This window comes from Anomaloglossus baeobatrachus, chromosome 5, assembly GCF_048569485.1.
Source record: "Anomaloglossus baeobatrachus isolate aAnoBae1 chromosome 5, aAnoBae1.hap1, whole genome shotgun sequence".
NCBI classification, from domain to species: Eukaryota; Metazoa; Chordata; class Amphibia; order Anura; family Aromobatidae; genus Anomaloglossus; species Anomaloglossus baeobatrachus.
The window spans coordinates 549,746,906-549,891,084 of NC_134357.1; the positions used below are offsets into that span (position 1 = coordinate 549,746,906).

Consider the following 144,179-nt stretch of genomic DNA (forward strand, 5'->3'; position numbering starts at 1 on the left):
GAGTGCTGCCATTTGCTGTGGGGGAATGTGGCACCCCTGAGGCTTCAGTTGCCACAGGGTATTGCACCTCACTTAAGGTGCGGTACTTATGCTGGATCCGTAGGAGGTTAGTACCGGTTCCACACACACAACTCATACACATAACTAGGTTGGTCTCCCCACTGGGGACCGGCTAGGATTGGGTCTTAAAGCAGTCACTAAACATGGGGGCTGCCACCCATTAGTGACAGGAAACCGGGGGAGGAGCAACCACCAAGGGGAGTGAGGAGCCAACACAACAGTTGAGGGTTCTCCAGCAGGAGAGGAAGAGAACAGACTGGTTTACCGGTGGCTCTAGTGGGACGCAGGAGTTAATATGTTCACCAAGGGGAGAGCTTCATTGCTCCCTCAGGACCGGCGCAGTGCAGGGTGCAGAATCCTAGGGTGAAACATACTTGAAGTTGTATCACCAAAATCTGCAGGCCAGGGGGATTGCATGTTCCTCTGACCACCACAGTTCCCGGAGCACAGTACTACATAGATCACAACCCCGGACCCTAAGTCAGGCCCCACCACGGACCCGCAGCACCTTCATACAGGATGGAAGTTCACTTTTCAAGAACAGGGGTCCCCAAGTAGCTTCAGGCCACAGGGATCAACCTCTAGAGGTGCAAGGGCCCGTCGACCACCGTACCGGTTCTGACCTCCAGTGGATCCGGGATCGACTGCGGCCCATCAAGGCGGTGACTAACCGGGTAAACTAGGACTGAGAGTAAAGAAACCTTTGAACCCGAAGAGGCTGTGTCCTCCTGTCCTTGCCGGCGCTGGGCGCTTCAGCGCCTGCCATCACTACAACACTCATCATCCTCCCCGGGGCCCACTCCACCTGTGGGGAGCAGAAACATCTTAGCTGCTATAACTATCCGCCCCACAGGACAGCGACAGCAGTGGCGGCTAATCCCTGGCTGCATACCGCAGGTGGGGTCATGAGACAAATCATTTCCACCATCCCATCTTCTTTATTGTACACCTCAGGGCCACGAAACCGGCCAAGGGCCACCCGTGCAATCCCTAGACCCGACATCACCAGCCTGGCGATGAGTACGTTTAACCCCTTGCCTCGTGGGTGCTACACATGCGCTACTCACAGAAATCAGAGACGTTACCAGCCAGAATGTGTAGTTTCCACAGATCATTGATGACAGTTGGCAATGCCTGCAGAAATCTCCTTGTGATAATATGTTAAATATACTGTCTGTGTATATATTTTTAAGTTTCAGGACCTAATCAAATTCTGATATTTAAATTAACAAGATGTCCAGACAATATATATTTATACATATATAAAAACATATTGGTTTATTAAAAGACCTTTAAAAAGGATTATTGTAGCGATATACAGAATAAGTAAATGGTTGCAACAAAATAATCAATTTCTCTATTAGATTGTTTCATGTCACCAGCTCTATCAGCTATGCGGCAGCCGCCTTGTCACGAACAAAATATTTTTGTTGTTAAAATTGCTTATTATAGTCCAAAAATATGGCAAGTTCTAAGGTAATATTAATTTCTTATTTAATTACACGATGTTCTGTTATCTGATTTTTGTATAATTTGTTAATAAAATATATAATTTCTCCCCATGTGAGCTATTTCTGATGGTCAACAAAATATGATTTTTCAGTCATTTATTTTTCACATTCTTGTGATAAGGACTTCTCAACTGTGTGACTTCTCTGATGTGTAACCAAATTTGATTTGTAGCTAAAACATTTCCCATATTCGGAACATGAAAAAAGCTTCTACTCTGTGTGAATTCTCTGATGGGAAGTAAGATTTGATTTCTGGTAAAAACATTTCCCGCATTCTGAACATGAAAATGGCTTCACCCCTGTGTGGGTTCTCTGGTGTGTAACAAGAGGTGTTTTGTGGTTAAAACATTTCCCACATTCTGTACATGAATAAGGTTTTTCCCCTGTGTGAATTCTCTGATGTGAAATGAGATGTGATTTGTGGTAAAAATATTTCCCACATTCTGAACATGGATATGGCTTCTCCCCTGTGTGGGTTCTATGGTGAAGTACAAGATGTGATTTCTGGTGAAAATATTTCCCACATTCTGAACATGAATATGGCTTCTCCCCTGTGTGGGTTCTGTGGTGTGTATCAAGATGTGATTTGTGGATAAAAGATTTCCCACACTCTAAACATAAAAATGGCTTGTCCCCTGTGTGGATTTTCTGATGAATGATAAGATCTGATTTTTCTCTAAAACATTTCCCACATTCTGAACATAAATGAGGCTTCTCTCCAGTATGAATTTTCTCATGCCTAACAAGACCTGATTTCCAGTTAAAAGATTTCCCACATTTGGAACAAGAAAATCTTTTCTCCTCAGTGTGAATGATTTGATCTTTAACCAAAGATATTTCGGGAGGACAACTATTTCCATATTCTGAATGTGAAATTAGCTTCTCTGCTTTAAAGACATTTTGTATTTCAATGCCTATTTTCTGACTTTTATTTTTCAAAGTACTCTGTAATGAATCAGAAGATAGAACCGGTTTCATAGGATCAGATGATAGATCTTTGTTGTCAAGTGATGATGGGATATGTGGAGCAATGACATTCACTTCAATTGTATCCTGTGTGATATCAAGGTCATCTGATTTATAAATTGAAGATGTCAGTTGTCCCGATTTCCTGGTACCGTCATCTGCTAAGAATAAAACCAGTTATTTTTTTAATAAAATATCCTTGACAAGTATATTTTAGAAATAGCAAAATATAATTACTCATTATGACCATGACCGTTCAGTCTCATAGAAGACCTCATAGCATGAACCATAGAGGGTGGTGTTCAACTGTTTGTTCATTCTGCTTCCCAAAAATTGGAATAAATAGCCACCGAAAATAATGTAGGCAAATATGATACAAATAAACTTCGACATGGCTTACAAAAACCAATCCAACAAAATCCGCTTTCCCAAAGTCAAACCTCCCTCTCATTTCTCAGTCTTCCGAAATGTGCCCCAACCACATTTAGCAATCATGTAATTGGCATTGCTGTAGTGAGAATAACTCACTGAATTTATGGTATGTGTGTCTCCTGGAGCACAATCTGGGCTCTATGTATTGGATAATAAAATGGCTATTTGCAATTTTCACTCTCAAACATCCACTGCTTTCTAATTCCCGGAAAGTGCCTGTGGAGTGAAAATAGTCAGAAGAACTATGGAGACATTCACTGAGAGTTATAATTTCCAAACTAGAGTCACTTTATGGGACTTTTAACTGTTCTGATTTTCTGCCATTTTGTCACATTAGGTCTTTTACAAATGATATGTCACATCTCCTCTGAGATAGGCTCCAGTGACTTCTGCTTCTGTCACCAGGTGCCGCCATATTCATTTTGCATGCGGTGTGGATGATGGAGACAACGGAATCAAAAGCTCTGGGTAGCGCAGGCTTTGCCAGTCACTAGGAATAGGGTGGTGGGAACCTGTAGTACCATTCAGTCTAACAGTATGGGTGTGTGTGCAGTCCAGCTGGAGTAATCAGCGCTCTGCTTTAACCAATTTGAATGCACGACACAAGAGGCGTATGTAGGGGGGCTGGCGGGGCATGTGCCCCAGGCGCAGCTGTCAGGGGTGTGCAGTCGGGCTGGCTGATGCGGCGCTCTGTTTCAGAGTCTACCTGGTGGCTGTGTTAGTCCCCCCCAAAAGTGGGAGCCAGCTATTCTGAGTCCCAGCTTTCAAGCTGACAGCCGTACTCAGAGAAGGTGCGGGCGCGCCTACTACCACTGATCAATTGTCCTCTGATCTTTCAGACGCAAGGACAATTGAAGCGGTGACCGCTGGAGCTGACTTCCAGGTCAGAGCGATGTCTGTAGTGCGATCAGGTCAGCTGATCACACTACAGGGCATGTTAGTAATTAGGCAATCTGGCTGTTGTTTTTGGACCAAGGCTGTGGGGGGCCCATGGCCAGATTGCCCTCATCTGTCATGTGCAGGAAGGGAGCGATCCTGATCAGCTGCACAGTGCAAGCAGCGGAGCCACAGCAGGGGAAGCCATTTGTGGCTAGAATGTAGTTGCTCCTGTGAGGTGATGATGTCACCAGAACGGGCGGGGCCTCTTCCTCCAGTGAGGAGTTGATCTCCCATCATCCAGTGCTCAGCGTTGTGCTGTGGCTGCTGGTGATGGGGAGCTGTGGAGAGATCACACTGAGGGGCTGCACCAAGGAGTGAGGGGCTCCGGGTGAGTAACGTGAGGTAGTGTTTGATACTTTGGATGTTCCTACATGGGGGCTGCATATTGGTGAATTGTACAGGGAAAGGGGTGATATTTACAATCATGGGGCTGGATGGAGAAGAGGGTGATGTATGTGTGGGGCTGCGTACTGGGAGGCTATGCAGAAAAGGTGGAAATGTTACTCGCTTGGGGAAGGAGGGGGTGATGTTACAGGTGCTGAGGGGCTTCATGTGTGGGGCTGCATGACGAAGGGGGTCATGTTGCGTGCTGAGGGCTGGGATGTGAAGGGGGTGATGTTGTGGACTGGGGGGCTGACTTCGTGGTGAAGAGGATGTTATGTGCATGGGGCTGCATAGGGAAGGGGGTTATGTTATATGCAGGGGGCTGCGTGCTGCGGAGCTGCATGGGGAAGGGTTACATTTAATTGTGTGGGGCTGCGTGGGGAAGTGGGTAAAGTTATGTATGTGAGGAAAGTGGTGATGCTATGTATGTGGAGAAATCCTCCCCACACCGGTGTGAAGAGGGGGTAGGTTGTGGGTACAGTGTGAGGCCATAGCGAGGAGGGGGAGTGTGATAAGAAAGCATAGTATAAAGGCTGGGTAGTATAAGGGGACATAGTATGAGAGGACAGTGTGAAGAGGAAAATCAGTATGGAAAGGAGAGGACAGTGTGGAGGCCATGTACCATAAGAGGGACAGGGTGTGTCATATTTTGTGCAGAGAATACAGTGAGGGGTAATTATTTATTCTGAGGCACAGCGAAGGGCAGATATATTTTATATAGGTGTATTCTAATCATTCTGCTATTTTTAATTTTTAAGAGTATCATGCTGAGATGTGCTGCAGAAGACTGGAGAAGATGGAAGTCTGCAGAGACAAAATGTGGATGTGAAAAGTAATAATGGCGTCTCGACATGAAGAAGAAAATAAACGACTCTGATCCTAGACAATGTCATTTATAGGGTACCTGAATGTAAATGTTTGTGATCCTGACTAATTCTCATCATTAGGCCTTGGTCCCACTTGCATATCACTTCAGATGGGAGCGTCAGCTGTTATACGACTGTGATCTGATTTTTCAATCGGATCACATCTGTGTAGAAGAGGGAGGGAGCACTTACTCTCTCTCTTCTCTGCTGCCTGTATCTGCGTACATTGCACTGCACTCTGATGACATCTGAGTGCAGTGCGATATTTCACACTCTCCCATAGACTTGTATAAGTGCGAGTGATGAGAGACTCGCTGCCAAACGCAGCATACAGCGATTCTTTTCTCATGCCGATATGCCATGAGAAATCAAGCGCAGGTGGACACTGCCTTATAGTTTTAGAGTGGTGCAATCCAATGTTTTATCAGATTGCACTCATTCATGCAAAACGCAAGAGGAACTGAGGCCTGTGATTCCTGTATGGTCCACAGTCTGATGATGATCAATACTTCTTGGGAGTTATCTCCTTACCATTGTTAAAAGGAATCTGTCACCAAGTTTTTGCTCCACCATCTGAGAGCAGCATAATGTAGAGACATAGACCTTGATTCCAGCAATGTGTCACTTACCGAGCGGTTTGCCATCATTTTAATAAAATAAATTTTTCTCTGCTGCAGATTCAGCAGTTGTACAGAGCTCATGAATATGATAGACTATCTGCATTTCACCAAGTAGTCCTCTAATGATAATCTCGTGCTGATTAAACAGTGATTTTATCAAAACTACACTAAGCAGCTCAGTAAGTGACTCATCGCTGGAATTGGTGTGTCTGCCCCTACGTTATGCTGCTCTCAGATGAGGTGGAAAAAACCTGGTGACAGATTCCCTTTAAGAAGGTACTAGAAGATGTAGGTTCATGCAATACAAATGTACAGTATATGGGTCTGACCTGACATTACAATTGCTGTACCATGTACTGATTTTGAGTTGGCTGATGTATTTCTGTATTGATGCTGTGTTTCTAAACTGATGGGGTTGTATGGATGTATTTCTGTACTGCTAGTGGTTCTGATGATGAATTTCTTTCCTGCTTGTGGTTCTGGTGATGAATTTCTGTATTTCTGATGATAAAGTTCTATACTGCTGGTGTTGGTGATGAATTTCTGTACTGCTGGTGCTTGTGATGCTGTGTTTCTGTACTGATGTGGTTTCTAATTAAGTATTTCTGTACTTCTGGTGCTGTTATTAGTTCTGATCCTGTAAACAAGTAACAATTTATAAACTGTAAGATTACTCTAACATTGATGACCAATCTTTAGAATAAGTCATAAATGTCTGATCTGCTGGGGTCCGAGACCCCCGCTGATCAGCTGATTTCCTTTAAATATAAAATTCAGCAGTGTAGCCCAGTCCTAACAGCATGTAATATACTCACTGTCAGGATTCACCTCTGCTTGCTGGTTCAAGCAGTCACCACATGGCCACTTCACTCATATGTGATTTTCATACGTGCACGTGACAATTACGTCCGTTTGGGGACAATGTCTCCACATGGCTTGAATGAAAAATTGTCCTTTTCCCCATTTCTATAATTTTGAAAAAAAGATCCTCAGTTACTCCACGTTGTTTTTATGATGTGTGTTTTTATTCTCATTTCTAATCCCTGTTTTATTTATTCATTTCTTCCCCTTTTTTCTGCTATATTCACTTTTTTCCCTCTTTGTAGGGTATTTTTTGGACGCTCAGCCATGTTGTTTCCTAAATAACTGGATTGGGGGAAGAAAAGGAGAAAAAAAGAGGAAAATGGAAAACAACATATCCCAAATATAGAGGATAATATATAATTGTCTATATCCCCTTCCATTTGTGTGTACTTCATATAATTTATTGCCCTGTAATATATTCCCTGGATTCTTAGGGCTGCAGTACAACATACGTGTATATAAACACAATTCTTGCAGTTTGGGCTATATTTATGTATTTTATTCCATCTTTGTCTTTTGCCCTCACATTTGCCCACAATTAACATGGTGCACTGGAGCGCATGTGGTGGGCGTTCCCACCCTGACACTGCCTAAGGACGCTTCCTTGAAAGGAGAGGCATGGGTCTAATGACGTCAGGAGGATTTCCTCCCACCCATGCTTCCCCTGGAATGGCCGGACGGCACTGATCGGATGTTTGGAACACCGCCCACCACATGTGCTCACTATACAGCGTCCACCCTATTTAAATACAAGTAAAATATATCTTTGTACCGTGTTAGCCAGTAGAGCCAGTAGAGACAATTTTTTAACCCTATTTAAACACACACTCCTGCTCACTTCCCCCTATGGCCCCCGAAGAAGATTCATCTCGAAACGGACGTTACGTTGGGCGAGGGAGGGGACCCGGTACGTGAGCCTCACAACATACTGACATGGGTAAGCCTGGAGTACTTTGCTGCATTTAAATATTTAGCGTCGGGACACATTAACGTGTTATTTATGCTTGAGCGCCATCTAGTGTCCACTCGCTGAATAGCTCTGATCTTTTCTTTATATGCACATAGTCACCTTAGCTTGCACTCCAGCAACGATATTATACGTGGATATTTTCCTGCCCATTATTTGACTGGGTCAGTGATTGCTCTATCGTCCCGTGTCCTCTCCCATTCCTGGGCTTTTTATTCGTGTCCACACTTCTTGCCCCGGTTTCTCTTTTGGATTTTTACCTTTAATATGTTTTGCTGAATTTTTGTTCAGGATTAATTATAATGCTATAAACTGTTTTTGTACTATTGTGACAATAAAATAAATTTATTTATAAAACGGTTGGAGCACTTTTGATAATTGTTCTATGTATATGTATGGGTCAGAAAAACTCCCAGAGGTTTCTGTTTCAGGTTTTCAGTGCACGTGACAATTACTGTAGCCTTTCTTCCTATGTTGTCATCGCATGATTGCAAGTGTGCAAATCACACGAGTGACTGGTCACATGACTAACCAAACCATGTGGTGGGGCGCTCAGAGCATACTGCTAGATGCTGCCATATATAGCTTTGCTCTGCTTTGGTACAGTCCTGTATGCTCAGCCCCCTGCTTGGGTATTTCATTTTCCTGTTGTGACCCCGGCTTGTTTACTGACTACTCTTGCGTCTTCTGATTTTCTATTTTCTCTGCCCTCTTGGTTCTAACCCAGATACCTGACTATTCTTCTTGCCATCTCGCACCATCGAACAGCAGCTAACTCTGTGGTAACCAAGGTGGTTACCCGATATTTACCTTCGTTACCAGCCTCCGCAGCTCTCACGCTGCCAGTGCCGGCTCCTGCTCCCTGCACACGCTAAGTTAAGCGGTGTGAGCTGGTAACTAAGGTAAACATCGGGTAACCATACCCGATGTTTACCTTATGTGAAGATGTAATTTACCCTCTCACTGTATATGCTGTGATACTATGTCATGATATGTATATTTCCCTGGTTGTATTAGTTGTAATTCATGTATTTCCTTGGGGGAGCTACTGATCTCAATGTGTCTCTCTCATACAATTGTAGTCTTGGCATCTAATGTGATTATGTAAATAGCCTGTCCTCTTCTTTCCAGAGTTGTGTATCTAACCTGTAATTGAATTGGCCAGTGAAGGAATAGTCATTGTTCTGCACAGCAGGGGATCCCTTCATCTACTGTGGCTGGCAGACATATCTGAGCCCTGTGATGGACCAAACCATTGATGATAGGATGTGTGACCCCCACCCCCTGAACATGGTGGGCTGGTCAAGGAGCACAGACAATGCATTTCCCTTTTTGTAACTTCAGAGTGAGCTGAAACTTGAAGGGAGCAGGAGCTCCAGCCTGGGTGGCTGTGGACACGGACGGAGCTAGGCCTGTGTGGCGGCCCGTGGGATTGTGTGGAACTCTTTGGACTACTGTAAGGACGATTGCTTTGTAATCCGGTCCGAGGATTGTCGGGAAGGGCCCCCGAATCTGTTTTACGTGGACTTATCGTGTGCTGTTCCAGTGTTCTTGTGAATAAACCTGTTGGATCGTCCCTCGGCCTCGTCCATCCTTTGCTCTGCTGTACACCCCCGTCACACCTTAGTTACCAGTGTCCGCAGCTTCCAGACGCCGGCTCCGTGCAAGAGCAGCGTCGCTTGCACGTCGCTGCTGGCTGGTCACTGGTGAGATCTGCCTGTTTGACAGCTCACCAGCGACCATGTAGCGATGCAGCAGCGATCCTGACCAGGTCAGATCGCTGGTCGGATCGCTGCTGCATCGCTAAAGTGTGAAGGTACCCTAGGTCACAGATATATGGAGGAGAAAAGTGGCAGATGGCTTTGTATGTCATGGTTATTGTTTTTTGCAATGGGAAGCCAGTGGAGAGATTGGCAAAGAGGAGAGGCCGAGGAATAACAGGGCAGATTGATTAGTTGGGCAGTAGAGTTTAAGATAGAGTATGAATGGAAAGGTACGAGAATACTAGATGGGAAGTCACAGAGCAGGAGGTTGCAATAGTCGAGGCGGGAGATGAAAAGGGCATACAGAAGTGTTTTTGACATTTCTTGATTAAGAAATGTACAGATTTGTGAAATATTTTTGAGTTGGAGTTGGTAGGAGGTGAAAAGAGCATAGATATGTGGCTTGAAAGAGTCAAGGGTTACCTCAAGGCAGCAAGCTTGTGAGACTGGGGAGGGTGAGTATCCATTGACGTTGATAGATAAGTCTGTGGGGGAGTTGATTGACATGGGGGAAACATGATTAATTCTGTTTTGTCAAGAGTAGGGTCACTTGACTTTGGCCGTAAAAAAAGTCAATTAAAGTATAATAAAGTATAATATTCATCAATACACCAAGAAAATTGTATGTATGTATGTATGTATGTATGTATGTATGTATGTATGTATGTATATATTGTGTGTGTGTGTGTGTGTGTATATATATATATATATATATATATATATAATATATATAATATATATATATATATATATACACACAGTGCCTACAAGTAGTATTCAACCCCCTGCAGATTTAGCAGGTTTACACATTGGGAATTAACTTGGCATTGTGACATTTGGACTATAGATCAGCCTGGAAGTGTGAAATGCACTGCAGCAAAAAAGAATGTTATTTCTTTTTTTAAATTGTGAAAAGTTTATTATTATTATTCAACCCCTCAAACCACCAGAATTCTGTTTGGTTCCCCTAAAGTGTTAAAGGGGTGGTTCACCCATATTTTTTATTGTCTAGATCGATATTATATTGAGAAACAATGTTTCTCTCAAATACCTTATGTTGTCAATAGTGCCTGTGAGAGGCGCTATTGCAGACCGCTGCTCCCCGTCCAGTGACGTACCCGTCCAATGCTGCCACGTCACATCCGTGCGGCCGGCTGCGTTCTGAGCCCATCTGCTCCCTGCTCCTCCTCCCTCACAGCATGTCTCTTGCTTGCAGCGTTCTGCGAGGAGGGAGGGGGGAGCAGGAGATGTGCCGTGCTAGGAGGGAGGAGGGAGGAGGGAAGGGGGAGCAGGAGACGCGTCGTGCTGTGCTAGGAGGGAGGAGGGAGGAGGAGCGGGAAGCAAATGGGCTGTGACAGCAGTGAAACACAGCTCAGAGTCTGGAAGACTGTAGCCGACCGCACGGATGTGACGTGGCAGCATTGGACGGGTACGTCACTGGACTGGGAACAGCGGTCTGCAATAGCGCCTCTCACAGGCACTATTGACAACATAAGGTATTTGAGAGAAACATTGTTTCTCAATATAATATCGATCTAGACAATAAAAAATATGGGTGAACCACCCCTTTAAGAAGTATTTCAGGCACAAAGAACAATGAGCTTCACATGTTTGGATTAATTATCTCTTTTTCCAGCCTTTTCTGACTAATTAAGACCGTCCCCAAACTTGTGAACAGCACTCATACATGGTCAACATGGGAAAGACAAAGTAGCATTCCAAGGCCATCAGAGACAAGATCGTGGAGGGTCACAAGGCTGGCAAGGGGTACAAAACCCTTTTCAAGGAGTTAGGCCTACCTGTCTCCACTGTTGGGAGCATCATCCGGAAGTGGAAGGCTTATGGAACTACTGTTAGCCTTGCACGGCCTGGACAGCCTTTGAATGTTTCCACCTGTGCCGAGGCCAGGCTTGTCCAAAGAGTCAAGGCTAACCCAAGGACAACAAGGAAGGAGCTCCGGGAAGATCTCATGGCAGTGGGGACATTGGTTTCAGTCAATACCATAAGTAACGTACTCCACCGCAATGGTCTCCGTTCCAGACGAGCCCGTAAGGTACCTTTACTTTCAAAGCGTCATGTGAAGGCTCGTCTACAGTTTGCTCATGATCACTTGGAGGACTCTGAGACAAGGTTCTCTGGTCTGATGAGACCAAGATCGAGATCTTTGGTGCCAACCACACACGTGACGTTTGGAGACTGGATGGCACTGCATACGACCCCAAGAATACCATCCCTACAGTCAAGCATGGTGGTGGCAGCATCATGCTGTGGGGCTGTTTCTCAGCCAAGGGGCCTGGCCATCTGCTCCGCATCCATGGGAAGATGGATAGCACGGCCTACCTGGAGATTTTGGCCAAGAACCTCCGCTCCTCCATCAAGGATCTTAAGATGGGTCGTCATTTCATCTTCCAACAAGACAACGACCCAAAGCACACAGCCAAGAAAACCAAGGCCTGGTTCAAGAGGGAAAAAATCAAGGTGTTGCAGTGGCCTAGTCAGTCTCCTGACCTTAACCCAATTGAAAACTTGTGGAAGGAGCTCAAGATTAAAGTCCACATGAGACACCCAAAGAACCTAGATAACTTGGAGACGATCTGCATGGAGGAGAGGGCCAAGATAACTCCAGAGACCTGTGCCGGCCTGATCAGGTCTTATAAAAGACGATTATTAGCTGTAATTGCAAACAAGGGTTATTCCACAAAATATTAAACCTAGGGGTTGAATAATAATTGACCCACACTTTTATGTTGAAAATTTATTAAAATTTAACTGAGCAACATAACTTGTTGGTTTGTAAGATTTATGCATCTGTTAATAAATCCTGCTCTTGTTTGAAGTTTGCAGGCTCTAACTTATTTGCATCTTATCAAACCTGCTAAATCTGCAGGCGGTTGAATACTACTTGTAGGCACTGTATATTTTATATATACATATACTATATATATATATATATATATATATATATATATATATATATATATTACACACACACAGTTTGGATACACCTTCTCATCTCTAGAACAACAGTTAAGAGGAGACTTTGTGCAGCAGGCCTTCATGGCAAAATAGCTGCTAGGAAACCAATCCTAAGGACAGGCAACAAGCAGAAGAGACTTGTTTGGGCTAAAGAACACAAGGAATAGACATTAGACTAGTGGAAATCTGTGCTTTGGTCTGAGGAGTCCAAATTTGAGATCTTTGGATCCAACCACCGTGTCTTTGTAGAAAAGGTGAACGGATGGACTCTACATGCCTGGTTCCCACCGTGAAGCATGGAGGAGGTGGTGTGATGGTGCTTTCCTGGTGACACTGTTGGGGATTTATTCAAAATTGACGGCATACTGAACCAGCATGGCTACCACAGCATCTTGCAGCGGCGTGCTATTCCAAACACACCTCCAGGCTGTATAAGGGCTATTTGACTAAGGAGAGTGATGGGGTGCTATGCCAGATGACCTGGTCTCCACAGTCGCCAGACCTGAACCCAATCGAGATGGTTTGGGGTGAGCTGGACTGCAGAGTGAAGGCAAAAGGACCAACAAGTGCTAAGCATCTCTGGGAACTCCTTCAAGACTGTTGGAAAACTATTTCCGGTGACTACCTCTTGAAGCTCATCAAGAGAATGCCAAGAGTGTGCAAAGCAGTAATCAAAGCGAAAGGTGGCTACTTTGAAGAACCTAGAATATAAGACATATTTTCAGTTGTTTCACACTTTTTTAAGTATTTTATTCCACATGTGTTAATTCATAGTTTTGATGCCTTCAATGTGAATCTACAATTTTCAGAGTCATGAAAATAAAGAAAACTCTTTGAATGAGAAGGTGTGTCAAAACTTTTGGTCTCTACTATAATATTATATATATATATATATAAAATATAAATCATTAATATATTATATTAAAGTTCACAAAGTTCCAAGATAGTACCAAAGATGAAAGACACAAAAAACATGTACACTTATTTGATAGATGACAGCATAAACCAATGTTACATGGTACCGAAAACTTAGTCCAGTTGAGCTGTCTAAGCGATGTTTTCAGACACCCTGTCCAAAAGGTGCTCCATAACACCGGATAGTTAGACGGATCATTTATCAGATAAGTGTACATGCGTTTCCCTCCTGATGAACCCATTTGTTTCAGGGAGCAAGGCGTCAAGAATGTTTTAGAATGAGCATTTTTGCATCATTTAATCTATTTAGATTAAGTAGAAAAGGATGGGAAAATGGGTAATTTTAATACCGCGCCAACGACCACTCATGCAGATGATGAAATTAACGTAGCTTTATTTCATGCTCAGATCTACGCGTTTCAGGAGGCTCTGCTCCCTTCCTTAGGACAATACAAGCACAAGATACATCAAAATCTACAGACACAAATTGGACTGGACACATATACCCTTAGGTGTGACGTCATTGAACCGCCCACTTTACAAAGAAAAAATCGGCGGGAATTCCATACATTCCATATATGACGTAGTAACATGATTTAAATGCAAAACAAAAAAACCTTTCATTAAAGATATACCTATGGAAATAAAGATCAACGATCTAGTACAATAAAAAGAAAAAATGAGTGACGTGTATTTATTGCTGGTGATAAAATATATATAGAAAAAAACCCCAAGGTCGTGATAATCAAGATGTGAAAGGCGATTTGGGTCAGAATCGAACCCACAAGAAACATAGCGTTGGTCTCTAGAGCAAGTTTTTTAAGGGTTAAGACCCTTGAGCCATCAGTGCTACTACGTCCTATATGGAATGTATGGAATTCCCGCCGATTTTTTTCTTTGTAAAGTGGGCGGTTCAATGACGTCACACCTAAGGAAAGCACTGATGGCTCAAGGGTCTTAACCCTTAAAAAACTTGCTCTAGAGACCAACTCTATGTTTCTTGTGGGTTCGATTCTGACCCAAATCGCCTTTCACATCTTGATTATCACGACCTTGGGGGTTTTTTCTATATATATTTTATCACCAGCAATAAATACACGTCACTCATTTTTTCTTTTTTTCTTTTTATTGTACTAGATCGTTGATCTTTATTTCCATAGGTATATCTTTAATGAAAGGTTTTTTTGTTTTGCATTTAAATCATGTTACTACGTCATATATGGAATGTATGGAATTCCCGCCGATTTTTTTTCTTTGTAAAGTGGGCGGTTCAATGACGTCACACCTAAGGGTATATGTGTCCAGTCCAATTTGTGTCTGTAGATTTTGATGTATCTTGTGCTTGTATTGTCCTGAGGAAGGGAGCAGAGCCTCCTGAAACGCGTAGACCTGAGCATGAAATAAAGCTACGTTAATTTCATCATCTGCATGAGTGGTCGTTGACGCGGTATTAAAATTACCCGTTTCCCATCCTTTTCTACTTCATCTGAGGGGTTACTGCTGCCGCTGACCTATTACCTATGCCTGTATAGTGGTTGTGACTTTCACAACTCTACTTGGTGAATAACCTACGTGCATTTCACCCTATATGTTTTTGGGGTAAGACCCTATTGTGCTCTCTTTCCACAGTTTATCTCCGTAATCTATTTAGATTGTGATACAATTTCTATTCCACCAATTGACCTTGGGTTGCCGCTTACCAGTGTTTATGTAACTGTGACGCCCTGGACCCCAGGGGTCACAGGTAACAACACCTACCACATTACACACACACCCCCCCATCCCTTGTGAGGACACACCCATCACCCGAAAGGGAGACCTGATACCTCCCTCAGGGCAAGTAGGGCACACCAGGTGGGCGGAGTCAGGTGGAAAGACACGCCCACCGAGGAGACTACTGTGCTGAGGCAGGAAATACAAAGAGTTGAGTTCAGAGAACTGTGTAGAGAGTGACAGTGAGAGGAGTGGAGTTGTAGAGCTGTCAGGGACCCGGGTCGGAACCTGGGATCCCTGTAACGTCAGGCAGGCAGACGGTGGTGGCCGCCTGCAGGAGTACCAGTACAGCAACTGGCGGAACCTTAGGGACCGGGCCAGGGTTGGAGCCCGCCGGCCCTGAACCGGGGAGTCAACCGTTTACCGGAGCACCAGAAACCGGGTACTCAGACCCCGTCTTAGCTTAGAAGCCACTGAGTATAGGCAAATTAACTGATTGCAGTCTGGACCTCATGGGTTCATCCTCACCCAAAGTCCCGAAAGAAGGCAAAAGCCCACCGATACCGGGTGAGAGCCACTGCCAATGGCCAAACATCCGACGGGCTAACGCCTGCGGGCAACCAAGGGCTCCTCCGGCAGCTCAACGCCGGGGAGCGGGCTACCACTGTCCAGGCAGGGGAGCCAACAGTCAAACAAGAGGTGCAAGGGAAAGGGGGCACCATCAGCCTCACAAGGGACACAAGCAGCCGGCTGCGGGACCCGACCATACCCGAACTGTGGTTTACCAGTGACTCTGAGTGTGAATTAATCGTGAGTACACCAGTGCCATCCGGGCACGACACTGCACCGCAGCACGGCGCCCTGCACCCCGACAACAACACAGTCGCCAGCACGTCCCCATCGGGCCCCGGGACACACCGCCCCTACCCACGGAGGGGCTAACATCTAGGCTGCGGCCACAACACCGATCCCGGACGAGCCCCCATCACTCCAGCCGCAGCGGTGGTGCATCTCGTCACCACGACCCGTGGGTGGCGTCACGACCCGTCCGACGATAACGCAGCCACCGGCTGCGCACCTCGTCCCATACCACCACCCCACTGCCTCCCCTTAACAGAGCGACGTGGCCCCCGGTCCGGAGGCGCTCGTGCCACCGACAACCCGAGCCCGGACCTCGAGCGGCTCGGCCCGAGCAGCGGAGAGAGGCCGAGCCCCTCTCAGGGCGGTACATAGCAATTACTTGTTCATCTAGTTTTAAGCACCCCTTTTATAGTTTTCTAACTTTGGTGTGTTTAGTACCTGCTATACTCGCGGGTTGAGCCCGGTAATAATGGGTCTACTAGACCAAAAGTTCCATTCACTTGCCTGGGGGAGCGAATTTGACCGATAGCTGAGTTTTCACTACTGCCACTGGAGATGGCAGCAGGTACACACACTGGCAGCCCCAGGGGTTCTGCTGTACCTTGGCAGCTGGCGCTACAGATACAGTACAGTCTCTGATTGAAGCGACAGCAGCAGCAGGCAGAGTTGTGGATCTGTCCGGTATGGATGGATGAATACGACAGCAGCAGGTATCGTGGTAGTTGGTCAGCATAAATGATCGTATCAGCAGCAGATTAAGATAGCACTGAAACATAGACGTAAGTCAGCAGCAGAATGTAGCACAATAACAGCAACAGCAGCACTGAGGACTTGGGCATTCTCTGGAGGCCTGTGTGGTGTGTGCAAGACCCGAGAGACAGCGGCATGATCAGAGGATGGGATGGCCACCACAGGGCGACCAGGCAGGTGAGAAAACTGCCGTCCCCATCAGGGGGCAGGGCAGTGAGGGGACGCCGGTATGGGCATCACGGTACCTGGATCCCTGTAGTAACAGCTCAAGATGGCAGGCTTGAGGAGAGACACATGAAATGAGCTGGGGATGTGTAGGGAGGTCGGGAACTTCAGCTTGTAGTACACCTAGTTGATCTGCTGGAGCACCTTGAAGGGACTAATAAAGCAGGGACCCAACTTGTAGGAACCCACCTTGAGATGGACATATCTGGAAGAAGCCATACCTTGTCTCCGGGATGGAACAAAGGAGGGGCTAGGCGTCTCTTGTCTGCATGCCTCTTCATACGGATGGCAGTTTGCTCCAAGGAGGACTTTGTCTCTGCCCAGATGTCGGAGAATGTCTTGAGGAGAGAATCAGCTGCAGGATTGCCTGAGGTGAGTGCCACTGAAAATGACATTCTGGGTCATTGTCCATACACTATATGGAATGGAGACTTGGTGGAGGATTCACTGACGTGATTGGTGTATGAGAATTCTGCCCAAGGAAGGAACTTGACCCAGTGACTGTGGTTCTCGTTGACCAAGTGCTACAGGAAGTTTGTCCGGATCTAATTCACCCTCTCCAATTGGCCATGGACTGTGGATGGTAGGCTGATGACAAATCAAGTTGCAATCCAGCAGCTTGCAGGTGGTCCTCCAGAATTGTGAGGTAAACTGGACACCTCTGTCACACATGATGTGGAACGGTAGACTGTGCAGCCGGAAGATGTGCTGGATATAATTGCGCAGAGGGGAATCTGGTCAGTGGCATGAAATGGGTCATTTTTGAAAATCTGTCTACCATTACTCAGATGAGAGTGCAACCGGAAGACTTTGGCAGGATCGTGATAAAGTCCATCCCAATATGCTGCCAAAGAGCAGGTGGTACCAGCAAAGGAAGCAGTGGGTCAGCAGGAAGCTTCTTGTTACGGGAACTTGAGGCACAGCCCCAAACAAACTCCAGGACGTCTTATTGCAGAGTATGTCACCAATAATGCCAAGAGGTCAGCTGCAAGGACTTTTTCTTTCCAGCATGGCTGGCCAGCCTGGAGGAATGACCCCACTGAAGAACTTGCTTCCGGTCTGCTTCAGCAATGAACATCTTACTGGGAGAACCAGGGATATGTCTATAGGAGCCACTATTCTTGAAGGCTTGATAATGTGCTGAGGTTCCTCCTCCTGATCTGCCAAAAGAAACGACCGCGGCAGCACATCGGCCTTGACAGTCTTCTCAGCTAGGCGGAAATGCAGAACGAAGTCGAAGAGGACTAAGAACTAGGCTTAGCACGAATTCAACCTCTGAGCCGACTGGAGATAGGCCAGGTTCTTGTGGTCGGTGAAGATGATGACTGGATGCACCGCTCCCTCCAGAAGGTATCACCACTCCTCCAAGGCCAACCTGATTGCCAGCAATTCTCGATCGCCAATCTAGTAGTTTCATTCAGCAAGAGAGAAGGCCCTGTACACGAATCCGCAAGTTACAGTCATACTTGTAGCTGACTTCTGCATGAGAAGAGAACCGCCCCAACACCAGAGGATGAAGCATCCACCTCCAGGATAAACTGCTTGCTAGTCTCTGGTCTATGCGGTGCCGGGGCCAAAGAGAAGGCCCACTTGAGAGAGATAAAGGCGTTTTCTGATTCTGGGGTCTACCCCTTCAGATTCACCCCTTTCTGGATCAATAGTGAGATGAGAAGAACCAGACACGAGACGTACGGGATGAACTGCCTGTAATAATTGGCGAATCTGTGGAATCGCTGGATCGCTTTCAGACAGTCGGTACGAGGCTATTTCAGTACTGCTGACAACTTGTCTGGATCCTTCCTTAGGCTGGTATCAGAGATAATGTAGCCTAAGAAAGCCAGAGAGTACTGCTCAAAGAGACACTTCTTGTATTTGATATACAAACGGTTCTGCCTTAGTCTCTGCACCATCTGTTCATGACCTCAAACCGAAGTGTACTTTGGTTATCCAGCAGGAGAATGATACAAAACACACCAGCAAGTCCACCACTGAATGGCTTAAGAAAAACAAAATTAAGTCCTGACCTTAATCCAATTGAGATGTTGTGCCATGACCTTAAAAAGACAGCTCATGCTCGGAAACCATCAAATGTGGCTGAATTACAAAAATTCTGCAAAGATGAGTGGGCCAAAATTCCTCAAGAGCATTGTAAAAAAGATTCAATGACAGTTATCGCAAACGCCTGATTTACAGTTGTTGCAGCTAAGGGTGGCTCAACCAGTTATTAGGTTTAGGGGGCAATCACTTTTTCACACAGGGCCATGTAGGTTTGGATTTTTTCCCTTAATAATAAAGACCTTTATTTAAAAACCTTATTTTGTGTTTACATGTGTTAGGTTTGTCTAATATTTAAATTTGTAGTCATCTGAAAGATTAAGGCTGCTTTCACACTACGTTTTTTTTTAACATCCGTCATTAACGTTTTTTTAACGCAAAAACGGATCCAGTGCAAATGCGTTTCCATTTCAATGCATTTGCAATGGACTCGCGTCAACATGCGTTCACCTGCGTTTGCGTGCGTTATAGTAAGGATCCAGCGACTTGCAGTTTTTTAACTTATTTCAAAAATGCTACTTGTAGCGTTTTTGAGCTGCGTCCAAATACTGCAAATTGTTGGATCCTGACTAAACAGCATGCAAACGCATGTGAACGCTGGCATGCTGATAGGCAGGATCCTGCTTGCTCTACTGAGCATGCACAGAAACCAGCCTCGGGTGATCAGTCCCTCTCTCCACCTCTCTCCACCTCCCTCCATCTCTCCCTTCCTCCCTCTCTCTCTCCACCTCCCTGCCTCCCCATCCCTCTCTCTCTCTCTCCACTCTCCCCTGCCTGAGAGCGGAGGACGCTCGTAACCAAGGTAAACATCGGGTAACCACGGTCTTAGTTACCCGATGTTTACGTTGGTAACGTGTGCAGGGAGCCGGCTCCTAGCAGCTGCAGACGCTCGTAACCAAGGTAAATATCGCGTATCCAAGCAAGTTACCCGATGCTTACCTTGGTTACGAGCCTCCACAGCTGTTAGATGCCGGCTCCCAGTCTGTCACGTTCAATTCCCCTCACTCCCGATCACATGACTCCAATGCCCGCCCATAAACCTAAAGTGACAGGATCCTGCAAAATAACACATGCGTTTGCATGCGTTTTTTTGCTGTAAAAGCAGGATCCGCTTTTGCAGCAAAAAACCGTTCATGACGCATGTTAAAAAAACGTAGTGTGAAAGCAGCCTTAGAGTGACAAACATGCAAAAGAATAAGGGGTGCTTCACACATAGCGAGATCGCTACCGAAATCGCTGCTACGTCACGGTTTTGGTGACGGAACAGTGACCTCATTAGCGAGTTCGCTGTGTGTGACACTGAGCAGCGATCTGGCCCCTGCTGTGAGATCGCTGCTTGTTACACACAGCCCTGGTTCGTTTTTTTATTGTTGCTCTCCCGCTGTGACGCACAGATCGCTGTGTGGGACAGCGAGAGAGCGACGAAATGAAGCGAGCAGAGAGCAGGAGCCGGCGTCTGGCAGCTGTGGTAAGCTGTAACCAGGGTAAACATGGGGTAACCAAGGTGGTTACCCGATATTTACCTTTGTTACCAGCCTCCGCCGCTCTCACGCTGCCAGTGCCGGCTCCTGCTCTCTGCACATGTAGCTGCAGTACACATCGGGTTAATTAACTCGATGTGTACTGTAGCTAGGAGTGCAGGGAGCCAGCGCTAAGCAGTGTGCGCGGCTCCCTGCTCTCTGCACATGTAGCGACGTTATGATCGCTGCTTCATCGCTGTGTTTGACAGCTAAGCAGCGATCATAACAGCGACTTACTAGGTCGCTGTTACGTCACAGAAAATGGTGACGTAACAGCGACGTCGTTATCGCTGTCGCTATGTGTGAACCCAGCCTAAGAAATCAGGAAGGGGTAGGCAAACACTTTTTAACACCACTGTATTTGTCTAGTGAATACATATCTTCTTTGAGGTAGATTCTCTGAGTTAGGCCTCTAAAAATTATCTATTACGCCATCATACACATCCTTGGAACAGTGTATGATGGAGGGAGGGAGGCATTATGACCATGTTGATATGGTGAATGAGGAGGAGGACTCAAAGAAGATGAAAACAAGGACTGCCTATCCTTGTTTGGGTGGCAAGCTGTGCAACGGGACCTTTGGTCTGGCTGCCATCATCCAGTGGGGATGAGAATTATGGGCTAATCCACGCTTTATTTTGCGAAGTCATCCTGTCAGTATTGTCAGCTGTCAAGCAGTATTGCCTTTTGGTTATTATGCCCCAGCGGCACTAAAATGTTGCTCAGACAAAATGCTAGTGGCAGGGTATGTCAGCATCACAAAGGTGTAGAGGGACAGTTCATGCCACATGTCCAGCTTGGATACCCAATAGTTGTTTGAAACATAGGAATCACAGAGGAAGGTGGTACAGTTGGCTATGTATTTCTTCACCATCTGCCAAAATGTTTCCCTATTTTTCAGAGTACCTGCACAGAAGAGCCTAGGCAATGGGTGTGTAATGAACATGTCAAAATATTTTAATAGTGTTCCTGTGCCTCTGTTCCTGTTGTGCATCTCCCTCCTCTCTAATCCTTGGTTGTGCAAAGAATGCTGACATCTGCCTCCAACGTTGTCAAATGGAAATTTTTGGCAACAAATTTTCAACTACGGCCTTCTGGCATTGCACCATTTTAGTAGCACTCAGAAATGAGAGATGTAAAGTTCTCCTTGTAGAATGGGTTGAGAAGTGTGCACAACCAGTAATCTGCGTTACCAAAAATGTATATAACGTGAGCATCCCTGGAAAAGGCAGAGGGACAAAATGTCTGCCATGTGTGCCAGACTCCCAACAGTCAAAACTTCCCTGTCCCCACCAGAGGGACAACTATACATCTCCTTCTCCGCCTCCCTCTCTTCATCCTCTATAGGCCATCCACGCTGAACAGAGGGGATAAAGCTGTTGGAGGTACTACCTTCTGTAGCACAGGCAACCTTATCCTGTTCCTCCTCCTTCTCAGCCTCCTAATCCTCATTATCACCCAATCAATGCTGTGAAGAGGAGATGAGGATGGGCTGGATATTAATCACCCTGTGTACTTTCCTCCTCCATCTCCACCTGTTCCGCACGCAAAGCTTCTTCTTTCATTGTTAGCAACGAGCTTTTCAGTAGGCACAGGAGTGGGATGGCTATTCTGATTATGTCATCATCGCCGCTCACCATCTTGGTTGGAGTCCTCAAAATTTTGAAGAACAGTACAGATGTGAAACATCCAAGGCCACTCATCCGTTCTTATTTGCAGAGGCTGATCGGAATACCAACCAGCATGTTGAAGCTGGTATTCAAATACAGCATTACCAACATATGTAATGTTCAGTTCCAGTGTGTGGGCAAGTCACAAATCAGTCGGTGACCTGGCATTTGAAAGCAAGACTGAAGCACTGCCAGACCGATAGCAGGTGTAACTTAGATGCGAAAATGGTCGCACACGCGAGACACCTTCACAAGTGGCTCAGGCAGATCTTGGTAGGTTTTCGTAAAGTTCTTAACCACCAAGTTGACCAAGTGAGCCAGACATGGTACATGTGTCAGGTTCCCAAGCATCAGACCGCCACCAAGTTATGTCTATTTCACACCTGACCATTCCTCATTGGAGGTTCAGTAATCAGAGCCACTGATCTATCTGGTCTGTTAGGCGGTTCTAGAACTCTGTGAAGGTGTGCGGTTTGTCACCTAAAGATACATTTCAGCAGTGCTTGTTGTCGCCTGACTGAGGCAGTGCTGCAGCGCTTCCAGCTTGCGACTTATAGGGACGACAATTCGGCAATGGAGATTGAGGAGGGGGTGCAGGAACTAGCATAAAAGTGTAGGAAACCCTGATGAAACTATGGCCTGAAATTGTAGGTGTTCATAGCACATGTGCCGGCCCAAGCTTCCAGTCGGTTTCTGCCTCCATGAGGTTCACCCAGATTGCAGTCAGGGAAGCACTTGTCCACGTGCCCATGGTTAAGTGGACATTGCCAGTAACTGCATTGGTGAGGGCGTGGGTGATCTTATGGAACACGTGCTTGTGTAAGAAGGGACGGCACACTGGGAGAAATAGTGAGGACTGGGGACCGAATACCAAGGGTCAGCCGCCGTCATCACGTTGCAGAACTACAACATTTCTAAGCAGTCTGGCCGTCTAATGTTTGGACATCTAATGTTTGGACATGTGGGTGGGTTAGACACAGCTAAATGCTGCGCTGGTACAAGGAAGTAGACCTCACTGCTGATGGTGTTTGTGAATGTGCAAAGACAGCCTCAAGGTAGGACGTATCTGTGTCCAAATCAGGGGATTAAGCAGCATGTAGAACAGGGGAATACACAGTGGGGTCATCCGCAAACAATGATTGTGGACCCAGGCATTTGGCCCACCTAGTCGGGTGTTCAGATTACATGTGCTTGAACAGGCTGGTGGTGGTCAGGCTGGTAGTAGTCTGGCCCCTACTGATCTTAGTATGGCACAGGTTGTAAATGTCCGTTTTCTGGTCTTCTGCGCCTTCTGTAAAAAAACTTCAGACCAAGGAACATCTAACCTTAGGCCTGGGATCTTGCCATGCATGGGTGCTCTAGGAAACGTTGCCTCCTTCTGCCTCTAGCCTCCAGACTGTCTTGTTGCCTGCTTCGGTACTGCTGATCTCTCCCCCGCTGAGCTGCTGTCCTTGCTCTTCATGCCACCTCGCCAGGTTAAGTCAGTGACTTCATTGGTCACCACCTCGTCTTCCACTTCCACAATCTGTTCCTCTGCCTGACTTCTAGACTTCATTTGACTGGCTGGCATCTGTGTCTCATTACCATCCACCTCGAGACAGTAATTGCCGTTAACCATCATCATCATCTTCTGTGGCTGCTCAAATATTTGGTCATCTCCGCACACCATCTATTCATCTACTCATCTGCCTCTTGAAACAAGCATGTTGATAGGCCGGAAAAAGCCAAAAATGGAAAGGTAAAGAGCTCCTCCAGGTGTCCAACTGGGGAGTTACTTGTCTCCTTAGAATAAGGATCAGGGTGAGGATGATGTGGTTATGAGTAACTAGTTAGACTGGACCGTGCAGAAGACAGGGTGGTGTTGGTTAACAGACTGGAAGCATTATCTCCCATCCAGCCCAAAACCTGCTCACACAGTTCTGGCTTCAACAGTGGTGTCCCACGCCCCCATTCAAAGTGAGGCAGGAAGGTCTAGATGATAAATGCATTTACTGTGCTGCCACAGCAGACCCAGTTTGCCCTAGCTCATTGCCACCACCTCAGTGTGCACCACCAATAACTGAACACCCACGTCAATGTCACTTACCACAGTCCTTGCGCATTTCAAATTATGTACGCAGCTAAGAGCGTTATTATTAGTGACTAAATTAATTTTTTTAGGTATCAGCAACACACAGACTATAAGGCTAGAGTCCCTGCCTACAGGCCTCTAATACAATAACACTTCTCTAGAAGCTCACCCTACACTAAATGCAGAATAAGAGCGATATTATTAGAGAATAGAATAGCTTTCAATTATCCCTGAAAAGGACTGTTTGTATACTGTTGTACCAGCAGGTACTGTCACGCTGTAATACACAGACCCTTCTCCAGCAGAATCTCTCCTTACACTGTTTCCTGATACATGATGCGGTAAACATGGTGTCTCTGGGTCTTATATAGACCCGATGAAGTGATGCGGCCGACCCATCACAGTAATGCCAGTAGCCAAGATGGCTAAGGCATTACTATGATTGGTGAGTGTCGCGGGCGGAGGAGGGGACGCCGCGCTCTCCCACTGCTCGGGTCCGGCTGCCGCGGCTGCTGCGGCCTGCTGCTGCTCGGTGGCTCGAGCGATGGGCCGGATCCCGGGGACTCTAGCGGCGCTCCTCACCCGTGAGTGAAAGGGGATTGGGTGTTGGGATATAGTTTATTGTCCGTGACGCCACCCACGGTTGTGGTGATTTGTTGGCACCACCGCTGCTCTGTATGAGGATCCTGGGAATGATGGTAGGGAGCAGCTAGTTGGTGTGTTGCCCCTCCGTGGGTAGGGGTTGGTGATCCTGGGGCCCAGTGATGAGGTGGGAGATGCAAGGCTTGGTGGGCGCAGGGACGCGGGGGCAGCGCTGTGCCTTGCGGCACTGTGGTACTCACTCAGCCTGAGACGATGACACAGTTCTCGGTAAAACACACGGCTGGAAAGACGGTTCCCACGGACGGCTGCACTTGCTTTCCCCAGTAGGTGACGGTGACGGTCCCTCTGTCCTGCACCTATGTTGATGATGGTTGCGATGGGTTCCCACCGGTAACCCGCTCCCCGGCTTGGATATGGGCCGGAGGAGCCCTACTTTGCCCGCAGGCGCTGGCCCTGAGAAACTGGTGCCCTGGCGGTGGCAGTGTCTCTCCGTTACGGTTGGACTGTTGCCTTCTATCGGGACTTGGTTGTTGGGAGACAGTCGTCCCCTTCACTGACGGATTTGGCAAATTATGGCGACTCCTAGCCTTGCCGGGATCCGAAAGGCCCCTGCCCTGGTGCTGACTGTCCTTTGTATACTGCTCCAGACCGCCGGGCCACTACCCGTCCGCGGTCCTTCCAGCAACCTCCGAGCAGTCACCCCTGCGGACAATCACCGCCGTCTGCTGACCTTGCTGTCACTGTCCGGGCACACAGCCGGACCAACTTCAGGCTTTACTACTCTTCACTTTAGTTTCTCTCTTTAGCTCCACTACTACTCCACTTCTACTTTCACTTCCTCACTTAAGCTCTGCCTGAGCTAAACTGCCTGGTTCTTCCTGCCTCCAGGGCTGTGAACTCCTCGGTGGGCGGAGCCAACCGCCTGGCCCACCCCCTGGTGTGAACACCAGCTCCTGGAGGAAGGCAACAAGGATTTTTGGGTTAGCTTAGATGTGCCTAACTGGGGTGTAGGGTGTGGTGGTGTGATGACCTGTGACCCCTGGCTTGCCCAGGGCATCACATGAGCATTCCCTGCATGTTTACTGGCTGATAAAAAGCTGGGAAACATGTAGGGAGAGGACTTGAACATGGCTTCTGAGCAGCAAAATGCTCAATCAAGTACCGAACACGTTAGTCCATCACTAATAAAGTACAGTGTGTAACAGAATAAAATATACAAGAACTATTGGATTCACAAAATAATGAGGCCTGATTAAGAACCGAAAACCGGTTGAGGGAAAATGTTTAAATCAGAGTATTTTGGGCACTGACTACTGTAGTCAAAATCTGTGAGTATAGACAATACCAAATCTACTGAAAAGATCAAACTCAACAGTCTTCATCAGTAAAAAAAAGAGTGACTAGTGGTGAAACATCTCTGGGTAATTAGAGGATGTGGTTCGATTGCTCTTATCTGTACATTATAGCCATCAACCACGCACAGTGTAGGGATAGATCACAGCATACTGTATATGGAATGGGTTTTTTTTGTAGTTTATTGCACTTCTTTTTGAAGTTAATCGATTTAAAAAGAAACTGAAATGTCAAAATAAAGAGAAACTATTGTACAGAAATTCACATTTGGCTCTCACTGGACATTTAACCCCTTCACCCCTGAACCTTTTTTTATCTTCATGACCAGCTCAATTTTTTAAATTTTGACCAGTGTCACTTTATGAGGTTATAACCCTGGAACGCTTTAACGGATCCCAGTGATTCTGAGAATGTTTTTTCATAACATATTGCATTTCATGTTAGTGGTAGATTTAGGACAATATTTTTTGCGTTTATTTGTGCAAATATCATAAACTTGTCGAAAATGTGTAAGATTTCACTATTTTCAAACTTGTAATTTTTATCCCTTTAAATCAGAGAGTTATGTCACAAACATTTACCACATTTACTTTTCATCAGCACAATTTTTGAAACAGCAGGGTTTTTTTGTTAGAAAGTTAGAAGCGTTAAACGTTTATCAGCAATTTCATATTTCTCCACCAAAATTTCCAAAACCATTTTTCATTTTTGGTTTTTAGAACTACATCACATTTAAAGCAACTTTCAGAGGCCTATATGAGAGAAAATACCGAAAAGTAACACCATTCTAACAAACGGGGTCGGACTGGGCCACCGGTGAATCCCCCGGTAAGCCCTAAGTCTTCAGTGGGCCCCCGTGATTTATATATCACTGGGCGGCTGTACAGGGCTGCAGGGTCATCTGTTTCTCGGGACCAGCGTTATGTGTGGGCAGACTAGGCAGCTGATCCATGGCCCCCACGCTCTGAGGCCCCCCAGTCTTTCTAACATAAACTGTAATGATAGTACAAGTTCTGTACTATCGCTGCAGGTTCCGGGGTTGCAAAATGACTTTTGGCGACATCACAGTCATGTGACTCATTAAAGGTCCTGCACTGCACGATCCAGGCCTGTACATAAGCAGTGCACAGGTCCTGGAGACAGCGCCTCTATTCAATTGTAGCGCGCGTCATTCAGACATGTGTACATTTGAATAGTGCGGCTGCGACAGGACTGAGGCAGAGGAGCTCCTCAGCACCGCACCGACATGCAGCGGCTGTCATCACACTGGTGCGGGAGCCGCGGAAGCAGAGCTGAAGAGGACTTGCAGGGCTGTAGAGAAAAGGTAAGTGCTCCATTAGGAGCCAAAGATGACATAGAATAATTTGAGATCAGGGGGCCTGGTGGGGGAGGAGCGGTATTACTTTACAAGTGACATTATGGGGTGGTGAGGGACTTTATGTGGTAATGGGGCACAATATGGAACAAATTGGGACATAATGGGGACATTATGGGGAAATGGGGACATTATGAACTATACGGGGACATTATAGGTTAGTGGGGGACATTATAGAGTAAATTGGTACATTGTGGGTCAATGAGGGACACTGTTGAGCAAATTGGGACTGTATGAGGAAATAGGGGACATTATGAAACAAATTGGTACATTATGGGGCAGTGGGGGACATTATAGAATAAATAGGGCCGTTATGGGGCAATGAGGGCCATAATGGGGAAATGGGGGACATTATGAGGCAATGGAGGACATTATGGAACAAATTGATTAGAACATTATGGAGCAATGGAGAAAATTATGAAGCAAATTGGGACATTATGTGGGACATTATGGGGGAATAAGGGTCATTATAAGGCAATTAGGAAGGGTATTCTGAAAGGCAGCACAGTATAATGAGGCGTGGGGGGGAATTTATGCGGAGAGTATGGCAGAGATATTATAGAAAGCACAGAACGGAATGTTCAGCTCACCGATCAGCTGCAATCCGACTCCAGCTGAGGTTCAGCGCACGGAATGGCAGGGCTACCATAGAAGAATCCAAAACAGGAAAAAAAATCCAGCGCAGTCCCCGGAGTATTAAAACTTCTTCAATTTTATTTAAATACACATAAAATCAATCGGATAAGCAGCAATAGATATGTTATGATACAAAATGTGTTTCAACGCTATGTCTTAATCAGGTTCTATATTATCCCGAATGCCGGTTTCCTTTAAAGAAAACTATCCCCTACAGTAATCAAGAACACTTGTGCTGTAGTACACCCACTGAGTGAAACCCTTTCATCCACAAACATAGTGAATTTCACAGGGTGAGAAGATATAAAAAAAAAAGAAGTAAAAACAAGTTAAAAACATTGATACATATCATAAACTACACGGAGAGGTTAAAAAGATTTTTTGAAAGCATTAACATCATATGAAGACCTATAAAAAAAATTACTTTCTAGAAATTACTTTATAGAAATATAAAAGGTCTATTTCACATAATCTCCGTGTATTAATATATCTAGACTAAAATAGATTTTATAAACATAAGTTGCAAAGTCAAATATCATATTCCATATTAAAAATATTAGATATGTTAATAATACAATATTAAGTCCTGGCGATTGTCCAAACCATGTGGATACCGGGTTTCCAGGGTGAAGATCCAAAAGGTCTCCCTATTAAAGGAGCTTCCTTCTATGATCTCCACCCCAGATAGGTTTGTACACTTTCTCGATCCCCATGAATTGAAAGCCACTAAGGTCACCTCTATGAACTGTAGAAAAATGTTTCGATACCGCTGAAGAAGAAATAGCTGCAGGATTAAGGGCATCAGACAGATTCTGGCTTTCAACGGTCCAGACGTACACCCTACATACTGGATCCCACAAATTCTGCAGGTAATCAAATGAATTCCGAGTTGCAATTAATCAATTTATTAATCTTATATTCCTTATTATTTTTAGCGGAGTTGAACGTTTTACCCTTGTGCACATATTCAGAAGTTTTACACCTATTGGTCCCACATTTAAAAATCCCTTGATATCCAAGCATGATGAATTACCTCTTTTCAAACTATCGCTATTAAAAAGGATAGGCGAGAGAATATTACCTAAAGTAGGGGCCTTCCTGGCTATAAATCTAGTCCCATCATTAATGCTGGTTTTAAGTTTGAGAATAGGTAAGTATTTCCTCACGATGGCTGAGATATTGGAAAATCGGCTGCTAAATTGGTGACAAAGGCAATATTGTCTATTTTATTCTTGTTTTTATGTGAACCTCTTGAGTACAATAATTTGTCCCTTTCCATATTATTAACGATGGTCCTGGCTCTATTAAGGATCCAACCTGGATAACCTCTATGTGATAATCTAGTACAAGTTTTCTTTTCCTCTATAATATAATTGCTAGGGTCTGAACAGTTCCTTTTGATATAAATTAAGTCTCCTATCGGGATATTAATTTTGGTATGTGAAGTATGACAGGAGTCAGCTGTCAAGATAGAATTACATGCTGACGATTTCCTGTAAGGAGTTATTACAATATTATTAGCAGCATTGATTGAAAGGGTAATATCCAAAAAATTGATCTGTGAAGGGTGCATATGAGATGTAAATCTGAGGTTAAATTCATTTGATTTGATATAAGAAGTGAATTTATTAATCGCATCCTCTGAACCAGCCCATATCAACAAAAAGTCATCTAGGTACCTTCCGTACCAATGTATGTTGTGAAGAAATGGATTATTGTCACTGTACAGGAACTGCTCCTCCCACCTCGCCATCACTATATCAGCAAGCGAGGGGGAGAAGCGAGCTCCCATACTAACTTCTCTACATTGTAGATAATATTTACCATCAAAGGTGAAATAATTATGGTTGAGTAAAAATTCAACTTATGACAGGAGAAAGTCCTTCAACACTGTATCATTTACTAAATCTATCTAGATGTTGTGAAAGGCATCGCATCACAATATTATGGGGGGTAAAGTGAAATTACATCACAAGAAAGCCATTTCAAGTCAGGTTTACAAGAAAAACCATCCACGGCCTTTACAACCTCCTTGGTAGCCTTTAAAAAAAACCCGGAATATCATAGCCCAGAGGTTGTAAATAGTGGTCTACCCACCCCCCGAGGTTCTCCCCCAATGACCCTATTCCAGACACAATAGGTCTAAGAGGGGGGTGGGAAGATGTTTTTATGAACCTTGGGGAGGGAATGGTAGATTGGTATGACAGGACACAAACTATAGGTAATCCTTAATTTTATTATCAATTGCCTCCGTACAAATACCTTCTTCCAGTATTTTTAATAAGAGGTTATTATAGTGTTTAGTAGAATCAATACATAATTCCATATAAGTTTTATTATCCTGAAGATCCTGTAAATTCAGTTTTTTGTAAAGACTAGAGTTGAGCAACACAATTGCCCCCCCCCCCCCCCCCCCTTATCCGCCTGTCTGACCATTAGGTCTGTATTGGCTTTTAGTTCAACTAATGCCTCTCTCTCACCATGGGTTAAATTATCCCTAGAGGAGGATAAACACTATAATAACCGTTTAGACCTATTGTGTCTGGGATAGGGTCATTGGGGAGAACCTTAGGGGGTGGGTAGACCACCATTTACAACTTGCGAAATAATCCATTTCTTCACAACATACATTGGTACGGAAGGTACTTGTTATTGATATGGGTTGGTTCAGAGGATGCGATTAATAAATTCACTTCTTATATCAAATCAAATTAATTTAACCGCAGATTTACATCTCATATGCACCCTTCACAGATCAATTTTTTGGATATTACCCTTTCAATCAATGCTGCTACTAATATTGTAATAACTCCTTACAGGAAATCGTCAGCATGTAATTCTATCTTGACAGCTGACTCCTGTCATACTTCACATACCAAAATTAATATCCCAATAGGAGACTTAATTTGTATCAAGAGGAACTGTTCAGATCCTAGCGATTATATTATAGAGGAAAAGAAAACTTGTACTAGATTATTACATAGAGGTTATCCAGATTGGGTCCTTAAGCCCTTCAGCCCCAAGCCTATTTTGACCCTAAAGACCAGGAAATTTTTTGCAATTTTGACCAGTGTCACTTTATGAGGTTATAACTCTGGAACGCTTCAACGGATCCCGGTGATTCTGAGACTGTTTTTTCGTGACATATTGGGCTTCATGTTAGTGGTAAATTTAGGCCGATATTTTTTGCGTTTCTTTGTGAAAAAAATGGAAATTTCGCAAACATTTTGAAAATTTTGTAATTTTCAAACTTTTAATTTTTATGCTCTAAAACCAACGAGACATATGACACAAAATAATTAATAAATAACATTTCCCACATGTCTACTTTACATCAGAACAATTTTGGGGGAAAAAAAAAAATTTAAGGAAGTTATAGGGGTTCAAAGTTTGAGCAATTTCTCATTTTTACAACAAAATTTACAAAGCCACTTTTTTTAGGGACCACATCACATTTGAAGCGATTTTGAAAGGTCTACATGACACAAAACACCCAAAAGTGACACCATTCCAAAAACGGCACCCCTCAGGCTACTCAAAACCACATTCAAGAAGGTTATTAACCCTTCGGGTGCTTCACAGTGACTAAAGCAATGTGGAAGGACAAAATGAACATTTTACTTTTTGCAACAAAAATGTTAATTTAGCCTCAAATATTGCATATTCACAAGGATAGCAGGATTAAATGAACCCCCAAAATGTATTGGGCAATTTCTACTGAGCACGCAGATACCTCATATGTGGCGAAAAACCACTGTTTGGGTGCACGGCAGGACTCGGAAGGGAAGGAGCGCCATTTGACTTTTTTGAACAGAAAATTAGCTGGAATCGTTAGCCGCACCATGTTACGTTTGGAGAGCCCCTGAGGTGCCGAAACAGTGGAGCTCCCCCACATGTGACCCCATTTTGGAAACTAGACCCCTCATGGAATTTATCTAGATGTTTATTGAGCACTTTGATCCTCTGGGGGCTTCACAAAAGTTAATAGAGTTGAGCCGTGAAAATGAAAAAATGTTTTTTTTTACCACAAAATTGTTACTTCAACCAGGTAGCTTTTTTTTTCCACAAGGGTATCAGAAGAAATTGCACAATACATTTTATGGTGCAATTTTTCCTGAGTACACAGACACCTCATATGTGGTGGAAATCAAATGTTTGGGCGCACAGCAGGGCTCGGAAGGCAAGGAGCGTCATTTGACGTTTCAAACGCAAAATTGTCTGGGATAATTAGCATATTCCATGTTGTGTTAGGAGAGCCCCTGAGGTGCCGAAACAGTGGAGCTCCCTCACATGTGACCCCATTTTGGAAACTAGACCCCCATGGCATAGAAAAAAAAACTAGGGCGCACACACGAATGTTCTGGAAAAAAGGAGGGGGGGGACTAGGTGGGATGGAAAAAAGAAGTCCTGTCCAAAGTCGACTACGACTGCAGGACGATTGCTGATCAGGTACCTAATTGTTCAAGTTTTGTTTTGTTTTTTTTTTTATTTGGGGTGCACAAAAAAAGCAAAAACTAGAGCAACAATTACGTACCTGATCAGCACTTGGCGGCAAGCAGATGGGGGAGGAGGAGGGGGAGAGGGAGTGGGAGATGTGATTGGGGATAGCTAGAAAAGATCCACGAACAATACTTACAGGATGGATCAGAACAGCGGCAGATGGGGGGGCGGCAGATGGGGGGGCAGCGACATATAAAGGGAGCATCTGTGATTGTGAGACGGAGGCGGCTGGGATAGGGTGGAGGCGGCTGGGATAGGGTGTGGGCGGATGGGAGAGGGTGCAGTGGATGCAGGAGCGGCAGAGGATGGGGGGAAGGGGAGTGGGAGGTGAGATTGGGGATAGTTACCCTACAGGATGGATCTAGGCAGCTGGATCACAGGAGATGAAGGAGGCAGCAGATCGGGGAGGGTGAGAGGTGGGAGAAGGAGCGCAGCGCAGATCACGGGGGAGACAGGTGAGCAGAGCACAGATCACGGGGGTGAGAGGTGAGGGAGAGCGGACAGCAGATCACGGAGGAGACAGGTGAGCAGAGCACAGATCATGGGGGTGACAGGTGAGGGAGCACAGATCACGGGGGTGACAGGAGAGGGAGCACACATCACGGGGGTGACAGGAGAGGGAGCACACATCACGGGGGTGACAGGAGAGGGAGCACACATCACGGGGGTGACAGGGGAGGGAGCACACATCACGGGGGTGACAGAGGAGGGAGCACACATCACGGGGGTGACAGGGGAGGGAGCACACATCACGGGGGTGACAGGGGAGGGAGCACACATCACGGGGGTGACAGGTGAGGGAGCACAGATCAGGGGAGGGGGCGGGTAGCCGATCACGGGGGTGAGAGGTGGGGGGGAGCGGGCAGCACATCACGGAGGTGAGGGGGCGAGCAGCATATAACGGAGGGGAGGGGAGGTGGCGGGCAGCACATAATGGAGAGGGGGCGCGCAGCACATAACGGAGGAGAGGGGGCGCGCAGCACATAACGGAGGAGAGGGGGCGCGCAGCATATAACGGAGGAGAGGGGGCGCGCAGCACATAACGGAGGAGAGGGGGCGCGCAGCACATAACGGAGGAGAGGGGGTGGGGCCGAGCAGCACATAACGGAGGAGAGGGGGCAGCACATAATGGAGGAGGAAGCGGCAGCCCATCTCGAGTGGAGGGGGCTGGCAGCACATCACGGAGGGGAGGGGACGAGCAGCCGATCACGAGGGAAAGGGGCCGGGCAGCAGATCGGGGGGAGCGGTGGCACTGTGGCAGATGGAGGGCGGCGACGGCGGATCGGGAGGTGTGGGGGTGAGGGTGTGGGCAGCAGATACGTGAGGTGGGGGTGCGGGCAGCAGATCGGGGAGACAGGTGGCAGATCGCGGAGGGCAGATCGGGAGGCTTTTCGCCGGTTTCATACAATGCAGTGGCAGCGCGGCAACTTCCGGGTCCCATGCTCCGGTCACATAACAGCATGGGTTCCCTTATACATTGATGGCATTTAGTGTGCGGCTGTATCCATTTTGTACATAACAGCATGGGACCGGATCTTGTCGCCCTGCTATTGCACTGTATACACTCACTGTGCTGGCGTGCTGCAGGGACCGACAAGTGAAGCTGATGGGGCGGTCCCCGGCAACAGGTCCACTGTGATTGGAGAAATCGGTCACAAGGCCGATCTCTCCAATCAGAGCTACTGGAGCTGGGGGAGGGTGATCCAGTGAGGTCACCCAGCTCCAGCCAATGGCCAGTGCTATAGCTGCACTGGCCAGGGCTGGATTTCAATGTTTCAGTCACTTTAAATGGCTGAAACATTACAGTGGCTGTGATTGGTTGAGCGGCGTTCGTCAGCCAATCACAGCCTCCGTAGGTCCGGGGAGGAGGCACCACCCCTCCTGAGGTCAGGTACAGGTCCCCTCCTCCCCGAATCCGCGGTTTGTGTTACCCGATTGCAATCACCGGAGGCTCCAGTGCCGTGATTCCGCCATGACGGAAAGATCCGTCCTTGGTCTTTAAGGCCCAGGGCACCATGACGGATCTTTCCGTCCATGGACGGGAAGGGGTTAATAGAGCCAAGACCATTGTTAATCATATGGAAAGAGACAAATTATTGTACTCAAGAAGTTCACATAAAAATAAAATAGACAATAATATTGCCTTTGTCACCAATTTTAGCAGCCAATGTTCCATTATCTCAGCCATCGTGAGGAAATATTTACCTATTCATAATGACGATCCCAAACTTAAAACCATCATTAATGATGGGACTAGATTTATAGCCAGGAAGGCCCCTACTTTAGGTAATATTGTCTCGCCTAGCCTTTTTAATAGCGATAGTGTGAATAGAGGTAATTCATCATGGCTGGATATCAAGGGTTTTTTAAATGTGGGGCCAATAGGTGAAAAACTTGTGAATATGTGCACAAAGGTAAAACGTTCAAATTCGCTATAAGGAACATAAGACTAATAACTTGATTAATTGCAACTCGGAATTCATTGTCTATTTGATTACCTGCAGGATTTGTGGGATCCAGTATGTAGGGTGTACTTCTGGACCGTTGAAAGCCAGAATCAGAAGATACCTGTCTGATGCCCTTAATCCTGCAGCTATTTCTTCTTCAGCGGTATCAAAACATTTTTCTACAGTTCAGTTTAGTGGCTCTCAATTCCCCGGTATAGAGAAAGTGTACAAACTTATCCGGGGTGCAGATCATAGGAGGAAGCTCCTTAATAGGGAGACCTTATGGATCTTCACCCTGGAAACCCAGTATCCTCATTGTTCAGACCATCGCCAGGACTTAATATTGTATTATTAACATATCTAATATTTTTAATATGCAATATATTTGACTTTGCGACTTATGTTTATAAAGTATATTTTAGTCATATATATATATTAATGCACGGAGGTTATAGAAATATAAAAGGTCTATTTCACATAAAGTAATTTTTATATAGGTCTTCAAACTTTTACATATGACTGTATTTCTATAAAGTAACTTCTATAAAGTAATTTATATATAGGTCTTCATATGATGTTAATGCTTTCAAAAAATCCTTTTTTCCCCTCTCCGTGTAGTTTATGATATGTATCCATGTTTTTAACTTGTTTTTACTTCTTTTTTTTATATCTTCTCACCCTATGATATTCACTATGTTTGTGGATGAAAGGGTTTCACTCAGTGGGTGTACTATAGCACAGGTGTTATTGATTACTGTGGGGGATAGTTTTCTTTAAAGGAAACCAGCATTTGGGATAATATAGAAAATGATTAAGATATAGCGTCGAAACGCGTTGTTCTGTATCATAACATATCTATATCTATTGCTGCTTATCCAATTGATTTTATGTGGATTTAAATAAAACTGAAGAATTTTTAATACTACGGGGACTGCGCTGGATTTCCTTTCCTGTTTGGATATTATAGAAAGGGCAAGATTTGGGGGACATTATGGAAAGGGGCACTTTGTGGGGCTATTTTGGAGAGGAGCAGCGTGTGGGGGGATGTTTTGTGCAGGAAGCACTTAACAGCCCCCTCTGATTCCCCTTGTTGCCCCAGACATTATTAAATAAAAGGGGCCAGTATGAGGGACATAATTGCTATATGGGGCAAGAACGAGGAACATACATTATTGGTTTATGGTGGCATGTGGGGACATAATTCCTGTAGGGGCAAATTAGAAGGCATTATTACTTATTAAATATAGATTAATTTTTAGGAACTTCTTCAATGGGGGAAACAAAAGTCTGACGTGGTGTAGAAATTGGTGAAAAAGTGTGGAATGTGCTCTGGGAGTGGTTGGCTATAGGTGACTGTGTGTTATTTTCTGCAGAGTCGTGTCATGGCAGGAAGAAATGATTGCAGTGAGTGCCGGATGAAGAAGAAAAGCGATGAATAACTTTAGCTAGAGATGTCAAAGGTAAGTCAGTGTATTACATGTACACTCACCATACACAGAGCTCCGGTGTATAATGTCACTGGTGATCACTGTATTATCTGTACGCTGACACTATATACAGAGCTCCTGTGTATAATGTCACCGATGATCACTGTATTATCTGTACCCTGACACTATATACAGAACTGAGTATAATGGCACTGATGCTAATATTAGTGTTATTAGTATTGTGGTTTTTGTTCATAATCATTATTGTAGTATTGTTTGACACTGTGTGGTAATATGTTGTCTGGTCACAGTTTAGTGGTATTTGTCTTTTGTATGTGGTATTATTTAGTCATTATGTGGTATGGTCATAGTGTTGCGGTATTTCTCCCTTATATGTGGTAATATTTGGTTACCATGTGGTCTATTTACAGTCCGACAGAAGTTCTGTCGCTTATCCATGTTATGTAAATAAAAGCTTATAACCTGACATTAAATTCATCCATTGGTTTCATAAATTACTCTTTTGAAAGCTGAAACCCTCCCAAATTTGGTTTAGGTTATGAAAATAAAGTTGCTGCAAAGCTGAAATATTGATCATTTAATGAACACAGAAAGGTCAGATTTTAACAAAACAAAAGTTTTGTCGCTTTGTCATATAATGCACCCAATCCTAGTTTATATCCTCACCTGTGCTCACTAAATGATCGGTTAATTAGTGGGTGTGTATAAAAAGAAACCCAGCACACTAGAAATTCAGTTGAACTGCAACTTGACCTCTGACAACATGCCAAAAATCCACCCTGCGACCAAAGCCTTGATTATCAAGAAGCTGAAGACCAGATTCACTGCAGAGGTGGCTGGCACCTTTTAATGTGTCTCAGTGTCAAGTACAAAGAATTAAAAAAAGATTTGAAGAGACTGGAGATGTTTTTGACAAGGCCAGGTCCGGCAGACCCTGCAAGACAACTGCTCAGGAGGAACGTTTGTTGGTTAGAAAATCCAAAGCCAGTCTCTCTTGCACTGCAGCAGAGCTCCAAAAGGCCTGGTCACCTCAAGTCCCTGTGTTAACTCGAACAGTTTGTAGGATTCTGTCTCGAAATGGCCTCCATGGTCAAATCAGTGCCCAAAAGCCAGCACTAAACAAGAAGGCAATTAGAAAACCATGTGGCATTTGCAAAGTCCCACAGCCTGCTAAACAGATGGACACTGGAAAAGTGGCAGAAGGTGGATTTCTCTAATGAATCTTCAGTTGAATTACACCACAGCCGCCGCAAATACTGCAGGAGACCTACTGGAGCCCGTATGGATCCAGAAAACAGTTAAGTTTGGTGGTGGAAAGATCATGGCCTGGGGTTACATTCAGTATGGGGGTGTGCAAAACATTTGCAAAGTGAAAGGCAATATCAATAGCCTAAAATATCAAGAAGTATTAGCTACCTCTTACATTTCCAATCATAAAAGGGGTCAAATTCTGCAGCAGGATGGTGCTCCATCTCATACATCCATCTCTGCAACAGAGTTCCTCCTGGCAAAGAACATAAAGGTGCTCAAGGACTGGCCAGCCCAGTCACCAGACATGAACATCCTTGAGCATGTTTGGGGTAGGATGAAAGAGGAAGCTTGGAAGACAAAACCAAAGAATCTAGATGAACTCTGGGAGGCATGTAAGACTGCATTCTTTGCTATTCCTGATGACTTCATCAATAAATTGTATGAATCATTGTTGAACCACATGGATGCAGTCCTTCATGCTCATGGAAGTCACACAAAATATTAAATATGGCTCTAATAGCACCACAACTTCATTCACCAATGTTATGCAACATATCTTTGTATTAGAAGTTAATTATTTGTTTGAATTTCACATTACTTTCTGTGGGTGACAAAACTTTTGTCTTGCCAAAATCTGACCTGTCTGTGTTCATTAAATGATCAATATTTCAGCTTGGGGCGTGGCCTGCACGCTGATGGCGACGGCTGCTTGAAGGAGAGCTCTGTGCTGACAGCAGGATAAACCGGCTCTTATCAGCTCACAGATAACAGGATTACCAGCTACAGGAGGTGTGAGTAACCCCAGCCCCCAGCTATGCCTAAGGGGAGACCTAAAAAAACTGGCACTCTAGCCAAACTGACAGACTTCTTCCCCCTGGATAGGGATCTCTCCTCACCAAGCAAGATGGCTTCCCACTCAGCTTCTTCCCACTCCTCACAGGGAGAAACAGGCTGCTTAAGAGGCTGCACAGCCATTCCTCTGACAGAGGAAACAATGCAAGCTCTGCTGAAAACGCTGAGGGCTTCCTTGCAGGCTGATCTCAGAGAAATAGTAAGAGAGCTGAAGGAAGAGATCAGGTCTCTAGGGGTTCGCACAGAGCATGTAGAAACTAAGATGGCTGAATTTGCAACATCACATAACAATCTGATAGATGCTAACACAGCTTTGGAAAAGGAGGTGGAGGCACTAAAACTTAAAATCAGTGATATAGAGGACAGATCCCAAAGAAATAACCTAAAAATCAGAGGGATTCCCTCATCAGTAGCAGATAAAGACCTCCAGGAATACTTCCACAAGTTTCTGCAGCTTATACTCCCTGGATGGGACACCAGAGACCTGATAGTGGACAGGATTCATAGAGTCCCTAAAGCCAAAGGCATAGATCCAGCTCTGCCTAAAGATGTCCTGGCTAGACTTCATTTCTATAAAACAAAAGAAGCTGTGCTTCACACACTGAGGGGAAATCCAGCCCTGCCAGACACTTTCATGGGACTAAAAATTTTCCCAGATCTTTCTGCTGCAACTCTTAATAAAAGAAGAGAATTTGCCCACCTTTCTAAACTCCTTAGAGATCAAGACATCAAGTACAAGTGGGGTTTTCCGGTGAAGATGATAATTTTCAAAGATGGAGGCACTCACATATGTCATACTCCTTCTCAGCTGGGCAAATTGCTGGATGACTGGGGAATAGCCCACCCACCAAACCCTGGTGGGCAGGAGAATCATAGAGGCCCTCCAGACAGGATTAACCCTGAATGGTCAGTAGCTTAGCTGGGACTCCTTCCTGCTTATGGCACCTGCTGTCCCTGCTCCTGTGACACGGGATGTCACGTAGCCCCCCTGATGTTCTCGCCTATGGCGAGCGGTTATACACCGGGCACCCTACTCGGGGCAAACCGGTGTTGTTGGAATTTTTTTGTTTTTGTTCCTCTTCTCACAAATGTTCCTTAATTTTTTCTGGAAATTTCTCTCAATTCCTTGCTGGTCTAGCCCCTCTCATCCCTGATGGCGTTCCTAGGAATTCAACCCCCCCTGCGGCTCCAATATGAGAATTAAGATATTGTCTATTAATGTGAACGGACTCAACTCCCCAGCAAAAAGGTCAATGATGTGGAGAGAGGTGAAGGCATCTAACTGTGATATAGCGTGCATTCAGGAGACGCACCTTCTTTCCACAGATAATAAACGGCTACTTCATCCAAGCTTCCAACACACCTTTTTTGCTAATGACTCAAAAAAAAGAGGAGGAGTGGCCATTTTAATAAAGAACTCAGTGGCCTTTAAATTGATAAATGTCAGTTATGGAGCGGATGGAAGATATATTATTTTGTCTTGTTATATCAACAGCGTCCCTTATACCTTGGCAACGGTCTACTCCCCAAATTCATCACAATTGACCTTTGCTAGGAAATTTTTCCAAGCATTCAAAGATACTGCCACAGGGGCGGAAATCATCTGTGGAGACTTTAATATACCTGTAATACGCTCCATGGATTGCTCCAACACCAGCATCCCACATGCTAAGGAACTTAAGCATCTCATCAATGAATTCCATTTTCATGACATCTGGAGATATTTGCACGCATCGGAAAGAGACTATACGTTCTTCTCTTCCAGGCATCGCTCATACAGTAGAATTGATTTTTTTTTGGTCGACAGCAAATCTATAAGTAATTGTGTGGCAGCTGATATTGGTTTAATTACTTGGACAGATCATGCGCCGATCTCCTTGTCTGTTCAGGGTAGCTTTAATGTTCAAAATTCCCCTAGGTGGAGACTGAATACCAGCTTGCTTGGTAGGCAGAAGGTACATGATGAAGTAGAGTCAGTGTTAACAGAATATTTTAAACTTAATAATAATGGGGAAATTTCTGACGAGACCCTGTGGGCTGCTCATAAAGCCGTAGTCAGAGGGCAGCTCATAAAAATAGCCTCCATCCAAAAACGGAAAAAAGACGCAGATATTAAATATATATTAACCCGTATTCATCACCTTGAATCCCTGAATAAAGCCAAAGCATCCCCTAACTTGACTAAAGAAATTGTAACCCATAGATTCCAACTAAGATCCCTACTCCTGCAAAAATACGAACAAAATCTTAAAAAAAATAGATCGACATTTTATGCTATGGGGGATAGAGCGGGGTCCTTATTGGCAAGAAGGACGAAAAAACGTGAGATCCAATCTAAAATAGAATTCCTGAGGGACCCGAACGGAACAATCACTAGACATCCCATTGAAATAGCAGAAGCATTTGCGAAATACTATGAGGCCCTGTATAATCTAAAATATTATTCCAATACGTCACAGCCGACTCAAGTGGATATACAGGGTTTCCTAGACACCCTGGATCTACCCCGGGTCTCAGATGAGCAATTAGAGGAACTTAATCTTCCCTTTACTACACATGAAATCCTAGGTGCCATCAAAATGACTAAGTCTAACTCTGCCCCGGGCCCCGATGGGCTGCCATACGAATATTACAAACAATTTACATCCACTCTGTCCCCCTTTATGTCAAAAACCTTCAATTTTTGGCAAAATAAAGGGTCAATTTCCCCAGACAACTTAGAAGCGATAATTATCACGCTACCAAAGCCAGGGAAACCTGCAGACACCCCGGGTAATTTTAGGCCCATTTCACTCCTAAATTGTGATGTTAAAATTTATGCCAAACTAGTGGCAGATAGACTTCATAAAGTGATCCCGACCTTAGTGGCTCCAGACCAAGTTGGGTTTGTGACAGGGAGGCAATCTAAGGATGGCACCAGACGGATGCTTGACTTGATTGGACTGGTGGAGATATCGGGTGAACCCAGTGCATTCCTGTCTCTTGATGCTGAAAAAGCCTTTGACAGGGTGCACTGGGGATACCTGGAGAGAGTTCTAACAAAATTCGGGTTCTTGGGGAACATCAAGTCATCCATTCTAGCCCTCTACTCTTACCCAAATGCGTCAGTGTTGGCATCGGGGTTTCTGTCATCTAAATTTCAAATAAGTAATGGCACCCGCCAGGGGTGTCCATTGTCTCCCGCTATTTTTGCTTTAGTGGTAGAACCTCTGGCGGAAGCTATACGAAAAAACATAGCCATTTCTGGTATAAGAGTTGGGGAATTTGAACATAAACTTGGTTTATACGCAGACGATGTGATAATTTCCTGTTCTAACCTTGCAGTGTCGATTCCAGCAGTGGTGAACACATTATCAAACTTTTCTAAAGTGTCGTATTATAAGCTTAATGCGGCAAAGTCTTTGATACTGCCGTTTAATGTACCGGCGGAGGCCAGGAGTGCGCTGGAGGGGGCCTTTCAATTCAAATGGTGCGACAGGGGGATACTTTATTTGGGTATTAAGCTGACACCATCGCAGATGTTAATTAAAGAAAATTTGGAACCTCTGATCCAAAATTTAGAAAAGGAATTGGGAAGGTATGAAAAAATATCATTGTCCTGGATGGCCAGGATACAGTCCTTTAAAATGGTTTTCTTACCCAAAATATTGTATGTGCTCAGATGCCTTCCCATCAAAATTTCTCACAAAACCCTGATGAAACTTCAATCGTTGACTAACAAATTTGTCTGGGGTAATAAAAGGGCTAGGGTCGCAGGTAAAGTGTTATACCCCCCCATATGACTTAGGGGGATTGGGCACCCCAAACATAACGGCATATTATAAAGCCTTACTAATTGAATCACTAAAGGAATGGTGGCGTCCAGGTAATTCACATAGATGGGCTCAGATTGAAAATTTCCTGTCCCGCCAGGGCTCGGTCAGAAGAATGATGGAAGCAGAATATTTGAGCCGTTCACGGTTCTCCCCGTGTGTTCCCACCATGTCAGCCTCCCTGGAGGTCTGGCGAAATGACTTGATTCATAAGATTCAGATTCCTCTTTCAGAGATTTCCCTCAAGTCGTTGGAATCTCAAATCCCCTTTTTGAATCTGGCCAGGTGGGAGGGATCGGGCATTACAGTGCTGGCGGATCTATACTCTGATTTGGGTGTTAACCCCTTTAATGAAATAGTACGGGAACACCCCTCTTTAAAGGGCTGTTTCTATCAACACATCCAAATTAGTCATTTTCTGGCCTCTAAATTTCCTCCAAAGTCAAAGCCTCTGTTACCTACAACAAAAGCTTTGGTATTTAAAAAGATAATTAAATCCAAAAGGTATCTCCTCGACATACAAATGGCTCAATAACCCCCCCGAAGAGCAAAAATCTCCTTATATGAATAAATGGGACGTGGAGTTGAGTGTCTCTACCTCACCTTCAAACTGGCACTCGGCATCAGCAAATATCCAAAAATATTCCAAGTGTATAAATCATCTGGAGCAACTGAAAAAAGTACACCTGCGATGGTATCGGTCCCCAGCCAACTTAGCACAGTTCCTCCCAAATTATTCGCCACATTGTTGGAAGGGCTGCCTCCAAAGGGGTACTCTTGGTCACTGCTGGTGGGCTTGTCCCAAGGTTTTCTCGTTCTGGTTGGAGGTGTTTGGCCTGATGGGTGAGCTGACAGGCAATCGTATTAATCCGAATCCGGCTCTGGCAGTGCTAAACGTGGGTATAGAGGAGTTCTCTTGGGAATCCAGGAGTTTATTAGTTCACATTCTAGTAGCTGCCAGATATTGCATAAGTTTGCACTGGAAATCCCCAAAGACGCCTACATTAGCTGAACTATATAACCGAATTAATCTCCAATGCCAATACGAGTTCTGTCTGGCTCACTCCATCCGCGCCAAAAACAAAATACTTCAGATTTGGGACACGTGGTTAAACTCTGTATATGCATCCCCTGTCAGGCATCTGTTTCCAGGGCAAACTGTTGATAATTAAAAACGGGTCAAATAGGCTCAAAGTGTGTGTTACGCAGGGAGTTCACCCATACCACATGTCAATAGTCAAGGTGTTTAAATCTCTGTTGTTGTTACTGCTCGGGCTACCCCAAAACGCCATCCAATTCCCTCCCTCCCCCCTCCCCCTCCCTGGTTGCTTCCTTGCAACCATCCATGGTTCTCCCCATCTCCCCCACCTCTCTCTCCCCTCCCTTTTCTTATCTTCCTTTCTTACTCTCTGGTTCTGGTTGTTTGGATCCCTCATTTTGAGGATTAAAGAGTAAATTGGTAGGTTGACTCTATACGTATTGGGTATTGATTAACCTAAAAAAGTTGCAACTTGCATCAGACATGATTGGTGGTGGTGTGACAGGAAATGTGAATCATAATCAAAGGTGATACTACCACATGTTACAGCGTTGTTTTCTTTGTGTATTATTGCCAATGATACCTGAATTTCTCCTTTTTTGTAATGTAACTTCCTACAATAAAAATTGTATTGGATTAAAAAAAAATATTTCAGCTTTGCAGCAACTTTATTTGTATAACCTAAACCATATTTGGGAGGGTTTCAGCTTTCAAAAGAGTAATTTATAAAACCAATGGATGAATTTAAAGTCAGGTTATAAGCTTTTATTTACATAACATGGATAAGTGACAGAAATTCTGTCAGAAACTGTATGGTGTTGTCGGTATTTCTCCCTTGTATATGGTTGTATTGCATCACTATGAGGGTGGCAATATGTGGTCTGATCACGGTGTGGCAGTATTTCTCCCTTGCATGTGGTTGTATTCAGTCACTATGTGGTGGTAATATGTTGTCTGGTCATGGTGTGGCGGTATTTCTCCCTTGTATGTGGTATTATTGGTTTTGGTATAGTGGACTGTGTTGTGTATGGAGCTTACCTTTTCTCTCTATCTATAAGGGGGAGATTATTTCTAGTAGAGATTAAATACTTGAATGTTTAACCCCTCCCTGTCCTGTGATTACACTATAGCAAATATGCACTTAGAGGTTCTCTGCAGAAAACAAGTAATCACCTTTTCTAAGGTCACGTGCACACGTTGAGTATTTGGGCAGTATTTGTGGCCAAAACCAGGAGTGGTAAAATCAGAGGAAAAGTATCATACAAACACGGGCAACACTTCTGCCTTTTTCACCCACTCCTGATTTTGGCTACAAATACTGATATAGTATACCAAATACTGAAAGTGTGAACGTGGCCTAAGTGATAACTTATTGATAAGTGGAGGTCCGATTGCTGGGACCCGCACTAATCAGCAAAATGTGCAACTTTTATCCCCATTGGAGCTCATGCACGACTCGACCCCTGATCCATTCATTCACTCAGTGGCTGCCGAATGCTGCACTTGTTTTTATCTGGCTGCTCCACAGAGGATGAATGGAGCTGTGGTCACACATCCCACCCCATAGAGGATGAATGGAGCTGCAGTCACACATCCGACCTGTCACATTTTATAATGGGGATAAAAGTACCTTAACAGGGATAAAAGTTCATTCTTCCGATCGGTGCGGTTTCGACTGTTCGGATTCCACTGATCAATAACTTATCACCTACCTAACCTGTGGATCGGTGATAACTTGTTTTCATGAAAGAGCCCCTTTACTACAAACTACTGTAATTGTACATCCCAGTTATGGTGTGCAAAGGAGATGGGCAGGAGCCCCCTGTGTTTTAGGGGTACTTTGCACACTATGACATCGCAAGCCGTCGCAGCATAGATATCTTGTGATCGCTGCCGTAGCGAATATTATCGCTACGGCAGCTTCACACACACTCACCTGCCCTGCCCTTCCTAAGTGGGCAGGTCGTGCGGCGTCACAGCGACGTCACACGGCAGGCGGCCAATAGAAGCGGAGGGGCGGAGATGAGCGGGACGTAAACATCCCGCCCACCTCCTTCCCTCCGCATTGGCGGCGGGACGCAGGTAGGAGATGTTCCTCTTTCCTGCGGCTTCATACACAGCGATGTGTGCTGCCTGCTGGAACGAGGAACAACATCGTAACATCGGTCCTTCCCAAATAATGGAAATGCCCGACACTACACCGATGATACGATTACGACGCTTTTGCGCTCGTTAATCGTATCAAAAACGATTTAAACACTACGATATCGGCGCCGGATGTGCGTCACATGCGATTTGAACCCACCGACATCACAGCTGCGATGTCATAGTGTGCAAAGTGACCCCTACAGTCATTGCTCCACTATAATGGGGTTGGGGATAACTGCTAGTTATTTGCCTATATCTTTAGACTGACCCCTAGATTCAATTCCCCCTGTAGGCCCCAGACACCCCAGTCTGACCCTGCTAACAACTGCACCCCTCAAACTGCTCAAAACCACATTCAATAAGTTATTAACCCTTCAGGTGCTTCACAAGAACTAATGCAATGTGGAATTAAAACATACAATGTGTTATACAGTTTCAACCGAATACATATGAAACCTCATAGGTGGTGGAAATTTACTGTTTGGGTGCATGGCAGTGATCGCAAGGTAAGGAGCGCCATTTGACTTTTTGAATGCAAAATCTTCTGGAATCTTTATCTGACACCATACTCTAGTAATGTACAGTACATTCTAGTGCCCATACATTGTGCTCAGCTCTTGCTTCTGGAGACACACACCTTTGTGCAAGTCCCCTACATTTCCATTAACAGATGATGGACTTGAGTGGGGACTTGTCTTTTTTTGTGGGTTGAATTTAATTCTATGTGGTGGCAATTTGGGTACAGAACATTTTCGATCAGTTCACAATTATCCTGTGCTCTGTGCTGAGCACTTACATTAGGGCTTCCAGCAACGTTATCAAAATATGTGATTCAGATGAAACCCCCGACAGATAGAATCACCATAAAGAGCCAGCAGAGTTACTCCAGACTCAGTTTGCCTCTGTTCAGTGGTGTAAGTCTTTTCAAAGGTGCCCAACACTTTTGTTGATTGCACTTTTGTGCATGCCTAAAAAAAAGGTGTAGAAAGATGGGCATCGTCGGACCACAGACCAGACAGGAGTTCAAAGTGACTCTCTCTGCCTCACTAAAGTGAATTTTCCATTGAAAATTTTATCTGAATCATATTATTCAGAGATTTACATGTAATCCTTGGTGTAAGTGTGGCGCCCCTGAGGTTTCAGTCGCTACAAGGTACTGCACCTCACATAAGGTGGGGTACTCATCCCGGGTAAGGAAGAGGTTAACTGTTTGTGTTTCTCACATTCACAACCACACACAGTTAGGTGCTTTCCCACCGGGGGGTTGGCCATCACAAAGTATGGGACTTTCCCGATCACTAGGACAACCACCCGGGGGGCGGGCACCACTTGGGGAAAAGGAAGGAGCATCTTCACACATAGTCAGTTAGGCCCGAGCATAGCTTGGGGTAAGGAGCAGAGTCGGGACTTCGGTCCAGGCATATTCTCTCTACCTTCACACTTCTGGGAGCACTACAGGACCCATGGCTTGGATCAGGCAGCTCAGTCCGGGTTGTTCACAGCCACCGGGGATTCCAGGGTATATGGCGAGTGCAGGAAACACCCGCAGCCCATTCCACATTCCATCCATTGGATTGAAGGGACAACGACCAGAAAGGACATACAATGGGTACACCGGCGGTGACCTCTGAATTATCCGGGATGGGCTTGGGCCCATAACGGCAGAGACCGGTACCCTAAGGCTGCACTTGAATTGTGAGCAAAAATACCTGGACCCGCAGCAGCTGGCTCAGCCTCTCATTGCCGACAATGTCGTCCCACGCTTCGGCGCCAACGGCCATTCAGTCCCTCATCATCCTCCCTGGGGCCCGCTCCACCTGTGGGGAGCAGAACCATCCTTGCTGCGACACCATCAGCCCCGGAGGACATCACCCGCAGCGGTGGCTAATCCCTGGCCACGTACCACAGGTGGCGTCACGAGACAAACTTCCATTCCACCATCATTCCCCTTCTATTGTACGCCTCAGGGCCACGAAGTGGGGCAGGGCCACCCGTGACATCCCGAGACCCGAAATCACCGGCCCGGCTACGAGTAAAGTTAACCCCTTGCCCCGTGGGTGCTACATAAGCGCTCAGCATAGAGCGCAGGATAAATGTGAACAATGCCATATGTATTTTTTCTACTTTTTTTTTTTTACAGTATTCACTGAATATTTTTACAATTTTGTATTTTATTTTTTCCTTTACTTTCTTACTTAGTCCCTATATGGGACACTAACTTTTATTGATCTGATCGCTGATAAAATATACTGTTCTGAACTGACAGAGGCCTCTAAGATCATGGTCCTGCTTCCCATAAGCTGGCTGACGACCTCAGGTCATCATGACAACTTCAGGTCACCATGACAATGACTGATCGCAGTATGTAGGGGGTTTAACAGCCAGGGACAGCGCGGACACCATTCCTGGCCTTGACATCCAGGCCTTGTAAGTCATGTAAGGCGGCATTGGTCACCTGGGCACAGTTCCCCTGCCCGCTCGATCGCCAGGACCTACTGGTACGTCTAAGGTCAGGAAGTCCCCTCCAAGAAGTACCAGTACGTCTAGGGTGGTGAAGGGGTTAATGTTGTGAATCTTAATAGCACAGTATGATCAAAAAAGACTAGACCTGGTGTTGTAGGGACCATATTATCACAATCAGCAGCACAGAATAGAGAGAAGGTAGATTCATCTTACATGATGCCCGGATTCAAGGAAGGAAACAGCATCATCACCCTCCCCTCCACTTTCTCTAAAGGGGGCTTTACACACAGCAATATTGCTAGCGATATCGCTGGTGAAAGCACCTGCTCCCGTCGTTTGTGTGTCACGGGCAAATCGCTGCCCGTGGCGCACAAAATCGTTTGGAGCCGTCACACGGACTTACCTGCCTAGCGACGTCACTGTTGCCGGCAAACCGCCTCCTTTCTAAGGGGGCGGTTTGTGCGGCGTCACTAAGCAGCCGCCCAATAGAAGCGGAGGGGCAAAGACTAGCGTCCGTAACATCCCGCCCACCTCCTTCCTTCCTCATTGTCAGCGGCCGCAGGTAAGCTGCTGTTCGTCGTTCCCGAGGTGTCACACATAGCGATGTGTGCTGCCTCGGGAACGACGAACAACCTGCGTCCTCAACAATCAACGATTGCTTGAAAATTAACGACGTGTCAACGATCAACGATAAGGTGTGTATTTTTGATCGTTAACAGCCTTTCGCTGGAGTCACACGCAATGACGTTGCTAACGATGCCGGATGTGCGTCACGGAATCCGTGACCCCGGCGATATATCGTTAGATACGTCGTGGTGTGTAACAGGGCCTTTAGAGGCCCATCGTAATATTTTTCCTTCAAGTGATTTTTAAGTTGTCCGCACATTCTAAGTACACTGACATTTGGCTTTGTAGTTTACAGATCTGGGTACCTGTGAGTACGTAACTTCTAACTCCAACAGTAGGACCCTTCAATGCCCAAAGTAATCGTGACAGCTTCAATGCAGTGGTTTAGTGGCAGAATGACAACCACTTGACTGTGATATAGCCGAACTACACTACCGATAAAGCAGCCACAGCCGGTGACTGAGAAGAATCTGTGACGTCTCTGCATTTAGTGGTCACTACTCACCTGGGTAGTCATAGGTAGGAATCTCCTCTTTACACCACTCATCACCCCTCACATATATCTCTGTAATATTATTATCGGTCAGATCTTCCCCCTGAAACGAATATTGTAAAAGTCACAGAAAGATGGAGAAGTCACATCTATGATCAGCTCTAATCCTGCCATCTCCACCATTCTCATTACACAAGTATAAAACATATAATACTGGTGGATAAAACAAGACTGAGCACAAGCCCTTCACAGCAGTCTACACACCATAGGGAGATTTCATGTCACCTTCTCTCCATCTACCTGATGATCCTGAGGAACATCGGGATCTTCTTGTTTACAGTCCTGTAGGAGAAAAGGACTAGGACATCTCTCTGGTGTTGTCCTCTTACTGGATAGAACTGGGGGAAAACACATACAAGGACTGAATTCATTCCTTACATACAGATAATTATAGGCCGTGTGTATTTCATCCTGTCATTTACCTGGTGATGAGAGAGGCTCGGGAACCTCCATCAAGATGTCCTCGTACAGATCTTTGTGTCCTTCTAAATACTCCCACTCCTCCATGGAGAAATAGACGGTGACATCCTGACTCCTTATAAGAACCTGACACATACAATGATACAGTCATACCCCGATCCCTTCATAGCGTTACTGTATAATGTTCCAGCATTCCCAGCAGTGTCACCTCTCCAGTCAGCAGCTCAATCATCTTGTAGGTGAGTTCTAGGATCTCCTGGTTATTGATGTACTCATGTATCAGGGGTTGAGGTGGAGGCCCCGTGATTTGGCTCAGGGGTCTTTCCCATCCCTCAGACACAGGGTCTTGACAGCGCTCACTAGAGGTCTTCTTCACTACTGTGTAATCCTGGTTATGGAGAGACACAGCAATAAATCTCACTACAGACATTTCCAGAGTCCTCACCTCTCCAGTTCTGTCCATCTGTTATTCCCATAGATAAGAATGATGTAATGTGACGTCATCAGAATCTCTCACCTCTCCAGTAAGCCGGAAGAGGATCTCTAGGGTGAGGTTTAATATCCTCTCCACCATCTTGTCCTTGTCCATATCCATCCTTCACAGGGCAATCAGGAGAATTCTCTTATATATAAGATCTCCACTGAGAAGATCCGATATTGTAGGGACCTGAATGGGGAGAAGATGACGATGTAACATCATAAAGAATCTGGTGTAATAATACAATTACTGGAGATAGTAAGGGGAAACATATGAGGAGATAGAATGTGTAGATGATTTATTGTTTCTTGTCTCATACTGGAACATAAGTTATATTACGGATCTCCACCATGCTCCAAATCACTGGCTATGTTGGTCACAGCTTCGGCAATTAATTGGCTGTGGGAATTACCGTACAAGACAGTTGGAACTGAGCAGGAAATACAGAGACTGGTGGGGACCCAAGTAGTGGTGGCAGTGGGGGGGGTCATTAATGTGTCACTATTTTTATAATTTTACAACATGCTGTTTTTCTCCTCACATCTACTAATAAATCCTATATATTTAGGCCACACACACAACAGGCAATTTCCTCCTCGGAGTCGGCAGCTGAATACGTTCCTCATAGACTCATCTTCTGTATCACTAATTCTCTCATTTACCGACACTGGAATCGGCATCAGCAAAATTGCAAGAGATATTCATTACACATGAAAGGAGAAATAACGACTCCATGATGACGACGACATCATAATTTCTTTTGTAGAAAGCAATATTGATGCTGATGCCCTTCTCACTACAGCATAAGTGATCGGATGATTGCAGCTTCAAGAACCCTCAGGGGACTAGTAAAAACTAAAAAAAAGTAGGGAAAAAAGTTTAAAAAAATTTAAAACAAAACACGTTAAATATCACCGCCTTCTTGTGCCATTGAAAATGTAACTTTTAAAAATACACATATTTGGTATCGCCAAGTTCAGAAATGTCCAATCAAAATATAAAATAAATTAATCTGATCCGTAGACTGGGTAATGAGAGAAAAAAAAAATTAAAACATTAGAATTATGAATTTTTGCAGCATTGCAATAAAAGGCAATAACAGGCGAACAAAACAACACATCTACCCAAAGATGGTATTCAGTAAAAACATCAGCTCAGGGGCAAAAAATAAGCCGTCACCGAGCCCCAAATCACAAAAAAAGAGAACGTTACGGGCCTTGGAAAATTACAACAAAAGGCGCCATTTATTTTATTTTTTTATTTATTTATTTATTTTTTACAAATTTCTTACATTTTTTCACCCATTAAATTATACATCTTTGGCATCTATGAACTCGTACTGATCTGGGGTATCATACTGCCGGATCAGCTTTACTATATCTGTTTTTGTTTTTTTTTTTAAATATATTTTTTTTTATTAATAAAGTATACGTTCTTTAGCATGAATTATTTTTCGGTCTTCTTTTTTGTGGGACATTTGCTCAGCTGATTTATAATGAACACGGTAAATAAAAAAAAAAACCTATTGTTTAATTGCACTTTTTTTTTTGCAATTTTACCGCATTTTGATTCCCCCCCTGTCCGTTTCCAGTACAGTATATGAAAAAATAAAGCCTTCATATAGCGATATTTAGAGTAAAATAAAAAAGTTATGGCTCATAGACGAAGGGGAGGAAAATAACGAAAACTAAAAACATAAAATCGCTGGGTAGTGAAGGGGTTAAATATTTGTTCTTTGTTTTTAAAAAAAAAAAACTTTTGCGTCACATCTTACACATATGTTACGGGAATGTTACGGGTGAAATGTGAATCCTGCCTGATTAACGACTTGTCAAAAGCAACCATGGCATCTAAAAAGGCTGACAGAGTTACGGGGTTCCCTTGTGTGGCTCATTTCCACTCCTCCACTACCCAATTTTGGGGGCTGCTGAGTTACTATGGTACTTTAATGCCGAATAATGGTCTCTGGGACTGTAATGTACAAAAGTCTACTAGGCCGAGCTACAGGCAGCATCCAGTAAGTTACAGCTTAACGCCCTCATACACATTGAAATAAAGTCCGATGAAACCACAGGAGTAATTGGATGACTATGTAACATACAAGGATGCTGCGTACTTCCAAAATTATGCGGTCTTTGAGGTCAGCCAGGGTGTCGACATTTCCCCGATAAACAAGTGTCTCTTTCAAGTGTCCCCACAACCAGAATACACAAGGATTGAGATCAGGCAAATGCGGTGGCCATGCGTTAGGGAAGTAGGGGGTCAAAATCCTGTCATCGGGAAAATGTGTATGCAGAACGTTCTTCACACGAATTGCGATGTGAGGAGGTGCTCCATCATGCATGATGGAGGTCGTCTTAAGACACTGGCGCTGTTGGAGTTGTGGAACGACCACTGTTTCCAGTATTGACTGGTATCTCGCTGCTGTCACGGAACAGGTAGCAACCCCAGATGGCCTCATTTCTTCGTAAAAGAACGGTCCAAGGATGAATGATGGGGAGATGCCACACCAAACGGTTACCATTGGCAAATGCAGCGGAACTCCCACAACCGAAAGCGGAGTTTTGGTAGCCCATTTGCAACAGTTTTGTGCGTTCACCGTTCCATTTAGGTAAAAACGAGCTTCGTCGCACCACAGAACATTCCATGGCCAAGTGCCATCCACTTCTACTCTCCCTAGAAACATGAATGCAAATGTCATGCGGGTATTATTGTCACGAGGAAGAAGTTGTTGATTATGGCTAATTTTGTAATGGGTATGCCCGCAAGACCTTTCAGAGAAATTGCCTGGAAACACCACGTGCACTGCTGTTCTCAGCAGGGTTGTTCGTGCCCTGTTCCACGACGACAGTGGCAATGTGCTCCACAACCTCTCTGCTTACCAGTCATCGCACGCACCCTGGCTGAACACTGTCATGTCCCCACCTGCGACTTTTGCTCCGTTCGCCAGGTGACGCAGTGTTACCGCAGTGGATAGTGATGGGGATGGGAGAGAAGTCGGTGCCAGTGGCTCTGGTGGGCGAAGGCTCCACTCATCCACTAAGCTGGATTTCCCTGGGACCTGCAGTGCCACTGGATGACTGTAGGTGGCGTGTGTCTTCCAGCTGAAGTTACCATAATTCAGCTATAGCCAATGGGAAGACACCACACCCTTCTTATTCTCCCTCCTGTCTGCTGACCACTGCCAGAGATAGTTCTGTATTCCTGGTTCCTGTCTCGCCCTGTTCTGTTTAGTGATTTTGGTGTTCTGACTTCTGCTTGTTTCCTGCTTACCCTCCTGCCTGCTGTTTATGTACCTCACTGCAATCTCCGGTTTTAACCTCTGCCTGATTTCCTGACTATGCTCCTGCCTCCCGAGTTTGTCCCTTTTTGTGCCTCCTGGTTTGGACCCTGTCTGATGACCATTCATTCCTGGTTGCAACCTTCCATAGGCAGCGATCTCCTGGACCTTGTGTAATTCCAAATCCCTGTAGAGGGGTTAAAGGATTTCAGGGTTCTTGATGTCCTGCCGACTTGGTGGCTAGCCCTAGTCTGTCCGTGACAGCCATCTTAGTCTGTGGTCAAGGGCAGACGTTATAAACACTCAGTAACCCTATTGCCTCAAAACGTGTCATTTGTCTCAGCAAATTGACAACCATTGGACCGCTACATGTGTGAAGGTCTTTCAAATGATGGAAGGCTCTCAGTGCAGCTGTAGCATTCCTGGCATTCTCATAAAACAACCGCACTAACAGCGCACGATCCGGCAGAGAGATAGGCATCTTGCAGACTGAGTTGCAAGGCATGCTCACTGTACAGCACCACTTTTTCACCTGGTGGGAAGTTTTAGTATAAAACAATTTTTTAAGATGCCCTCCGTTTCCCCATGCCTTGAATAGCATACATACCAATTTTCAGCCAATTCTATCCACTGGGTCAGTCTGCACAAGGCTCCAAACACCTTAGGTTATTTTATGGCCACCTGTATATGGAGCCTCTTGACAGATGATGTCAGGGCACAATGATCCAGCATGCTGAATTTCAGAGACTGATCTTTTTCTTCTCTCTGGAGATAATCCTTCACTCCAGGAGTCTGCAGGCGTCTCTCAAAGAGACCACAGGAAAGTGTTGGTGTGTATGGGGGTGTTGGGAGAATAGCCGTCAGCTCAATGATGGTTCAGCCGACAGTTATCTCCTGTGTAGGGGGCCATTAGTATTACACTGACAGGAGGAGAATACTCTGCGCTACAGTAGTGTGGGCGTCACCGGAGCAATCACAGCCGAATGTTGTGTGATCTCTAATGAGGGTTGTTGGAAAAAGTTTTAAAAAGTTTTTATATGAGAGGAGGAGGAACATTATACTGTGTGGGGGGGGTGGCAATACTGTGAGAATATTATTCTGTGTGTGGGGGATGGCAGTACTGTGGGAACATTATACTGTGTGCAGTGGCGGACATATCGCTGTTGCAGCCACACAGTGACCCGGAGGTTCAGGGGGCCCTTGCTGGCCAGTTAATCATGATGGTAATCTGATCTGTTGTCCTGAGCTCCAGGCTGAGGCAGTCCTTTAGTCATATTGCCCTCATCACATGCAGCGTGCTGGGCAGGGAGCGATTCTGCAGCTTCCCACAGTGTACACAGTGGGGTGCAGGTGTCTGATCTCTGCTCCCTTCACTACACTTTGTCTGTGACACATGCGCACGCCCTGAGGTCGTCAGTACGGCACGCGCCCATGCCATTTGGAAAGTTCCCGGGAGGAGAAGCAGCGGCGCGGCAGGGCCTTATGCGGGGGGAAGAAGCGGTATACGGGGTCCTGTGTGGAGAGAAGAAGCAGTGCTACGAGGCCCGTGTGAAAAGAAGAAAGGGTGCTGCAGGGCCCCTGTGGAGAGGTGAAGGGGGGGGTGTCACTATTTTTTTGTAATATCCGGAAGAGGGCACAATAAGTTGGAGGAGATGCGTTGTGACTAATATTGGGGGTGTAGTGATGTAGTATACTACAGGTGTAGTATTTGGGGGTGTAGTGATGTAGTATATTACAGGTGTAGTATTTGGGGATGTGGTATAGAACAGGTGTAGTATATTGGAGTGTAGTGATGTAGTATTTTAGAGGTGTAGTATATGGGGGTGAAGTGATGTAGTATTTTACAGGTGTAGTATATGGGGGTGTAGTGATGTAGTATTTTACAGGTGTAGTATATGGGGGTGTAGTGTTGTAGTATTTTACAGGTGTAGCATATAGGAGTGTAGTGATGTATATTACAGGTGTAGTATATGGGGGTGTAGTGATAGAGATATGTATATATCTATATATCTGTCTATCACTGCAGCTTTGTCGCCTTAGAAGAATGGGGGGGCCCAGGCACAATTTCTTGCACAGGGGCCCCAAGCTGTCAGTGTCCGCCCCTGACTGTGTGTGAGTTGGAGGTACTGTGGGAACATTATGCTATGTTTGGTGGATGTGATTTTCAAATTAACACTTAAAAAAACTACAGCGAAACGTAACAATGACTCTGACATAGAAATGAACAAGTTCCGGCTGCTGCAACTACGAATAAACAAGATCTAATGTCTAGCTCCGAACTGTACTGGATACAGAGGATGCTCCACAATTTCTCCCTGCACCTGCTGTACCCTGCGTCTGCTGAACGCCCCTCACTGCATCCGACCCTCTGACAACTCCTCCTGCCAGGGGTGAAAGAAAAGGTGAATGGGTGATTAGGGGCGAGGAGAGAAATATAGAGGAGCACGGTGTGTCCTATCACTGCTGTAGAGTTGTGAAGGGGGAACATTACACTGTGTGGGGGCAGAAAGAGGCCGAAAGGGGCCGAGGACCGAGGGCAGGAAAGGGGCCGAGGGCAGGAAAGGGGCCGGGGACCGGGGGGGCAGGAAAGGGGCCGAGGACCGGGGGGGCAGGAAAGGGGCCGAGGACCGGGGGGGCAGGAAAGGGGCCGAGGACCGGGGGGGCAGGATTGGGACCGAAGACCGGGGGCAGGAAAGGGACCGAAGACCGGGGGCAGGAAAGGGACCGAAGACCGGGGGCAGGAAAGGGACCGAAGACCGGGGGCAGGAAAGGGGCCGAAGACCGGGGGCAGGAAAGGGGCCGAAGACCGGGGGCAGGAAAGGGGCCGAAGACCGGGGGCAGGAAAGGGGCCGAGGACCGGGGGCAGGAAAGGGGCCGAGGACCGAGGGCAGGAAAGGGACCAAGGACCGGGAGCAAAAAAGGGGCCGAGGACTGAGGGCAGAAAGGGGCCGAGGACTGAGGGCAGACGGGTTTCCTCACTTCCGGCCTCTCATAGTTGGGGCGTCTGTATCTATCAGAGGAAAAGGAACAAAAACCTCACGATTCATAGAAATCAGCGAGAGAAAAACACCAAGAACGTCTCAGAGCTGAAGGGGTTAATGCCGCCTGCCCCAGTAATGGGGAATCTCCACATACCTCCTCCTGCAGAGCCGCACACACTGGATATGGTTGAGCTTAGAATGTACGGGCTCCTTCCAGGTTAGTGGGTGTGACTTGCTTGGTTGGTGGGCGTGGCGATGTGTCACCTCCTCTACCATAATCATGAAGGGGGGTTTCGTTCCCCCCTACACCACACCTGCCTGTGAGTCTTACCCCCAGACCCGTGCTCCTATGAAAAACAACTCCGTAACCTCGTGGTCTTAGAAAAATGTTTATTTTGGCTGGAAATGTCGGACTGCATTCTGAACACTCCCCTATCCATGCAATAGGGGCGTGTTGAAATGACGTCATACCTGGAAGGAGCCCATACACTCTAGCAGCTACCGCACACCTAGATATATGGTTGCTCTGTGCTTACAGGACCTGTGATGATGTCACATGGAGGGGAGGAGTCAGGGTCACATGATCAACTGCCTCAATGAATGGAAAAGGTGAAGTGAGCGGCTCCTTCACAGCAGGGTCAGGACGAGGTGTTTTGATGTCCTGAGTCAATGAAGAAATTGGCGCCCCTCTCCTCTCCCCCTGCCACAGCGATGTAAAAAGCTGAAGGGAAAAAAGCGCAAAAGGGTCTTACCCAGTAACAAGCAATAAGAGTAGTAAGGGAATGTGCTCACCGTACTAGGTGCCTCAGGGTCACTCTAAAACGTGGTGCGGGATTATTTACAGGGGATTAGATAGTGTGTGATGCCACCCGTGGTGTGCGGTAATAGGGAGTACCGCCGCTGCCATTGGAAGTACCCAGGGTGATGGAGTGGGGCAGCCAGATGACGTTACTCTCCACGGGTAGGGAAGGCCCCGGGACTCTGGATGGTGGGATGGATTGCAGGGGCTAATCAGGTACTCACTCAGAAGGAAAGCAGACGCTGACAACGTGGTAAACCAAGTCTCTGGGTGCCGCTGCCCTCTTGGGGGAGTTCATCCGGGTTCCTTCCCCTGCAGCACTGCCTGATGGTCCGGAGCCTGCCTCCATGCACAGATTTTAGTAGTGTCCAAGTTGCCCGTAAGCTTGAAGCTGTCCGTACCCCGCTCCCTACTATAAGTGGTAGAGGAGCTTGCTCTCAGGAGCTCACGCTTGGGATTTCAGTGGGCTGCTTTGGTTGGAAAACCCTATCCCCCTCGTTGCGCTAGTGCCCCCGATCTCTGAGCTTCGTGGGGAAAGTCCATAAAGGGCCTATCCTCCGCAGGTTAATTGCTGGGTTGCTTGAAGCCTCTCCCCGACCTAGGGTCCAGTACCCCAACTTGCTTCGGTCCCAGACCGGCTATTGGACTGCAGCTGCCGACCATCCTCCTAGACTAAGCCAGGCACCCAGTCCCAATATCCCGCGACCGGGTCTCCGACTCCTCCGTCTACAACGCAATCTACGTTTTCCTCTGGGAGCTGCAACTCCCAGCTTCCTCACACCCTGGAGCCGACTGACTTGTCACCTCCTAACTCCCTGCCTGACCCCTAGATGGACGGCCCTATTCCAGCTTAGCAGCCCACTGGTGTGCCTGACAGGGTGTAGTGTGATTAGAATTTTTAGTTGCTGATGGAGGCAATGCTGCAAGTTGGGAACCCAGAACCATGGGGGCTTGAGCCCTGCACTGGGAGATAAAGAGCGTGCAGTACCCTGTGACGACCTGACTAGTCCAGGGGCGTCACAGTTGTCTGTAACATGAAGGGCGTCTCACGCTCAGAGCTGTAGAGGACGGTGAGATATGGAGCCTGAAAGCCACAAGGGCAGAGCATTGTTACCCTCCTGCTTGTCACTGCATATATTGTACACGATGGCTCCTCCTCATACACAATCTTATCCATATGGCTCCGCTCCACTCGTATCATACACACACGGCTCTGCTCCGTACACCTCGTACACACACGGCTCCGCTCCGTACACCTCGTACACACACGGCTCCGCTCCGTACACCTCGTACACACACGGCTCCGCTCCGTACACCTCGTACACACACGGCTCCGCTCCGTACACCTCGTACACACACGGCTCTGCTCCGTACACCTCGTACACACACGGCTCTGCTCCGTACACCTCGTACACACACGGCTCTGCTCCGTACACCTCGTACACACACGGCTCTGCTCCGTACACCTCGTACACACACGGCTCCGCTCCGTACACCTCGTACACACACGGCTCCGCTCCGTACACCTCGTACACACACGGCTCCGCTCCGTACACCTCGTACACACACGGCTCCGCTCCGTACACCTCGTACACACACGGCTCCGCTCCGTACACCTCGTACACACACGGCTCTGCTCCGTACACCTCATACACACACAGCTCTGCTCCATCCACACTGTAAACCCCTCCTGATCCCACACATAACCTTCCCCTCATCCAGCACCATGACACCCAGCACAGCAGAGTCCTGCATACACTGAGGAGCTGATCATGTGACCCCTGACTCCTCCCCTCCATGTGACATCATCACAGGTCCTGGAAGCACAGAGCAGCCATATATAGGCTCCTTCCGGGTTAGTGGGTGTGGCGGTCTTTCCTCTTGTCCAATGTCCACTATGATCCCCCCTCCCCCGCTTCTATTATAATCACCTCTAATATTCCCATAGTACTGCCATACCCCCACACACAGTATAATATTCCCACAGCTGCCCATGTTGTTCCTCTCCCTCTCCTTCCTCCTCACTGTCGGTGCCATTATATCTCCACTCACCCCCTCCTCCCTCTGCTGTGCTCTGGGCTTGAATGGTGTTCCTCCGCTTCTCAGGAGATAACGATCCATGCACTGACAGCTGGTAATTCAGTGCAGCCTCTCTATGTTGGTCTGGGGTGCTGTTTGCTTCTGTAGGTCGCTGTATATTGCAGGGGCTGTACAGAGCTTCTCCTTCTCCCTCCTCACATCTCAGCGCAGGAACAGGAAGTCGATCATCCTGAATTTTTAAAGCGCTGCGGAATATGTTGGCGCTATAGAAATAAAGATTTATTATTATCAAATAATAATAACACCTATTTAAACCGAAACTGATCCGGCCGTCCAGTATAATTAAATACCATCAGGACATAACCAGTTTCTACAAACATGAGGGATATTGTTTGTCCACTCAATACCCAAAACAAGCAGGAGATAGGTGAGATTAGATACAGTGCCTACAAGTAGTATTCAACCCCCTGCAGATTTAGCAGGTTTACACATTCGGCATTAACTTGGCATTGTGACATTTGGACTGTAGATCAGCCTGAAAGTGTGAAATGCACTGCAGCAAAAAAGAATGTTTATTTCTTTTTTTTTTAAATTGAGAAAAGTTTATTCAGAGGGTCATTTATTATTCAACCCCTCAAACCACCAGAATTCTGTTTGGTTCCCCTAAAGTATTAAGAAGTATTTCAGGCACAAAGAACAATGAGCTTCACATGTTTGGATTAATTATCTCTTTTTCCAGCCTTTTCTGACTAATTAAGACCCTCCCCAAACTTGTGAACAGCACTCATACATGGTCAACATGGGAAAGACAAGGGAGCATTACAAGGCCATCAGAGACAAGATCGTGGAGGGTCACAAGGCTGGCAAGGGGTAAAAAACCCTTTCCAAGGAGTTGGACCTACCTGTCTCCACTGTTGGGAGCATCATCCGGAAGTGGAAGGCTTATGGAACTACTGTTAGCCTTCCACGGCCTGGACAGTTTTTGAAAGTTTCCTCCCGTGCCGAGGCCAGGCTTGTCCGAAGAGTCAAGGCTAACCCAAGGACAACAAGGAAAGAGCTCCGGGAAGATCTCATGGCAGTGGGGACATTGGTTTCAGTCAATACCATAAGTAACGTACTCCACCGCAATGGTCTCCGTTCCAGACGAGCCCATAAGGTACCTTTACTTTCAAAGCGTCATGTCAAGGCTCGTCTACAGTTTGCTCATGATCAATTGGAGGACTTTGAGACAGACTGGTTCAAGGTTCTCTGGTCTGATGAGACCAAGATCGAGATCTTTGGTGCCAACCACACACGTGACGTTTGGAGACTGGATGGCACTGCATACGACCCAAAGAATACCATCCCTACAGTCAAGCATGGTGGTGGCAGCATCATGCTGTGGGGCTGTTTCTCAGCCAAGGGGCCTGGCCATCTGGTCCGCATCTATGGGAAGATGGATAGCACGGCCTACCTGGAGATTTTGGCCAAGAACCTCCGCTCCTCCATCAAGGATCTTAAGATGGGTCGTCATTTCATCTTCCAACAAGACAACGAGCCAAAGCACACAGCCAAGAAAACCAAGGCCTGGTTCAAGAGGGAAAAAAATCAAGGTGTTGCAGTGGCCTAGTCAGTCTCCTGACCTTAACCCAATTGAAAACTTGTGGAAGGAGCTCAAGATTAAAGTCCACATGAGGCACCCAAAGAACCTAGATAACTTGGAGAAGATCTGCATGGAGGAGTGGGCCAAGATAACTCCAGAGACCTGTGCCGGCCTGATCAGGTCTTATAAAAGACGATTATTAGCTGTAATTGCAAACAAGGGTTATTCCACAAAGTATTAAACCTAGGGGTTGAATAATAATTGACCCACACTTTTATGTTGAAAATTTATTAAAATTTAACTGAGCAACATAACTTGTTGGTTTGTAAGATTTATGCATCTGTTAATAAATCCTGCTCTTGTTTGAAGTTTGCAGGCTCTAACTTATTTGCATCTTATCAAACCTGCTAAATCTGCAGGGGGTTGAATACTACTTGTAGGCACTGTATGTACACCCAACCACATGTACTTTTTAATAGATCTAAGACTTCACTTGGGCAAAGGAGAAATCCGTAAACTGATAGGTACCACATTCTTCCTAATATATATATGTGTGTATCTTATTACATATAGTGTCAAAGATTCATTAGCTGTATAGGTGTTTAAAACATCAGTGGATGTATCTTACTATATAACATACTGACATGGGATAATTATAACCGATATACAGTATAAGCACAACACAATCACGGCACATAATCCCTGTAAAGTATCAGTTACTTGTAAAATTTGTACCCTGTCTGTGAGATAAATTTCAGAATGAACATGGTAACCCATCTAAAAATTACCTTCGATGATAACAATGCCCAATAAACAGTACATGTCATATATATGATCAAATGTGCACAAAAACAGCCACTTATGAGTGGAACGATCTCACCCCAATCTTCATATCTCAGATAGTAGATCTGGCCTCTCCTGCAGTCTTTGGTCCAAATACCGGAATAGCTTAGGCGGTGGTGGAGGTCTGGTGACTGATCTTGTATGGGACTAAGCTGACCCTTCTATTCCCCACAGACTCCCGCCCTTACAAGGGCAGTCCACAACTGGCCCTGTTGTGACTAACCCTTATGTTAATCCAGGCGTCACCCTACGCGTTTCGCCTCAATCGCTCATAAGGGGAGAAAAAGAAGCACCTCTGCAAAAAACAGTGGCTCAATACAGAGCTCACTCCTATTAAGCCTGGTATCCATGAATAAACTCACCATGATAGGGGTATAAATAGGACAAAAGCTCTTTCCCACTTATTCCCCCACCCCCAACCATCACCATATTCACTAGTGGTCCCGGGGAAAACCTGGATTGGGCTGCCCCATCAAACATGGTTCAATCCAATCACTGCACACTACATATCAAAACGTGCACACACGCACGAAAAACCTGCCAGATCTTCCAAGTGTCCTGTACATGTGGGTTTCAGTGTCCTTACGGAATACAGGAAGTCAGAATGGAACGCATGCCGCCCTGTAATGGCCGTCAGTTGGAACGCAGAGCTTCCTGTTAGTCCGGTCACATGAGTAATCACATGACCCGCGGTGGGAGGGAACGCAGAATTTCATGTTATTCCGGTCACTTCAGTTCCAATCGCCACCTCTCGTTGGTATACTTATTACCGTCAGTGCTTGAAAACTGAAGCATTAGGGGATCTGACGATGTACCTCCATCATGTGTCTGGCGGGGGGGGGGGGGGGAATTAATCTTCTTTCCGCCTAATATATCTTACATGATCAGGGATCCTATTTCAAAGCTCTCTTTTTGTCTTGCCCACATACAAGGTCATCTCAATAAATTAGAATATCAAAAAGTTATTTCAGTAATTCAGTCCAAAAAGGGAAATGCATATATTATATAGTCATTACAGAGTGATTTATTTCAACTGTTCATTTCTGCTAATGTTAAGGATTATGGCTTACAGACAAAGAAAACCCAAAAGCCATTTTCTCAGAAAATTAGAATAAATACCACAAAACACCTGCAAGGGCTTCCTAAACATTTAAAACGGCTCCTTAGTCTGGTTCTGTAGGCTACACAATCATGGGGAAGACTGCTGACTTGACAATGTCCAGAAGTCCGCAAGGAGGGTAAAGGCCGCTTTACACGCTGCGACATCGCTAGCCGATGCTAGCAATGTCGAGCATGATAGTGTGGCGCCCTAGGACCTGGTCGCCACAACGGCATTGCCCTCCTGAGGGTTAATGCTGAGCCTGGAGGTAATGGGGAAATCTACTGGCCAGTAAGTTAACATCCACCGCAGTTTCTCCCTCAGGCCAGTAGGGGGAGCTCTGAACCTGAAGTTTCAGGGAGCTTCCTTAAGCCTGACCTGGGGGAGGAGTTAGTTAGTCTGTAGGGAGCAGCAGAAGTGAACAGACACAGAGTGAGCTGTCCTGTGAATCTGGGGCCTAGAGCTGGAGCAGTTTGGCCCAGAGAAGCAGGAGTAGCTGAGAGGCAGCAGAGAGACTCGGACATCGGAGTCTGTGGTTGCCAGGGTATAAAATCCGTCCCTGGTAGCCGAATCCGAAGGGCAGGGGAGCTGCAAGCCCCTGGCCCAGACACATCCAAGGTACAGCTGCAGCATCAGGGCCCGGTGTAGACCCCAGCGGAGAAGCACCAGGGAGTGGGCCTGCGCAGCCACCTACAGAGGGAAGGGACGTGCTATTGGTCCCAGCAGCGAAGAGGGCCATTGCTGGATTCAGAGAAGCAGGGTCCTATCATCACCAAGAAAGGTACAGGAGTAGGCCTCATACTCAGCTGGCCAGAAAGATCACCCCAAGTACTTCCAGGCCAACCGGATCCCCATCACCACCTGTAACGGTCTCCCAGGACTGGACTGTTCCCAGAGTAAAAGAGGAAAAGGTAAAGAGACTGTTGTTTGTGCCTGGTTCTTTCCTCGCCTGTCGGCCCTGCACCGTGTTAGTCACACAGCACCATAGACTTTCACAAGCACCAACTGTGCCCCGGGCATTGCTCCACCTGTGGGGAGCAGTACCATCATAGCTGCCATAATATCTTCCCGGAGGCCTCACACAGCAGCGGCGTCTTATTAGCCGCATACCACAGGTGGCGTCACGAACACAACCATTAACAAGCAAGCCACATATTCTACTGACACCCACCAGGGCCACGGAGCCGGGCCCAGCCACCACTGACTACCACCGGACTAGTCCAGCCCGGCACCGGGTGTCCCATAGCCCTGGGGTGGGCGAGTCAATAGCACCCGCCCCCATCGTACGGCTGATATGTGGTGATCGCTGCCGTAGCGAACATTATCGCTACGGCAGCATTACACGCACATACCTGCCTAGCGACGTCGCTAAGACCGCCGAACCGCCTCCTTTCTAAGGGAGCGGTTTGTTCAGCGTCACAGCGACATCACTAAGCGGCCGCCCAATCAAAGCGGAGGGACGGAGATGAGTGGGATGAACATACCGTTCACCTCCTTCCTTCCTCATTGTTGGCGCAGGTAAGGAGAGCTTCCTCGTTCCTGTGGTGTCACACGTAGCGATGTGTGCTGCCGCAGGAACGACGAACAACATCGTTACTGAAGCAGCAACGATATTTGGGAAGAGGGGGGGCATGTCACCGATTAGCGATTTTTAACGTTTTTGTAATGATTCAAAATCGCTAATAGGTGTCACACGTAACGACAATCGCTAAAGCGGCCGGATGTGCGTCACAAATTTCGTGACCCCAACGAGATCGCTTTAGCGATCTCGTAGCGTGTAAAGCCACCTTAAGCCATAAAAGGTCATTACTAAAGAAGCTCGCTGTTCACAGAGTGCTATATCCAAGCATGTTAATGGAAAGTTGAGTGGAAGGAAAAAGTGGTAGAAAAAGGTGTACAAGCAAACGGGATAACCACAGACTTGATAGGATTGTTGAGAAAATGCCATTCCAAAATTAGGAGGAGATTCACAAGGAGTGGACTGCTGCTGGAGTCAGTGCTTCTGAAGCCACCACAGGACATGGGCTACAACTGTTGCATCCCTTGTGTCAAGCCACTCATGACCAATAGACAGCACCAAAAGCGTCTTACCTGGGCCAAGGAGAAAAAGAACTGGACTGTCGCTCAGTGGTCCAAGGTGTTTTCAGATGAAAATAAATTTTGCATTTCATTTGGAAATCAAGGTCCCAGAGTCTGGAGGAAGAGTGGAGAGACACAATCCAAGCTTCTTGAGGTCTAGTGTGGAGTTTCCACAATCAGTGATAGTTGAGGGAGCCATGTCATCTGCTGGTGTAGCTCCACTGTGTTTTATCAAGACCGAAGTCAGCACAGCCATCTACCAGGAAACTTTAGAGCACTTCATGTTTCCCTCTGCCGACAAGCTTTTTGGAGATGTAAATTTAATTTTCCAGCATGACTTGGCAGCTGTCCACACTGCCAAAAGTACCAATACTTGGTTTATTAAACACAGTATCACTGTACTTGATTGGCCAGCAAACTCACCTGACCTAAACCGCATAGAGAATCTATGGGGTATTGTCAAGAGGAAGATGAGACACCAGACTCAACAATGCAGATGAGCTGAAGGCCGCTATCAAAGCAACCTGGACTTCCATAACACCTCAGCAGTGCCACAGGCTGATCACCTCCATGCCACGCAGCATTGATGCGGTAATTCATACAAAAGGAGCCCCGACCAAGTATTGAGGGCATTTACTGTACATACTTTTCAGTAGGCGCCAACATTTCTGAGTTTAAAATAATTTTTTCCTGTTTGTCTTATATAATATTCTAATTTAATGAGATAATGACTTTTGGGTTTTCATTGGCTGTAAGCCATAATCTTCACATTAACAGAAATAAACACTTAAATAGACCACTCTGTCTGTAATGACTCTATATAATCCGCGTTTCCCTTTCTGTACTGAATTACTGAAATAAGTTAACTTTTTAACGATATTCTAATTTATTGAGCTGCACTTGTAATTCTTGGGGCAAGCACAAGTGGCCATATAGACCACACCCTTCATGCGGCAATTTGCCAGCTCACAATTGTGGTAAATCTGTCCAGTTGCCGCACTGGTGAACGATTTGCTCTTGTTTATAAATGTACAAGCCTTCCAGTTACCACATTTGTAGGTCCCTGCCATCCCTCGATCAAGCACTTCCATTCGATTGTGTAAAATGGCTATGCACAAGCCAGTTTTTCAAATTTTTGCCACGCAGATAGGAGACTTTTGGCCACTCGGGTATGATAGATGCCAGTTTGGCATATACTTGCAGTATGTCCCAGTTTTCCTGTAAAATGTAGCGAACCCTCGGTGGCAAATATCAAATGTTGCCAGCAAATGTATCTGTTCGGAGGGCTCCCCTTTGGAGTGAGGGAGAAGCAACGCATTTTTTTCTATCCTATCCAAGGACATGGCGATAAGTATCTCCCAGTATTCGCCTGGGGTAACCCTTAAGAACGAATAGATCACGCAGATCTCTGGACTTGGAGATGTAATCACCAACATCCGAGCAATTCCTGTGCACGCGCAAGTATTGGCCTTTGGGGATGCTCCTGTGGAGGGGGTATGGTGGTGGCTGTGCCAGGACAAGAAATGGTTTGTGGCTGTGGGCTTCAATAAAGGGTAGTTCGCAAAGGGTCCCATGGTGGCTTCATGATGATTATATCCAAGAATTTGTGTTGTTCTTTATGTACGTCATAAGTGAAGTATAACCCAATGGTGTTAACATTCAGTCTGTCCACGAACTCCTTGAACCTGGCCTCAGTGTCTGACCACAGAACGAAGATGTCATCTACTGTACATACCTCACCCACAACAAGATTGGCGAGGTATACTGATCCATCTCGTCTGAGAAGACAAGCCGCTGCTCCCACCACCCGAGAAAAAGATTAGCGAAAGTGGCTCTGCAGGGACTCCCCATGGCAGTACCAAGCTGCTTATGATAAAGCTGGCCATCAAAGGTAAATACATTCCTTGTTAAGATGAACCAAAGGAGTTCAATGATGAAGTCACTGTGCTCCTTATATTGAGTGTCCCTCATGTCCAGAAAGACGCACACGGGTTTGCACCCTTTACAATGAGGGATGGCGCTATAGAGGGTTTTCACATCTAAGCTCTCCAGCAAACCATGTCATGGTGAATCAACCCCCTCAAGCTTCTGTAACATGTCTGTAGTGTCACTCACGTATGATGGTAATGTGAATACGAAGTCGCGCAAAACGTGCTCAGCATAATTGCTGATTTTTTCAGTTAAGCAGTTAAGCCTCCCATCCCGGAGACAATAGGACAACCTTTAATGACTTCGAGGCCATTGTGCGCTTTAGGAACACTATTAACCCTTTCACGACCGGCCGATTTTTCGCTTTCCGTTTTTTTTTTTCGCCATTCTTTTTCTGAGAGACGTAACTTTTTTATTTTTCAGTCAATATGGTCATGTGAGGGCTCATTTTTTGCGGAACGAGCTGTACTTTTAAATGAAACCATCAGTTTTACCATATTGTGTACTAGAAAATGGCAAAAAAATTCCAAATGCTGAAAAATAGCAAAAAAAGTGCGATAGCACTATGGTTTTTGAGATATTTTATTCACTGTGTTCACTATATGGTAAAACTGATGTGTGGGTGTGATGCCTCAGGTCAGTGCGAGTTCGTAGACACCAAACATGTATAGGTTTACTTTTATATAAGGGGTTAAAAAAAAATCGGAAGTTTGTCCGAAAAAAGTGGCGCACGTTTTACGCCATATTCCGTGACCCGTAGCGTTCTCATTTTTCGGGATCTTAGGCTCAATGACGGCTTATTTTTTGCGTCTCGAGCTGACGTTTTTAACGGTACCATTTTTGCGCAGATGCTACGTTTTGATCGCCTCTTATTGCATTTTGCGCAAAAGTTGTGGCGACAAAAAAACGTCGTTTTGGCGTTTGGAATTTTTTTGCCGCTACGCCGTTTACTGATCAGATTAATTGATTTTATATTTTGATAGATCGGGCGTTTCTGAACGCGGCGATACCAAATGTGTGTATATTTTTTATTTTTTTAACCCTTTAATTTTCAATGGGGCGAATGGGGGGTGATTTGAACTTTTAGGTTTTTTTGTTTTTTTTTAATTTTTTAAAACTTATTTTTTAACTTTTTTTTTTTATTTTACTAGTCCCCCTAGGGGGCTATTGCGATCAACATTCCGATCGCTCTGCAGTATCTGCTGATCACAGCCACAAGGCTGTAAACAGCAGATACGCTGTCTTTCTCTTTTGCTGTGCCCCGGGCACAGCGAAAGTGAAACCAAGTCATGTGTAGTACAGGAGTCATCACATGACCCTGTGCTACCATGACAACTATCGGGAGTCACGTGATCGCGTCACGTGACTTCCGGTTTCGGGTGGTAAGTAAATGCTTACCGCAATCGCGCTTATAATGGCGCTGTCATGTATTGACAGCGCCATATAAGGGGTTAATCGGCACGAGCAGATAACGATTCTGCTCGTGCCTAGCAGGCACACATCTCAGCTGTGAAAATCAGCTGAGATGTGTGCCGATCGCGGCATGCTGCCGCCGGAGGACCGCGGGCAGTAAGATTATGTCATTTAGGACGTAATTTTACTGCCCGCGGTCGTTAAGGGGTTAAATATGGAGTTTGTGGAAACTCCACTGTCATATAGTTCAATTTAATACTAGTGATGAAATTGTGAGACTGTGCTACCTCCAGGGTGTGATGTAATTTCTCCTTATATTTTGATGAGGGATTGATGGATATCTTTTTATTGAACGGGTATCCTCGAGAGTACGAAGACACATGGCTTTATAATCATTGTTTTTCATTATGACTAAATTACCACCTTTATCCGCCGGTGTGATGGATATTGCTCAGTCTCGCATGATAGATTGAATGGCCGTGATCCATTCAAAGGCATCGAAGCCAACAGGGACAAATGATAATCCCTTGGATAAAAGGCACATCCATTGTTAGACAATGGTCAGATTTAAAATATTATTTGATGGAACTTCGTTTAATGTTTCCTGGAACGTGTTATGACCCCATAGTTGGTCTGCACAGGGTGTTCCTGCTCTAAAAAATGTCTATTTGAGGCTCTAGACCTACTCGCCCCAAAGGACCTGCCTCTAACCTTCGTAGCTCTAGTGGCCCTCTGATATCCCCGCATAGCCCTGAATGCATGATACCTGAGGGGCATGACGAAGGCTGCTTTCACACATCCGGCTTGAGCTGTGCGGCTCAATCCGGCTGTGCAAGCTATGCAACGGATGCGGTGAAAACACCGCATCCTTTGCATAAGTTTTTCCCATGTGGCGCGTCCGTTTTTTTGCCGCTTGCGGCATGCTACTGAGCATGCGCAGTGGCAAAAACCACATGCGTCGGCCGGATGCGTTTTTTGCCGCATCCGGCCGCCATAGGCATGCATTAAAAAATGCGCCGCATTCGGCCGATGCGGTTTTTTTTTGCCGCACGAAAAAACGTGCCAGGCAACGTTCCATCCGGCCACCGCATCGGCTAAATCTGCCGCATGCGGCAAAAACCGGATGGAACGCAAGGCCATGCGGCACAATGCGGCACTAATTAAAGTCTATGCAGAAAAAAACGCAAACGGCAGCAAAAAAAAACGGTTGCGATTTTCCTGCAAAGTGCCGGATTGTGCCGCATTGCAGAAACCGGATGTGTGAAAGCAGCCTATGGTTCACACAGGGTTTTCACCAGATCCTCTCATGGTGAGGGTGGATTTGTGCTGCAGGTAGAAAGCAGGTGCAACAAATGGAAGACTCTATGCTGCGACAGCTAACTGCAGGGGTATGGACAAGGACAGTCTCTCATATGGTAGATGCAGCTGGGATGGCTGATACGGCAGGCCCAGCCAGTATGGATATGTGCGGCAGCAGCAGCCGGTAGAGCAGGTTCTGCCCAATTGAATTGATGCAGTTGTGGAGACAGGTGTGGATATGGGTGCTGTGACATTGCACATCGCAACTTGGGGGTTTGACTCGCTTGCAGCGATGCGAGGTAGCTTAGGCATACACTGGCAACACAGTTTATTAACAACCAACATAAACTGCACTTCCAAAGCAACACAAGGAAGCTTCTCCTGGCTTAAAGGATAAGGTAAACAGAGACACATACCGTGGGCTTCCAGTCCATTTAAATGTCCATAGTGAAGTGTGGCTGTCTCCACATGCTGGCTCCTGCCAGCGAACACTACTCACTGTTGTTCTTTCCTGCAGCCGAGCACTCTCCAGCCAGGCTGCAGTCTTTTCCCAGTCCTCCCCTGGACTGATTTCCCGAAGTCTCTCTCCAGTCTTCACACAGACTGAGACCTCCAGCACACAATCTCCATGTGCAGCACACTCTCAGACTTTGACAGTCTAGAGCACCTCACACAGGCTGCTCTAGAGACACTCTGCAGACTCCTCTCTTTCTCTCAGCCTCCACCCTCCACACAGTCTCTTAAATCAAAACCGGACACACCCACAGGTGGAGGAACCTGATTCTCCAGGCCTGTCCAGCACACTGGCCATTGTTAAAGGGAACCTGACCTACAAACACTTTACCAAAGTCTTGTGGAACTAAAGGTCCCATAGCAACATTCTCAGTTTAATATCGCAGGGCACCTTCTCCACTGCGACCATCCATAACATTGGTGGTCGCTAACTCACAGTGCAAATAGGTATGGAAGAAACAAGGGAAAAAGGGGCTAATGGGTCAAAAAATTGAAGGAGCTGTCACATTCAGTGGAGGAAGCCTGATGATATGCAGTTGTTTCACAGCCAAAGGTGTTGGATACTTGTCCAGGATCAGTGGTGATCTCATTGCTGAGCTGAATGCGAGTATCCTACAAGACGAGTTACTTCATACACTCGAGTATATGGGTATGAAAAGGACGAAAAAGTGTTGCAACAATGGCTCAATGACAATGAGGTAAAGATGATGGAAATCTTTTATTGATAAAGTTAGTAATATTTACAAACCAGAATAAAACAGAATAAAAACATATGTAAATTTCCAGCGAACCCGCCCGGCAACAAAACACTACACCGTACCACAGCTCCACTGCCCGTACACCCAAAATATTTACATATATGCAATACAAAAAGAAAAAAACACAATTTGGCTAAACATAAAAGGCACAACTTGGCATAAAACATTCAACTCGGCAAAGAAAAAATATTCCCACCACCCTTAAAACACCCAAAAAATGTTTTTCTTATTTTTCACATGATATAACACACAAAATAAAACCTACTTAACATATCTAAACAAAACCTACCACCATCCGGCTGCCCAGCTCCTAAATTCAAAGGATAGTCTTCCCGAGCTTGAGTAGGTCCCCTAAAGTTTTCCCCTGACTGGGGGACCGAGCCAGACATCCGGAACTTATGACACCTCCCCTCTCCCCTCCCCCCTTTAAGAAACCCTTACCCAAAACCTGACTACTCCCCTACACTAATCCACAAGACAAATTCTGAAAACCAAAGAAAACAGGTATGATTAACAAAATAAAAGCGTAACATTTTAGCTCAGGGTAAGTGTCTGCAAACCTTTTCCCCCAGATAATGTATTTAAAACAAAAAACCTAGGGTGAGAAAGACAACCCATCACCAGGAAAGGGAAGGGAAAAAAGAGGGAAGGAAAAGGAAGGGAAGAGAACAGACCGGAAAGGAAAGATACTGGAGCAAAAGACAGCTAGTGCACCCTGAATGAGAAGTCCCTCCACAGGCGAGAGGCCCTCGGTGCACTGAACAGCTCATACTCCAGGGAGAGTGTACCTTTACCAGGTCACCAAGACGTTACTACACACTTCTTCTACTTAGAGGATTTTGCTACCCGTCGATACTAAAGCTCATGCATTCCACGTGAAGTACCTGACTACTATGCTATGAATAAAGTGGTCAGGTCCCATCCACCCGAGTCTCTGAATGCTCCATGGCCCATTCAGCATAGGAGAGACTGACTAGCCGAGGCCAACCAATGGAAGCACCCACCCGTTTATAAACCTCTATATTGAAGGGACAATGAAGCAGGAAGTGGTCCATACTCTCCAGTATGCCCACACAAGACCCACGAAGACAATCTCTGTCATCAGAGTTCCGCCACTTCAAATTGTCCCTCACATATAGGAAACAGTGCCAAGTCCCAAAACTTCTCAAGGATCCGCCTAGAATTGAATAACCTCAGCCCCACCACCAGATCCCGGCTTGGCTAGTCTCTGAGGACCAGCGGGGCCCGGAAATGCGTAGACCAGATCCTCTTGTGGAGTAACCCCCTCGACAGAGTCCTCACCTCCCACACCCCCAGATTCAACCAGCGGATGACCTTCAGAACCGGGTTAACATAAGCTGGGAGATGCCCGTGAGATATGCAAAGGTCCTTCACACGCCCACCTGTCTCCCATGAACAAAGGCAAAACCACCCCCTGCAGGAAGATACCCACTGAGGAGCCCTCTCTTTCCAGAGGTTTGTAGTATTTAACTTCAAAAAGGTATCTACCAAAAATACCACGGGGCTGACCATATTTAACCCCTTTAGTCTCCTCATACGGTAAGTAACCTCTCGCTTGACTAGGTTCAACCTGTTTCCCCATAACAGTTGGAAAAACAGGCTATAGACCAGGGGTGGGCAATTAATTTTCCCATGGGGCCGCATGAGAAATTGGGATGGTTTTAGAGGGCCGGACTAATATAATTAACTCAGTTTTACCCAATACTGTATACAGTATATATACTATCCCTTCATAAACAAACAGTAAGTTACGGACAGTGTGACCCCTCGTAGCCCTACACGCACACACGCAGACATGTCTGTTTTTTCTCCAGCAGCACGGGTGTCACACGGATCGCACACTGATGTGATCTGTGTGACATCAGTGTGACAAGTACCAGAGAAAACATGGGTCTTTTTTAATAAGATTTTCTATATTTACCTCTCTCCTGCGATGCGGTCTCTGGCTCTGCTGCCTTCCGCTCCTTATCGCCGGTAATTATACTCACTGAATATTCACTGCAGTGAGCAGCTGGAAGCAGGGACAGCGCTGGGGATCGCATCGCTGAGTGAGTATACAGGTTTGTGTGTGTGTGTTGACAACCTGGAAGCCGGAGCACCTCGGGGACTCGTCACAGTTCCCAATGAACTCTGATGAACCCGTGAAGCTGTAGCGTGGGTGTCGCAGGGGGGTCATCAGAGTTCATTGGAAACTCTGATGACCTCCTGGAGGTCACTGTGCCTGCAGAATACTCACCTGTCCCTGCAGTGATGTCCTCAGCGGTGCTGTGCCCAGCGCTGTCACCGTGATGCTCCGGCTTCCAGGTTCTCAACACACACACACACACACACACACCTGTATACTCACCCAGCGATGCGGTCCTGAGTGCGGTGAATAATCAATGAATGAGCGGGGGTCAGGAGCGGGAGGCACTCCTATATACTGCACCTGTAATATACATCACTACACTCCTATATACTGCACATGTAATATACATCACTACACTCCTATATACTGCACATGTAATATACATCACTAAACTCCTATATACTGCACCTGTAATATACATCACTACACTCCTATATACTGCACCTGTAATATACATCACTACACTCCTATATACTGCACCTGTAATATACATCACTACACTCCTATATACTGCACCTGTAATATACATCATTACATTCCTATATACTACACCTGTAATATACATCATTGAATCCCCATATACATCACTACACTCCTATATACTGCACCTGTAATATACATCATTACACTCCTATATACTACACCTGTAATATACATTACTACATCCCCATATACATCACTACACTCCTATATACTGCACCTTTAATATACATCATTACACTCCTATATACTACACCTGTAATATACATTACTACATCCCCATATACATCACTACACTCCTATATACTGCACATGTAATATACATCATTACACTCCTATATACTAAACCTGTAATATACATCACAACATCCCCATATACATCACTGCACTCCTATATACTGCACCTGTAATATACATCATTACACTCCTATATACTACACCTGTAATATACATCACTACATCTCTATATATATCACTAGACCCCTATATACTACACCTGTAAAACTACATTCCCATATACATCACTACACCCAAATATTACTCCCCAGTTTCCCCTCCCCCCCCCCTCGTTCCCTCAGGTTATTACTCACCTCTCCCTCCTCAGGCACCGCCGTACAGGCCCCCGCCGAGATGCTTCTTCTCTTGTATGGGCCCCCGCCGCTGCTGTTCTTGTAGGGGCCCCGCCGCTGCTGTTCTTGTAGGGGCCCCGCCGCTGCTTCTCTCCGCAAGGGCCCCGGCTTCTGCAGCTTCTTCTCCTGCCGGGCGGGAACTTTTCAAATGACACACACACGCGCCGTACTGACGACATCAGGGCGCGTGTGTGTGTGTCACAGAGAAAGTTGCCGGGCAGGGGACAGAGGACAGATTCCTGCGTTCCGCTGCCTGCACTGTGCGGCGCTGCAGGATCTGTCCTCTGGTTCCTGCCCGGCACGCCGCGTGTGATGAGGGCAATCTGACCACGGGACTCCCGAAGCCTGGAGCTCCGGACAACAGGTCACATTGCCCTCATCACTGACCGGCCAGCAAGGATGCCCTGAGCCAGGTGAGCCGGTCACAGAGAGTAGGCGGGCCGGATGTGGCCCGCGGGCCGCCCCTTGCCCAGGTCTGCTATGGAGCTTCGTCCAGAGAGGTTCCAGCAAAATGCATACACTGCCCAAATAAAGTAAAACTGGGAACAAGTAAGATTTGCACAAGGCAACCCTTTCCCTCAGGGTCAAAGTTAGACCCTTCCAGCGGTCCACTCTCTGAGCGGCCATTTGAATTCTGCTTTGCCAATTTCATGCTGGCCAAATTCCATGCCTAGAACTTTGGCATACTTTTGGGGCTCCAGTAGAGTGTCCGGGAGACTAAAATCAGGCTCTCCTCCACCCAGTCAGAGACTCTCACAGTTATCCTTGTTAATCTTGGACCCGGAAACCTCCGAATAACGTTCTACTTCTGACCGCATCATCTCCGCCTCCTCTTGTGAGAAAATGAAGACAGTGACATCATTTGCATAGGCTACTGCCCTCAGGATGGTCTCCTGTAGTTCAGTATCACCCATCCAAACTCCTCTCATACGCCCGCAATCTATCCTTCTAATGAAGGTGTTGATCGCAAAGGCATAGAGCAATGTGCTCAGCGGGCAACCCTGGCGAACACCGAATCCCACCACAAAGGGCAGTCCAATCCAACCATTCACCAACAGGAAAATCTCTGCCCCTTGGTACAAAATCTCTAGACAGTTGACAAACCCTTCCGGCAGACCATACCTCAAGAGAGTGGACCAGAGGTACATGTGATCAGTTAGGTCAAAAACCTTAGCTTGATCCAAGGACAGCAAGTACCCATTTCAGAGACACACCCTGCCCTTCTCCATGGCCTCCCAGACACCCAACAGTACAGAGTTGGGACTCCGAAAGGAGCACTGGTGCAAATTTCACCAGCCTGGTAAACAACACCTTTGCCAGAACCATTCTATCCACATTGAGAAGTGGTATGGGCCTCCAATTCTCCATGTGTGATGGATCTTTATCCTTTGCCAGAGATATCAAAGCCGACATCCTCATTGATTTCGGTAGCGTGGAAAGACACGTATTAAAGGCCCTAGGCAACAAGGGGACCAAAGAGTCCTTAAAGGTCTTGTAAAACTCGGGTGTTAAGCCATCCGGACCTGTCGATTTCTTGGGCCGGAGCCCATCAATAGCCAGTCTCACTTCCTCTTCTTTAATATCCTGTCAAAACGCCAAAGGACGGGTCTACCCCTGAGATGGGGACAGTTTCAGCAAGGAAAGCTGAAATCCCCTCCTCGTCAGGTTCCCTCCTTCCCAAGAGGTGAGAATAGAAGGATCTGACAATTTCCAGGATCTCAGACTTGGACCGTACCAGAGATCCCACACCATCCTTCAGACCCACTAACAACTTAATATTCACTGATATCCTACAGTTCTTGTATGGGTCAGGGGAGCGGTACTTCCCGAAATCCCTCTCAAAAACCAAGCATATGTGCCTATTATACTGACACCTCTTTAGCAAGGCCTTCACCATGGAGATTTCCTCATGGTCACCTCCAGCCGAGACTAGGATCTCAAGTTTTCTCCTCAGGCCATGATACAGGCGGTCCCAGTTCAAGGTTCTGAGGTTAGCAAGCTGTCGAAAGAACCTTGCTACCCGATGTTTGAACAACTCTCACCACTCCGACTCATTGTTACAAACGCCCAATAATGGTTCCTGGCTGTGACGAAATTTCTCAAAAGACTGTCTTACAGCTGCTTTCTCAAGGAGTGACGAATTCAGCTTCCACATGCCTCTTCCCATCCAAGGGGTCTCTTTTTAACATTCTGAGTAAAACAAATTAAACAGTGATCGGAGAACTCCACTTCTGCAACTGACAAAGGTGAGAAAATGGCTTCCTCCTTTAAAAAAAACCCTGTCTATTCTATTCCTACACTGACTAACCCTAAAATACGTGAACCCCGAATGGCCTGGATAAGCCCTGATGTGGACATCTATCAGACGAGCTTCACTAGCTATGCTATTTAACGCAACTCTGTCATATGCCAGCCTGTCTCTGAAACCTCCTCTATCCCAGAGTCTTGTGATAGTGTTAAAATCTCCTCCAAAGACTACTTGCCAGCTACAAAACAGGAAAGGTTTTATCCTCATAAAGAGTCTTTTCCGGTCCCACTTGGTTTGGGGACCGTAGCTGTTAATGAGCCCAAGCTCTTGACCCTTCATGAGCACATCTAATATCAGACACCTCCCCATTTCGAGCTCAATAATTCGTTGGCCTGTGACCTCAGCAATCTTAAAAAGGATCACCACCCCGCTATATGACTCGTCCGTAAGAGACTAGTAGGAGGGACCATGGGTCCACTCCTGCCTTGCTTTCTGCAAGGATGACTGATCTGTCAACTTGGTCTCCTGCAAAACCAAAATGTCGGCATCAAAATGGCTGAGAATATCAAGGGATGTAAACCTAGCCGTATCCGACTTAATGCTGGCAACGTTAATGGTCGCCAACGTCAACAGGGTGAGTGCCGCCATCAAGATTGATTGAGGTCAACAGCCAGCTTTTCCCCACCCCCACCAACACACTCATCCTCTTCACTCTCTGATGAGGCCATATGCTTCAGGCATACTGACACATCCATGCTTTTATCACACACCCTTTTGTTCGGTGGTTTTGGGGCGATCCCCCGCTCCAAGGTGGATTCTCCCGGCGGGGGGATCCAGCATCGCCAGAGGCCCCTACGTCTTTTTCCGCTAGCACCGGCACCGTGCTCTTGTCCTCCCCACCTGGGCAGGGAGGGATGTGTTCATCCAGGGCATGATACTGGTTGGAGATGGCTACCAGAGGTGGGGTGGCAGAAACCTCCGTTGGTCGCTTGGACTGAGTTGATGGAACCGTACCAGGAGGGTCGTCCAGGATAGATTTCCCTGAGGGGTCCCACTCAAGAAAGGAATCCTGGCTCCTCTCCTGGCTTTGCTCTTGTTGCCCTTCTTTTTATGGTGTTTCTTTTGCCATGCCTGAATTTGACAAAGCATCTCATACAATCTTATTGAATAATGACCAAGTGTGGGATGGACAAGGCAACTGTTAGATGGATTCGTAACTGGCTTAGTGATCAAAGAGTCAAAGAGTGGTCATAAATGGCTGCACATCCAGTTGGAAGACTGTCTCTCAAGTGGGGTACTACAGGGCTCTGTACTGGGCATCGTGTGGTTCAACATCTTTATCAATGATTTAGATGAAGGTAAACTGATTAAATTTGCTTATGACACAAAGCTAGGAGGAATAGCTAATACTAGAGAAGAGAGAAGATTCAACAAGATCTAGACAAGGTGGAACAGTGGGCAGCAACTAATAGAATGGTTTTTAACAGGGTGAAATGCAAAGTCATACATCTTGGCAAGAATAATGAAAAGAGCATATACAGCATGGGAGGAATAGAGCTATCCAACAGCATGTGTGAAAATGACTTAGGTATACTAATAGTTTGGTGGTGGAAAGATCATGGTATGGGGTTACATTCAGTATGGTGGTGTGCAAAAACATTTGCAAGGTGGAAGGCAATATCAATAGCCTAAAATATCAAGAAGTATTAGCTACCTCTTACATTCCCAATCAGAAAAGGGGTCAAATTCTGCAGCAGGATGGTGCTCCATTTCATACCTCCATCTCTACAACAAAGTACCTCCTGGCAAAGAAGATCAAGGTGCTCAAGGACTGGCCAGCTCAGTCACCAGACATGAACATAATTGAGCATGTTTGGGGTAGGATGAAAGAGGAAGCTTGAAAGACAAAACCAACGAATCTAGATGAACTCTGGGAGGCATGTAAGACTGCATTCTTTGCTATTCCTGATGACTTCGTCAATATATTGTATGAATCATTGCTGAACCGCATGGATGCAGTCCTTCAAGTTCATGGAAGTCACACAAAATATTAAATATGGCTCTACTAGCAACACAACTTCATTCACCAATGTTATGCAACATATATTTGTATTAGAAGTTAATTATTTGTTTGAATTTCACATTACTTTCTGTGGGCAACAAAACTTTTGTCTTGCCAAAATCTGATCTTTCTGTGTTCATTAAATGATCAATATTTCAGCTTTGCAGCAACTTTATTTTCATAACCTAAACCAAATTTGGGAGAGTTTGAGCTTTCAAAAGAGTAATTTATAAAACCAATGGATGAATTTAAAGTCAAGTTATAAGCTTTTATTTACATAACATGGATAAGCGACAGAACTGTCAGGGAGTGTAGGATGTATTAACAGATGCATACATTCTAGATTACGTGAAGTCATTATCCCCTTTACTCCTCTTTGGTCAGACTTCATCTGGAATATTGTGTCCAATTCTGGGCACCACATTTTAAAAAAGACATCAACAAACTGGAGCAAGTTCAGAGAAGATTGACCAGAATGGTGACAGGTCTGCAAACCATGTCCTATGAAGAACGGTTAAGGCTGCTTTACGCGTTACAATTTATCGTGCAATCGCACCCTCCCCCATCGTTTGTGAGGCACAGGCAATTTGATGCCCGTGTCGCACAATGTTGTAACCCCCATCACACGTACTTACCTTCCAAACGACCTCGCTGTGGGCGGCAAACATCCACTTCCTGAAGGGGGAGGGACATTCGGCATCACAGCGACGTCACACAGCGGCCGGCCAATAGACGCAGAGGGGCGGAGATGAGCGGGACGTAAACATCCCGCCCACCTCCTTCCTTCCGCATTGCTGGCGGGATGCAGGTAAGCTGTGTTCATTGTTCCCGGGGTGTCACATGGAGTGATGTGTGCTGCCTCGGGAACAATGAACAACCGGACGTTCGTTTTTTAGAAAATGAGCGACGTGTCAACAAGCAACGGTAAGGTGAGTATTTTTGCTCGCTCGTAGCTGTCACACACTACGATATGTCAAACGATGCCGGATGTGCGTCACTTACGACGTGACCCCGACAATATATCGTTTGATATATCGTAGCGTGTAAAGCCCGCTTTACAGGATTTAGGATTGTTTAGCTTGCAAAAGAGAAGACTGAGAGGAGACCTAATAGCTGTCTACAAATATCTTAAAGGCTGTCACACTGTAGAGGGATCAGTTTTATTCTCATTTTCACAAGGAAAGACTAGAAGCAATGGTATGAAACTGATGGGGAGGAGACACAGATTAGATATTCGAAAAAACTTTTTGACAGTGAGGATGATCAACGAGTGGAACAGGCTGACACAAGAGGTGGTGAGTTCTCCTTCAATGGAAGTCTTTAAAAAGAGGTTGGATGGACATCTGTCTGGGATGATTTAGTGAATCTTGCTTTGAGCAGGGGGTTGGACTAGATGACCCAGGAGGTCCATTCCAACTCTACCATTCTATGCACATCCCCTTTCTTATCTTCACTGGAAGAGGAATGTGAGACTTTGGCCGCCTCCTCTTTTCTCAACCTACTCTCATCATGTACCTCGCTACCCAGGTCCTCAGCTGCAGGTGCCCCAGACGTAGAGGGCAAAGTAATCACACCTCGCTCCCTCTCCCTCTGACGTTGTTCCTGTCGCATGACTCGTGAGAGGGGCATACTCTGACTCTTCACAGGACCCTTACTCTTTTCACCTCTGCTAGTACCTTCCCCCACTGACTATTCAGTACCCTGTGGAGCTATGGTAGGACAAAGGACCGCATTGGCGAAAGAGCATGGACAACGGCTAAACGGGTGACCCAGATCCCCACACAGGTTACACCGAATGGCCTTACACGTGGCGGCCAGATGGTCATGTGCCTCACACAGTGCACACTTCTGTACCTTACAAGCGGCACTGACGTGGCAGGGGCTGCCACACTTGTGACAGACCGTCGGCTGCCCCTAATAGTCGACCAGGATCCGGTCCCTCCCCGGGAACGTTGAGGGAGGGATGTGGGCAACAGAGTTTCCCAAAACTTTTAACTTCACCATGAAAGTCTAGGCACCAGTCCAGAAGCCAAATCAATCCCGCACGTTCTCGGGGACCTGGACCATCTCGCCATAACGGCTGATCCAGGTCATGATGTCAACACAAGAAAGTAACACATTAGCTGTAATTACGGTTACTTTCTTAACTGTGTTCTGCTGAGAAACTGCCTCTACCTTGATGTTACGCCATGCAGGGGTATTCTTGACCAGCTAATATTGAGACCAAAAGAGTTCCAAGCCTTCTGGAGTCATGAAACTGGCCTCAAAAATGGTAGTGCAAACAGGCTGGACAAAACCAACCAGGTTGTGACCCTTAACACTAGAACTACTGGACTCGTGACACCTATATAGAAATACATAGTGCAAAGTAGTCAAAATGACTACCTCAGTAGTTCTAGTGTTAAAGCGCATTCCCGATAAAAGCTCAGCTATTCTGTCCCTGCCATTCCAGGGACATGTCTCATCGCTCATAGGTGGACCATTGGAAACGGACCATGTTCTTAATGGCACTACCTCGCCCCGCTGTGGCGAGGGACCACACCATGGGTCCCTCCCGTTCTCTGTATTGGAAGGCTGACAAACCTTGTCTCTTTATCCAAAAAGACAGATCCACCAACCCCTCCCCTACTGTCAAGGTTTCCTCTCCCCTCTTCAGAGCGCTCAGGAGATGCTGTTGCAAATTGCCAGCCCCAAAATCATCAGACAATGCCTCAGCCACTCTCCTTGCACTACACCCGGCAGCAGCAACCCGAGTATACGTATTTGCCCATATCGGGCCAGGTGCCACCACCGGGGGAGCAGTGGAACCCACAATATTCTCTCCCCCTCTTTCTCTCTTCCTGCAATTTCTCCTCCCTCTCTTGCTTAGCAACATCCACAGCAGCCAAAGCCGAAAGAACTTCCATATCTTCAACATGAACCACAACACCAGCCACAACCCCCAAAGTATTCACTTCACCGAATGCATACTTGCCGAGTCAGGCTCGATTTCCAGCTCCATTTGTGTCAGGGCTATCGGGAGATCCGCCTCCTTCACCCCCAGAACCCCGGCACAATCTTTCCCTCCTTGTTCAGGAGGGTTTGTTCCCTTTTTCCCTCCCGTCTCCTCCCCCCACTCCAGATACCACCGGGCTCTGTGGGGAAGGAAGTGACAGGAAATCTGCCACACTGTTTATGTTGGGATCGGGGGCCCGCACAGGGCCCTCCTTCTGGACCTGCTTGACCCGCTGCTCCCCAACCGGCATGTGCCCCATGACCCGCCGAGGGACCCTGGGGCACATTCTTCCTAGGACTGGCACGGGAGGTGGTGGCCTTCATGTTAGACATAGACGTATATCTGTACGCCACCACCTCCCACATCTTCTTATCCTTTGCCTTCTTCATCTCCTTTCCTCCGGCACCTCGTCCCCAAAACAAAACTGCAACAGTTCCACCGGGGACTCAAGGTGCTGGATCTCTCGCAGTAGCCCATCCCCCTCAGAGGAGGATGAGCTATAAGTGTCCATGTCGTCCTCGTGCTACCCTCCATGTGCCTCCTGTCCTGGGCACATTAAGGTGTTGCTCCTGGAAACATTACTGTATAGTTTGTCCTTACTTATACCTTCTACCTTGACTGGCGACTGCGGGACGGTTGTCCTCCTCATGGCCAGTTCTCTTCATTACAGGTACGGCAGTAGCCCCCTGAATCGCCACTGTCCACTGGCTCCCCCTGCTTACCGCTGCCAGGGGAAACCCGTCCACTCACACCAGCGCCACCTGTATTCTCAGAAGCGCTGCTAAACTGGGTTCTCCCTACCGTGTAAGCGGCAGCCTCAGTGGCCTCAGCAGGGGGCATGATGTTGGTGGCTAGAGCCTTGCGGCTCCGTGGCTCACCCACTATTGCAGCATCCCCCACCTTCCGTGACGCCACTTCCGCCGAAGCAACTTCCGGTTTTGAGGGATGCCACATGGAGGGCAGCCGCCATACTGCCACGTGGAGATGCAGCAGTATCCAGCGATGTCACAGTCAGTACACCCTCTCTTCCTGGACTCCCTGGCCGCTGCACTGACACAAAGAGCGGGGCCACCTCTGGCTGAGAAGCCAAAACAGACCCCCCCACAGCAGAGGATACTGCTAATGACAGGCTGCAAACCAGAGAAATTCTCTTAATAGCATTACTGCAACTGCCTATGGCAGAAATAACAGGCTGCAGATCACAGTCACATATCTGCTATCATTCCAAATACTGCCAATGAAAAGAGTGAAACTATAATCTATCTCTAGTCATCTCAGGTGCTAGTTACTGATGAAGGCCATGTTTGGGTCGCAACGTCTGACTTGACTATACTGAGTACCTCCCGATGGTAAGCGGGGGGTGGGGGCCAGGGCCTCCATGGCCTTCCCAGGCAGGCTGCCTCCTCTCTGCAGAAGAGGAGACAGCAGGGTCGGGTGTGGTGTTGAAGTCCAGGAGCTGAGTCACCCACAGCCAACACCCAGCAGCTCCAGCAGCAACAGAAACTCAAGCTCCTCCTCTCCACTACAGGTGCTGAATTGTCCCCACAGTCCCCAGACCTCAATCCAATCACACACTTGTGGGTAGAGGTGTAGATAAAGCTGTATACAGGGCCGGCGCCAGCACCCGGCAAACCCGGTCAAATGCCGGGGCCCTGAGCTGCCGGGGGGCCCACTCGCGGTGGCAGGAGTGGCGCATCGCTACTCAGGGGGGCCCGGTGGCCGCGCTGTCATCGCCCCCCCCCCCGGACGTCATTACTGCGCGCGGAGAAGTGAGCCGCCCCTCTACTGACACTGGGCTCCCCTGACTCACAGGCCGGCCACTACACAGCGGCACTAGTACACATAGGGGCCCGGCAGCCGCTCTGCAGAGCCGGCTGCCGGGCCCCTATGTGTAGTGCCGCTGTGTAGTGGCCGGCCTGTGAGTCAGGGGAGCCCAGTGTCAGTAGAGGGGCCCCTGACCTGGAGAGGCCACCAGCCGTGTCTGAGCTGCAGGAGTGCTCCTGACCTGCACAGCAGACGGAATACTCCATCCTGCAGGACCTGCGATGATGTCACGCCCATGTGACTGTGTGTGAGGAGACACAGGATGCCGGCAGAAAGCAAGAGATGCTGGATCCTGACGGAGATTTGGACACATGACTGGTAATAAGAAAAGAGGGGACATGATGGGAAAGGGGGCTGCAGGGTGAGTGGCATATGAGGGCTGCAGCCTGTGACAGAAGGATGTGAAGGGGTGCAGAGTGTTTGAGAGGGGTAAGTTGGGGTACAGGCAGCGTGAGATATGTGGGCAGGGTGTGTGAGATATGGGGGTGTAGTGTGTGAAATCTGGGGGGTGCAGGCTGTATGGGGAGCAGGGTGTGTGACATATGGGGGTGTAGTGTGTGTGATATGGGGGGTGCAGGCTGTATGGGGAGCAGGGTGTGTGAGATATGGAGGTGTAGTGTGTGTGATCTGGGGGGTGCAGGCTGTATGGGGAGCAGGGTGTGTGACATATGGGGGTGTAGTGTGTGATCTGGGGGGTGCAGGCTGTATGGGGAGCAGGGTGTGTGAGATATGGGGGCAGGGGAGTAACTACCGCGGTCGCAGGGGTCGGAAGGAGAAGAGAGGTACTTGTTTTTTATTTTGCTGGCTGCATGACACATGGAGGCCTGGGTGTGCTGGCTGCATGATACATGGAGGTCTATGGGACTACATAATAAACATGAAGGACACCTTATACATGGACTAGGGGTGCATTTTACATGGAGGAGTATGGGGCTGCATAATACAAAATGAAGGACACCTTATACATGGAATATAGGGGTGCATTATACATGGAGGAGTATGGGGCTGCATAATACAATATGATTTATGGCGTTACATTAGAATACATATAGAACTATGGGGGCTACATTATAATATATGGAGGAATATGGAGGCTACCTTATACATGGACTATGGGTGTGCGTTATAAAACTGGAGGCCTATGTGGTGCATTATAATATATGGAGGACTATGGGGTGAATTATAATACATGGAGAACTTTGGGGAAATGCATTGTAATACATGGAGAACTATGGGGGTGCATTCTAATATATCAAGGGTTATGTGAGACCCTTTATATTGTATGGAAGGCTATGTGGGGGCCATTATAGTATTTGGAGATCTATATACAAGGGGGGACAAAGATACAAGTATGGGATGGAAATGTTTTGTCCTGAGGGAAAAAGGCGCTTTCCCTCAGCACCCAGCTTTCCCATGCTCTGCTGTACATCTTCTCAGCACCCAGCTTTCCCATGCTCTGATATGGGGAAGCTGGGTGCTGAGGACAAGATGGATTTCAGATCATGGGAAACCTGGGTGCTGAGGGTAAGAGCCAAGTGTCAGTGTCATTATTCCGTACCCTAAGTGTCGGTGTACGTGGAGGGGGGCCCCGGTCCAAATTTTGCACCAGGGCCCATCAAACTCTAGTTACGCCACTGAGTATTAATCACTGTATTCTACATGAGGGTGCCTACTGCTATCTGGCTCTGCACTGTGCTGTATACAGGCTGTGCTATATACAAGCTGTATGCTACATGAGGGTGCCTACTGCTATCTGGCTCTGCACTGTGCTGTCTGGGTCTGCACTGTACTATATAGGTCTGTGTACTACATGAGGATACCTAATGCTATCTGGCTCTGCACTGTGCTATATAGGTGCTGTGTACTATATGAGGGTGCCTAATGCTATCTGGCTCTGCACTGTGGTATATAGGGGCTGTATACTACATGAGGGTGCCTAATGCTATCTGACTCTGCAATGTACCATATAGGGGCTCTGCACTACATGAGGGTGCTTAATGCTATCTGGCTCTCCACTGTGGTATATAGGGGCTATATACTACATGAGGGTGCCTAATGCTATCTGGCTCTGCACTGTGGTATTTAGGGGCTGTATACTACATGAGGGTGCCTAATGCTATCTGGCTCTGCACTGTAGTATTTAGGGGCTGTATACTACGTGAGGGTGCCTAATGCTATATGTGTCTGCATTGTGCTATATGTGGGCTGTATACTACATGAAGGTGCCTAATGCTATCTAGGTCTGCATTGTGCTATATGGGGGCTGCATAGTGCATATGGGGGCTACATAATACTATATGGAGGACAATGGGCGCTTCATAACACAATATGAGGGCTGCAAACTACTATACCCCCAGAGTTGTATGTCCCCTCCACCCAGGTGCTGTATACCCCCTCAGAGCTGTATGTCCCCCCCCTGTTATGGACAAGATTATGAATTATTATAAGTATATAAGAGTTACATGGAGATATCCATAAAGAACAGGATTTAAGATGTTGTTTGAACTGTACCCCACATATCTCTTGGCATAAGACTCAGACAGACAGTCTGGGCTATTCTTGTGACCAGTGAATCATGCTGACATTGCTTAATATAAATAAGGAACCAAGCACATTACAGTAAATTGTATATCACAGAATAAGCTGTTCTACTTTATCCAATAGGAGACGTGTTACGTATTCTTGGCACCTAGCCAATAAGATTATATATATCCGTACAATTTCCGTATTAAAAGTCAGTCTTACTTTCTATTCATATCCGAGTACGTCTCTCTGGTGTGTGTGAAAGATAGTGGTTATGCATGCTACCACGAGTGACTCATAATTTGGACTGCAGACAGTTTAAGAGGGATGCATGACTAGATTGCATCAACCTAAATTACGGCCTTATCATTTGGCGCCCAACGAACCTTAGGACGGAGCTCTGGATGGCGGACGGCCGTGCTGACACCTTCAGTCGAAAGGCAACTACTCGAGAGGTGGAGAATTGCGCACTCCAGCTGCAGGTGAGAACATTTGTATAATCTCACCTTGCAACCTCATGCGTGTACTTGCCTTTCGAAGGGGGGGGTTGGGCTGTCCCAGTCTAGACACCTAATGACCGCCATCTCGCATGAGATAAGCCGTCCTAAGAGATCTCACACCAAGGTGGTCAGGTTCACCTTAAGCTGTCTGTAATTTATGTAATGTAATTGTAAATCACATGAAATGTAATGTGGTTTGAGGTTTTTTGTCTGCTCTAGGAGAAAAGCAGAAGTTCTATGTTTTATTTTTCTCTGATTTAACTGCAGGGGAAAATGAGGAAGTTGTTATATACGCTGGATATATGAATATATATGGTTATATCTGCAGGTGAGATCAGCCACCTGGATGGTGTATATAGTGTCCTTATTGTTATGTCATTGTGTTGACCTGTGTCTACCTGTTGAGATGTCTGTCTATTTGCAGCAGGTGGAGTACTTGCTGGTTATGAGAACCGTGAAGTTCTATGTGCTTTGTTCGTATGGCTGCCAGAAAGAGGAAGTGTCACGTAATGTAGTGAGAGCTGTCTTTGAGTGAAGAAAAAAAAAACTCTGAAGCTGTACTTGGAAAAGTATGCTGTTTATATATACTGTTATGTATATAGTGGATACACTGGTGTGTGACAAGTCCGGTCGATAGTTGATGTTTGATAAGGCCTTGGACGGACCTGATCTTCGGGGATAGAAGATTTGGAAGGGTTTTTTATGTACAGGTGCAGTCTTGTATAAAGTTACAAAAGTGGGGGACTGACCCTGGCTGTTACCTGGTACGGTGTTCCTGCTAAGCAGTGAGTTGAAGTTGTACTCATTGGTCTTGTTTTAGTGGATGTCAGTGTATTCTTACCTAGGAATTGAATATACTGGGGAAAACCCTTGATTTTAGGCTTAATCATTGAGTATTGATGTTCTGGACGGATTTGTTCAAATAAGGTGTATATAGTGTGAACAGAGGTTACTAGTACATGAAGTAAGAGATAGTGAGGGTGAATTTAGTATCTATCACCCGCGTGACACTACTTCCTGGTAGGACAGCCCGTTTGTGTTGTGGTTTGTGGACTGAGGTAGAAATTGTGTGTATTCTGTGGATGTGGATAGTCGCTGGTCTAGGAGAGAAAGTGGCTAGCTCAGTCGGTAGAGCATCAGACATCCAGGTTGACGTGTTAGTTTTAAGGGTGTTTACCCTTTTGAATATGGGGTCTAATCAGTCCACACCTGTCAAGTTAACGGCAGAAGAATTAGTAAGCGAGCAAAAAGGTAAAAAGTACGTTAAAAATATGAAGTCGCTCTTGAAGGTGGCAGGAATCACTGCCAAGAAAGGGAGATTAGAGGAGCAGGAATGGAAAGATGTTTTGTTAAATAAGCGAGGGATCTTGAAAGATAAAGATCTCCTTATGGATGCCGAGGCATGGTATAGAACGTCAAAAGATGTTAGTAGATATTTCTATATTGCATATTGCACCAGATCAGAAAATGGCACCTCAGGAAGTGGCCAAGCCCATTAGGAAACAACGCCCTCCTCCTTATAAGTCGTCCCCAGAGGGTTGGACTTGTGTAGTTTGTCCCCCTGCCCACCAAACGCCCTCCCTAGCCTGCCCAGACGTCATTTCAGGTTGGGCCACACCTAGTTCCCTTTTCCAGCCATCTTCAGTCCCAAGGCCACTGGCCTATTTGTTGCTGGAGCAGCAGAAGACACCGAGGGGTGTCAGGAAGATGACAATGATTTAACAATGATTCACCCCACCACCAGAACTGATTTGTATAGGCTCACCCAGATTAAAGCTGGGGATTCTTTCTGGCCAGTAATGAAGCCAGGTTTGCAGGTTTACAGTGAGGGTGCGTGTACCTTATCACCCAAGTGACACTGGAAGATGTTTTATGTATAATGTACGCAGTTTTTGGTGTGAAACACCGTAGGAGAGTTGAAAGGGAAAAAAAAAAGAAAAACAGGGAAGTGTTAGTTTCCATTTCAGTCCTGTGAATGAAATTCTGTGAAGTTTAGTTGTAAATGACACACGTATGTTGAAATGGAGAATTCTAGATGAGAATTGATGAGTAATTCTGAATCTAGCAACTGCACTATGTGTATTTTACCTGTCTGTGAAAATAAGAAACATAAGCTGATATATAGAGTGGACTTGTGTGCTTTCTGTGAAGCACTGTGTCCACGTAAGCCCACCCCATTATTTTCTGTTCTGAATGTAGATTTCTTTCTGTCACTTTGCCCTGGGTGGGGTATGGTATGGGGATAGTTATCAGGGTCTGACAGGAGATAGGGATACGCTGGAGGCTCGGCCCTGACCACCATCAGGTCTACCGTCGAGATGAGGGCAAGCACAGGGTCCCTAGTTACAGGGTCAGCCCAGGGGTCCCTATGTAATCCGTATTCCCAGTGACAGATTGAATACCTCCTGAATGTAGATGTCACAATACCTGTCACTCCCTCCCAGGACTCTTCAGACGCCATTTTTGGCCAACACCTACTTCCTCTTTTAGCGGCTGTTTCTTATCGGTAATTATCTTTAGTGGACGTTTTAACTCAGACACTACATAGTTCATCTTTAGATGCCATTTTAGTCCAGCCGACACCCAGTTCCCTATTTTTGTTTTAGCAGCCAAAGTCACTGCTCTGTTTATTGCTGACATAGCAGGGACTGCAGAGGGGGGATATAGGGACCTGAAACACACACTCCGTTTTTGGTCATATATGCAGTTGTTCCCCATTGTGTTCCCACTAATGAACCTTAGCAGAGGTTATTGCTGATAGTCCTGTGGAAACCTTTTCCCTTCACGTTTGCATGTTTGTTTTTGCTGGATGTTATACAATTTAGTAGACCATATAGACTGCTCACTATTAGTCCTGGTGGACAGTGAATATTTTTTCTGCCTATGGCAGTTGCTGCTTAGCCTGGTTTTGAGATATTTTCACTTGTATGTTATCCTGCCTGGTGTCTTGCACAAGAGTTCCCTGATAGAGAGGGTGGAGGTTCATGTGGTCCCAAGGGGACATTGATCATCAGGAGTTGACATATATTAGAGTTTTCGTTGACAGCACCCAGTAATCCTTTGTGTCTTAGTTTGCAGGGTCTGACAGGAGAGAGGGATACGCTGGAGGCCCGACCCTGACCACCATCAGGTCTACCGTCGGGATGAGGGAGAGTGCAGGGCCCCCAGTTACAGGGTCAGCACAGGAGAGGTAGAGTAGATACACTCCACTGCTTTTTCCTAGTTGTGTATATGTAGTCAGGGGGTGCTGCTTGCTAGTTTCCAAACACTCTTGTGCTCTTCTCTTTCCCCGGGGTTTTAGGGGATCTTAGTTTTTAGAATTTCAGTGTTCTCCTGACCCCAAAAGTTACACCCATTGCTCTTTCTTACAAACCTGGGTATAGTCCTTTGTATCAGGTCTCCGAGAGCCCACATGTAAACTACAGCTGGTAAGGACCAAGACACCCTCCTTCAAATGGCAAGACGTATGGAGATGAATCTAGCAGCTTACAAGATCACCCCACATACAGATGTGCAGCAGTCACAGTCACCTGAGTTACAGTCACAGTCACCTGAAGAGTATCATCACGTCATCTCCAGCCCAGAAGTCATTCTACATGTTTGCCATGGAGGAAGACAGCAGCCCTTTGAACACTACTCAGCCAGATTGAACACCTACCTAAAGCACCAGTTGAAGATCAGTGCCCGTATGACATCACTGCTCCCTGACAAAGTCACCAACTCCCGGTGTGCGGTCCTTAATCCTGCTGAACTTCTCCCTCTTCCAAGGGGGGAGTGTCCCACCTCTGACACCTTGGTGGAAGAGGTAGTCGACTCTGGCATAGCTGAAACTCTGGATTCGATACAGTGACGGATACACCTTTGGACCCTGACTTAACACCTTTGCGGATGGATCAAGATGTGCATCAAGAAGACGGTTCCACATGGGTATGGTGCTGGTAGCAGAAGACGCTGTGCTGATAGAGCAGTCGCTACCCGCATGCCTGTCTGTGAAGAAGCAGATGTATGTGCTCTCGCTAAAGCCTGCAAGATGGCAGCCAGCATCTACTCTGTGGAGGACAAGAGACTTGATCACTGCCAATGGAACTGTATGTCGCCATGAGGCCATAGAAGAACGGATGGAAGCTTTGCTATTGCCGACAGAGTCGCGGTGAGCAGGGTTGAGGCCTACATTGGAGGAGCCAAGGGAAGCAGTAAGAAGTGCCCTCACTGACAGAACATCCAAAGAAGTCCCAAGACCACTTACGAGAGAAACAGTCAGTCAATCTGTGTTCTTTGAATGACCCCGATGTGAAGAAGAAAGGAAAGATGGAAAGTCTTGAGAAAACGTTGTCCTGACCCTACAAGAGCAAGTCCCAGAAGAAGAAGAGGACTGAGATAGGGTGCAGCTGTGGGCTCCCGGAGACCATGGAAAGTGGCTAGTGACCTGCTTTCACTGCCAGCCAAAGATATGGCAGGCCTTAGACACAGAACTGACTCTACACACCCCATACCAGCCACAGAATAGAGGGAAGGTTGGGAGGATGGGGCAGTGTAGAAAGCAAGGGCATGAGAGTCTTCCCCTTGCATTGTTCAGTGTCAGACACACCCCAGCAGGGACCACTAGGTTGAGACCCTATGAAATCCTGTTTAGAAGTACTCCCAGATACTTCAACTAAGCTTGTTGTTTGTTTAAACATTTGCCTAATACACGTTTGAGTTTTCTCCTCCAGATCCAGCCAGAGCTAGATTTCTTCTCTTTTCTCTTTCTCTCACTCCTCTTTTTCTCTCTCTTTTTCTCTCTCTTCCTCTCTTTCCTCAAATCTTTCTCTCTCTTCCTCTCTTCTCAATCTTTCTCTCTCTCTCTTCCTCTCTCTTCTCTCACTCTTTTTCTTCGGACGAAGATCCATGCATTCCACTACAAAGAGATGTCGGACCTGCCTAAGACCAGGAGATGGCTGTCTTCCCTCTCCTACCCGATACTTTGTGCCAGGACGATGATATCTAAGCATGTGGACCAGAAGACGACTGTGCATCCCACCTTTGATGATGTCCCACCATCACCGCCTAAGGACTGAGGAGCATGAGACTCTGAGTGAACCCAACCCTGATAAATATTAGCCAATTAAAGGACTACTGCCACGTTCCCCCTTCCTGAATAACGTGTGCCAGCGGAACATAGCCATGAGGACAGTCTAGAGAATACGGTCAGGATCTGGCTTCCTATGCATAGTCTGTTGGGTGGGGAGATTCATCCACAAGGGATGGGTTATCTCGTATGTGAGTGAGGTAACCATCAGCATTAGGACAGATCAATAGACTCGGGAAAAGTAAGGAAAGACTTTTTGGCTATCTCCAAAGGGGGGACTGTTATGGACAAGATTATGAATTATTATAAGTATATAAGAGTTACATGGAGATATCCATAAAGAACAGGATTTAAGATGTTGTTTGAACTGTACCCCACATATCTCTTGGCATAAGACTCAGACAGACAGTCTGGGCTATTCTTGTGACCAGTGAATCATGCTAACATTGCTTAATATAAATAAGGAACCAAGCACATTACAGTAAATTGTATATCACAGAATAAGCTGTTCTACTTTATCCAATAGGAGACGTGTTACGTATTCTTGGCACCTAGCCAATAAGATTATATATATCCGTACAATTTCCGTATTAAAAGTCAGTCTTACTTTCTATTCATATCCGAGTACGTCTCTCTGGTGTGTGTGAAAGATAGTGGTTATGCATGCTACCACGAGTGACTCATAATTTGGACTGCAGACAGTTTAAGAGGGATGCATGACTAGATTGCATCAACCTAAATTACGGCCTTATCACCCCCACACCCCAGAGCTGTATACCCCCAGAGCTGCATGTCACCCCCCCCACCTCACAGCTGTTTGTCCCCCCCACCTCAGTCACTGCCCTCCTCTAGAGCTGTATGCCCCCCCATTGCTGTATACCCCTTTCCTCAGTAATATATATTCCCCCAGTAATGTGTTTGTCCCCAGCCTCTCTTGCGATATATATACAGCAGTGTTAGTGTGCTCTATGTGCGGCCATGTCTGTTAGACAAGCCGGGAGGTGAATGAGGCTGTTGCCGGCTTCCCAATATTAGAAATATATATACAGGATAAATATATAAAAATAATGTGTGTGTGTGTGTGTGTGTGTATGTATGATGTGTATGTATGTATGTCAGTGTATATGACTGTGTCTAGATTTATGTCTATTTATGTGTTTTTGTGAATTTCTCTTTAAATATGTATGCGTACGTATGCCTGTATGTGTATGTATCTGTGCATGTCTATGTGTGGATGGGGCCCACAAAAACCTGGAGCCGGCCCTGGCTGTATACATACATGAGTGACTCGACCAGTATGGACCAACACTGGGACCGTGTAGAAGAGACCTGGGAGTAGATTTTGGTCTAGACATTGAATCTGATGGAGAGCCCAGAAGGATTCAGGCAGAGCTGAAAGTCACAGGGGATTTACAGTATACTAAAAAGATAATAACAATACAGTAACAATGCAGAGAAGAATCTGCATCACTGATCATTGCTGAATAGCGGCAAGTCACATCTATGTATGAGAAGCCAAGATGGCCGTCTGTAACATGAAGGTCGTCTCACGCTCAGAGCTGTAGAGGACGGAGAGATATGGAGCCTGAAAGGCACAAGGGCAGAGCATTGTTACCCTTCTGCTTGTCACTGGATATATTGTACACGATGGCTCCTCCTCATACACAATCTTATCCATATGGCTCCACTCTACTCATATCAGACACATATGGCTCCGCTACGTACAGCAAACACACACACACAGCTCCGCTCCGTACACCTCGTACACACACGGCTCCGCTCCGTACACCTCGTACACACACGGCTCCGCTCCGTACACCTCGTACACACACGGCTCCGCTCCGTACGCCTCGTACACACACGGCTCTGCTCCGTACGCCTCGTACACACACGGCTCTGCTCCGTACGCCTCGTACACACACGGCTCTGCTCCGTACGCCTCGTACACACACAGCTCCGCTCCGTACACCTCGTACACACACGGCTCTGCTCCGTACACCTCGTACACACACGGCTCCGCTCCATACACCTCGTACACACACGGCTCTGCTCCGTACACCTCGTACACACACGGCTCTGCTCCATACACCTCGTACACACACGGCTCTGCTCCGTACACCTCGTACACACACAGCTCCGCTCCGTACACCTCGTACACACACGGCTCTGCTCCGTACACCTCGTACACACACGGCTCCGCTCCGTACACCTCGTACACACACGGCTCTGCTCCATCCACACTGTAAACCCCTCCTGACCCCACACATAACCTTCCCCTCATCCAGCACCTGACACCAAGCACAGCAGAGTCCTGCATACACTGAGGAGCTGATCATGTGACCCCTGACTCCTCCCCTCCATGTGACATCATCACAGGTCCTGGAAGCACAGAGCAGCCATATATCTAGTGTGCGGCTCTGCAGGAGGAGGTGTGTGGAGATTCCCCATTACTGGGGCAGGGGGCATTAACCCCTTCAGCTCCGAGACTTTCTTGGGGTTTTTCTCTTACTGGTCTCTGTGAATTCTGATGATTTTGTTACTTTCCCTCTTATAGATACAGACGCCCCAACTATAAAAGACAGGAAACAAGTAGCATGGCGCCCCCTTCTTGGTTTCCACAAGTTTGAGGTCCTCACAGACAGTATAATGTTCCCACAGTACTGCCATCCCCCCCACACACAGTATAATGTTTCCACAGTACCGCCATCCCCTCACACACCGTATAATGTTCCCACAGTACCGCCATCCCCCACACACAGTATAATGTTCCCACAGTACTGCCATCCCCCCACACAGTATAATGTTCCCACAGTACCGCCATCCCTCCACACACAGTATAATGTTCCCACAGTACCGCCGTCCCCACCACACACCGTATAATGTTCCCACAGTACTGCCATCCCCCACACACAGTATAATGTTCCCACAGTACTGCCATCCCCCCACACAGTATAATGTTCCCACAGTACCGCCATCCCTCCACACACAGTATAATGTTCCCACAGTATCGCCATCCCCTCCACGCACAATATAATGTTCCCACAGTATCGCCATCCCCTCCACGCACAATATAATGTTCCCACAGTATCACCATCCCCTCCACACACAGTATAATGTTCCCACAGTACTGCCATCCCCTCCACACACAGTATAATGTTCCCACAGTACCGCCATCTCCCCACACACAGCATAATGTTCCCACAGTACCGCCATTCCCTCCTCACACAGTATAATGTTTCCACAGTACCGCCATCCCCTCCACACACAATATAATGTTCCCACAGTATGGCCATCCCCTCCACACACAATATAATGTTCCCACAGTATCGCCATCCCCCCACACACAGTATAATGTTCCCACAGTACCGCCATCCCCTCTACACACAGTATAATGTTCCCACAGTACTGCCATCCCCTCCACACACAGTATAATGTTCCCACAGTACTGCCATCCCCTCCACACACTGTATAATGTTCCCACAGTACCGCCATCTCCCCACACACAGCATAATGTTCCCACAGTACCGCCATCCCCTCCTCACACAGTATAATGTTTCCACAGTACTGCCATCCCCTCCACACACAGTATAATGTTCCCACAGTACTGCCATCCCCCCCACACACAGTATAATATTCTCACAGTACCGCCATCCCACCACACAGTATAATGTTCCCACAGTACCGCCATCCCCTCCTCACACAGTATAATGTTCCCACAGTACCGCCATCCCCTCCTCACACAGTATAATGTTCCCACAGTATCGCCATCCCCTCCACACACAGTATAATGTTGCCACAGTATCGCCATCCCCTCTACACACAGTATAATGTTCCCACAGTGCTGCCATCCCCTCCACACACAGTATATTGTTCCCACACTACCTCCATCCCACCACACGCATTGATACTACAAGCTGCCCCCAGAATTTTTTCTTTTTGCCTCATATAAAATAATGGCTGCTGATTTTCAGTTACCTCAAATATATGAAAGATGCCTTCTCTCTGTTTTCATCAAGAATGGAAAATATTTTCTTTCTTTCTTGCTAAAACTGTGATTTTATTTTTCACTTAAACTTTTCTAGACATTTTCAATAATCTTAATTACTGCTATGATACAACATACAAGCCTCAGATTGCTCAGTAGATACAATGCACTACTCTAGTGTAAGTATTATCTTTCCTGTCAGTGTACGGATATGATTCCACTTGCGTATGACTCGTGCGAGTATTGCATCATTATCACCCGGCGCGGCGCATACTCTCCTGACAAGAGCGGGTCGTCCGCATGGAAATACATGCAGCCGACCCACTTTGGCAGGAGAGTGTGCGCCGTGCCGGATGATACCGATGCAAGACTTCCACGAGTCATATGCAAGTGGAATCATACCCTAATACTAATGGATCCATACACATTAGATAACTGTTGGCTAAACGATCATTCAGCTGACATATATTTCTCCCTACTCTCCATACACCAAACCATTGTACTCTGTTAAATTTAATGTGGCCTTTGTGAGAGAGTCAATATCAGACTCCTCTGTCGGAGGATTATCTCCAGGGGAAATAAACGGATCAGCATCAGAAATCCTTCACTCCCCTGACATAATCTGTCAGGAGGCCCATATACGTTACATAGACAACCAATTACCCCTAAAATCAGCGGTTTCATCTGACGTTAATCTAATGTGTATGGTCTGCAATCACAGCCTATGCTCCTCTAGACAATGGACACCATACCCATAGCCAGGGCTGTATTTTGCCTTCGTGCTGCCCTAGGCACTTTAAGTGGTCGCGCCCCTTAGTGACAACGTAACACTGAGTTTTCGCACACGACATCTGTTTAAGGCAGATCTACTCTGTAAAACACTTGAAAAAGTATCAATGAGAAACAAAGGGCACTAACCCCCCCCCCACCCAATGGGGATCACCACGGGCACATCAAAACATAGCATGAGTATAAAATATTCCCACCACACCGTCCCCACTTATATACTGTGACTGTCACACTGCCTCTAATAAACTACACACTGTCCTCCCTTATAAATTATACCCACCACACCTTCCTCAATTATGAAATATGATCTGCACATTGACCTCACATCATGCTGTCCCCTCTTCACAATGTTCCATGCATGCTGCCCCCTCCTCACAGTGTCCCATGCATGCTGCCCCTTCCTCAAAATGTCCCATGCATGCTGCCCCTCCTCACAATGTCCCATGCATGCTGCCCCTCCTCACAATGTCCCATGCATGCTGCCCCTCCTCACAATGTCCCATGCATGCTGCCCCTCCTCACAATGTCCCATGCATGCTGCCCCTCCTCACAATGTCCCATGCATGCTGCCCCTCCTCACAATGTCCCATGCATGCTGCCCCTCCTCACAATGTCCCATGCATGCTGCTCCCTCCTCACAGTTTCCCATGCATGCTGTTCCCTCCTCTCAATGTCCCATGCATGCTGCCCCTCTCCATGAGCTCCTAATGCTGCCTTCCTCTTTTCCATAATGACACCTCCATGCTGCCCCATTCATCATACTAAGACCACCACACTAACGCTTATGCTGAGACACCCCTCCCACACACACACACACACACACACACACACACACACACACACACACTACCCCACTCTTGATATTGACTCCCCTACATTGCTCCACTCCATACTGAGCCCACACATGCTGCCCCTTCTCCATAATGAGCTCCCAATGCTGCCCCCCTCTCATTCTGAGTCCTTACACTCCCCCCATCAATTTTGTCATTGCACTATCCCTCCACCCTTGTCCTCTGTCTCTAGGATTGGCCCCTCTCTCCCATTCCCCCAGCAGCAGCCGCTCTCCCCCGCCTTCACCAGCAGCCTCTCCCCCAGCATCAGCCTCTCTCCCCCCAGCCCCCCCAGCATCAACCTCTCTCCCCCCAGTGTCCCCCAGCATCAGCCTCTCTCCCCCCAGCGTCCCCCAGCATCAGCCTCTCTCCCCCCAGCCTTCCCCAGCTTCAGCCTCTCTCCCCCCAGCCTTCCCCAGCTTCAGCCTCTCTCCCCCCAGCCTCCCCCAGCATCAGCCTCCCCCAGCTTCCCCCAGCATCGGCCTCTCTCCCCCAGCTTCCCCCAGCATCAGCCTCTCTCCCCCAGCTTCCCCCAGCATCAGCCTCTCTCCCCCAGCTTCCCCCAGCATCAGCCTCTCTCCCCCAGCTTCCCCCAGCATCAGCCGCTCTCCCCCGCCTTCACCAGCAGCCTCTCCCCCAGCATCAGCCTCTCTCCCCCCAGCATCAACCTCTCTTCCCCCAGCGTCCCCCAGCATCAGCCTCTCTCCCCCCAGCCTCCCCCAGCTTCAGCCTCTCTCCCCCCAGCCTCCCCCAGCATCAGCCTCTCTCCCCCAGCTTCCCCCAGCATCAGCCTCTCTCCCCCAGCTTCCCCCAGCATCAGCCTCTCTCCCCCAGCTTCCCCCAGCATCAGCCTCTCTCCCCCAGCTTCCCCCAGCATCAGCCTCTCTCCCCCAGCTTCCCCCAGCATCAGCCTCTCTCCCCCAGCTTCCCCCAGCATCAGCCTCTCTCCCCCAGCTTCCCCCAGCATCAGCCTCTCTCCCCCAGCTTCCCCCAGCATCAGCCTCTCTCCCCCAGCTTCCCCCAGCATCAGCCTCTCTCCCCCAGCTTCCCCCAGCATCAGCCTCTCTCCCCCAGCTTCCCCCAGCATCAGCCTCTCTCCCCCAGCTTCCCCCAGCATCAGCCTCTCTCCCCCAGCTTCCCCCAGCATCAGCCTCTCTCCCCCAGCTTCCCCCAGCATCAGCCTCTCTCCCCCAGCTTCCCCCAGCATCAGCCTCTCTCCCCCAGCTTCCCCCAGCATCAGCCTCTCTGCCCCAGCTTCCCCCAGCATCAGCCTCTCTCCCCCAGATTTCCCCAGCATCAGCCTCTCTGCCCCCAGCATCAGCCTCTCTCCTCCCAGCGTCCCCCCTCCCAGCCTCCCTCAGCATCAGCCTCCCTCCCCCAGCATCAGCCTCCCCCAGCATCAGCCTCCCCCAGCATCAGCCTCCCCCAGCATCAGCCTCCCCCAGCATCAGCCTCCCCAGCATCAGCCTCCCCCAGCATCAGCCTCCCTCCTCCCAGCCTCCCCCAGCATCAGCCTCCCCCCTCCCAGCCTCCCTCAGCATCAGCCTCCCCCCTCCTAGCCTCCCCCAGTATCAGCCTCCCTCCTCCCAGCCTCCCCCAGCACCAGCCTCCCTCCTCCCAGCCTCCCCCAGCATCAGCCTCTCTCCTCCCAGCCTCCCCCAGCATCAGCCTCCCTCAGCATCAGCCTCCCTCCTCCCAGCCTCCCCCAGCGTCAGCCTCCCCCCTCCCAGCCTTCCACAACATCAGCCTCCCCCCTCCCAGCCTCCCCCGGCATCAAACTCTCTCCTCCCAGCCTCCCCCAGTATCAGCCTCTCTCCTCCCAGCCTCCCCCAGCATCAGCCTCCCTCAGCATCAGCCTCCCTCCTCCCAGCCTCCCCCAGCGTCAGCCTCCCCCCTCCCAGCCTTCCACAACATCAGCCTCCCCCCTCCCAGCCTCCCCCAGCATCAAACTCTCTCCTCCCAGCCTCCCCCAGTATCAGCTTCTCTTCCGCCAAGTCTCCCCCAGTATCAGCCTCTCTCCTCCCACCCCATACGCAGATCTCCAGTCTGCATTAGAGACACCCCCACGCTCCTTATGAATCTTCAGCTCTGCGAGCACTTACCTACTCCAGGGCCCGCCGCCATCTTCCTGGCTCACGTGAGTATCCTCTTCTGACACCGGCTTCCATCGCGGCGTCCTCTGCGGCGTCCTGCTGTGAGCTCTGCATGTGAAATCCACACAGCATTGGACACAGCACAGAGGAAGGAGCTGATTGGCGCACCTGTGACCCCGGAAGTGCAGGCGCCGGCAGTTCCGGGGTCAATCAGCTCTCTGTGCCCGGCCGCCGCAGTTTGTCTGCATTCGCGTCTTAATTGACGCGGATACAAATAAATAAAGGTGCGCCTCTCACCCCTCCCCCCTCCGAAAATACAGCGGATTTAATGAATGTGTAAAAAAAATTATTTTTTTTTTTACTGCTAGAAGGTGCCGCCCCCCTGCATCCTGCCGCCCCAGGCACGGGACCACGGGTGCCTAATGGTAAATACGGCCCTGCCCATAGCACGTGTATCCAGCTCCACATGACAATAACAGTGCTTGAGCTCCTCCAGACATGACCATAGAACTTGTATCCAGCTCTAGTTAGCAACAACAGTCCTTATGCTCCTCCAGATGCCGGATATTGCGACCGTAGCATGTGTATCCAGCCCCAGCTGAAAACAATCGTCCTTAGGATAGTTCTTCAAATCCAGACAATGGATTTCACAACCATAGCATGTGTATCCAGCTCCAGCCAGTAAAAACAGTCCGTATGCTCCTTCAGATGATGGCTATCACAACTGTAGCACGTGTATCAAGCTCCAACCAGCAACAACAGAACTTATGCTCCTTCAGATGAAGGATATCATAAACGTAACACATGTATGCAGCTCCAATTTCTATAGTCCTTTCATTGGCACTGGATCGGTCCGCACCAACAGATCCTCGCTCCTCCACCTCAAAGCACCAATTGCCTCACTGACTAAATATAATGCTTATTGTTCTTCCTCTCCTGGGAGTAGCCCCCCGTATTGGCAGAAGTATTCATCACACCCACCCCATTATACATTTTCTACATGTATATCAAAGTATGAAGGTTCCAGAAGCACAGTCTCCAGCCCTGTCTGTAGGATTGTGTACTAACGAAGCCCCCTGCCGAGAGGAACAAAAGACTCACAACCCCCCAACAGATTCAGGATAACGAATCCTACTGCAGACCTGGTTAGGGTCCCGTTACACGTAGCGACGCACCAGGGATCCCACCTGGCAGGGATTGCTGGAACGTCGCTACATGGTCGCTGGTGAGCTGTCAATCAGGCAGATCTCCACAGAGATCAGAGATCAGCCACAAGAGACCCGTGTAACGAGCGTCGGATTGGCTACCGGAGAAATCTCCAGTAATGCCAGGCCTGGATTTAGTTACCTGCTTTGCACTCCAGAGCTCTCAGCTGCTGGTCTGATCTCAGAGTTTGCAGGACTGCACCACGAGCACCAAGTGATTGATTCCCTGGCAATTGTGGTTCAGTTCATAACAGCTGCGGACAGACTGGGCTGCAATCCGGAGTTCATGTGAGAGCACCGGAGATCAGCCCGGGATGTCTGCAGCTGTCATGAGCTGAATCGCAATCGCTGGGGAATCAATCACTCGGCGCTCACGGTGCAGTCTGGTGAGAGCTCCAGAGTGCAATGCAGGTAACTGAATCCAGTCCTGGTATTACAGGAGATTCCTCCAGTAGCCAGTCCAAACCCGCGCTCGTTGGTCTCCCGCCGACAAACACGCCGATGCGTGCTGCACAGCAGGAGACCAACGAGCAAAAAATAGTCCTGATCGTTTTGTCACAATCAGCGACCTCGCAGCAGGGGCCCACTTGCTGCTGCTTGTCACACACAGCGATATCGCTAGCGAGGTCGCTGATATGTCCCAAAACCTGTGACATTTCAGCGATTTCGCTAGCGATCTCGCTGTGTGTGATGGGAGCTTTACAGTAGAGTCCACGGAAGCCAACTAGGATGACACACTGTTACAACCCCTTCCCCCTTCAAATTGTGTACGATAAACTAACAAGCAATCTCTAATAAAACAGAACAAGAAGATCAATGTAACCAGCACTCCATGCTGTAAGAAATCTGCTCTATGTCCATTGGTCCAATAGTCTTTAGTTCGTGGCCAGCTTCTCACAGATCTCATGGTTGCTTTTGACAAGTCGTTAAACTTACAGGATTAGCATTGCTGCAGTAACTAACATTCCTGTAAGGGCTCATTCAGACGGCCATTCCAATTGTCCTGGTCAGTTTCTGTTTTTTTGCAGACCTACTGACAGGACCATCTTTTCAATGTGTTTTGTGTAAGATCGGATGACACACAGAAGCACTTCCTTGTGCATCTGATCCTACAAACAAAAATTACGTCGGATGCCGTATGTTTATTTTTTTATTATGGAACATGTCCTATTCTGTTCTCTAACGAACAGTGGCTCAATACAAGTCAATGGGTTCGCAAAATCCTCAGAAGCCACACTGAAGCACTTCGGTGTGACTTTCTTCGGGTGCCCCTGCAGTCTGTGTTCCGTTCCCGCAGCTGCTAGCACTGCAGTGTGTCAGCATCTGTCCGCACTGCAGTGTGTCAGCATTGTTCGTTGTAGTGCAAGCAGTTGCGGGATGACAAGCGCTGCCGTCAGGAGGTTAGTAAAGTTCATTACTTGCGATGATGAAGTCCTGCACTCCTGACGTCAGCGCTCGTCACTGACTTCCATGCCCACCGTGTTCTCACATCACCTCTCGCAGGCGGCCTGAGACTGTAACTAGCGGTGACATCACAAACCACTCGATACTTCGCTTGTGAATGTGGCAGTCATTGAACTCAGTGATGAGCACTGATGTTAGGAGTGCAGCGGCTTCCATCACCGCAGGTAATGTACCTAGCTAACCCCCTGACGGCAGCGCTCGTCATCCCCTGCAGTGACCTGGCCCGACCTATTGATGTTAGCTCAGTTCATTGCACTGCTCTCCCAGCCAATGAGGAACATTCTATTCTATTCTGAGGAACAGTGAGTATTGATCGTCGTGGGACCCCCTTATTGGATTACGCTGGATCCGGATTTACAATAAATTGGTGAAAGAGGGACTGTTTTGGGGAGTGGCTTTATCTTGGCTGGTATCAAAATTGGGGGGGGGGGGGACTGCACGCCGTTTTTTTAAATTATTTATTGTACTGTACAATATAGACTCACCCAATGGCAGGTGTAATTAGTTGCAATTAGACAGCTGTCACTCAGTGTGGGGGCGTGTCTGACTGTAACCAATCACAGACAGGGGGAGTTGTGAATATGTATGAGCCTAATGAGCGGCCAGCTTCAGAAGCACAAAGCTGCCGCAGGAGCAGTGTGACAGCCGCGCCAATGATTGGTGAGTATGTAGCACTTGCTTCTACCCCTTTGCACCAGATTCTGTTCCCCATAGACATTATGTGGGGACCAGCATCTGGCTAGATACCCTGGACTGTAAGTAGCTCTCCTTCCGTTTTTTTGCGGTCCACAAAAAAAGACAGAAGTCACACGGACTGTATACTGAAAGGGACGGATGTGGTTGTCACACGGATACATCCGTGGAAAAACAGGACCGTTTTTTTGATGACCGCAGAAACGGAACGGTCGTGTGAATGTAGCCTAACGGACATACTATGTGATGGAAAAAAAAGTTGTTTTTGTTTTTTTTTTCTTTAAACAAATGTTTAACATTTGGCATAAAAGGTGCACCATCTTTCTCACAATTCTTGTATTTCTGTGTTTTTCTTGTATTGTGTTTTGCGTGTATTGTTGGTGCCAATTTTCTTGCAACATTTTAATACTTTTCTTTGTTTTTGTTTTTTTTGGTGTTTTTCATGTAATATAGGAACGCCTAAAAGGAAAATACCCACAAAAATGTAATGTCCCAAAAAACTGTACAACTATACAAGTAGATTTTAACATCAAATATCTTGTGTCCGCTGTTTTTTTACAAATAATTTTTTATAAATGCATCAAACTTGTGTGTGTGAATCAGACACGAGATCTAATATAAAATATTACATCCCGGGGCAGACGGGAAACATTCATATAGGCGGCTGGTGGTGATGGAGTCAGTGACTGACACCGGACAAATCTGTTTATAGTGACATAGTAGAAAATAAAGATGTCATTATTTCTCCTCTCACGTGTAATGAATATCTCCTGCAGTTTTGCTGATGCCGATTCCAGTGTCGGTAAATGAGAGGAGAATTAGTGATATGGAAGATGAGTCTATGAGAAATGTATTCAGCTGCTGACTCCGAGGAGGAAACTGCTTGTTGTGTGTGTGGCCTAAATATATAGGATTTATTAGTAGATGTCAGGAAAAGAACAGAATGTTGTAAAATAATAAAAACAGTAACACAATAATTACTCCTGTGCCCCCGCTGCTTGACTTGTAATTCCCACAGCCAATCTGTTGCCAAAGCAGTGACCAACATAGCCAATGATTGGGAGCATGAAGATGTCTTAAGGCCACTTTACACGCTACGGGATCGCTAAAGCGATCTCGTTGGGGTCACGGAATTTGTGACGCACATCCGGCCGCGTTAGCAATGTCGTTGTGTGTGACACCTATGAGCGATTTTGAATCGTCACAAAAACTTTCAAAATCGCTGATCGGTGACATGCCCCCCCTCTTCCCAATTATCATTGCTGCTGCAATAACAATATTGTTTGTCGTTCCTGTGGCAGCATACATCGCTATGTGTGACGCCGCTGGAACGACAAACATCTCCTTATCTGCGTCCACCGGAAAAGGAGGAAGGAAGGAGGTGGGCGGGATGTCCCGGCCGCTCATCTCCTCCCCTCCTTTTCTATTGGGCGGCGGTTCAGTGACTCTGCTGTGACGTCGCTATGACGCTGAACGAACCGCCCCCTTAGAAAGGAGGCGGTTCGCCAGCCAGAGCGACGTCGCAGAGCAGGTATGTGCGTGTGACGCTGCCGTAACGATAATGTTTGCTATGGCAGCGATCACCACATATCGTGCCACCGACGGGGGCGGGTGATTTCGCACGCGACATCGCTAACCGATGCTAGCGATGTCGCCGCGTGTAAAGCCCGCTATAGTCAGCAATTTAACTTATGTTCCAGTCTATACAAGACAAGAAAGATTAACTCCTCCATCTCCTGATATGTTTCCCTTTATTATCTCCAGTAATTGTATTATTACAGCGGATTCTTTATGATGTTACATCGTCATCTTCTCTCCATTCAGGTCCCTACAATATCAGATCCTCTCAGTGGAGATCTTCTGTATAAGAGAGTTCTTCTGATTGCCCCGTGAAGGATGGATATGGACAGGGACAAGATGGCGGAGAGGATATTACACCTCACCCTAGAGATCCTCTTCCGGCTTACTGGAGAGGTGAGAGATTCTGATGACGTCACATTACATCATTCTTATCTATGGGAATAACCGATGGACAGAACTGGAGAGGTGAGGACTCTGGAAATGTCTGTAGTAAGATTTATTACTGTGTCTCTCCATAACCAGGATTACACAGTAGTGAAGATCTCTAGTGAGCGCTGTCAGGCCCCTGTATCTGAGGGATGGGGAAGACCCCTGAGCCCAATCACGGGGCCTCCACCTCACCCCCTAATACTTGAAGACATCGATGACCAGAAGATCCTAGAACTCAACTACAAGATGATTGAGCTGCTGACTGGAGAGGTGATGCTGCTGGTAATGCTGGGACATTATACAGTAACGCTATGAAGGGATCGGGGGTGACGGTATCATTGTATGTGTCAGGTTCCTATAAGGTGTCAGGACATCACCGTCTATTTCTCCATGGAGGAGTGGGAGTATTTAGAAGGACACGAAGATCTGTACAAGGATATCATGATGGAGGTTTCCCAGCCCCTCACATCACCAGGTAATAGACAAGACTAAATACACACGGCCTATAATTACCTGTATGTAAGGAATGAATTCAGTCCCTGTATGTGTTTCCTCCAGTTCTTTCCAGTAATAGGACAACATCAGAGAGATGTCCCCGTCCTTTTCTCCCACAGGACTGTAAACAAGAAGATCCCGATGTTCCTCAGGATCATCAGGTAGATGGAGAGAAGGAGTCATTAAATCTCCCTATGATGTGTAAATGGCTGTGAAGGTCTTGTGTAGAGATGAGCGAACCTGAAAAAAAAAAAACAGGACTCGGGTTCAAAGTTCTAATGCTTTACGTACGAACTTAACTCTCACGAGCAATGCTGTGCTCAGGTACACTTGGTGCTCAGCCCTGTGTGAGCCGCTTGCAGTGTTTGAATTTCTTGCACTGGGGGTAACAGCAACGTGATCACATGTAGGGTGCAAACCCCCCCCCAAAAAAAAGAATGTAAATGCCCGCCCACCCTCTCCCGGATCTGCTTATGGCTGGCTGTATGTGGGTGGAGACTCAAACTGCCAATCAGTGTTTCCGAACCTCCTCTGGCAAGGATCGGACACCTGGAGGCTCGATTTGTTTGTTGCCAGCGAATCGAACCTCCAAAGGTTCGCTTATCTTTAGTTTTGTGCTCAGGCTAATTCTCTCCACCAGCATTATATGTTTTATACTTGTGTAATGAGAATGGTGGAGATGGCAGGATTAGAGCTTATCATAGATGTGACTTCTCCATCTGTCTGTGACTTTTACAATATTTATTTCAGGGGGAAGATTGGAGACATATTATTATTACAGAGACATATGTGAGGGGTGATGAGTGGTGTAAAGAGATGATTCCTACAGATAATTGCTCAGGTGAGTAGTGACCACTAAATGCAGAGAAGAATCTGTGACTTCTCAGTCACTGGCTGTGGTTGCTTTATCGGTGGTGTAGTCTGGCCATATCACAATCAAGTGGTCGCCATTCAGCTACTATACCAATGCATTGAAACTGTCCGCACTACTATGGGCATTGGAGGTCCTTCTGTTAGAGTTAGACATTGTGTAATCACAGCTGCCCAGATCTTTAAGCTACAAATCCAAATAATCGTAGAATCTGCAGACAAGTTAAAAAATCACTCGAAGAATAATTTTATGATGAGCCTCTAAGAGAAAGCGGAGGGTAATGCTGTTTTCTTCCTAAAATCCTGGCATCATATGAGATGAATCTACCTTCTCTCTCTTCTGTGCTGCTGAATGTGATAATATGGTCCCTACAAAGCCAGATCCAGTCTTTTTGATCGCACTTTGATTTTATGATCGACAACATTAATCCTTTCACAACCCTAGAGATACTGGTGCGTCCTATTTGGTAGGGACTTCCTGAACATGCGTACTGACCCTAAACTCGGCGTTCTGAAGGGGTGGGTGAGCTAACATGCTAAGAGGGCGGACTAATTGAAGGACATAATGCACTTGTGACTAGTCCCTGTGCTCATTAGCATATCATAAAGGATCTTTAGAAATACTTGTTCTAAAGATCCCTTTATGTATGCTACTAGATGCAGGGATTAGAAACATACATCCAGAACTGCTTGTAGTTATGGGTGCATATTGCACCTGACAGTTTCCCTTTAAACTGTAGCACTACTTAACCCCTTCAGTAAACTCTGAAGAAGAAAAAAAACATATAAAATCTGTCTTTTTGTCATACAGCTGCAAAAAATGTGGAATAAAATGCAATCAAAAAGGCACATTTAAATAAAAATATGTTCACATTTATCCTGTGCTCTTTGCTGAGCACTTACACCAGGGATTACGTATAAATCTCTGAAAAATGTGATTCAGACAAAATTCTCAACAGAAAATTCATTGTAATGAGGCAGAGGGAGTCTATTTGAACTTCTGTCTGGCCTGTTGTCCGTGGTTGTCTTATCTTTTTGTACATCTTTTTAGGCGTGCACAAAAGTGCAGTGAACAACAGTTTTCTGCACCTTTGGAAAAACAAACACCACTGAACAGAGCGCAACCGGAGACCAGAGTAATTCTGCTGCCTCCTTTATAGTGATTGGATCTGTCAGGGGTTTCAACTGAATCACATATTACGATGATGTAGATCAGTGTTTCCCAAACTCCAGTCCTCATGGCCCCCAACAAGTCATGTTTTCAAGATTTCCTTACTATTGAACAGGTGATGGAATCATTATCAAGACATCACCTGTGCTATATTAAGGAAATCCTGAAAACATGACCTGTTGGGGGTCGTGAGGACTGGAGTTTGGGAACCACTGCTGTAGATGGAAACCCTAATCTAAGTGCTCCGCATAGAGCACAGGATAAATGTGAATTGGTACAAAATGTTCTGTACCCAAATTGCCACCAAATAGGTTTCTATTCAACCCACAAAAAGTAAGTGCCAACTCAAGACGGAATATACATTGCTCAAAAAATTAAAGGGAACACTCAACCAACCAAATATAACTCCAAGTTAATCACACTTCTGTGAAATCAAACTGTCCACTTAGGAAGCAACATTGATTGACAATCAATTTCACATGTTGTTGTGTAAATGGAATAGATATCAGGTGGAAATTATTGGCAATTATCAAGACACACTGAATAAAGGAGTGTTTCTGCAGGTGGGGACCACAGAACACATCTCAGTACCAATGCTTTTTGGTTGATGTTTTGGTCACTTTTGAATGATGGTTGTGCTCTCACACTCGTGGTAGCATGAGACGGACTCTACAACCCACACAAGTGGCACAGGTAGTGCAGCTCATCGAGGATGGCACATCAATGCGAGCTGTGGCAAGAAGGTTTGCTGTGTCTGTCAGCGTAGTGTCCAGAGGATGGAGGCACTATCAGGAGACAGACCACTACAGCAGGAGACATGGAGGGGGCTGTAAGTGGGCAACAACCCAGCAGCAAGACCTCCTACCTCTGCCTTGGTGTAAGGAGGAACAGGGGGAGCACTGCCAGAGCACTGCAAAATGACCTCCAGGAGGCCACAAATGTGCATGTGTCTGCACAAACGGTTACAAACTGACGCCATGAAGATGGCATGAGGGCCCTTATGTCCACAGATGGGGGGTTGTGCTTACTGCCCAACACCGTGCAGGACGCTTGGCATTTGCCCCAGAACACCAGGATTGGCAAATTCACCACTGGCATCCTCTGCTCTTTAGAGATGTAAGCAGGTTCACTCTGAACACATGTGACAGAGTCTGGAGACGCCGTGGAGAGCGATCTGCTGCCTGCAAAATCTTTCAGCATGACCTGTTTGGCAGTGGGTCAGTAGTGGTGTGGGGTGGCATTTCTTTGGAGGGCCGCACAGCCCTTCATGTGCTCGCTAGCGGTAGCCTGACTGCCATTAGGTACCGAGATGAGATTCTCAGACCCCTTGTGAGACCATATGCTGGTTCAGTTGGCCCTGAATTCCTCTTAATGCAGGACAATGCCAGACCTCATGTGACTGTAGTGTGTCAGCAGTTCCTGCAAGATGAAGGCATTGAAGCTATAGACTGGCTCGCCCGTTCCCCAGACCTGAATCCGATTGAGCACATCTGGGACATCTTCTCTCGCTCCATCCACCAACGTCACGTTGCACCACAGCTTGTCCAGAAGTTGGCGGATGCATTAGTCCAGGTCTGGGAGGAGACCATCCGCAACCTCATCAGGAGCATGCCCAGGCATTGTAGGGAGGTCATACAGGCACGTGGAGGCCACACACAATGATGAGCCTCATTTTGACTTGTTTCCACTTTAATTTTGTCTTGTTTTGATTTTCAGTTTGACTTGTTTCCACTTTCATTTTTTGTGTATCTTCAAATCCAGGCCTCCATTGGTTAAAACATTTGATTTCCATTGATGACTTTTGTGTGATTTTGTTGTCAGCACATTCAACTTTGTACAGAACAAAGTATTCAATGAGAATATTTCATTCATTCATTCATTCATTCATTCTTTCAGATCTAGGATGTGTTATTTGAGTGTTCCCTTTAATATTTTGAGCAGTGTATATGGAACACATTACTGGTAGCACAAAGGGTCTAGAAAAGCGTTTGGGCTCCCCTTCCCACCCAAAAAAAGAAATTCAGTAAAATCTGCCATCCCAAATTTAAATGCCTCTCTCCCTTCTGAACACCACAATGTGTGTAAACCACAGTTACATAGATTGAAAAAAAACCTTAGTTCATCTAGTTCAACCTTCCTCCACCAATTATATATATTGTCACTAAATCATTTCTAACCGACAATGTTTTGTCTACTGAGGAAATCATCCAGCCCTTTTTTAAAACTTGTTATAATGTGAACCATTACTACCTCTTGTGGTAGGGCATTCCACAGTCTGACTACTCTAACTGTAAAGACACCTTTCCTATTTAGCTGTTATAATCGTCTTTCATCCACTCGCAGTGAGTGCCCCTTGGTCCTTAGTATTGTCTTTGGGAGAAATAAGTCATATGTTCTGTGTATTGATCACACATGTATTTAGACATATAAATGAGATCTCCTCTGAGATGTCTTATTTGTAAGCTAATCACATCCAAATTTTTCAACCTCTCCTCATATGGGAGGCCTTCCATTCCTTGCACTAATTTAGTTACCCACCTTTTGAACTGACTGTAACTTCATAATATTCTTTTTAAAATGTGGAGCCCAAAACTGGATCCCATGTTACAGATGTGGCCTTACAAATGACTTATAGAGGGGCAACAATATATTGGGATCACGGGACTTATTCACCCTAAAATCTTGTTTGCTTTTGCAGCTGCTGTTTGAAATGGAGTGCTGCTGCTGCTCAGCTTACTTGTAACCAGAATACCCAAGTCTTTCTCCTGTTCTGTAGTCCCGAGTTTACTTCCATTTAATGTATATGCAAGAATATGACTACTCCATCCTAATTGCATTACTTTACATTTATCAACATTAAATCTTATTTGCCAAGTGTCTGCCCATTCAACCATCTTATCCAGATTATTTTTTAATATTATACTATCAAGGTTCGTTTTAATATCCTACATAGTTTGGTGTTGTCATCAAAGACTGACACTTTATTAATTACCTTGTGGATGTGATTGATAGTAAGGAGATTAAAAAGAATCGGTCTTAGCACAGATTTCTACGGTACCCCACTGCTTACTATAGCCCAATTAGAGAACATACCATTTATGACTACTCTTTGTTTCCCATCTTTTAGCCAATTCCTTACCCAGTTGCTTATAGTTTCCCCTAGTTCATGCTTCTGCAGCTTCATTACAAGACTGTTGCGTGGCAAACTATCAAATGCCTTTGCAAAATTCAAATAAATCACATCAGCTGCATTACCAATATCCAGATTTGCACTTACCTCCTCATAGAAACCCAATATGTTGGTTAGACAAGACTTATCTTTCATGAATCCATGCTGGTTATCAATTATAATAATATTCTCTCTAATATATCGTTGCATGTCATCTCTTAAAATGACCTCAAAAACCTTGCACACCACTGATGTCAGACTTACCGGATGGTAATTGCCTGGATCCACCCTCCTACCTTTCTTAAATATCGGTACCACATCAGCCATTTTCCAATCCTGAGGTACCAATGCTGTTACAAGAGACTCTAAGAGGATAAAATACAGTGGTCTGTCGATTAGTGAGCTCAATTCCATGTTTATCCATGGATGAATACCATCTGGCCTGTTGGACTTGTCAATGTTTAATGTACTCAGACGCAGGCATACATCTTCTTGTGTTAAATTAGTTTTATCAGGGGGGGGGTGAGGCAGTCTTTGAAATTTGCCTTGTTGAATGATCCCTGGAACAGTCAGTTTCATGATGAAAAGTGCCTATTTAGTATTACAGCCTTTTCTTTATCCTCTATAATTATCCTGTCATAATCTTTTATGGACCGATCCCATCCTTTTTTTTTTTTTTTGTTGAAAATCAAAGTTTATTGAGCATTACATAGGCCAGTGAAATTACGCATATTACAACTGAGAGAGCAGTGGGCTAATCGCAGCAAAATCACTTATTGTATCAAACTCAACCACATTAAACAGAGTCAACTATTACTCGTTAATCCTCGCAGGGATAACTGAGACCTGGGAAAGGGGAAAAAATAGTAAGAGTTAAGGAGAGGATCCCTAAAGTATCCAAAGAAGGTAGGAGAAATATGAGCCAAAAAGGGAATAGGGATGGGACAAAGAACGGGAAAAGGGAAGGGGTTTACCCCTCGAGTGGGTCCCGCTACACAATGCCAGGTAAATCAATCACAGAAGTAATATTGGGTTCCGGGTCACTTCTGGGGGTCCAGGTGCATAGAGAACTATATAGGAGCATGATCTGACCAGAGCATTGACCCCACCTTGGCTCCCACTTGTAAATCCAGCAGTGAGTGGGAAACTAAAAAGTAATCGATCCGGCTTTAAGCGGCATTAGCCGGAGAATAAAAACTATAATCTTTAACCTCTGGATGGAGGATCCTTTAAACGCCCACCAGCCTCATGTCTCGCATTTGTTTTTTAAGACTCCGTATAGAAGAGTCAGGAGCAGGTTGATGCAATCAGATTGAAATTTGCGCTGGCCAAAGTTCGGGCTGTAAATGTTTGCGATCACGAAGCTGTGTTGGTTCCAGGAGACCTGTAAAAAGATGTATCTACCAAGGGGGTTAATTAGGGATTTGAGAATTGTTCTATGGAAGGCCACTGACACTCCTCTGGACTTGGCATCCCGATTAGTGCTATGGAACCAAGTTGGGTACTGTCTGGAGGCTATCTTGGGGACTGAATCCAAACAAAAATGTGTCTCCTGTATCATCAGGACAGCTACTTTCTGCTTGTTGCTAAAGTGTAAAATTTGCCTACGTTTCTCTGGAACATTAAGCCCTTTAACATTAAAGGAGCTAAACTAAGTCATTCATTTGGACTTATAACATCAAGCAACAGGACACAAGTATCAGCCGACCACCACTCGAAGGAAGGGAAGCAGGTAGTGGGGGAAGAGTAGAGAAAGAGATAGTAGAAGAATAATAGACAAAACATGAGTATAAAACCCTCCTATCCATGTGAATAGTTATCGGTGGAAGCCAACCACCAGGGCACTGGGAAGAAAAAGGTAACCAACAGCGACAGTTGTTATTATTATTATTTATTATTATAGCGCCATCAATTCCATGGCGCTTTACATGTGAAAGGGGTGTACATAATAGGGACAAGTACAATAATCATAAACAATACAAGACACAGACAGGTACAGGAGGATAGAGGTCCCTGCCCGCGAGGGCTCACAGTCTACAAGGGATAGGTGAGGATACAGTAGGTTAGGGTAGAGTTGATTGTGCGGCGCTGTATCAGACTAAGGGTTACGGCAGGTTGTAGGCTTGTCGGAAGAGGTGGGTCTTCAGGTTCCTTTTGAAGCTTGTCAAGGTAGGCGAGAGTCTGATGTGTTGAGGCAGAGCATTACAGAGTATGGGGGAGGCACGGGAGAAATCTTGGATGCGATGGTGGGAAGAGGAGATGAGAGGGGAGTAGAGAAGGAGGTCTTGTGAGGATCGAAGGTTACCTGCAGGTAAGTACCGGGAGACTAGGTCAGAGATGTAGGGAGGAGACAGGTTGTGGATGGCTTTTTATGCCATGGTTAGTGTTTTGAACTGGAGTCGTTGGGCAATGGGAAGACAGTGAAGGGATTGGCAGAGGGGAGAGGTCGGGGAGTAGCGGGGGGGACAGTTGCCTCCTCGCCCCCTGCCCCAACCAGTAACACTAAGGAGGACCAGAAGGTCAAATATTTCAATTGTCGCTATTCTATCCTAAAATAAATTTCACCTTTTATTTTTGCATTGAAAAACGTATCTCCTCACTATTGTATGCCTGTAAAGAGTGTGTAGTATTATTTCTATAACATTATCCCCTGCAGGCGGAGAACTCCACTGTATGGGATATGGCACAATTATATCAAGTGTTAAAGCCTTTAAACATACAGCAGACCCTTATGAGGTATTATGTTGCTCCCCTTGGAACCTCAGCCAACAAGATCCACTGCAGGGAGGTCAGTCCTAGAATGGAGATGGCAAGTTAAGGCCCAATGGAGGCGCCCTAAGTGTCTCCACCTGTGGCCCCTGCATCTCTTTTCTTGTTGGATCATTGTACTGTCAGCCATCTGGGAGGTGTTATAGGAAGCTGTGGGGTGGAAGGCCAATCTGGAAGCTCCACTCCAAGGAACTTCGCAAGATCCCTCAGCCCTCGGATGACCGCTTACTTGCCCTCCTTGAAGGCGATTATTTGAAAGGGGAAACGCCATTTATACGGTATATCCTCTTTTAGGAGTAATAAAAGGGGTTTCAGGGCTCTCCTCAGTTGCAAGGTGCGACTGGCTAGATCCGGCAGAATCAGTATGCAGGAGTCCATGAAAGTGATAGTCCTTTTCTGTCTAGCTGCAGCAATGATGGATTCCCTTAGCTTTAAAAAAAAGCACCCTGCAAATGACGTCTCTGGGGCGGGAGTCAGCAGGTCGTCTTGGTCCCAGAGCCCTATGGATGCGGTCCAGTTCAATAGGGCTGAACTGCTCCCCACCCAGGATCTGTGCAAGTAATTTCTGAGCAGTAGCATCCAGTTCAGGGGCGCTGATTATCTCAGGGAGGCCTCTGATGCGGAGGTTATTCCGCTGGTTGCGGTTCTCCAAATCTTCTACCCCGGCAGGCAGTTCATCCAATCTTAAGGCGTTGCTTAGGATAACCTGTCTTTAGTCCTGCAATTCCCTCAGCACTCCCTTTCCTGGGACTTCTCCACCTCCTCTACTCTGGCTGTCACTGCCACTTTAAATCCATGGAGCTCGGTTTTGATTCTTCTAGCCTGCAGGCAAATCCCTCAAGGTCTTTTAGTGGGGAGCCACTTAAGGTATTTACTTATCTCAGGAAGGCTTATCTGTTCTGTACCATCCTAGTTGTCCCCAGAGGCCTCCTGCTGTGATACAGCTGCATTGCTACAAGTCCTCAGAGCCACCCCCCCCATAGTGCCCAGATTGTGCTTAAGGAGACACACACACACACACACCGTAAATTCATTGGGTTCTTCTCACTACAGCAATGCACAATACATAGATGCTGGTTGGGACACATTTTGCAAGACTGAGGAACAAGGGGGAGATTTGACTTTGGGGAGCTGATTTTTCTGGATTGGTTTATGGAAGCCATGTCTGTTCTCAAGAGCCTTTGAGCAACTAATAATGTGGTAACCCTCTGTGTTTCCATTGACAGCTGATGGAACTGAGTGGGGGCTTTTTTTGTCGGATGGGTAGAAGTATATTTGGTATATTTGCCTACACTATTTTTGATGGCTTTTTATTCCAATATTTGGGAGGCAGAATGAACAAACAGGTGAACACCATCCTCTATGGTTCATGCCATGATGTCTTTTATTAGATTGAACTGTCATTGTCATAGTGAATAATTATATTTTGCTACATAACTTGCTATTTCTATGGTAGAAATGTTCAAAAATATAAATTTCAAGGATACGAAAAAAAAAATAACTGGTTTTATTCTTAGCAGATGACGGTACCAGGACGTCAGAAGGACAAGGAACATTTTCAATTTATAAATCAGAGGAACTTGATTTCACACAGAATACAATTGAAGTGAATGCCATTACTCCAGATATCCCATCATCTCTGCACAACAAAGATTTATCATCTGATCCTATGAAACAGGTCCGCTCTACTGAATTATTACAGAGTACTAAGAAAAATAAAAGTCAGAAAATAGGCACTAAAATCCAAAATGCTCTTAAAACAAAGAAGCCATTTTCATGTTCAGAATATGGAAATAGTTTTCCCTTCGAAATATGTTTGGTTAAACCTAAAAAAATTCATACAGAGGAGAAGAGATTTTCTTGTTCCAAATGTGGGAAATCTTTTAACTGGAAATCAGTTCTTGTTAGGCATGAGAGAATTCATACTGGGGAGAAGCCACATTCATGTTCAGAATGTGGGAAATGTTTTAGAGACAAATCGGATCTTATTGTACATCAGAGAATACACACAGGGGAGAAGCCATTTTCATGTTCAGAATGTGGGAAATGTTTTAACCACAAATCACACCTTGCTACACACCACAGAACCCACACAGGGGAGAAGCCTTTTTCATGTTCAGAATGTGGGAAATATTTTCACCAGAAATCGCATCTTGTTCTTCACCACAGAACCCACACAGGGGAGAAGCCATTTTCATGTTCAGAATGTGGGAAATATTTTTACCACAAATCACATCTTATTTCACATCAGAGAATCCACACAGGGGAAAAACCATTTTCATGTTCAGAATGTGGGAAATGTTTTAACCACAAAACAATTCTTATTGCACACCAGAGAACCCACACAGGGGAGAAGCCATTTTCATGTCAGAATGTGGGAAATGTTTTCACCAGAAATCGCATCTTCTTTTTCACCAGGTAACCCACACAAGGGAGAAGCTTTTTTCATGTTCAGAATGTGGGATATGTTTTAGCTACAAATCAAATCTTGTTACACATCAGAGAAGTCACACCGTTGAGAAATCCTTATCATAACTAGAATGTGAAAAATGAATTATTGGAAAATCCTATTTTTGTTAACAATCAAATACCGTATTTCCCCGAAAAAAAAAGACATTTTTAAGCATTTTATTTTATGCTTACTTTAAGGGCATGTCTTAATTTTTTTTTTCCATGAACAACAATTCACATTTATTGGTGAGCAAAAAAAAAATCAACATTTATTCAAATGTAATAATATTACAATCTGGAACATCAACATAACTCTACAAACTCCGTGTGTAACACGCACTGTATATCTATTTACCTATCCATCCATCTATGTATTACCTATTTATTCCTCTAGCTATCCCTCTGTTATCTATCTCTTATCCATCCATCCATCCATTTACACACACACACACACACACACACACCAGCCTGTCTCCTCTTCAGCTTTAGATTCCTGCAATGACCTTTAGTGACATGATGTGATGTCACACAGGTATTCTTGCAGTGTTATCCTCAGGAAATAAATCCTGGAGCCCCTAGGAAAATGAGGACCCTGTGAAATGCCCCAGTTTGCTCTCCCTTTCCTTTAATGCCAGTCCTGCATACCAGCCTGTCTCCTGTTTATTTCTTTTAGACTCCTCCAATTAAGAGACAATTTGTCGCAAGACTGTGAATTAATGGAAAGTCCTTAAACAATCTGAACCTCAGAATACAACTTCTGGGGCCCCTTAGAGAGTGGGGACCCTGAGAAATTGCAAAGACTGACTCCCCCTGACACTGGCCCTGACTGTAAGTAGGGCTGATTTTTGAAGTTGGGCTTATATTTCAAGCACACTGCAGAAATCCTGTAATATCATGCTAGGGTTTATTTTCAGGGAAACACTGTAATTCACATGGGGAGAAATGATAGATTTTGATAAATTGTACAAAAATCATATAATAGAGTGTCATATAATTAAGTGAGAAATGAATATTCCCTTAGAACTTACCATATTTTTGGACTATAATAAGCAATATTAACTAACAAAAAAATATTTTCTGTGTGACAAGGCGGCCATCCGCATAGCTGATAGAGCAGGCAACCATTAAAAAATGTAATGCAGAAATGGATTATTTTGTTGCAACTATTTTACCAAAAATAAGACACTGTCTTATACTTCCTTTTTGTCCCGAAAAAGCACTAGAGCTTATTTTCGGGTAGGTCTTGGGGAAACACACTTGGGGTCTGTGTGGCTCCCAGCCCCTCATGCGATCACCGGCGGATGCTCCTAGCAGGTATGCTCTACACAATCCTCCCCTGCTTCTGGCCAACACACTCATATTCATATTTATATACACACACACTCACCACATCTGGCGATACCGATTGCTTCCATTGTGACGCAGTGTAGTGGAGCGCGAGGACCTGCGGTGGAACCCATGGAGGACTCGGCAGTCGAACGCATTCATTCCACCGGAGTTCCTCTATTCATTCCACTGCACTGCTTCCCAGGATTCTCTGCCGGCCAGAAGCAATCCGTATCGCCGGATGCGGCGAGTGTGTGCGCGCAATGTGATGTGTGATTGTGAGTGTGGGCGATGTGATGTGTGTGCGGGTGTGCATTCCACTGCAGGTCTTCCAGTTTGACGTCTGGTGAGTATGATAGCGGGGTCTTCTGTTTTCTCTATTTTGGGTGTGTCTGATTTCTATAATGAAGTGTCCTGCAGTATTCTTTAACATTTTTAGCTGCATGGACACTTCATTATTGAACCACAACTAAAGGCCAAGTCACACACAACGACTTACCAGCGATCCCGAAAACGATGCGACCTGATAGGGATTGCAGATAAGTCGCTGGGAGGTCGCAGGTGAGATGTCACACAGTCAGATCTTACCAGCGATGCAGGAATGATACAGGTCACAGTAGTGACCTGTATAACGATCTCAGCAGTCACTGTGACCCTGTCACACAGTGTCAAACACAGAGATGTGTCCAGCCCAGCAGGACATCGCCTTTGAAGAAAATGGCCTGGACCATTCTGCAACGACTAGCGATCTCACAGCAAGGGCCTGATCGCTGGTAGGTGTCACACATAACAAGATCGCTAACGGGATCGCTACTGCGTCACCAAACGGTGACTCAGCTGCGATCTCGCTAGCGATCTCGTTATGTGTGACGGTACCTTAAGGCTTACTTTGGGGGTATGGCTTATCTGTAATCCTTGCACTGAAAACTCCTGCTAGGGCTCATTTTTGGGGGAGGTCTTCTTTTTGGAAAAACATGGTACTTATTCTGTTTATCGCTACAATAATCCTCTTTAGAAATCTTTTAATAAACCAGTATGTTTTTAGAAATCTATATATTGTTTGGACAGCTTGTTAGTTTAAATATCAGAATTTGATTAGACCCTGAAATTTAAAAATATATACACAGACAGTATATTTAACATATTGTCACAAGGAAATTTTTGCACTCATCGCCAGCTGTCATTAAGGATCTGTGGAAACTACAGATTCTGGCACTCTGCCTGCTAACTTCACTGATGTCTGTAATCAGCGCAGCGTTGACCCACAGACTAAAGGCCACTTTACACGCTGTGTGCGTACCCGCCCCCATCGGTTGTGCATCACGGGCAAATTGCTGCCCGTGGCGCACAACATCGTTCGGACCCGTCACACTACTTATCTGCCGAGTGACGTCGCTGTGACCAGCGAACCACCTCCTTTCTAAGGAGCCCAATAGAAGCGGAGGGGCGGAGATAAGCGGGACAAACATTCCGCCCACCTCCTTCCTTCCTCATTGCGTGCGGCCGCAGGTAAGGTGAAGTTTCTCGTTCTAGCGGTGTCACACATAGCAATGTGTGCTGCCGCAGGAACGACGAACAACGTCGTACCTGTAGCAGCAACGATATTTGGGAACTGGACAGCGTGTCAACGATAAGGTGAGTATTTTTACTCGTTAGCGGTCACTCGTACGTGTCACGCGCAACGACGTTGCTAACGAGGCCGGATGTGCGTCACGAATTCCGTGACCGTAACGACATCGCGTTGTGTGTAAAGCGGCCTTTAGGCAGGCTGACAAAAGTTAATCTCTGCAGGGCTGCTTGTTAGTCTCTCTTATCACATGCTGTGGGTGTGGTTTATAGTTGTTCCTGGCTGTGGTCTGCAGAAGTCATCACCTCTTGTTGTTCCAGAGACTTATGTGGTAGCTGCTCCTAAGATAAATCTTTTACTTTTGCTATCTACCTGGGCTCAGGTGGTAGTATTTGTTTTTCCCATATATTGTTTCCTTTTGTCTCCCTTAAGGCCCCGTCGCACACAGAGATAAATCTTTGGCAGATCTGTGGTTGCAGTGAAATCATGAACATATTGTTCCATTTGTACACAGCCACAAACCTGGCACTGATTGTCCACAATTTCACTGCAACCACAGATCTGCCACAGATTTATCTCTGTGTGTGACAGGGCCTTTAGTGTTAGTTGTGTTGACAAATGCTCATACCCGCCTTACTTAGGGCCTAGTTCAGGGTTTGCCTAGGGTGAGGTATTCCTGCTTGGCGACAAGTGCGGAACCTGTATAGCGTTGGTGAGGACATTGAGGGTGAGCTGCAGGTTGTTGTGAGGGGTCACCACCTCCCCCTTTCATAGCGATATTGCATTTCTTCCCCCTTCCCTTTGCATTATACTATACGGCCGGTATAGCTTCTATCAAAATAGAAGAGGCACAGCTACAAGTAAAAGTAATGAGGTAATAAATATAGGATATTTTCATTGTTTTGTTTTTGTATAAATTTGATATTAAAATGTAATCTATTAAAATAACATGTCGAAAGTAAGTTTTTGTGTGAGGTGGTTACACATATTTGCTGTTTTGTAGAATTTTCCTTTTGCTTTTTGAATATTAAAGCATGTTTACCAGCTGAAGCATGTGACCTCTGAGCTAATAATAAGTTACTATATGCCATATCTATTTCTCTTGTGTACTTGTGTCCATGGATTGGTATGAAAGGAAGTCGAATGTTATTTGTATTTAGGGGATATTTAACACCTTAAGGACGAAGCCAATTTTGCCATTAATGCCAAGGCCAAATTTTCCAAATCTGACTACTGTCACTTCAAGAGGTAATAACTCTGGAACGCTTCAACGAATCTCGGTGATTCTGAGATTTTTTTTTGTGACCTATTGGAAATCATGTTTGGTAACTTTAGGATGATATATTTTGCTTTAATTTGTGAAAAAAATCGAAAATTTGAGAATTTTTTTTAAAATTTTGCAATTTTCAAACTTTCAATTGTTATTCCTTTAAACAGAGAGTTTGTCACATAAAATAGTTAACAAATGACATTTCCCACATGTCTACTTTACATCAGCGCAATTTTTGAAACAAAATTTTGGGTGGATAGGAAGTTAAGAGTTCAAAGATCATCAGCAATTTTCCATTTTTGTTTTTCAACAGAATTTACAAAACCATTTATTTAGGGACCAAATCGTATTTGAAATGACTTTGAGAAGCCTAGGTGACAGAAAATACCCAAAAGTGACCCCATTCTAAAAACTGCATCCCTCACACTGCTCAAAACCACATCCAAGATGCTTATTAACCCTTCAGGTGCTTCACATAAACTAAAGCGATGTGGAATGAAAAAAAAATATATTTTTACCTACAATGTTGCTCTAGAAACAATTTTTTCACTTTTAGGCTCTGTGCGCACTGGGAAATGGAATTTTCTTGAGAAAATTCCGCATCCTCTCAAAGATTACCGCACCCGCGGTAAAAAACCGCGGGAAACCGCACCCGAAAACCGCATGCGGTTTGCCGCGGCTTTACCGCGGTATTGTTCGCGGTATTGCCGCGGTTTTGCCGCGTGCGGGTTGGGATGTGCTTTATTGCATTCAATGCAATAAAGCACATTGAAGAAAAAAAAAAAAAAAAAAAAATACATTTAATTCTGATAGTAGATAGACAGAAGAATAGATAGAGGGATAGATAGACAGACAGAGGGATAGATAGATAGAGGGATAGACAGATCGCTGCATTTCCCACGGTCGGCAGTGAGTTCACATTACCGGCCGTGGGAAATGACCGGTAATTACCTCTGCTGTCTGCTGCATTCAGCCTGTGTCTGTGACAGTCGCGGCTGGATGTCAGCAGTGCAGGACGCAGGAGCCGGAGCTGTGGATTACGCCGGAGCTTTGTTTGGGGGGGGGTTAATAAAATGGTGAACGAGGCTTGTTGGTTTTATTTAAAATAAAGGATTTTTCTTCAGCGCTCTATTGGGAGACCCAGACGATTGGGGTATAGCTACTGCCCTCTGGAGGCCACACAAAGCACTACATTAAAAGTGCAAGGCCCCTCCCCCTCTGGCTATACCCCCCCCGTGGTATCACGGGTTCTCCAGTTTTAGCTTTGTGTGCGAAGGAGGTCAGACATTCCATGCATAGCTCCACAGATTTTAGTCAGCAGTAGCTGCTGACTATTTCGGATGGAAGAAAAGAGGACACATATAGTGTCCCCAGCATGCTCCCTTCTCACCCCTGGATGGTGTTGTAAGGTTGAGGTACCTATTGCTGGTACAGGGCTGGAGCCTGACATGCTGTTTTCCTTCCACATCCCCTTGGGGGCTCTGTGGAAGTGGGATCCTGCCGGCCTCTCAGCTCGGACGCCGGGCTCCATCCACAGACCCATTAGAACCTGATGGATTCGGAGCAGGAGTACGATCAGGGACAGGCCCTGCATCATACAGGTACTCTGTGTCCCCGGCAGGCACAGACACACTCCGGGCTGGCTGGGTGTTGTAGTGCGCCGGGGACCGCAACGTGGAGTTGGTGTCCCTACAGATTACTGGGGGACTTTTTTGTGTATGGGAACGCAGCGCCGACCCCCGCTGGACCGGGCGGCGCTGCTGTGACTTGTGGTGCGCCGGGGATCCGCCGTCCGCGCTTTTACGGCGGCGGCGGTTATAAATTTAGTCCCCGGCTTTTTGGGCCTAGGACGCCGGCAACTCCGATTCGTTCCCGCCCCCACCCTGTCAATCAGGGTAGGGGAGAGACGCTGTTCGCTAGCAGCGACGAGGGCTGGAGCCTGATTTACATGCTCCAGCCCTCTCACTAGGCACAGAGGGAAGCAGGTTCCCGCTCATGGCCAGGAACGCCCAGGGCCCGCCCCCCTTCCTCTCTCGAGACGCCGGCAGCCATTACATGCATGCCTGGCTGGAGGAAGGACGCAAGGCTCTGGGAGACCTGGACTAGGGGCTATCTGGCGACCACACACCCGCTTTTTTAAGCGGGCGGTAAGCGATTTTTCTGTGCTGGTCCCTCTAGTGCCTCACTGTGTATCAGTGTACTGTGTACAGATAGATAGATATTGTATTTCTTGCACTGTGAGGTCGCTTCTGGCTGCATATCCCAGATCGCTCTGTGGAAGCAGCAACATGTCATCCTCAAAACGCAAGGCGGCCAAGGCAAAAAGGGCTGTGTATACTGCGTGTGCTGCATGTGGGGCTAATCTACCAGCAGGCTCCGATGACCCCCATTGTGTGCAATGCTCCGACCCGGTGCTGCTTCGCCAGCTGGAGTCAGGAGAGGTAGCGACCCAGGCTGAGACGCTTGTAAGTTCTGCCCCGGTGACAGGGACAGACTTTGCAGTTTTTGCAGATAATATGTCTGTGTCTATGGCAAAAATCCTTGAAACCTTGCAATCTATGCATGGGGCTCAGTCTCTGGGCACGGCGAGGCCTCTGTCCTCAGGTCCCCCTTACTTGGAATGTATCCAGCCCACAGGGGGGTCCCCGGCTTCACAGGCCGAGGATTATGACTCAGATGATGGCCCCAGCCACCCTAAGCGAGCTCGCTGGGAAAGACCCTCGACGTCTTCACACTGCTCAGGGTCTCAGCGCAATCAGTCTCCCTGTGATGTGTCTGATGAGAGTGATCAGGAATCCACTCCTGGAACCCCTCTCAACCTGGATACCCCGGATGGGGATGCCATGGTAAACGACCTTATCTCAGCCATCAATAGGCTGTTGGATATTTCTCCCCCAGCCCCTTCAGCAGAAGAGGCGGCTGCGGAGCAGGAGAAGTTTCGTTTCCTTTATCCCAAGCGTAAATTGAGTGCTTTGTTAGATCACTCTGACTTCAGAGAATCAATCCAGAAGCACGACGCTCACCCAGAAAGGCGTTTCTCTAAACGATCTAAAGATACGCGTTTCCCTTTCCCCCCTGAGGTGGTCAAGCGCTGGACACAGTGTCCAAAGGTAGACCCCCCGATTTCCAAACTTGCAGCTAGATCCATAGTTGCAGTGGAGGATGGCGCTTCACTTAAAGATGCCAATGACAGACAGATGGACCTTTGGTTAAAATCTGTCTATGAAGCTATCGGCGCGTCGTTTGCTCCGGCATTCGCAGCCGTATGGGCACTCCAGGCTATTTCAGCTGGCTTAGCAAAAGTGGATGCTATCATGCATCCAGCAGTACCGCAAGTGGCGCACCTTACCACGCAGATGTCGGCGTTTGCGTCTTACGCTATCAATGCGGTCCTAGAATCTACCAGTCGCACCTCAATGGCGTCCGCCAATTCGGTAGTTTTGCGCAGAGCCTTGTGGTTAAAGGACTGGAAAGCAGATGCTGGTTCCAAAAAATGTTTAACCAGTTTGCCTTTGTCTAGAGATAGACTGTTTGGCGAGCCATTGGCTGACATCATTAAGCAGTCCAAGGGTAAAGACTCCTCTTTACCACAACCCAGAACATCCAAACCTCAGCAGAAAAAGTGGCAGCAGAGGTTTCAGTCCTTTCGAGGTTCGGGCAAGACACCATTTACCTCGTCCAAAGGGACTCAGAGGCCGCAAAGAAACTCAGATTCGTGGCGGACTCACACACGCCCCAAGAAAGCGAATGGAGGTACCGCTTCCAAAGCGGCTACCTCATGACTTCCAGCCCCCCCCTTCCGCATCGCCGGTCGGGGGCAGGCTCTCCCGCTTTTCCGGCATTTGGATGTCACAGGTCAAAGACCGGTGGGTGACGGACATTTTGTCTCGCGGGTACAGAATCGAGTTCAATTCTCGTCCTCCAGCTCGGTTCTTCAGAACCTCCCCACATCCAGACCGAGCAGATGCTCTGCTGCAGGCGGTGGGCTCCCTAAGAGCGGAAGGAGTGGTGATCCCAGTCCCTCCTCAGGAACAAGGGCAAGGGTTTTACTCCAATCTCTTTGTGGTTCCAAAAAAGGACGGCTCGTTCCGTCCTGTTCTGGACCTAAAACGGCTCAACAAACATGTGCACGCCAGGAAGTTCCGGATGGAAACCCTGCGTTCTGTCATTGCCTCAATGTCCAGAGGAGACTTCCTTGCCTCAATAGACATCAAAGATGCTTATCTCCACGTGCCAATTGCTACAGAACATCAACGTTTTCTACGTTTTGTGATAGGAGACGACCATTTTCAGTTCGTAGCTCTGCCATTTGGTCTGGCGACAGCCCCACGGGTCTTCACCAAGGTCATGGCGGCGGTGGTAGCAGTCTTGCACTCTCAGGGCCACTCGGTGATCCCTTATCTAGACGATTTACTGGTCAAAGCTCCCTCTCAAGAGGCATGTCAGCACAGCCTGAATGCTACGCTGGAGACCCTACAGTCTTTCGGATGGATCATCAACTTTCCAAAGTCGATCCTATCACCGACTCAATCACTAACGTATCTTGGCATGGAGTTTCATACTCTAGCAGCGATAGTGAAGCTTCCGCTGGACAAGCAGCGGTCACTACAGACAGGGGTGCAATCTCTTCTGCAGGGCCAGTTGCATCCCTTGCGGCGCCTCATGCATTTCCTAGGGAAGATGGTGGCAGCCATGGAAGCAGTTCCCTTTGCGCAGTTTCATCTGCGCCCACTTCAATGGGACATTCTCCGCCAATGGGACGGGAAGTCAACGTCCCTGGACAGGAAAGTCTCGCTTTCCCAGACGGCCAAGGACTCCCTACAATGGTGGCTCCTTCCCAACTCATTGTCTCAGGGAAGGTCCTTCCTGCCCCCATCCTGGGCAGTAGTCACGACAGATGCGAGTCTGTCAGGGTGGGGAGCAGTATTTCTCCATCACAGGGCTCAGGGGACGTGGACTCCGCAGGAGTCCACCCTTCAGATCAATGTTCTGGAGATCAGAGCAGTGTATCTTGCTCTACTGGCCTTCCAACAGTGGCTGGAAGGAAAGCAGATCCGAATCCAATCGGACAACTCCACAGCGGTGGCATACATCAACCACCAAGGAGGGACGCGCAGTCGGCAAGCCTTCCAAGAAGTCCGGCGCATTCTAATGTGGGTGGAGGACAGAGCATCCACCATATCCGCGGTTCACATCCCAGGCGTAGAAAACTGGGAAGCAGACTTCCTCAGTCGCCAGGGCATGGACGCAGGGGAATGGTCCCTTCACCCGGACGTGTTTCAGGAAATCTGTCGCCGCTGGGGAGTGCCGGACGTCGACCTAATGGCATCCCGGCACAACAACAAGGTCCCGGCATTCATGGCGAGGTCGCGCGATCAAAGAGCTCTGGCGGCAGACGCCTTGGTTCAAGATTGGTCGCAGTTTCAGCTCCCATACGTGTTTCCGCCTCTGGCGCTCTTGCCCAGAGTGCTACGCAAGATCAGATCCGAGTGCAGCCGCGTCATACTCGTCGCTCCAGACTGGCCGAGGAGGTCGTGGTATCCGGATCTGTGGCATCTCACGATCGGTCGACCGTGGTCACTGCCAGACCGACCAGACTTACTGTCCCAAGGGCCGTTTTTCCATCAGAATTCTGCGGCCCTGAACCTGACTGTGTGGCCATTGAGTCCTGGATCCTAGCATCTGCTGGATTATCTCAGGGAGTCGTTGCCACGATGAGACAAGCTAGGAAGTCGAATTCGGCTAAGATCTACCACAGAACGTGGAAGATTTTCTTGTCCTGGTGCTCTGTTCAGGGAGTGTCTCCCTGGCCATTTGCATTGCCCAAGTTTCTTTCCTTCCTGCAATCGGGGTTAGAAAAGGGCTTGTCGCTCAGCTCCCTTAAAGGGCAAGTTTCGGCACTATCCGTGTTTTTTCAGAAGCGTCTAGCACGTCTTCCTAAGGTGCGCACGTTCCTGCAGGGGGTCTGTCATATTGTGCCCCCGTACAAGCGGCCGTTAGATCCATGGGATCTGAACAGGGTACTAGTTGCTCTCCAGAAGCCGCCCTTCGAGCCTCTGAAGGAAGTTTCCTTTTCTCGGCTGTCGCAGAAAGTGGCGTTTCTTGTTGCGATCACATCGCTTCGGCGAGTGTCTGAGCTGGCAGCTCTGTCATCCAAGGCTCCCTTCCTGGTGTTCCACCAGGACAAGGTGGTGCTGCGCCCCATTCCGGAGTTTCTTCCTAAGGTCGTATCCTCTTTTCATCTTAATCAGGATATATCCTTGCCTTCCTTTTATCCTCATCCGGTTCACCGGTATGAAAAGGACTTACGTTTGCTAGATCTGGTGAGAGCACTCAGAATCTACATTTCCCGCACGGCGCCCATGCGCCGTGCCGATGCACTTTTCGTCCTTGTCGCTGGTCCGCGCAAGGGGTTGCAGGCTTCTAAAGCCACCCTGGCTCGATGGATCAAAGAACCAATTCTAGAGGCCTACCGTTCTGCGGGGCTTCCGGTTCCTTCAGGGCTAAAAGCCCACTCAACCAGAGCCGTGGGTGCGTCCTGGGCATTACGTCACCAGGCTTCGGCTCAACAGGTGTGCCAGGCAGCTACCTGGTCCAGTCTGCACACTTTCACCAAGCATTATCAGGTGCATACCTATGCTTCGGCGGATGCCAGCTTAGGTAGAAGAGTCCTGCAGGCGGCAGTGACACCCCTGTAGGGGAGGGCTGTTTTGCAGCTCTAACATGAGGTATTTATTTACCCACCCAGGGACAGCTTTTGGACGTCCCAATCGTCTGGGTCTCCCAATAGAGCGCTGAAGAAGAAGGGAATTTTGTTACTTACCGTAAATTCCTTTTCTTCTAGCTCTTATTGGGAGACCCAGCACCCGCCCTGTTGTCCTTCGGGATGTTTTTTTGTTGTTTGCGGGTACACATGTTGTTCATGTTGAACGGTTTTTCAGTTCTCCGATGTTATTCGGAGTTAATTTGTTTAAACCAGTTATTGGCTTCCTCCTTCTTGCTTTGGCACTAAAACTGGAGAACCCGTGATACCACGGGGGGGGTATAGCCAGAGGGGGAGGGGCCTTGCACTTTTAATGTAGTGCTTTGTGTGGCCTCCAGAGGGCAGTAGCTATACCCCAATCGTCTGGGTCTCCCAATAAGAGCTAGAAGAAAAGGAATTTACGGTAAGTAACAAAATTCCCTTCTTCTGTGTGTTTTTTTCACTTTACTTACGGGTTGATCATGTCAGCTGTCACATAGACGCTGCCATGATCAAGCCTGGGGTTAATGGCGGTGGTCCCCCATCACCATTAACCCCTTGTATTACCTTGTCACCACTGCTACACGGTGGCAAGAAGAGCCGAGGACACGCCGGCAGTGCCGCATAATGCATGCGACAGTGCCGGGGCAGCTGCGGCTGATATTCTCGGCTGCCGGAGGGGGAGTGAGGCGGGGGACATTACCCCTGCCCCTCGTCCTCCCCAGCCTGAGAATACCGGGCCGCCGCTGTGTGCTTACCTCGGCTGGACGGTGAATATGCAGCGGAGCCCACGTTCTTTTTTTTCTATATTTCCGTTTTCTTTCTATGTGTGTTCTATGTGTCTGTGTTCTGTGTCTGATGTGTGTGTGTGTGTGATGTGTGTGTGTTTACTCTGCACGACTTCCTGTTCCTGTAATGACATCACTTCCCTGCAAAACCGCAAGCAAGTGATGTACATTACCGGAGGTAAACCGCAAAATACCGCAGGGAATAACGCAGGAAAACGCAGTGAACCGCACAGAATTTGCTGCCTGCGTTATTCCCTGCGGGATTTCATGATTAACATTGAGTCAATGGAGTGAAATCCCGCAGCGATGTGCGGAAAAGAAGTGACATGCACTTGTTTTTGCTGCGGGATTCCCGCAGCACAACATACAGCTGTCAAATTCCGCCCAGTGCGCACAGGATTTTTTTTCTCCATAGGATTTGCTGGTGATTCACTGCAGAGATGTTATGAACATTTTGTGCAGCGAAACATGCAGCAAATCCGCGGCAAAATCCGCGAAAAATCCGGTAAGTGCGCACATAGCCTTAGAAAAACTAACACAACAAAATGTACCACAAAATTTGTTACCCAGTTTCTTATGAGCGTGCTGATACCCCACATGTGGTCAGAAACCTCTGTTTGGACAAATGGGAGGGCTCGGAACAGAAGGCGCAATATTTGAATTTTGGGGCAGAAATTTGGCTGAATTCGATTGCGGGTACCATGATGCATTTAAAAGCTACCTAAACAGCAGAAACCCTTCACAAGTGACCCCTGTTTGGAAACTAGACCCTCAAGAATTTTATCTAGGGGTATAGTGAGCATTTTGAGCCCACAGGTACTTCACAGAATTTGATAACATTAGGCCGTCATATTGAATATTTTCATTTTTTTTCCAAAATAATTCTGCTTTTGCAACAAATGTCTCACTTTTTCAAGAGGTATTGCCAAAAAGTGGACCCCACAGTTAGTTACCCACTTTTTATGCTGTGGTGATACCCCACATGTAATCAGAAAGTGCTGTTTGGACAAATGGGAGGGCTTTGAACAGAAGGAGCAATATTTGAATTTTGGAAATAAATTTGGCTGAAATAGATTGTGGGCACCATGCTGAATTTGTAGGGTCCTTAAACAGCAGAAACTTCAAACAAGTGACCCCATTTTGGAAACCAGACTCCTCAAGGAATTTATCTAGATGTCTTGTGAGCGCTTTGAACCCCCAGGTGCTTCACAGAATTTTATAACGTTAAGCCGTGAAAATAAAAAAATACATTTCTACCACAAAATTGTTACTTCAACCAGATCGCTTTTTTTTATTTCTACAAGAGTATTAGGACAAATTGCACCATAAAATGTATTGTGCAATTTCTCCTACGTACGCTGATACCGCATATGTGGTGGAAATCAACTGTTTTGGTACAGGGCAGGGCTCAAAAGGGACTACAAAATTGGCTGGAATCATTAGCAAACATCATGTCGCGTTTGGATTGTCCCTGATGTGCCTAAACAGTGGGGCTCCCCCATATGTGACCCCATTCTGGAAATTGGACCCCTGAAGGATTTTTTTCAGCGGTATAGTGGGCATTTTGAACCCACAGGCATTTCAAAGAATTTGATAACCTTACGTCGTCCTATTGAATTTTTTTTTATTTTTTTTTCACAAAAATGTTGCTTTAGCAGCAACTTTATCACTTTTTCAAGATGCAACACCAAAAAGTGGACCCCACATTTTGTTATCCAATTTCTTATGAGCGCAGGGATACACCACATGTGGTCAAATCTCTGGACAAACAGGAGGACTCTGAATGGAAGGAGCACCATTTGAATTTTGGAAAAGCTAAAATAAACTGCGGGCACCGTGTCACTTTTGCAGGGCTCCTAAGGTACCTATACAGCAGAAACCCCCCACAAGTGACCTCAGTTTGGAAACTAGACCCCTCAAGGATTTTATTCAGGGATATAGAGCGCATTTTGAACCCACAGATACTTCACAAAAATGTTGCTGAAAAACTTGTATTCCATTAACAAACTATAAACCAATGTGGAAGGAGCCACAATTGGTCAACAGCAGCTCATATTAAACATGCATCAAAAAAGGATAACGTGACCAAAAAATGATGATAATTAAAAAATATTTGTTTTTAAATATTGCAAAGTGCAGAGAGTAAACATTAAATTACACAAGGCATCATAAAAAGAGAATGGGAGATGGGGATGGTAAAATGAATTCAGGTGTAGACCAGCAGTAAAGAGAACTATGAGTATAGTGCTAATCCATCCAAATAATCTATCAATAAATAGATTGAATGGTTCTTGGTCCCAAAATATATATACCAAGTAGTAATAAGGAGTGTTTTTTTAACAAGGGTGTAAGATTGGCCAATCCATATTGTTGGCCTATCCAACAATGAAAAGGAGGTGTTAAGACAACTAAAAGATAAGGAGACTTATCAAAAGTTGGACTCCAATCCTACTACCTCCTTCTCAACCCAATTACACAAGATCCTTAATAAGGCCTATGATTTGGGTATTATCTAAAAAAAAAATGCTGGATTGCGTTCTCTTGAGACGTATTAAGTTAAGTAAGTATATGCAGCTTGATTTAAATTCCAATGTAAGTGGCATCCGCCCTGTGATTATAGGCTGTAACCACAGCGGTGGATATTGCTGGTTGCCTGACAGGACACTATCACACAGCATTGGTCTATTAGCGCTCCTCATAAACACAGCGATGGATGCCGCTTAGGGTATCGTCTCACTAAACGACGTACCAGCGATTCCGACCACGATATGACCTGGTCAGGATCGCTGGTGCTTTGCTACATGGTCACTGGTGAGCTGTCGATCAGGCAGATCTCACCAGCGACCAGCCACGAGCGACTCTGCGCTTGGTAACCAGGGTAAATATCGGGTAACTAAGCAAAGCGTTTTGCTTGGTTACCCGATATTTACCATGGTTACCAGCGTACACCGCTTACCGCTGGCTCCCTGCACATGTAGCCAGGGTACACATTGAGTTACTAAGCAAAGCGTTTTGCTTACTTACCCGATATTTACCCTCTTTACGTGTGCAGGGAGCCAGCGCTAAGCGGTGTACGCTGGTAACCAGGGTAAATATCGGGTAACTAAGCAAAGCACTTTGCTTAGTTACCCGATATTTATCCTGGTTACCAGCGTACGCTGCTTACACAGTCAGTGCCCATTGGTCTCCCGCAGTCAAACACGCCGATGTGTGCTGCACAGCGGGAGACCAACGAGAAAAAATTAACCAGAACCGTGTGTATCGATCAGCGATTTCACAGCTGAGGCCATGTCGCTGCTTAGTGTCACACACAGCGAGATCGCTGATGAGGTCACTGGTACGTCACAAAACCTGTGACTCAGCAGCGATCTCGCTAGCGATCTCGCTATGTGAGAAGTACCCCTTACATTGGAATTTAATCAGGCCGCATATACTTAATTAACTTAATACGTCTCAAGACCATCTGATTGCACAAATGGCATATACAACCTTGTAGAGGGCTCAAATAGACTGCGCATGCTTAATAGCGCTTTGTAAGTTATCCCAGTCTGGGAGGTGATTCAGAAACTGATTATTTACAACCACTGTATATGCTTGTTATTGACAAAGGCCTTGTTCTGGGCCGAAAAATCTGACGCATCATACTGAATATAAAAATTAAAATAAAAATATCTAATTTTCACCTTATCTGGGAGTCCCTCTTATCTGATTCTTATATTGTTTTCCTAGACATCTGTTTGGAGGTAGACCTGAATCACAGGGTATAAATGATGTTTTCCGTAAATCTACATCAGTTTACGCCCTCCTTCACGCCTCCTCTGGTCAAACTGGATCTACAATTAGGGCTATCCCGACCGGACAATTCCTAAGGATGCGACAAATATGTTCCTCTGATGCCAAATTTGAATTACAGGCAGATGATCTGAAACAAATGTTCGAGGAGAGTGGGTACAGTCCTCGTAGCATCAAAAAGGGTTATCTCAGGGCCAAACACTACTACTCCCAAACACTCTTCTACATCGACCATCGAGGCCAACTAATGAGGATCCCAGCCCTTATTTTATTTCCACCTATAATCATGGCTGGCAGGAGATACGCGATAGTTTGGCATGCCATTGGTCTATTCTTAAAACGGACCCAGTTCTTTCACGGTCTCTAATATCGACACCTCTTGTGACAGCGAGAAGAACGAGAAATTTTAAAGACCTTCTTGTCCAGAGCCACTATGTCACCAAAAAACCCAATCCCTTCAACTCAAGTGGTCCTATTTTGGGCTGCTTCCCATGTGGGCATTGTCTTGCCTGCACCAATGTCCTACACTGTGACTCATTCGTAAGCGCCGACTCCCGACAATAGTTCTCCATCAGACATCGGATCTCTTGTAGTACAAATAATGTTATTTATTTTGCTACTTGTAGCTGCCCTCTTATTTATGTTGGATTAACATTGAGGGAATTACGGATATGGGTGAGGGACATTGGCGCGGCCAAGACAGTGGAGCATATCTCTCTCCTAAAAACTCTACCCTGTCATTTTAAATGCCTGAAAATACATGGAATTGATAATGTCCATTGTGGGATAGGGGGAGGCAACATCAAGAAAATGTTAGCACAGAGAGAGACAGGGAATTGTGGCTCTGGACACTGTCGCTCCACGAGGTTTAAATAAGACTTTAAGTTTTGCGTCATTTTTACAGGTTTAGTCATCCTTTTAGCAAAATAATTTTTGTTTTTCTGGCATTTTTGTGCACTTATTGTGTGACCGGCACAGACACATCATTTTTAGTGTTGCCCTGCCACACAGTCCTGCACACTGTATTTATTCTTTGGGTGTTTTTTTTATTAATTATTTTTTTACCTGTTGAACTTTTTCAGTTTTATTTTCACCTTCGCACATTGATCCCCCCCCCCCCCCCTTTCTTTCTGACCTGGATTTATAATGGAGCTTATTCTTGACAAGTCATATATCCAAGACATCTTTTAGACCACTTAGGATACCATTGCGGCTCTTTTTATAGGATTTGCGATTTAGTTGCATTACTGTTTTTGAGTCAAATGCACTTACAGTATTTTACACGTTATTTCCCATTTTTCTGTTTGATATGTCAATTTCTGATTGTACCTTTTGTAAGCAATTTTTTTGTACTCTCCTTTGTGGTCTTTTATACTTCTGAGGTTATTTCTCTACATTCTGGTGTCCTGAGGTTGTGCGACTGTGTGCGCTCATTCACCTCTGATGAAGCGGCTGGCTCCAAGCCAAAGGCCGCGAAACGTACGTTGGGCGTTTTTCTACCCTTTGATTGCGGTAATGTTGCTCTAAAAATTATATTTGTACAGCTTGTACTTTTGCTTTTCATCCCTTGTCTACTTCTTATACCTTTTGGATGTGCTCCTGGTTTCTCCCAATCTTACACCCTTGTTAAAAAACACTCTTTATTACCATTTAGTATATTTATTTTGGGACCAAGAACCATTCAATCTATTTATTGGTAGCCTACTTGGGTTGATTAGCACTATACTCATAGTTCTCTTTACTGCTGGTCTACACCTGAACACCTGAATTCATTTTACCATCCCCATCTCCCATCCTTTTTTTATGATGTTTTGTGTAATTTATGTTCAATCTATTTTTATTGTAAGACATATCAAACAAATCATATAGAACAGGATATCCAATATGACAATTACTGTTAGTTGAATAGTAAAGAGACCATATATTACCAAGTAATGCGCAATATTACGCAAAAATCACATCAAATTAACATCAAGAACACAAGGAAATAACCTTATTATAGCTGTAAAACTACTGCAGATATTTATGGCATATTCGGGTTGTTAAATAACCAAAAGGGATTCCAATGACTACTAAAGGTACATAGGTATAGAGCGAGCAAACCATATATCCTTATAGTATCCAGGTACTAATTTTATATAACGGATAATGTTATTTCTTTGGAAAGCCATGAGAAATTAGCAATAGATATGTAAAGAAAAAGGACTTCAATAAGAGACCAATAGAAAAAGGAAAAGATCGATAAAAATAGGCATCAGTATGATTAGGGAGACGAACGGAAAACGCATAGGGAAAGTGGGTGGAAGGTAGGTTAGGGGGTCCTCCAAAGTCTGAGAATCAAGTAATACTGCATTCTGTCCTGGTCATCTCCATCCATGCCTCCCATCATGTCACGCTGTACTCTAAGATGTACAATAGCAGTACAGCGCAGTAATGTGGGACTGAGAGGATTCCTGAAACTATCTGAGAAGGTAGTTAGCTAGTAAACCACTAGGGGGCGTAAAAGTGGAGGAAACGTATGAGCAGGGAATTCCCTAGCAGAGGTAATACTAGTCAAGCCCACCAGATGGCAGTAGAATCGTCAGAAAGCCGTGTCACAACATGAGGTCTTGTAAGTACACAAGGGCAAAGTCTAAACGTAGTCAGAGGGAAGCAAATAGTCAGTAGCCGGGAAATCGGAGCCTAGAAGCGAGGGGGAGTGGGAAGACAAGACAGAATTAAGGTAAACAGATAAGGAACGAACAGGGAGACAGCGGGAGAGACACTGATGGAAACAGACAACAGAGGAGGTTAACAGGTTAGGTGAACACGAAGGTCAGGAGGGGGCAGGGCAGACAACAGGTCACTCAAGAGCAGAACACAGCAGAGCCAAAAATATCACTGGCGAAGTCCAAGAGAAACAGTGCCCTAATAAAGCAGCCTGACCTCCAGAACGAAGACAGGAAGGATTAACCCCTAACGTGACCTGCATTAGAAGTGAAACTAAAAAAAAGGCTCAGCTCCAGCTGAGCCAGGAGTCAATCATGACACATCACCAACCCATTAAACAGTCAGGGCTCCATTAAAACAATTTATAGAGGTCTGAAGAATCTTTAAATAGGATACACTCACCCCAGGTCCTGCAAAATTTGTCGTTAGTGTGAGCAATGTCGGCAGAGAGCTCCTCCATCCTACAAATGGTCGCCATCTCCGAGTACCACTCTAAGATAGGAGGAATCGTAGAGGACTTCCAATACCTAGGGATGATGGAGCGCGCCGCCGCCAGGCAAAAGATATGCGATTGAGTGAGGTAGCATGGAGAGGAGCACTATCTTGGGACAGTTCTCCACTGTTTTCCCAGTAATAAGCTGATAATTAGCAAGGACCTTTCCCCAAAACTGTTTTATTCCGCCACACTCCCACCAGACATGCGTCATTGTACAGACGTCTTGCCCACATATCCACCACAACGCAGACACCGAAGGGAATATGGTAGGTAATTTAGACAGAAACTGGTACCATCGTGTTTAGGATTTTAAAATTCTTCTCCCGTGCAGAACACGCGACTGACAGTTTATGGGTAAATAAGAAACATTTCTGCCACTCATCGGACGAGATATGTTGCTTCAGCTCCCTTTCCCAGGCCAATTGGTAGCCTCGTTTGCCCGAGACCCCAACTCTAATGAGAATACCATATAAAATGGAGGTCGAGTGTTCAGGCGAGACGTTTCTGATGAACAGATCTTCAATGGCGCTACAGGTGCCCCGAACTCAGCCGGTGGACCCCCCCTCGTAGAAACAAATGCCTGCAATTGGAAAAACTCCAGCCATTGTGAGCCTCTAGATGGAAGTGGTGTCCGAAAAGTTTGAAATGAGGGTAACTTACCATCAATTAAGATGTGCCCCAAGCGGATATCTTCCTCTGCCCTCCAGCCAAAGTAGCATCTCTGTTTGTATCCGGGGCGAAATGATGGAGTGTAGCATAAAGGAGTGACGGGACCAATAGATTATGTGGGGAATATTTTATTGGCTACCGTGTGCCGAACTCTAAGCATTTCTTTGGTGAATTCTGAGAGCGGCCCACACAAGAAAGGTCTGAGGGAGGTATCCAGGGAAGGTATCTGAGAGGATACTACTAAAATGTCGGTCTAATACGCGAGTCAAAGCCACAGCCTGTATGTAAACTTTAAAGCTAGGAAGACTGACTCCTCCACACTCCCTTGGAAGGGTCAGAGTGCGTAAGTTGATTCTAGGTTTTACCTTACCCCATATGAATCGGATAATGGCAGATTGAAGGTTATGAAAAAAGCTACTGGGAGGAGAAATGGGAATAGTCTGAAAGTAATATAAAAAGCATGGTAAGACATCCATTTTTAGGACATTCATCCTGCCCATCCAAGACAGTTTCAGCCCACCATAGGACTTGAGGTTCTTGAGTGTACCCTCTAATAGTGATAGCTGGTTAAGTGTATAGAGTTTAGAGAGATCTGCTGGTATTGAGATACTCAAATATTTAATAGCAGAAGGCTGCCATTTGAATGGGAAGTAAGACATTGCCCGGGTGACTTCAGCTTGAGACAAAGAAATATTTAACGCTTCTGATTTTGAAAGATTAACTTTAAAGTTACTAAGAAGGCCAAATCGTTCGAATTCCAACACTATGGATGGAATCGAGATGTGGGGTTGAGAGACGTATAGCAGGAGATCATCTGCATTCAGTGCAATTTTATGATGTTTATCACCGATCTGAAGTCCCTTGATGTCGTTATTTCTCCTGAGAGCATTAGCTAAGTGTTCTTTGATTACAATATATAAAAGCGGGTATAAGGGGCAGCCCTCTCTGGTCCCGCTTCGTATAGCAATGGAGGAGGATAAATCCCCATTAACCCAAACCTTAGAAGTTGGGTTGTCATATAATGCACCTGTCTTCTGTAAGAATGTGGGTCCCAGTCCCAGCTGTCCCAATGCTGTCCTCAAAAAGCCCCAGTGGACCCTGTCAAAGGCCTTCTCAGCATCGATAGCTAGGAGGCCTAGCAGAATTTGTGCAATTTAATGTTTACTCTCTGCACTTAGAAAATGTTTATTTTTAAATATTTCAAATTATCAGCATTTTTTGTTCATGTTCTTTTTTTTGTTCAAATCAAGATTTATTGAAGAAAATGTAGTCAATACAAAACATTCAAAGATATTTTTTAAGTGATTACATAAGACTATTAAAGAGATCCAAGAAAAAGGAAACCGAGAATGACTGACATATCTAGTAGGTAAAACCATACATGGATATATATATATGAGTAAAAACAGTGATATTGATCTATTTTCAAATTAAAGCATTATCGAAGAGCTAGTAGGAATAGCGAAAAAAAGAAAGAATAGAATAGAAACCTTAAGTAAGATGAAAAAGGGAAAAAAGAAAACAGAGCCCTGCATTAGAGGTTCAAGCCTCACTTCTCTCTATCACCCCATACTAGACATGGTTCACTAACTTGCAATCCACAGTCCAAATCCCACAGATTCTCGGTACATAATCCAGGGGGTCCACACCTTCAGCACCCTTTCTGAAGTGTCTGTTGCCTGTCCTATAAATTCCTCCAACCTAAAAATCTCATTAATTTCTGAAACCAGATCAGATTTAGAAGGTGTCACTACCTGTTTCCACCATCTGGGGATCAGCCTCCTGGCGGCTGCCAGAAAATGCGTAAGAATGCTCTTCTTGTATTTAGCAATGGAGAGCTCACTTAGAGACAAAAGGGCAAGATCAGGGGTAGGCCGAATCCCCATCCCAGAAACTTTGTTAAATAGAACGAATACGTCTCTCCAGAATGCCGTAATAGAGGGGCATTGCCACCAGATGTGTATGTACGAGCCTCTTTCTCTCAGACATCTCCAACAGGTGTCCGATGAACCAGGGAACATAGCTTTAATTGTCGTCGGGCATCTATACTACCGTATCAAGATCTTGTAGCTTCTCTCCTGCGTCAGAGCACACATAGAAGAGTGCTTAGTGAACAGTAGAATCTTAGCACTGTCACCCTCAGAAAGGCGTCTCCCTAGATTCTCCTCCCATTTGGTGAAGCAAAGAAGAAGTTGTGAACCTCTAGTAGTCACCGTGTCCAGAAACAGGTTGTACAGCAATGAGACCGGATGGGCAGGAGGGTACCTATCCAAGCAAAGCTGTTCAAAAGCAGTAGGAAGTCTAAAAATATTGTTGCTTGGGGGTTAAAGACCTAATATAGCTTTTCACCTGCTCGTATAAAAACCAAGCCCCTGGAGGAACCAGTGCTTCTGGGAAAAGAGATGATAGAGATCTAACCTCTGAGTTGTCTATGTAGTCTTTGACCATGGGATGATCCTGTCTGTTCTTGTGCAATATGGATTGGCCAGATGCACCTGCTGGAAACCCCGGGTTTCCGCAAAGTGGAGTGAGCAGACCAGGGATAGTGGTTAGCTTAATCGCCTCCAAATTTCTCCTGACCCACCTAGATAAATTCTGTACCAGAAACTATGTCTCTTGCACTGAATTAGGAATGCTTTCTGGCAACCAAAACTCAGCCAATGGGCCATTGTCTGTCTTGTTATACTCGTTATTCACCCAACACTTATCTCCTCTGTTATGGAAGAGATCCAAAATACAGGTTCCCAAGGCCGCAAAACTGTAGAGCCAGAAGTTGGGTAAACCTGCCCCTCCATTTAGTCTAGTTCTATGCAAAATCTGATAGGAGGTGCGGGATCTTTTGTTGGCCCAGACGAATTTATTTATCAGTCTTAAGTCTGGAAAAGAAGGAGGCCGGAAGGCAAATGGGAAGAGCCTGAAAAAAGTATAAAAGAGGGGGCAAAAGGTCCATCTTGACCTCATTGATCCTGCCAAACCAGGAAAGGTTCAGCTTGTTCCATTTTGATATATCCTCTTCAAAAGAATGGATCGCCTGGTGGATGTTCAGACGCGGAAGACTATCCAGGTCCTTAGATATTTTAATACGCAGATAGGTAAGTGATTCCGAGGCCCATTTGTATGGTAATGAGCTACGGAGTTGCGACACCAATTGGGGCGGCATAGTTACATTAAGGATTTCAGATTTATGTCAATTCACATTGAAATTGCTGAGGTGACCAAAGCCAGGAAACTCCGATATCAAGTTTGGTATGGTGGTGACAGAGCAGGTCATCAGCAAAAAGAGCCAACTTATGCTCCACACCCCTAACAGACAGTACTCTGATAGACTGGTTAGATCTGATCGCTTCAGCGAGGAACTCCATGGTCAACACATATAACGGTGGCGAGAGTGGACAACCCTGCCTCGTCCCATTACTAATGCAAATAGGCCGAGACAAGGAACCATTTATTTTAACCTGCGCAGTTGGTGTGGCATATAATGCTGTGATTCTATTTAACATGTTCTCCCCTAGTCTAATACTTTTAAGTGCCAGGAACATAAACTCCCAATGCACCCTGTCGAAGGCCTTTTCTGCGTCTATCGACAGGGCGCACATAGGAATCCCCCTCCTCCGGGCCCAATCCATCAGAGAGACCGTCTTTATAATATTATCTCTTGGCTCTCTACCCGAGACAAAGCCCACCTGGTCGTTGTTGATCAGTGCTGGAAGGATGGGTTTCAACCTATTAGCTGTTAGTTTTGCATAGAACTTAATATCTGTGTTTTATGAGGGAAATCGGCCGATAGTTACTGCAGAGAAGATGGTCTTTCCCAGGTTTATGGATTACAGTAATATGAGCTCTGAGTGCCTGTTGTGGGAACCTACCCCCGGAAGACACAAAATTACACATAGTAAGGAATAATGGGCTCAGCAGCTCTGAGAATTCCTTATAATAGCCCGCAGTAAAACCATCTGGGCCAGGACTCTTTCCCTTTTTGGCTTCCTTTATAACGGCGGCCACCTCCTCCAAGTTAAATTCCCTTTCCAAGTCAGACCATACTTCTGCTGGCAGTGACGGAAGTCTATGTAGTCACAGGTAGTCCTCAATTTTTCTTTTTTAGCATGTCTGTCGGCAGATCAGCATAATGTCCTTTTATATTGTACAAAGCTTCGTAGGAAGAAGTAAAGCTAGATACAATATCTTTTGTACTATGGACCTTAGGACCTCCCGCACTGCTGACGCAAGGAATGTAGGTGGTCGCTGTTTTTGGGTGGAGGGCTCTTGCTAGTAATTTGCCGCTTCTATCTCCCATGTGGTAAAACCTACTTCTCATTCTATCTCGCCATGCTCTTGATTTCTGTTCTAAAATGCTCAACAGGTTTTGACGTGCTGTGGAGAGCTGACTGAAAATCAGGTGCGACAGACCTTGTTTGTGTTTTTTTTCCTAAATTTGCTATGGACAACAAGTCCTTTATCTCTCCAGCTCTCTCCCTTTTGAGTTGTGAGCCATGAGAGATAAAGATTCCCCTCACCATACATTTCAATGCCTCACATTTTATTGATGGCGAAGAAGGGTCTCCCCCATGATCCAGCATGAAATTTTGTATAGCTTGAGATACCTCTGCCTGACACAAGGGGTCTCGCATCAGGTTTTCATTAAAATGCCAGGTGACTTCCGGCTCCTGCGCTGATCATGTAGGACACAGGACGCCTGAGCTCTGTCATTCCCTGCAGCTCTGACATATATACCGGACAACCCACCAGCCTCCCCCGCTCCATTCCACCGGTGAGTGAAGTTGCTACATGCAGGGAAGTTCATGGGGAGCCGTGGAGATAATTACTTGAAACAGCGCGGTGAATTTCGCTCTCCCCCTCCCTCTCAAGATCTGGCAGCGTGATAAAGATGGCGCCGGAGCCTGCCCTGCACTAAAATCAGATCTGTACACAGAGAGCAGGACGCAGCTTACCTTGCACTCACTCCCCCAGCACTAAGCAGTTAACCGGCAGCAGAATAATAAATCTCCTGGAGTCCTGATAAGATATCAGCAGCAAACAACACGCTACTGACAAGTTCTGCAAAGAGCTAAGAGTTAAAAAGCTGGGAATCCCTGGGCCCTTCCCCCATCTTGTCCAGACCTGTGCATAAGCAGGAGCTGAATCTCTAGACATACAGACTCAGTGCAAAGCTCTGGAGAAAGTGAAAGAAGCTGAAGGAGGGAAGTTTAAACATACATCCCTGCAAAGTTTCAGGATAGTGAGAATTCATATAACTCTGGCAGGGGGGAGAAAGGGGTGAAAGTGAGAATAAACAAAAGGGGGAGCAGAATCAAGATTTGTCTGACAACCCACACTAAATCAGTGTCAAAACTTACGTCCCTTCATTCACTATTTGATGGAAAGATACCTGCTGCGCAGCAGCTCCAAAACACAAAATCCTCATACATCCAGCGTACAGTGTGAAAAAAAGATTGTGACTGCCCATACAGAATTAAGTGTCCCTCGGTCACCTGAAAATACTCATCAGATGGAGATGGAGGATTCCCAGGGGACCCCGGATGTATTCAAAACAGTGGAGGGTATGGATTATAAGCGTCTGGCTGATGAAGTCGCCAATCGTTTGCTACCTGACATCTCCGCTACAATTAAAGCATCAATAGCAAAAGCTCTCAGTGCCATACAGAACCAACTTGATGAGACGGTGGAACAGGTTGCGGCTATGGAAACCAAAATGTCGACGTTAGAGGAGGACTTCAGCTCTGACCACACTACAGTCATGCGTCTGGCTAGGGAGAATCTGACCCTGAGGGACCGTGTGGACGATCTAGAGAACCGCTCCAGAAGAAGCAATTTGCGCATTGTCGGCCTGCCTGAAACATACCCGGTTGGTGAGCTACGTACATTGTGTGAATCCACTATTCCTACAACCCTGGGAGTAGCAGGAAGGAGAAAAGTGGAAAGGGTGCACCGCATTGGTCCGCCAAGGAGAGGTGATGAGAGTGAACATAACAGACGCCCAAGACAAGTCATAATGAAATACTTGGACTTCTCCGATAAACAGGAAATATTACAGGCATACAAGAAATTGAAACATCCCTTGGAGGTGAAAGGCTCGCGCATCTTGCTCTTCGAGGATTTTTCTGCGGAGGTCACACGGCAGCGGAGGGCATTCTCATACATATGCTCTGCCTTATTTAAGAGAAATATACGCTTCCAGTTAAAGTACCCGGCAACGTTGATTATCAGACATCAGGATGGATCCTACAATTCTTTCTCAAGTCCAAAGGAGGCAGAGGCCTTTATTGAGCGGATCAGCAGTCCTCGTGACCTCAGGAATTCTCCAGGACCAGGGCGCAACGACTCACCGAACCAGAGAGTGACCAAAGGGAGCTCTGTGAAGCTCGCTACAGCTTCCCCGAAGGACCGGAGACAGCAAAACAAGGAACTTAAGGGAACCTGAGACAAATAGACAAATGTCGGATGTGTAAAGTTCAAGGTGGGACACCTGTTTTTGATTTAGGCTGGAGAAGCCGCAGTGGAAAAAGTTCAAGAAATCTGAGGCGGAGAAAAGGAAAGAGAACTTTTTTTTTTTTTTTTCCTTTTCTCTCTTTCTTTGTAGGTGGGACACTCCTTTATATTGGTTAAACGCTATAAGTATAAGGTTGACTGAGCTTGGAAAATGATCAGAAAAAAGTGAAGTCTGAGTATTATGGTATAGTTGGGGGGGGGAGGGGAGGGAGATGTTTGAAATGTTTGGGGATTTTGGATTCAAGTGAAGTAGCAAAGATTTTACACAGAGTTATTATTATTACTACTACTCTCACTATTGCAAGTGAGCACTATGTTCAATTGTCTAATTGGTTGAATTTTGTTTTGGCAAGGGAGGGCAGCAAAAACATGGTAAACGAAAGGCAGGATTTCCATTTATTACATGTGCTTTATGAGAATAGTCACCTGGAATGTTAAGGGGTTACGTTCCCCCCAAAAAAGAATTAAGATATTACGCCACCTTAATCGCCTCAAACCGGACATTGCGCTCCTTCAGGAAACTCATCTGGAAGGTTCAGACATGCAGAGGATGGGGAAATTGTGGGTTGGAGGAGTCTACGGGTCATCTTCAGTTAAAAGGAAAGCAGGGGTTATTACATTAGTAAGTAGGAGATTACAACATCAAGTCCTGGAAACATATGCGGACACGGAAGGTAGGGTTCAGATGATCTCAGTGGAGATACCTGGAGGAATTTATAAAATCTTTAATATTTATGCCCCGAACGAAAACAACAAATCATTCTTTCAACGACTTGAGGCCAAAATTTTAGAACATGCCCATTTTAATCTAATAATTGGGGGGGATTTCAACTCGGTGGTATCTGTGCTAGAGGACAGGAAAAATGCTAAAGGCCCCCCAAATGTACCGCGCGGCCATGATAAAGTTATGCGTCCTCTGTTAAATGCCACGGCTTTATGGGATGCGTGGAGACTACTGCACCCTCAGGATAGGGAATTTACGCACTATTCACATGCTAATAGCTCCTGGTCTCGCATTGACTACTTTCTTATTTCAGGGAACCTGGTACGTGCGCTCCACTCAGCTACTATCCAGGATTTGGTGATTTCTGACCATGCCCCGGTGGTGCTAGACCTAGCAAACATTTATCCCAGAGGAACGGACTATCTGTGGAGATATCCTTCCTTCCTTAAAGATAACGAAGATTTTTCCTTGAAATTAAAGGAATGGTGGACGGAATTTATGGTACATAATGATCAACATAAAGACACACCTATGTTATTATGGGACACGGCGAAGGCAGTATTACGGGGCAGAACGATAGCACATGTTTCCTATTTGAAGAAAAAGGCTCATCTTAAATTTACTGAAACCTCCCATAAATTGAGGGAAGCATATACTTCTTTTCAAAAGCATCCTGATAGGGACCATAGAGATAGATGGGTAATAGCCCAAAGAGCTTTTAATGAGTGGGCGGAAAAACGGGAACAAATGGCTAGGTCAATGCAAGAAGCTACATTACATCGCTTTGGAAATAAAGCAGGGAAAATACTGGCCAACTTAGCGAAAAATAGGATTATAACTCAGGGACCCATGGAAATAAAAAATCAAAAGGGGGAGATACACAAAAACCCTAAGACAATAATTGAGACTTTAGGCACGTATTATAGAAACCTTTATTCGTCGGAAAAGCGAGACAAATTTCCTGATAATAATCTTTTATCTAAAGTGACACTACCTCGACTCACAGAAGAGCATCGCACGTTTCTGAATGCCAAAATTACGGGGGAAGAAGTATTGGGGACAATCAACTCCATGCATAATTATAAAGCCCCTGGCCCTGACGGATTTACGGGAGAATTCTATAAAACAGTAAAGGAAGAGATCTTACCTACATTACTAGAGCTGTATAATAGCATACTAGACGGTAATGCGTCTTTCCAAAATAATAACCGGGCATATATAAAATTGATCCCTAAACAGGGGAAGGACCCGAAGGAGCCGGGTTCGTATAGGCCCATATCACTTATCAACCTAGATATGAAGATAATGTCAAAGATTATGGCAAATCGTCTAGCTATAATTCTTCCCCAACTGATTTCCCCAGCACAGGCCGGTTTCATTCAGAAAAGATCAGGGACACTAAATATTAGAAAAGTTCTTCTTGTCCTGGATAGGGTTAACCTTCGGCCTCTGAAAGGAGAATCTCCCGCTTTGCTTACAATAGATGCCGAGAAAGCCTTTGACAATATTGAGTGGTCATGGCTTTATAGAGTTCTAGATGAAATGCGTTTTTCGGGGTCATTTTATACCTACATTAGAGAAATTTACACAAATCCGAAGGCTCAAGTTTACATTCCAGGATATCTGTCAGCCCCTTTTCCGTTACTGAAAGGAACCAGACAGGGTTGCCCCCTTTCCCCATTACTTTTTAATCTGGCTCTGGAACCATTGGTACGATTGTTATCTACACATAGCACCTTCCAGGGTATTTCTGTAAATAATAGACAAATTCAGTCAGCTTTTTTTGCGGATGACATTTTGCTTTTCCTTTCGAATCCAGCTCAGCAGGTCCCCGAGATTTTACAAATTTTGCGAGAGTTTGGAGCGTACTCAGGCTTCAAGATTAATGCGTCAAAGTGCGAGCTCCTATACCTGGGAGGGACAAATGTTCAAACACGGGAGCAGAACCCTTTTGAAGGAATTACAGTGGCTAAGTCATATATCACATACCTGGGAGTTAAAATAGGTAAGGTTCCGGCAACCCTTTATAGTCTAAACTATCCACCCCTTCTGAGCCAAATAGAGCAAGATCTTAAAAGATGGCACGACCTTCCATTGAACATAATTGGTAGAGTCCACCTAATTAAGATGATGTCGATATCAAAATTAATGTATCATCTTCAAACACTTCCCCTGCTTCTCAAGCATAAAGATATTGTCCAGCTAAATAGAGCTTTTTCACACTTCATTTGGAGGGGGAAACGCCCTCGTATAGGGCTTAAGAAGCTGATGGCATCTAAGGTTCATGGAGGTCTGAGTTTGCCGAACATTCGGGGTTACAATATAGCCTGTTTGACTAGATATATATTGGATTGGATTAAAGGCTCTAG

General features: G+C 46.3%; 2 protein-coding genes across 4 annotated transcripts; one reads left to right on the forward strand and one right to left on the reverse strand.

The window, feature by feature from the left end:
• Nucleotides 1–1,323: 1,323 nt before the first annotated feature.
• LOC142312254 (uncharacterized) lies at nucleotides 1,324–70,158 on the reverse strand. 2 transcript variants are annotated; one of them, XM_075351184.1, is made up of 8 exons: nucleotides 69,894–70,158; nucleotides 59,246–59,496; nucleotides 50,173–50,322; nucleotides 49,864–50,043; nucleotides 49,658–49,781; nucleotides 49,476–49,573; nucleotides 49,188–49,278; nucleotides 1,324–2,698 (listed from the first exon to the last, which is right to left on the reverse strand). In XM_075351184.1, exons 3-8 carry the CDS (start codon nucleotides 50,248–50,250, stop codon nucleotides 1,782–1,784), a joined length of 1,488 nt encoding a protein of 495 aa, XP_075207299.1. In that variant the 5' UTR covers nucleotides 50,251–50,322; nucleotides 59,246–59,496; nucleotides 69,894–70,158; the 3' UTR covers nucleotides 1,324–1,781. The 2 variants fall into 2 exon arrangements, with proteins under 2 accessions (XP_075207299.1, XP_075207300.1); XM_075351185.1 differs by having other exon boundaries at nucleotides 1,324–2,695; nucleotides 69,894–70,157.
• Nucleotides 70,159–93,606: 23,448 nt separating this feature from the next.
• Nucleotides 93,607–116,268, forward strand: LOC142312255 (uncharacterized). 2 transcript variants are annotated; one of them, XM_075351186.1, is made up of 7 exons: nucleotides 93,607–93,655; nucleotides 104,110–104,259; nucleotides 104,389–104,565; nucleotides 104,647–104,770; nucleotides 104,854–104,951; nucleotides 105,541–105,631; nucleotides 114,287–116,268. In XM_075351186.1, the coding sequence occupies exons 2-7, from the start codon at nucleotides 104,182–104,184 to the stop codon at nucleotides 115,189–115,191; spliced, it is 1,473 nt and encodes a 490-aa protein (XP_075207301.1). In that variant the 5' UTR covers nucleotides 93,607–93,655; nucleotides 104,110–104,181; the 3' UTR covers nucleotides 115,192–116,268. The 2 variants fall into 2 exon arrangements, with proteins under 2 accessions (XP_075207301.1, XP_075207302.1); XM_075351187.1 differs by having other exon boundaries at nucleotides 114,290–116,268.
• The last annotated feature ends 27,911 nt before the right edge of the window (nucleotides 116,269–144,179 follow it).

Excerpts from the sequence above, each read along its gene's own strand:
- LOC142312254 (XM_075351184.1), bottom strand. The coding sequence starts at position 50,250 with ATGGATATGGACAAGGACAAGATGGTGGAGAGGATATTAAACCTCACC. Across the intron at positions 49,782-49,863 it reads TTGAGCTGCTGACTGGAGAG|GTTCTTATAAGGAGTCAGGA; the intron begins GTGACACTGCTG and ends TGTATGTGTCAG. Across the intron at positions 49,574-49,657 it reads CGAGCCTCTCTCATCACCAG|TTCTATCCAGTAAGAGGACA; the intron begins GTAAATGACAGG and ends GTTTTCCCCCAG.
- LOC142312255 (XM_075351186.1), top strand. The coding sequence starts at position 104,182 with ATGGATATGGACAGGGACAAGATGGCGGAGAGGATATTACACCTCACC. Across the intron at positions 104,260-104,388 it reads TCTTCCGGCTTACTGGAGAG|GATTACACAGTAGTGAAGAT; the intron begins GTGAGAGATTCT and ends CTCCATAACCAG. Across the intron at positions 104,566-104,646 it reads TTGAGCTGCTGACTGGAGAG|GTTCCTATAAGGTGTCAGGA; the intron begins GTGATGCTGCTG and ends TGTATGTGTCAG.